General features: G+C 42.3%; 1 protein-coding gene across 2 annotated transcripts; it reads left to right on the top strand.

Moving 5' to 3' along the window:
- The first annotated feature begins 69054 nt into the window (after positions 1-69054).
- Positions 69055-143428, top strand: NR3C1 (nuclear receptor subfamily 3 group C member 1). Of its 2 annotated transcripts, none has more exons than XM_049830001.1 (9): positions 69055-69283; positions 71731-72919; positions 112760-112923; positions 117004-117120; positions 121937-122215; positions 125185-125329; positions 134734-134864; positions 137981-138138; positions 139047-143428. In XM_049830001.1, exons 2-9 carry the CDS (start codon positions 71745-71747, stop codon positions 139197-139199), a joined length of 2322 nt encoding a protein of 773 aa, XP_049685958.1. In that variant the 5' UTR covers positions 69055-69283; positions 71731-71744; the 3' UTR covers positions 139200-143428. The 2 variants fall into 2 exon arrangements, with proteins under 2 accessions (XP_049685958.1, XP_049685959.1); XM_049830002.1 differs by lacking the exon at positions 69055-69283 and adding an exon at positions 70337-70585.
- Positions 143429-144179: the final 751 nt, after the last annotated feature.

Here is a 144179-nt window from a genome sequence, read left to right as displayed (position 1 = left end):
TATGGCTTAGCTTGGCCGAAAGCTTCATGAGCCTGAGTTGAGGTTTGGGGTTGTGATCATATCCAAAACTGGATACATTTTGCCAGGGTTTTGCTATGAAAATTGCTCACAGCTCCATTGACTGGCTGTGCTGCCTCTGCAGCATCAATTCTATCCCTGGCTGACACCTTTGATTTTGGAAGTTGTCTCCATTTTCCAGAGACAAGTATGTACATTAGCTATTTTTGGATAGCGTATATTTAATCTCCTGCAAGAAATGGAGCAATTCACTTGTTCCTTATTTCCAGAGCCATTACATTTCTCTTGGTGACAGCTCCAAGGAATAGAAATCCTTAACTTGTTTAATGTCTTCATTTGGGTGATCGAAAGACACCTAACCAAAGATCTGCTTCTGTACTACCGTGAGGAAAATAGCATGCGGCACCGTCTAGGTAAAGCAGCTTCTCTTTCATCTTGGGTAAAAAGGAATGTTAAAAAGGAACCAGTTTTTGGATGGTTCTTGTATCTGCTTGGAAGCCAAATTAAAACGCTGCTGACTGTTCATCATTTTCTCTGGTCATTCTTTTATTTTATGCTTAGCCGAGGATAAACTGTGGTCTTTGCACCATGTAAAGTGTATTTAGACTCGTTGCTCAAGTGAAAAATGAGCTGTTGTCTGTGCCAGTACTGAAGTGTGCAGGGAGAAATCTGGGACAGTCACAGGCGCTGCCAACGGAAATAGCCAATGGAAGATTTGACTGGGTTTAATTGAAAACACATAAAGCAGAGGCATATATTGTGAGTTCCTTGTGATGGAAAAGTGACCGAAAGTAAGCAGTGACTTCAGAGGGGCTGAAGAACACAGCCTGGGGGATTCTCAAGCCTGTCCGCAGACTCACTCCGTACACGTGTCCTAGGGAGAGCTGGGCTGTTTGCAAATTATAGACGTGATCAATATTGCTAATACTTGGAGGGGATTCTTTCTCAAATCAGAAAATGCAAACCTTGCTGGAGTGTTCCGAGTTCATCAACGCGCAGCTCAACAGCAACCGTCCTGAAGTCCTGATGTGTTTGCAAATTTGTTTAAAAAAAAAAAAAATTAAAAAAAAAATTAAAAAGGCAGAGCAGTGGCTGTCCCTGAAATGCAGGCTGGGCTCTGAGCGCGCGTTGCTGGTCGCTGCAGCGTGCGCAGAGGCCGTTGCTCGCCGCGAGGAACACCCCTTTCCTGTGGCCCTGCAGGAAGGATATCCTCACCAGAGGTGAGGCAGCGCTCGCCTGAATACCGGGTTGTGCTTGTGGGTTGAGGCTAAGTGCAGGGAACTCCAGATGATATTAACACTGCTGAGGTGAAAGCAGTAGCAGTCAAGATCTGGATTTGGGTCCAAGGTAAATAACGAGTTGAAACAAGGTAAAGAACATAGGGTCATGCCACCGGAGCAGTGTAAAAATACAGGCTCTGTTACACGCTGGGTACTGATGAGGTAGCGTTAATGAGGAGACTGACGGCTGAGGCACAGGCTAATGCTGTTTGCTCTGGTACAAATTAAACCATTTGTTCATATGTAGTACAGGTTTGCACGTGAAAGAAGGCTTCAGTATTTAGTCAGCAGGTTTTGGTTGGTTAGTTGAGCTTTTTTGGTTAATGCCAGCTATTTCAAAAACTGATTGAAAAGCCACAAGATGTTTTCAGAAGCTCTTGCATTAGTTGTTATGGATGCAGACTCACCCGTGACTCAGTATCTTGGGTCCCGCGAAGCAATGCTCATGGTTGCAGGACACCTCCAGGTCTCTCTGCCCTGGTGGTCCCATGAGGGTGAAGAGAGTCAACAGGGCAGGGGTGACGCACTGCTACCCGCTGCTATCAAAACACCTTGGGTGAGTCTTTCTCTGGTCTAGGTCCCTTGCTAAATACCAAAAAGAACCACCTGGTCTTTAGCTTCTGCTACCTGACAGCCACTTAAAGGACCTTTTCAGACCCATTTGTGTCTTCCACCTCCCAAGGCACATGCCTTGGATCACGCACGCTGCCCGCAAGCTCCCCGGGGGGTTGTTTGCTTTGGCTTTGCTCCCTCTTCTACTGTACTTCACACCAGAGCGAGGTGTGTCCTCCAACACGGATGCACAGAAAGGTCACCCAGTAATGGGACAGTTATTGTTTGACAGTTTTGATAGCAAATATTTTTCTCTTGCTGGCATCATCGGCTGTAGGATGGAAAAATACACCAAGGAATGTTTTATTGTCCCTTAGAAAGTGACATTGTCTATTTGAAACTCTGATGGGGAGTCACAGGAGAGAACACTGCCATTGTTTGGGGAGTGAAATGAGGAGCTGCTGAATAACCTTTGAATTTCTAAATCCAGCTACAATTGGCAGAGAGGGGTAGAAAGCATTGCTAAAATAAATTTCTCTTTCTGATATCTTTCTTTCCAAACTAAAGGGCTGCTAGAAAGGTCAGCACTGTTCCGTGTCTTCAAAAACTGGATGCGTTGGGACAAACATAAAGTCTGGGGGTGTACAGAAGCAACCTCACTAAGCGTGGTTTGTAGTCTGGGCAGTGAAGCTACTGCATGGACCTGGAGAAAAATAAATAGATAACCACAGTTTTAAGTTCTCACAGAGAAAGGGCAGTAGGTTTCTTTTTTCCTTGACTCCTTTTCTTTCTCTCTCCATGTTTTGCATATACACACACAGGGGCGTGTTTTTCCAGAGTTCTAATTTACTCCAAATCCATCTGATTGAATAGAAGTCCAAAAATAAAGAAAACTGCCATTTTTCTGTCTGGTATTTAACAGCCCTTCGGTGTGACAGGCATCTAACGCCTGTGCTGTAACGCCAGCACAGCTGTTATTAGAAACAGCTACCAGTGGGAAATCGTGAGCTGTGTATTCTCTATGGTTACCCACAACACAGGAGCTGGAAGATGAAACACATCAGGCCAGAGGAACAATTCATTACCTCAGAGTCACAGGAAACGCACGTCAGGTTTTTTAAAACCAGCACAAATATTCACACCGAACTGTTCACCTGCCTTTGCCCTTTCGGTTGCATCGCTCCCCGTCCCTCTTGCTACCGGCCGTGCAGCGGTGTGCCTCTCTCCCATCTCAGCCTTCCCGCCGTGCCGCTTTCCCCAAGTTTCGTCCCTTCCCGCCGGGGCAGTCGGGTCCCTCTGACCGCTTTGGATCCCATTTTCCAACTGGCGATGGATTGCCAACTGTTGGTGACACCAACTGAAGTTTGCACCTGACGAAATGACTTACCCCTTATGGACCTGCACTTCGTAATGTAAGAACGCGGCTTTTGTTTTGCTCACGTTAGCAGAGCAAATTACAGTGTTATGGGGAATCTGTGTGGTTATTCAGTTGGTGATGAAATCACGTGTGCGTGTGAAAAACCATCATGGCAGGCTGCTGCTCTGCGACCACCACAAGCATGTTGCACCGCTGGGATGGGAGGCGACTAATCTATCTTAAAAGGTGCTGCAGAGCGCAACGCCATCTAACCTTCCTTAGCAACTCAGTATTTTATCTTGTTAATCTCTGAATTACAGATGATCCTTGTTACCATTCGTAAATCCTGGATACTGCACAAGCCCTAATAATTAGTGCTTTTCAGTGTGCTGTGAGGGGAGAAGTTGAATGCTTTCATCATAACAGTTTTGTAAACTGTACTTCTGAAGTTGTTCACCTCTCATGTTCCAAATAGTTTTTGATGATGGGTCAGGAGGATTGCCAGGCCCTAAGATAGTATGTAAGATTTATGTTCATATACCGACCCTTGTCTACAGTGGTTGGATCCATTCTCTGGGATTTCTGTCACTGAAAAGTAATGAAAAGCAGAAATATTCTTTCTTGCCAAGAAATGATTCTGAAATTTCAGAGGAACAAGAACTTAATGGTCTGAGTTTTGTAACTGCCTCCCCCCTGAAAAGCTACAACTTATATGAACGATTTACATCAAAACTAGACAGGCATCATACACTGCTTTGCAAACACTTATAAAAGACCCAGGACAGCTAGAATTGGGGACCTGACCTTCCCCCGTGGTGGAAAAGGAGAGCAAATTCTGGCTAACTTTAGCTACATGACTTTTACTCTTGTTTCACTACAGTTGTACCAAAGTGGGGATGTTGAGATTGTAAAAGATCTCCACTCAAAGAATTAATTAGATATTACACACTTGTAATTGTTGTTTTGTTGAAAAGCCATGGAAAGGTTTACATAGCCAGCCTGATATTCAAGTGAAGAATTTTGTCCTAGTAATAAATGTTAAGTAGGAGAAAAGGCTGCCTCTTAAATAGGGATGATCTACACAGAAAGCAAGAAATCTGACTTCTGTTTGGCTCCTGTCTCGGAGACAATTATTTCTAGAAACGCAAATTAATGTACTGGACTAGACCTCACCACAGTGCAGAGGTGAAATCAATTTGTATAAAAACGCTAAAAGACAGGCTTTTAGCAAGAATTCCCTGGATTATTCTGGTCTGGCCTCTGTGCAGGACTTGAGGATGACAATAACGTGGCTGTTCATTCCCATTCACTGCCCATGCACAAAAGGTGTTTGTCCAAGGAAACAAAACGGAGCAGTTGCTGCAGCCGCCGTCACTGTTTTGTCCTTAGGGAACTGCTGGAATTTACACAGAAAGGTCAAGTAAATAACATAAAACATCTTCCAGTCTCTAATTTTACCCGATTACGAAGGATCAGATACTAATTAGTGATATTAATTGGGCGTATCAATCTCAAATTGATTCAGTGGAAACCATTAAAATCTAAGTTAAAAGTGCTTTATTACCAAAGTGGGAAACTGTTAATTTTTCTTACAAAATGCATCTGCCTTCGTTGGGAGTAAGAACTGTTTGTGAATCCCCAGTGACATTGCTGGCCACCTTTAGGTGTTGCTTCCTCAAGAGCCCAAACTGGCACTTTTGGGCAAACCCCTGAATGCGAGGAGCTCTTGCAGCTACTCCGCAGCCCAGCTTTGCTTTTGCCGGCAAGATTAGAAACGGCAGTCTCAAGCTAATTGTCCCGAAGTTCTCAGCCTGTTACCTGGCAAAGGGTATTTTGTAATGTTGATCTTTCTCTGAAGTTACCCCAGTGTCCAAGGGAAGAACAATTGATCTCCAATTTCCCCATCTGTCATCAGATCCTCCTTCAACTTGTAATGCTTTCCCATACCTATTTTATTAGCAAATACATTTTTCATATCTTTGCTGAAAACTGTGTTAACAAGTTACTACTTTGTCATTTTTGACATTGTACAATTATTGATTTATAGGAAAAGTTGTTCTGTTCGTCCAGACTATGTTCAGTATTCTCAAATATATGTTTTATTCTCAAATAAATGTTTAGCTCTGTTCTTGTGTAGCATAGCATGAACCATGCAATTACAGTGCTTCCATGACAAAGCCTTCCTTAAAGTTCTTTCCTGAGGTGATACTTGTATAACTATTAGTCATTACAAATGTCTTTTTTGACAGTAAAAGCAAACCACAAGTGTGCTTAAACGTAAATGGCCACTCTTGTGCTGAGGTGTGCTCTGGAGCAGCTGGAAAAAATACCTCATTTATTCCTTTAGGAGACAAAGGTTTGATTAAGCCTCTTGTTATCATTTTTTGCACTTACACAATGCAAGAAACTAGAAGAGCAAGTGCATTTGGAAAGACATGTAGCTGCACAACTTGGTTGTGTTCAAAAAGTATCATAAAAGTCGCTGAGCAAAGGAAATGTGTACTCTGTGCAAGGGCAGATTGTACTCTATGAGTACTGAGCTGTCACTCTGATCCCAGCACTCTGGATCAGGCGGTTTATGGCTCATGTTCACCTCCGTGTCAGCAGGTCACCGCCCGAGACGTAGGTCTGTACCGCTTCCCAGGCCTGGAGACCAGCAGCTCCTGAAGGGCAGGAGAAGAGCGATCCCAACCACCGCAGACTGTGCCTGCTAACTGCATGCGGTGGTTCAGGGGTGGCGTCAAACTACGCAGTGAAGAAGAACGCACGGATGTTCAGAGGAGGAAAAGAACTATCTTCCGAGAACCCAGTCAATGAACACCAAGTGCCGAAGAGTTTTCGTAAAGCCCCGGAACGTGCTCGGTGATGGCCAAATGGTTTAAAATCATGGTCATCACAGTTCTCCATGGAAAACCTGCGAGCTGCAAGAAGGCTAGCTCTGCAGAATTAATGGTGTCTTATGGATAGACCACCCAGGCAAACATGGAGAACACATTTGGGCCAGGTCTACATTACAGACTTTTTCCAGTATAGCCGTGTTGGGCATAGTGATGGTGGCCTGTGATCTCTCACCAGCAGAGCTGTGCTAGCAGAAGCGTGCTTTCTTGAAAATATGTACGAAGAAATTTACTTTTATTTTCATTGGAATCCTATAAGTGTCTTTGACAATCATTGCCATAATATTGTTTATATAAGCAGAGGTACCAATATATGAAGTATGGAAATATTGCCACATTATAAACACAAGAGCTGTGTTGAGCCCGAGATTCTCTTGAGTATCTATGGGATGTTGCCATTCTACTGACATATGGTAATGTTTTCTCCCAATAATCTCCTGCAGAAGTAGTTCTAGGCCAACTACTCATACGTTCAAATTCCGTAAAGTATATAGCAGAGTTTATAAAGTTATTAGAACAAAAATGGTTTTGGAGATCTCATTTCATTGTACAATATGCGGCTTCAGCAAAAGAAATCTGTAAACAGATATTTTAGCTGAATACAAAACTCTTTTTAATATTTATTCAAACAATCCTAATGGTGGATTTCAGCCAAAATGTTTGTGCAGCTTCATGCCTTAAGGTTTCTACTTCAGATTTACAGCTGAATGTTTTCCTATGTGATGGATGATTATTTAAAACTGCTGCTCTCTCTAGTCCTCAAAATGCCAAAAGACAGTTTTTGTGGCAAGCTATAATGTAAATGTAGAGCCAGATTCTGAATGCGCTTCATGTCAGTGTTTGTACACGAGGATCAAATCTTGGAGTCCGCCCTATGCAAAAGTAACAGAAGAACAGAATCAGGTCCTTTGGGATTCAGTTAAAGAGTAATGAATAATATTAATGTACATCTACTAAATAATTATGTTTGCTACAAGAATCAAACTGAGGCGCTATCAGAATCTTTATGGCAATTAAAAATCTTCTACGTTAAAATTGCTTTCTGCAGTTGTTGCACGTACATCTAGCACTGGGCTCGAGCCTGGGTAAAAGTCAAATGACGAAAGCTTCACATGGCTCCGAGTACATATTAGCATCTCCAAATCCAAAGGATGCTTCAGGAGAGTGATGCAGACAATTCAGTAATAACTGGCTTGGCAATGCAGAGCTAATCAATGCAATTAGCTGAACTTTGGCGAACAATTAGTCTCAGGTTTCAGCAGACCACTATCACATATAATATTTGCAACCCTTTGCCATGAGCAAAGCCCATAATACTCTCCCGTGGCGTCAGTAATGACAGCTATTGTCCATCCTTTGATGCCAATGTTAAGTTACTTCATATTCCATCTGCACAAGCCAGGTTGATATAAGATGATGTGAGAAATGTGAAAAGAAATAGGTTTTTAAAGTTAATTTAAGTGGAGTACCCATTTAAAGGCCTAAGGAAATGCTCTTGAGCAGTGGGGAACAGTTAGTGTAATAATGGAACAGAGGCATAGTTATGGAAATTACTATGTTCATTAAACATTTATTGTGAATATAACCCTTTACTCTCCCCATCTATAGAAAATGTAAAACACAGTGCAAAGTGGCTGCTGTACCTGAACTGCTCCATTACTTCAGTGACTTTATGTCACTAAACTCACTCTGTGGGTTTATACTAAGGTTAGAATTTCAGAATGTGTCTTTTCCATTTGCCTGTTTATATTTAATCTAAGTCTAAACAGAGAAGGCAATCAAATAATGAGATTAACACTGATTCTTGTGTCCTTTTACTGAGCAACTGATTGCCAATATACGTCGTTATAATTATTATGTGGCTACTGGCTTAGGCATCCATGAAAAATACTATGATTGCTTTAATGGAGTTTCTTTTTAAGATCTTTCAGAATATTGTTTCCAGAACTTGTTCTTCTCAGTTTCCTCTCAGTTCTTCAGCAAGGCTTTGTTGCTTAGTGAGCCTTTAACTGCTTGTGTCTAGATGCTAATAAAGGTTATGTAAGTGATAGGAAATACATTGCATGAGAAATGATGACCTACGAGGGATGACCCTCACTGAAGATGCACATTCCTTCAGTCTGTGCATAGCCTCTAGTAATCAGAAGGAAATTTTTAAAAAAAGTTATATCATGTATAGGCAGCTCTGCAACTGAAGTTTCAGAAACTGCAATTTCACTGTAAACATCGAACTGCTCTATATTGAGTTTTTGCCTCCATCTTATTGTAGAAGAGCTGTGGTTTTGAGCATTAGGACTTGAAAGGCCAAATCAATCACGCACGCGAGTCGAGGCGTACGGACAGAGGTGGCCCTCGTCCGTTGTCTTGCTGAGGTTTGTGGCACAGTGCTGAGGACTCGGGAAAGGTGTTAGGAAAACGTGACTGCAGGGGTTTCTTCCTTGACGTTACTGAATACAATTTTATGTTAAGTAAATATCTGCATGCATTTTATTCCAACCTCCGTAACCAAACCTAAACTAAGTCAATAAGACTTTGCCCAAGAACATGTATTTTGGTTTGGTTCCTAATTTTAACGTTTAGATAAAACTAAAGAGATTTAGTTTTTATCATCATTCTTCATTACTAGTTGGCATCTAACTTTCATGAATGAAAGCAGACTGGCTGCTCTCCCGTAGCTAATTTATCTGGGCCAAGTTGAAGCATCTGATTATTATTACATGGCCTTATTGACATACTGGTTAGAGATTCCCTGAACAGAATTGGAAGAGACAGTTTTAATATCCTCTTCAACAAAATTTTCCAGGGAGAGAGGTGTGTGTTTAGGTACAGAGTAGGCTCCGTACATAATTTTACATCAAAATCTCAGAGCCGTCCTGCTGCAGCGAGGCAGAGGGCAGCAGGCTGGGAAGCCCTTTCTGAGCAGAAGGGCTCTGCTGCACAGGACGTAACCCTGGAGTAGACGTGGGCTCCTGCCCGCGCTGCGGGGTGGCTGGGAGAGGACCTACGGCTGATGTGGGTTGACACGTCAGATGATGGGCTGTGGCCATGTACAGCGCACAACCATTACACCAGGCCGCCAGCTCTGGCTTTGCACCCAGCTACCGTGACTACCTCCCTAGCTGGTTCGGTAAAACCTGGCAGGCATCGCGACCGGGACTCAACGTGCACACGTTGCCTGCAGAGCACGCCGACAGCTGCAAATTATGGCAGGTCCAGGCGTTATCCTGGGAAGACCACACTGTCCCCTCCGCTTTTTGAGATGTCAGTGCTGTTCCTTGGAGCAGTTAAGCTTTAGGCGTAGATTCTCTGGCTTTTCTGCAAGGTTTGACACAGGCATAGCAAGTTCCCTGACCACCACCCCACGGCTTCTCCTCACTTGTCTGCCCGTGTTCCACCTCTGCCCTTTGGGATCAGGGCTGAAGGCAGCCAGCAGTCTCTGGGAGACAGGCTGCTGTTGCTCGCCTGTACGCAATATGAAACACATTTCATGGTTTCCAGAGACTTGAGTTAGAAATGTCTTAACTTATGATATTCTGGTTTTCATAAGTTTGAGGTTTTCTGATGTTTTGGGACTGTTGTCATCTTGATTTATTTTCTGGGTTTGAAAGGTTTGAACTTGTAAATCCATCTTTAGGTTTGTGCCTGTCTGCTCAGCGCTTCACTGAGCTGCTTCAATATTTTTTCTTCATAGAAGATAAAAGATTTCTATGCGGGAGTAAATGTAAAGATGGCAAAACCCTCTTGAGGCAGTTTTGTCTGGTTTATTCAGGAAGAAAAATGTGGTAGGAGATTTCAAAAAATGCTGCTGTGGGACAGAAGGAAACAGTCTCTCTTTTGGAAATCTCTTGCACAAATGATCTAAATGATGTGATCAATAACCTATTCCCATGATGTCCTTCTCCCGCAGGAATCTGCAATAGCACTGCCAACGGTCTGGTATGTGGGAAATCAGACACTCAAACAGAAATGGTTTTTAAGAGAAGTGTGAAGAAATCCATCCACTCCAATATGGTGATTTAATCTGAAAGACGAGACGAATGTTGCTGGAAAGAGTAACGCAGCGAGGTGTGAATAGAACCGTTCATCTCAGCGGTGGTTCTTGTCTCCCTCTCCCCCAGCACCGGCGGAGGGTCTGTAGCAGGGCATGTCCTTCCTCCCCCGGGCCTCACCTCAGCATCATCTCCGCTCTTGATGCCATTTGCTAGCGCCTCTTTCTGCCTCCCTGCCCAGACGGGCAGACTTACAGTGGAGAGGGAAAGACTGGGCCACAAAGAGGTTTATTATTCCTTTTTCCAACAAGCACATGCTAAACATGGTGACTCTGAAAGATCACGAAAGAGCTGACAGCTTCTGCTCCCCAACTCCTTCTGCTCCTGAGTGCCAGAGGACAGGAGCACCTCCGGGGAAAAAGCGTAGTGCTTCTGTCCCAGCATCCACTGTCTGCTGCTGCTTGCAGCAGAGAGAAGATCCTGGAGGAGATTGGCCGTGTGGGCTGATCCAGCACGGATGGTCTGTTGCTCCCTTGCTGCAATCACTTGCGGGGCAATTTTTTTTTTAATATATAGCTTAATACCTAGTTTGGATTTTCTCCAACAGTCAGATCTGTTTTAAAACCCTTATTCTTTGACCAATGAAGATTGTAGAAACAATTCATTTCCTTTTCTTCCCCCCCCTCCCCCCCCCCAGCTGTTTGATACTGCTCCAGTACTGAGTAATTCTGACAACTCAGTCTGAGAAAGGGAAAGTGCAAGATATCCCCTCTTGTCTTTACAAAAGCATTTTGGGGTCAGTTCTTCAGCTTTGCAAAAATGCAGCTCAGGAACATTCACAGATTTCTTCTGCCAGAAGGGCTCTGTGGCAGTAACTTCATATAGCTGGAGAAACATTCAGCTGAGATAAATCACCACCGCCACTTTGACAGCAAATATCCATCTTCAGCCCAGACCACTTAATGGCCATGAGCTAATCTTCATCATAAATACCATTTCCAATTTTGCTTCAAACAGGTGGAATGTCAAATGGTGAATGTTGGCCAGCTGAAATTATTTTGATCTTGATCAGAACCACAGTTTGAGCTCTGGGTCTGAGGGCAAAGACAAAGATTAAGTGTCATCCTGCAGAAAAATGATGTATTTGGTTTGGGGGAAGAAAGGAACTGGAGCCCTTATTTCCAAGACCCCTAGATGAAGTTATTCCAAGTCCAGGGCTTTAGGTCTGCTCCGTACCCAGCTGAAACACGCAGGTTCTCAGAGCATTCGAAGCAGAGATGCGAATTTTAGATAACTGATAAAAGCTATCCTCCAGAGAGGGACTTCCAGCTCCTCATCTTCAGCCCATTAGTGTTGACATTAGCTTTGCGAGCACAAGACTCGCAGGGACTGTCTGGCATTCCTCAGGGTGGCCATTCCCCACAAACACCCGTCTCCGCTCACCACATCAGTGGAAGGATGCTCCCTGCGGAGAGACAGTAATCCTGGCCTCGAGCCAGTCCCTTGGCCTCCTGCCTCAGTTTCCCAGCTGTGCCGGCAGCAGGAGGAGGATGGGAGGGTTTCATACCGGTCTGATTCAAGCGCTGGAAGAAGGAGCAGAGGATTCACGCTGCCCACTATCATAATGTTCAATAATTGAAGTACCAAAGGTACTCGCAATCTGAGGTCTGCAGACAGGCAGTTCTGACATCCAGCTGCGGGGAGCGAGGACGTGGGTACATTGGCTGCTAGTACTCTTTGGAGAAAACTTATCAGTACACAACTCTCCAATTACCTTGCCTGCCTGGCTGAATCATTGAACGTCTCATGCAGTTGTTTAGGTGCTGCACTCCTCCAACTTATCATCTTCTTTTATGCCATTATGGTTTTTTATATCTTTTCCCCTAGTTCCCTATGATCTCATCCAAAATTAACCAACATTGTGTTTCCTAGCCTTTTAACAACTATTAGAGTGGTTTTACCAAATGATTGCTAAAAAAGACTTTCAAGCTTCCCAAACATAATCACGTATTAAAAGAATAAAGGAAATAACACGCTGTGCTAGAGCGACTTCACAGGCTTATTTCTTTCTACCAATTAATGGCTTTGAGTGAAGCTGTAATTGAGCAGTGACTAATACTGAAGGCAGAGATTGTCTTCTCTCTCTTGTTTAGATCTTGTGCATCACTTTTATAACAATGCTGAATAATAAAAATAATAATACTACTGTATTGCGGTTTCTCCAAGGATTTCAATCTGTTTATTATGTACCAATCCATAAGGGCTCTTAGGAAGCCGGCACGGTTTAGGAGACACAGGATTCAAATCGGGATTGAGAAACGTAGGGGAGAGCCAGATGCGAGAGCTGAGCCGGTGGGACAGCTTGCTCCTGCCAAAACGGGCAGCTGCGCTCCCCTTCCCTGCCTGCCGTGCCGGGGCGCGCACCCCGCAGCACCCCGGCCATGCCCCCCAGGGACCCCTGTGCCGCGGGGAGCGGGGAAGGGCAGCGGAGCGAGCAAAGCCGGGGGGAGGCAGGGGGGGTTCACCCCACTCGGCCCATCGTCGGCTGCAGCATCTGCCTGAGCCGCAGGCTCTGCCCTGGGATGTGGCTGCCGGTTTTTTCTCCCAGCGAGCTGTAGCACGCTCGGCGCCTCATTGCCCTCATCCGCAATCTGTTGTTAAGCATCAAGCCCAGGCCAAAAGGGTGCAAACTGGTGCCCAGTTCTGGCAAAAACGTGTATTATTGGTCCCATTTCAAGGATGCGGAGGTCAAAATACAGAGATTCGGTGACTGGCCCGAAGCCAGCATCCCTCCTGCCGCACCAGTCGCCGCTCTCACCCTGTCCCTGTCCCTTTTCCCACCCCAGTCCCCTGTGCAGCGAGGTGATGAGCCGGCACGGGACGTCTCCAGCTGGACAGTAACCCCGGGCAGGAGAGGTGATCTTCAGCCAAGTCACCTTCCTGGTCCAGGCTCCTCCAGGCTTACACGGGTGCCAGCGCCGGTCCGAGCGAGCTGCCGGTGCCGTGCGCTCTGCCGTGGTTCGCGGGGAGCGCAGGGTCCCCAGGCACGGGCCACCGACGTACCCGCTGCGCGCATCCTTCATCACGGGGACGGGGAGGTAGGCAGAGGGGAGTGGGCGCTGCTGCTTAGAAAAAGACCTTCGGAGACCTCCTTTAGAAAGGCAAGGGGGTTCTCAGTTTCTGCAGATGTATGTGTTGTTTATAAATACATGATGTACTTAGAGAAGTTCTGTTCAATTTACCAATAGTGCTGTATTTATTTTTCCCAATTGTATCCAGTCACTAAGTCATAATTCTGCAGCCGATTGGCTGGCTGCAATGGTTTCTCAGGAAACTGGCAATTAAGGAGCAGGAAAAACGTCTGTGAATCACAGATACTTATAAACAAGCAGAGGAGATTGATTGGGCTGCAGCAGCAACCACCCAAACACGGCGAGGTCCCCGGCCACGGCACCGTGGCGGCAGCGATGGCTGACTGTCGGGGGCTTGGGCACGGGTGGCGCTGTCCCCCCCGGTGCCATTTGGGAGTTAATCCTCTGTATTTTGGTCCATTCCCAGCTGTGATACGGTGATTGTCATCAGTACTGTCACACTCTGCTCCCCCCTCTGCAGCCACTGCAAGGCCCGTGTGTTTTCAGCCTTTCCAGTTGCAGGCAGGGAACCAGATGGAGTCTGCTGTTCTGCAAATTTGAGGAAGGAAAGAAAAAGGACATTTACGGGGCCTTGGCCATTACGCTGTGTCTTTGCTAGGAGAGAGGCTTCCTTTCGCCCCAAACTCTTCCCGCTGGCTTGCTTAGCTGCGCAGGGAGCAGCAGGGCTGGAAGAAGCTCGGCCGGGCTGTCGCTGCGGGGGCTCGCGCGGGGTGAGGGTGCCGTCCCCAGCACCCACGGCACAGGGCTGGGCAGGAGAACCCTCGTCCCACCCGTGGGAGACCCGTCCCCAGCACCTCTGCACGGCACACGCTGCTCCAGCCACGCCGTCTTCTCCTTCCACCCTCGCTCCGAGGGGCGGCGAGGGACCGAGCAAAAGCAGGGGCCTCGCAAAACGACCCGAACTAGCGAAGAAAACAAAAAGAAGCGATAACAAAATAAACGCAAGACCCACACAGAGCCCACGAGGAGCGCGCTGGGGGCAGCAGTCAGTCCATCGCGGGCAAACGGCACCCGCCGGGGACGGCCGTCGGCGCCGGCACGGGGATGCTGCGCTGCCACGGTGGGACCCCGCGTGCAGCGAGGCATCGGCGGGGCGAGAGAGGAATCTGCCACGGCATTTTAACAGCTCTTCTGCTATTTAATACGTATCTATTGGAAAGGCGATTCTGCCCTGAAATAATTCATCTGCTGTCATATGGGGAGTTGGTGATAGAACCAGAAATAGATTCCCACATCAGTAATGCCTTGTGGTGTGCTGCTTTGTACGGTGTCACAGACACAGGCTTGCTCCGTTTTCTTGTCTCTTATCCCCTAGTGTGACAGAAATTTTCAGAAATTTCAGAAAGTTTTTTCTTTTTCTTCTTAACCTGTCTTTCAGTGCTGCATACAACTTAATTACTGTTAGCTGTCCCATTATCTGTTTCGTGCATTCTGACATACATTACTCCGCAATATAAAAATTTCATTTCATATTAAAGCTAATCTAGAATTTTGATTTAATAAATTGGACCATGCTCGAGGAAATCAGAGTGAAATATCAGCTTGTTAAGTTTCATCTCACCAGCCCTCTGATAGGTATAATATGGCAATTTCTGGTGAATCAATTATCAGAAAGTTTTATATGCTGTGTCTAATCACAATTTCTATTTCAAATAGAAATTACCACCTACCTCCCAAAGGATGGATTTTTTTCTTATTATTCTTCTATACAACTGCAAAATTAATTATGCTATTTGGGGTGGGACTTTATGAAAAAGACACAGGGGGTGGTTCTTAGGGAATTATCTTACTAATGTTACTTCAGCCATCTAAATAAACACAAGGGATTCATTTTAGAGGGAGGCAGAGTCACCAAATGCTTTGATTCTGCATAGCAACTCTTTCCCACTTCAAAGTCTCATCTTCATTATTTAGCACCAGCTCTCATCTTTATAATTTTATTTTAATGCCCTCTTCTGCTCAGCACTTTTGAGACATTTTCCTAAGTGGGTTGTTTTTTCCACTGGCCCTTGTTGAGATGCATCATTATTCTGCATCTTAACGGCACTCTAATCTTCTTCCTAATTACATGTAATGAGTATTCTGGAGTTGACAGAAGTACATCAAGACCTAATAATAAAGAAAATGACTAAATCTCGTCTTCCAATTATATTCTATTAGCTCAGATGGTTGGCATCTAGTAGATGTAAAAATAGGCATTATTAAAATCCTTCAATCTTCCCTTGGTATTTCATCCCCTACCCCACATTGCGTTTCCACAGTCATATCAACAACAGACTTCTCTGCCTGAGCCAAAGATTTGCAGAGTTAGAGCGGAGTATTTAGCGTGAAGTCCTGTCTGTGTTGGAGATGAGGCCAAAAGACAACTGGCTTCACTGGAACCAGACTTTGTCCCTCAGCTGTGAAGTTCTGGAGCAATTAAATATGCCCATAGTATATGAAGGTGCTAAAAATTGTGATCCTCAGCATACAGGAGGAGCGAAGGCAGTTAGAATTTCTTAGGATAAGCATCTTTTTTTTCCCTATTGCTTATTGAAAAGACGTGAATTTTGTTCATGCTCTGACTGAAGAGTGGAGTTTTTGCTCTTATTTTGTTATCTCATTAGCAAATATTGTATTACTTATGGCCTCTTTCCAGAAGCACTGGTTATAATGTAAATATAGGAAAGGTCTTTTAGTGTGACAGCTTTTTCTTCCATCCATTGCAGCCCTTCAAAGTTTCTTACCTGATGATGCGGCTGTGGGTCAATACAGAGTCTGCACTGCAATATCTACCACTCAGAACTGGACAGATTCTGGAGGTTATTAATTCCATACAAAAAAGGAGTTTTGAACTGATGTCGAGCCCAAGCCACAGCATTTGCACCCAAGGCCAGGAGTCTGGGTTTGGGTTGAAGCTCCTCTGGCTTTGGAATCTAAATGCAAAAATGGTTCATGAGGTTAATGTCACCTACAGGATTACAGCGTCCTCACCTTTTTCCCAGTCTTTTGCTTCTCTTCTTCATTTGCAGCCCTCTGCAACGTGGTTGAAATGTTGGGAAAAGTACCTCCTAGCAGAAAAAGGACAGTTACAGAAGAAGATTTAAATATTTGATCATGTCCATAAGTCACTATCTTTATGTCTTCAGGGAAGTCTCAGAGGCTCCTATCTTCATAGCCAGGAGAAATGCAATGTAATGTTGTGCTACTTCCACTAGTCCCCACTTTAGACCGACCTCAGTAACTGTTTGGAATTGATTCATTAAACTCCGAATTAACCCTTAAACACAAGACGTAGCTTTATCACGTATTATGGCATTGAAAACCATTAAGACCTTTAAAGGTGTGACCCAGACCCGTTCAGCTCCCTTCACGGTTCCCAGAAAGAGTTTGCAGATTAGCAGCCGAGTCCACATTAATTTCCAGCTCTTTGTTTTCTCTTCCCCACAAAGAGCCATATACCTTGCTTCCTAACACTCAGGAGTACCATCTCATAACAGTAAGACTCATCCCAGCAACCTTCAGATAGTCTGGAAAGTTATTTCCCATACAAAATGTTGAAAGAACATGTCCGATTAGAGGTGCTCCCTCGTGAAGTGCCATTTTGAAGCAGAAGTGTGATCAGACTAAGGGATTGCACATTAGCTGCTTGAGTGGTGGAAATGAAACTTGTTAACAATTCTGCTGTTCCTCACGGAAAAGATGGCCCCAGTGCGATTTAACCCAGCTGATCTTTCCTAAAGACAATTATAGGATGCAAATATTTATAAATCACCCATTTATTTTATGACCGTTGATACATTAAATGCAATCTCTGTGTTTCCAATAAAGCTTAAACAAATGCTGCCCGTTATCTCCCTCTCCCCAGCTGGGCTGAGCGGGGGGCCCTGAGAAAGGCTCTTTGTCCTGGGTGCGAGCCGGCTCAGATACCCTCCTGGAAGCTGAGCCGATGGCGAGGCCGTCCGTACACATTTCTCACGTCAGGCTGTCTGGGATAAGCGACGCTTTGCCACAGCCTGTGTGCCCGTCTCAGGCTCTGCGGTTCCCGGCTGTGGAAGGAGGCTGGCATCCCCTGCCTTTTCGGAGGAGAAGGATGTCCTCTTCCTTAAACTGTTAGTGATGCGCTGGGAAAATTGAACCAAAAAAAAAAAAAAAAAAAAAATTCCCTCAAGGCTCCAAGTGTTGAAATGCAATGAAGACAAAATCATTTACCAACTTCCAGCTTCACTAATACCATCCTCCCCCTCCCTCTGCCCACCCTGCACTAACACAGCCTTTCGGCCCCTTTTTGCGGGTTTCAATCGCTTCTTGTCCTGGACTGTTGTGTGGCTTTCCTGGATGAGGTGGCTTTTCTTCTCCCTCCTCTGCAAACCAGAAGTAATGAAATGTTCACATTTCTGGTATATTACATTGTGCAGGTATTTGAGGACCTGTGTGAATATAAATTGTATTTACATAAAGAAAAATTTAATAAATATAAATTACACAACTAACACATCATGTCATTATACTGCCATTTTAAGATCTGCCCTGGGCTACTGAGTGGTACCCTGCCACTAGTGTAGAAGAGATGGAGAATTGTAAGATGAGACAAGACATTTGATTATAATTATTGTAAATTCTAAATATTATGAACAGTAAGATTTCTCACCCTGATACAGATTTTATATATTTCAGACATTTTTTTTTTCTTTATTCCTGTCCATTTCTTCATTTTTTATATCTATCAATCAGCTTCCCACTGTGATGAGGGAAGCGGCCCGTGCCTCTGAGCCAGCGGGTGCCATTCACCCACGGTGTCATCTAAGATCCAGTGGTGCTGGTGGGAGTGTGTTGGCTCAGTGCTGCTTCAGCAGAAAAGGGGAGGAACTGCCACTGTACTCACATTTTATCTTTGCTTCAGAGGGTGATGTTGGCTACAGTGGGCGGAGAGTCTCCTTTGCCCAAGGCTTTTGAGTGCTGAGGTCTGACATACGCCATTGAAAAGACCAGCTATGAGATCGAAGATGGGAGATCAGTGGCCGTAATTAAACAGAGTAAGCACTGAATAAATGAGCGTCCCTGAAGGATGCCCTGGCTGGTGCCCTGGCCCGGGAGGCTGGCGGCCCGTCCAGAGCATGCGGCCAGACATGTGGGGCAGGAAAACCAGTCTGGGATTCGGGTACTGAACCCATACCCACACTGGAAGCGTTTATGAATACTTCTGCTTCTGCAGAAACAGACGGCCCTAGCTGACAGGCACAAAAATCATCTTATGGTCTTTTGTAACGACGATCACCCTCCCTTTTCCTCCCCCAAACCAGAGAACTGCCAACTCCAAATGCCTCGGGGAAAGCAGCCAGGCTGTCAGCGAGGCAAAGGGCTGGGGCATATCCATGTAGCTGAGGATTGCCATAGACTTGGAACCGGACACTTCAGAGACGGTGTGATTTATATATCCTGTCTGAAATAATGGTTTCAGCAGAAGAAAAGCACCTATTGAAATTGCTGCTGTCACTTCTGCTTCCTGTTTATAAGGCTGGATTCGGTTACACCGATGTCAGTGGTGGCATCGCAAATGTAGCATCTGCACTGGCTTCAGGTAGGGAAGAAAATAAGAGAACATGAGCTCTCAAATCACATTTTGGTGCCAATATCTTCCTTAGCAATAAGGGGAAGAAGAAAAACAATTTCAGAAAAACTGAGGTATATAAGCCACAGTTGCTTCTGAAGCAGAACAATTATTGTTGCTATAAAGGAACCTGTGATGCATCATCTGCTCCTTAACAACTCCTGCGAGAGAAGGAGGGTTATCAAGGGACTCAAGGGGAGCGAATCTCTAACCCCAATCTTTAATAAAGTAGCTGGAAAGAAATCAGGAAATTATACACTTGTAGGGTTGATCTCAATGGTAAATACGAGTCTACAGAAATTAATAAAGGATGAGGTCACACAACAGCTGGAGGAGTTCGAGTTGATTTAAAAAAAATAGTCCAGATGGCTTTACTAATTTATTTTTTAAAGAAATAAAGCCTTACCTGACAAATCCGTAAGAATGTTCTCAGCAGCTGAGAGCGGAAACAAGGCAAGATGAGCAGCAGTAGTACCCGGATCAAAACGTAACTTAATATTCCTAAAGCCAGCAAGTGGAGAGGTGACACCACGGAAGGGGTGACAGCTCAGAGCCGCATCACGATGTGCACTTGAGCACTGCCATGGAAATTTATCCAGCCCGGGGACAGTTTATGCAGCCCTGTTGATGACGATCATGAGGAAAGAAACTTTTGCTGTACTTTTGGGGGAAAAAAACCCCTCATGCCTCTTCCCACCCCTGCCGCGCTCCCTGCAGCGGTCAGCCCGAGCCAAATGCCGCGGCGGGTCCGGCGGTCACGGGGCGGACGAAGGGCACCCCGTGCCCGGGCACGGCAGCGGGGAGCCCGTACCCCGTCTGCAGGGCTCACTGGTCTGCTGGAAGGCTCGTTCCCCTGCGGACACTCGGGAGGTTCACGCAAGGCCAGGGAACATGAGAATAATTGCATATACATTTGTGAAGGATTTCTGGCTGGGTTTCAGCGAGCGCTACGGCAAAACTGCCTATTGTACTCGGAGGGTTTTACAGACTGTCCTGCATAGCTGAATCCTTACCCAACACGAGCTCCGTTTGAGGTTGGAGCCAACTGGTGTATACTCGCATACATAAGGGTTAGATTTGGGACTGAGCAGTCATCCCAAGTTACAGGCAGTATGGATTGGCTCCAGGAGGTATAAACTGCAGAAAAATGCAGTTTGAGCTGAGCTCAATGCTACGGTCGGGTTTTAGTGGCAACTAGTCCCAGGTGGGTGTTGGCCGCTTCGGAGGCTCGTGGTCAGCCCCGAGCTGGGGCTTGGGGCACATTAGAGGTGGCAGAGGGGAGGACTGGTGTTTGGGATCAGCGACGGACGCCTCGGGAGTGACGGGAGGCTGCCTGGGGGTCTGTCGGATGGCAGGTACTGGTGGGACGGGCGCGAGGTCTGGGAATGAGCGGGCACGCAGGGCTGGGCTGGGCAGGCTGCCGCGCTGGGCTGGAGCCGAGCACCGGTGCAGGAGGAGGAGAGGGGCTGGGGCAGGAGCGGGTGGGTGGGTGAGCTCAGGCCTTGTGGGGAGCCCCAGCTAAGCCGATACTTGCAAGACCCCAGGATAAATTAGGGCCGATGCTCCTGCATCTCACAGAGCGCTTGGTGAGACCCAACACTAAGTACTCCAGTACGGGAACCCTTAAAATCACTGGTTATTCCTGAAAATCGAGGGGACAGAAATTGCGTAAATAGAAGCAGGTGACTTGACAACAGGGTTGCATTTGCTACAGTATCCCATAAGGTGTTCAACAAGGAAAGAGACACCTCAATATTTGCAGAAACCAAATCGGCACCATGGCAGAAGGCAACACTGAGAAGAGTACTTTGTACCGGGAATGTGGGTGAAGACAGCGACAATGGGTCCAGCTTGAAAATGGTCTGTCAGCAAGGGGCACCTCTGTTTTCTAACTTGACACTTACCCACATTTAGTCTCAGGGTGTCCAACTTGTGAGATCTCATTATGAATTTCACGGCAGTGCTTTCCTTAGCTGTATTTCAAAGACTCGTAATGATACATAAAATTCTTTCGGTTTTAATACAATATGTTGTTTTAACATATTACGTAAGCCCTTAAATTGCAGTGAAATATTTCGGACTGACTGGGAAATGCAACAGAAAAGAAATTGCAGAAAGTTTTCACAGCTGGGTGGTCTGTCCGTAAGACACCGTCTAATCCTGCAGAGTTAGCCGTCCTGCAGCTTGCACATTTTCCATAGAGAACTTTGGGTGAACTTTTAGCACTGAGCTAATACTGAACTGGTGTGAGCAAGCTCTGTCGATGGGAATGAGGTTTTACAAACCATGGATTCTCTTATAGCAGAGTTTCTTGACCTTTCTCTGTTGACAGACCATCTGACTGTTTAGCGGAAAAAAAGTGGGTCACCCTCAGTCTCCTTATTGTTTCATCATTGAAAGCAATGAGATAAGTAAACTAAGTTTTCAGCATTCAGTGAACAAAATGTTATTGTTTTAAAGAATCATAACAGTATTGCGGTAATTGCAAAGGCTGTAATTAGTCACTGAGAACCGCTGGAAACCGGCACCTGACATTACATGTGTGCAGGCACTGACACGCATCTGCCAACTCGCCTGTGTGTGCTTTAAAAAAAAAGTGTGTTATTTTTCAACCAATTTCTAATGTCTTATAAATTTTTGCATAGCACTGATATTTAGGGAACAACCTTTATCCTCCTGGTTTTGCTCAGCTGTTTAGCTGTTTCTGTTGGTTAGTTTTGACCAGACAACCTGCCACGTGCTGACTGATTTCAAGGTCCCTGTACACCAACTAATTAGTAAATATTCAAATCGATTAGCTGGAACTCGTTGTCTTGCACCCTCTGTCACTAGCCCCAGGGTGCTCTATCTGCACATACTCAACTTCTCGAGCTGGGGACCGGCAGCCGGGGAACCCAGCCGGGCCTGAAACGCCTTCGGCTTTTCATGTCACCATTCACGACCAAGTAGCAAAGTATTATTTCAGCTCTCCTTTTCCCTTACCTACCCGTACGACATAATTGGAAACGATGCGCATCCTTTGATTCATTTGCCGGTTACCTATTTGTTGGCTCTCTCTGAGTTTCAAACACAACTGCTTAAATCCTGGATCTTGCTTCATCTCCTCCTGCGCTGCCTGATCTGGCCCTGACCCAATCGCTTGACTACCGAAATCACGTCAGAAAAAAGCGATTGCCCCGCTGTGCCTGCAGCTCTGCGGTTCGGTGTGCGCATGCATGAATATACGTTCACACATCCATTTAAGTTAGAATTTCTCATCAGAAATAGACTGTTTCCAGATACTTCTTGTAACACTACCTTTTGTAAACAAACCTGTAATTTCAGTCTTTCTTTCTATTCTTTGCTCCTCGTTCCTATTAATTTATACACGCGGGGGGGGAAGAAAAAACCCAACAGTTCATCAGTCACCTAGAAATTTCAAACCAGTACAACTTTTGAAGGTTATACAAAGAAACTTATTTCAGATTTTTATCATTTTTCTTTCCCTTACAAAGCTGACATACAGATGTGTGTCTAAGCCCACCCACTGCAATCTTGCACGTCTTGTACCTCTTTTGATTTTTATTTTATTTTTATCCCTGCTTATATTCTTTCTTGCAATTTATTTTTTAAACTCATTGCCAGTTCATTAAATCATAATGCAAATTTTTTCAAGTTAGGCTACAAGGTACACAGTCATAAGTAGCTAACAAATAGATTTGTTTATTAGCATCTAAAGGAGTCCTCTCCAAACAGATTTTCTTAGAGTCATTTACTAATTTTATTGCTAACTGACTTACCAAAGTTGTTCGTTCTTTCTTTAGGAGGAAAACAGTGAAAGAAGAAATACTAGAGAGTCATTTATTTCCAGTGACATCATCTATTTTTGCTAAATCAGTAGCAGGTCACATTGGCTCAAGAAGAGCTCTCCTTACACTTCCAGTCAAAAAGAATTTTAGCTGTAAAAAGTAGTATCATTAAAGTGTGATTTGGAAATGTTGTTAAAAATAAACAGAGAAGCAGGCAGAGGTTCAGCCCGGAGACACAGTTCATACCACTTCGTGTGGCTGCAAATGCATTTTTTTCTCCACCATTCTTGAGAATATTGAACAAGTCAGGAATTATTACAGTAATGTCCCTGTCATTCTGAATAATACATGAACAAAATTAGTTACTGTTCATTCAGATTGAAGCAATTATTTCATGTCTCCTTTCATGAGGCCATGCGTAACCTATTTCTGAGTGCTGCAGACAAGGCCTTAAAGGATGGTGAAATAACAGCTGGGACTAATTGGAATTATGGTTGACTTGATTCACTACGTTTATTTATTTATTTGTGTGTGTGCAGGGAGGGGATTAAGTTTAATTTAGTATGCAAAACATTTAAAGGGAAAAGAGCCGTAGCAATTCTGTTGCGCGCAATGCATATAAGCTTTGCTGGTTTAATTAACCTTTCAACGTGAAGCCCATCTAACTTTCTGTTCCCTAGCTTATCACCTTATTAATACAAGTCACTTTCTTTATGCGGTATCTGTCCTCTCCATACCTTTAAACCCGAACCGTGCAGCCCCGGCACTGCAGGGCGCTGACACGGAGCTCCAGCAAATCCCTCCACGTACACACCAAGATCCGAGGAGAAATTACCTGCTCTCCCACGCTCCCTGTGCCGCGGCGTTAGACGGCAGGCTCAGCCGAGCAAGAGCTGTATCTTCTAGCCCTCGCCCAGCACCAACTGTGCTGTTTTCCGAGAAAACCTGTTTCTTAGGAAATTGAAACCGTTGCACTGTTTATTCATCTGCATCTAATTATTCAGAGGCCTGACGGGTCCGCTCTGAGAACACTCAGGTGTCTCAGGCTGAACATTAAAAGGGGTTCTGGGCGCCTCGGTGCACCTCCATGTCAAAGAGGCTTTGGGAGGGCTGGGTCGGACCCCGCTCCCGGGGAGCTCAGGTGAAGGGGCAGACTGCCGAGAGGCTTGTGGAAAGTGTCTCAAAACCAGCACGTTTCTCCAGACTGCTTTGGTTTCCCTCAAGTGGCATTTTCTGACAAAACCCTGGTTTTTTTCTCTGAAGACCCCCAGCCCGTGGCACCTGGGATCCCTGAGCTCTGCCCTGAGCTCTGTCGAAGGCGAAGGCGGTTTTGACTTGGAGCCCATCACTGTGGTATCCGAGCGCTGATGTTTATGTCTGGGAATCAGTCCCTGTATTTTGAAAGCAGGAAAATGATACTTGGCCACATTGTGGGGGTGTGCAGGGGATTAATGTTTACAGGATGTTTCGGAAATGCTGTAGCCTCCTCGTTATAAATAGGTACGAAACCTATTAATGATGAAGTCTGCTCTGAACAGAGCGCACACTCATTTCGGAACACAGTGGGTTAATGTGGTGGTTTTTCTGCCCTACTTTTTTTTCTTTTTTTTAAGATGTGGCAGGATGCTGCTGAAAATGTGTAACTCAGTTTGCTGGAAAGAATCCTGTAAGTTGCAGTGAATAAATGCAGAGCGGGGAGTATAAAATGTATGTGCTTTTTAATATTTATTCATATATTTAAAAGTCAATACAGTGGCTGAGATGAATGTTAAAAACTTTAATTAAAAACAAAACAACAATGCTCTCTTTCAGTTGCCTTAGCAGCAGAGAAAATGTAGGTAAACATCCTTCTTTCTGAAAAATGATCTTGTTCCTAGCAAATCCTATAACCTCCCTTTCCCAATATAAATGTATCATTCTGCTGAAGTGAACCATAAAATGACACTGGTGCAAAATCCTCCTAAGTCAATACCAGTCTTTTTGCTGATCTTGCGGGACTCCGGATCAGTAGGTGGAAAATTATCTCATTTCATTAATTAGTTGGAAGGAAATCAATCATCTCCTTCTGATGCATGAAATTTTTAATACTAATTTCTCCTCTCCTGGGAAGTATATGCTAGAGTTTTGGAGAGCCGTGGCTGCGTGCTCCCGTACAGGCCATGCGCAGGAGGAGCGACCACCGGCTCAGCCTGCCCCTTGTCTCAGCCTTTGCCATCTCCTCCTGCGGGGACAGAGGCGCGAGAGCCGTCCCTGGCCTGCAAAAGCAAGAATTGTAAACTTCGCCATGTTGCAAAGAGCCAATGGAATCAGGGTACACTTAATCCTTCTTACAAAAACCACGTTTCATCAAATTATAACTCTGTTAATATTAATAGCATATTTCAACATGAAAAGTCCCACCAAGCATCATCTGCTCCTCTCATTTCCACTGCTGGGCGGCCTCTCCCACCAGCTGGACGGTGGTCACCGCGGACGCCGACACCGGCACGGCGGGTCCCTCCGGCTGCACGTCTCCCACCCGTCCCCACCGCCGTGCGCCGGTACCCGGTGCCGTTAAAATGAAGATAAAGCTGAGGGTGGGCTCCGGGGGGGTGACTCCCATGAGCCGGTGGGCGAGGAGTCCTGGGGGACACGCCGAGAAGGTCCCCTTTCTGCAGGACGGAGTGCTGGGACTGGGGAGCAGCGCTGAATACCTACAGCGATTCAAAATACTAGCTTCACTAAAACTTTTACCAATCTGTCCAGCATCTTCGGGCCTGGGCATGGGTACGGTGACCCACCCTCGAGGGTGCGGAGCATAACTCACGTCTGAATTTTAAAGATGCTTTATTAGCCATTGAGAAGACCTGAGCTCCTGGGCCCTTAAGCAGAGTGTCAGAATTAGAAACCATTCCTGAAGAGTTTTATGAAAATCAACTCAACCTTGACTGTTCATAAATATGGCCTGGCACTTCCCTCTGTGCCTTTACATAGTGGGCATGCTTTTAAATAGTCCAACCTTATATAAAGGCTCACTGTTATGAAAAATAATTTACATTGGTTCCTTTCCCAAATACATTAATTACAACCTCAATAAGAGCAAACGGTATTTGCATTTCCACTTACGATGTGTTTCTAAGAGAGAGCACTAGAATAGCTGGAGTACTTTATTCCATCCATAGACCTTGGCATTTCCCAGCTCCCTTATGGAAAGATCAAAGAGTTCCAAATCGGTTTTCCTTTCCAAGAAGAGACACTACAAATGAAATAGCTAATAAAATACCAATTTCACTCAGGATGTTGGCAACCAGAATAATTAGGCTTTAGGTTGCATTGAATATTAGCAGGTAAAATACCTATTTTCTCGTTCTACATTCAAGTCATGAAGAAATGAGCACTTACTTCACTTTCGTCATTTACTTGTCAGCTCTATTCATTATAGATGCACATTTTCTAAGATAAGTATCCAGGTTTCACGTCTGTTTTATAATTAAGACTGGAAAAATGTAAAGGGTACAGGTGCCATTTAGCATCTCTCTTCAAATTACTCCCATTTTCAGACAGTTATTCAGGAAGGGCATTTCCAGGAGTATCCAAGTCGCTGCATTTTCCTGCCTCCCTTGTAATGACATTTAAAAGACAGCTTTCTGCCTTCTACAGGCGACAGAAACCTAGTTAGCTAAGCAAAAAAACACCTTCTACCTCAGTTTTGTGTCCTGTTCTTTGTGAAACAAGAGAAAATGGGGGCGGAGGAGTTGTGATCACAAGAAACAACTCCCCAGCGTGGATCTGCAAGGGGACGTTCCCCTTACGTCGGGATCCCAGGTTGTTACGCCAGCGTTTCTCCTCGGTTACCCGCGCACCAACCCCGACGCGGGCGGCAGCCGCGCGGTGCCGGAGGTGGGAGCCCCCGAGGATGCGCCCGGGGTCTCCTGGTAGCAGCGAGCACTGTTTACACAGGTGGCTACAATCCAGATTTTGTTTGGGGACGGGAGTAAAAAGAATGCAATTGTTATCGCAAACCATGATCTCATCTAGCCAGAGACCAAATATTTTCTTGCTAAATAGAAGGTCTGTGCCGGGGTTTTACTCGCTGAGGCAAACTGCACTGATGGCTCTTAGGAGAGCCGGAGGAAGGGACCACTGAGGCAGGAGTTTCTAAATGACACCCTTCCTCCCCCTCCTGAGGCAATATGCGTTTACAGGAGACAACTGTGGAGCGAGATGCCAGACAAAACAGTGCTTTTTTTATTTAGGTTGGACGGGATGTGGCACGAAAACTAACTTTAAGTGCCTATTTTAGAAGCGCAGTTGATGGGAGTCCACGTAGTCAGTGTGCACGTGCGACGTGTACGCGGAGAGCAAGGTCCCGCAGAGAGAGCGCCGGGGCCGAAGCCCCTCCGCGTACGACCTCGGGCACGTCGTCTTCGCCCGTTGGTTCTTCAGGGGACCGGGGCTCTCAGTCCGCTCTGTCGGGCATCGCGGGTTGTTGGGATGCGCACGCTCTGTTAAATGCATTTAAAACTTGCACGTAGGATGCGACAAGCTGGCCGGTACCTTCCTGATCTATGGGCATAAACCATCCCAGCCACAGGCATGAACCACAGCAGAGTCGCTCGGCCCTTGTTTTCGGGAGGTTGATAAGCACACGGGCAGCTGCCTGCATTCAAAATCAACGGGGAATAACAAACAGCTTGTTTCCCTGGTTAGTTCTTTTCTTTAGAAATTATGAGCTGGTGAAATGGTGTTAAAATGAGGTTTGGGGTGAGGTAGCTTTGCTCATGTTGCTTAGTGGACTGTCTGAGGAATTGATTGTGCAGGCAAAACTTAATTATTTTTTTTAAGAGAAGTGAAAACATTCACAATTCAACTCTTCGCTAAAGGATAATTATAATGAAGCTGTTTGTGGCAGCCAACGACTGCTGTTTACTGTCCCTCACAGTCAAGTAGACAATGTTTTTTAGCTTATATTAAGGTCTTTCGTGCGGCTCAATTACCACAAATGCATGAGGATAACAAATAAGGAATATCAAAGGAAAAATAGATAGAATAACAGGCCCCTGAAATTATGTAAATAACTGATTGAGGAGTGTGGTAAAGATGATTTTTTTTTCATTTGAATATACTGAATAGTTATATTTGCGGAATTATAGCATCTCTTGGGGCTTTTCTAACATTGTGGTTTGTATGTGCTACACTCACGCATAACTAGCTGTCTGCATGCCAGGAACAATTTTTTTCCCCCCTTTATAAATGACAAGATTTTGATTTCACACCACAGTTATATCAATATTCCAGTCTCCCGAGATCCTCTTAATGTGGTGACAATTGCGATATTAGTTCGGGCTGTTAATCCCAGGGCTCCTATATTTTAGCATCTCCCCAATCTCATCAGAATTATATTCTTTCAAGAATATATTGTTGTATTTATCTTCATATGTATCCCATAAATAATGCTGATGAGCATCCGAGCAATAGTTAGAATAAGTTTTCAGGGAGGAGTGAAGAACTGTACGTGATACGTGTAGGCATCCTACAGTCAAATAAGGGCAGGCTATTTCAAAGGAAACCAGCACGCCGTTTCTTCATGTAGGCTTCCTTTCTTTTACTTTTTTTGTTTTGATTTAATTAAAAGTAAATTCTGATTATAAATGCATGTTTTGCCTATAAGAAAAAAATTTCCCCAGTGCAAGTATACATAGATGCTCCACCTCAGGAGCAGAGGCTAATTGCTCTCTATGAGCAATGCAAGTTAACTGTCCTGATGAAGGGAGACACAGCTGTTAAGGCAGAAGTGAAGGTAATCAAGGAGTACTCATAGGCCTGGGAAGGTCAGCTGATATAAATTAAGCATTAGGCTTGGGTGAAAAGGGATTGTGGGTGTGGTGTGGTTTAGGGGGTGGGTTGGTTGGCTGCTTTGGCAGAGGGCAGGGTGGGAGGCTGAAGAAAATGGCTGTGGGAAGAATGCGAATATGGGAATGACTTACCGGCAGGGGCTTGAAGAACTGGAGGAAATGACTACTTGGGAAAATGAGGTAAAATATTTATGTGCTTAACAGTAGAAAGCTCAGATCCTTGTACTACCTGTCATGTAAAATTATTTAAATTTTCTATAAGACAATTTAAGAAGCACATCCCTAGTTCTGAAGGATCCAAACAGGTGTTTTACAGGGTGAATGCCAAGGTTGCTATGTTTGGTTTGTTCTGGGATCGTGTGGGGAAATCATCTTCCAAAGCTTCACAGCTCTGCAACTGGTGCTTGATTAAATGAGGGGAGGCAGCGGGGGAGCGCTGGTGGCCGTGTGGCTGGGACCCCTCTGCCCCTCTCCTCCTGCCTCTTGCTGCCAAAGCTGGTATAAAACGCTGGCTGAATGTGAAAACAAGGCTGACCGCATCATGTGAGGCTATGTGAAGTCTCTCTTTTTGCTGAGCGTCTTGTTTAAATGTCTTTTTCCTTCGGTAAACCTGAGACTGTTTAGTCACAAGCTCCCTCGGTTGCGCGCTTCTGAGAGCGTTGAGAACAAACTTGGGTTTTCATTGTCAAATGCACAAAACCCACTTCCTAGGAGCAAGTGCCTTTCTAGTATGTTTTCCAAATGCGTCTTTTTCAGCTTTGCAAGATATGAAGGAAATAAAGCTATTATCAGTGCCAGCCAAAACGCTGTGCTGATAGCTGCACCTCTCCAGATGGAAAGCGAAAGACCTGGGATAGTACCCAACTAGCAGGTAAGAGGCACTAAAAAGAAAAAAGTGTATTTGTGCATGAGGTAATTGCTTTCAGATAGTCTCTGTGTAAGTGCCGTTGCTTAGGGCAAGTCTAAAACAAAGCAGAGCTGTTGTTTGTGTTCTTGTGGGCTGGCAATCCGTATGCCTTGGAAGGGGCTGCAGGTATCTCTAGGTCCCGAGTGAGCCCCAGGGTCAAGGCAGGGGAACAGAGTTCAGAGATGATTTTGCCTTTCCTAAGGGCCTCGCAGAGAGGAATTGCATGATGCTTATCGCAGTCTCCAAGTAGGTAGCTCAAGTGGAAAATCCTTGCTGAACTGTAGCTCCTCAGGTGGAAATGGTATTGATACCTCGCTATGGATACTTGGGCAAAGCGAAGCCATCCTAGTGTTATAAAACATGAGTTATTCTGGTGGTGTGTTTGTTGTGGTTTGTTTTTGTTTGGGTTGTTTTAAAAACCAGGGTTTCCATGAATACTTTGTATTTATGTTTGAGTCTGCCCAAGGTAAATTTGTGCTTGGTGAAGCTGAGCCACGAATAGAGGTTGAGTTCAAAGCTTTCAAGCCTGAGGAAGTGTTTGTGCGTTTCTTTTTCATGCCAATGACTGTGATTAACCAGATAAAGTGGTGTTGCCTTAAGCTTTCTGAATAATCTCACTCTTACTGTGCAGTCATCTTCTGTTCCGGTATTTAATTAGCCTAATTTTTTTCCCTTCAGGCAGAGTGTAGAGACTTAGATCTGGATATTACTTCAGAAATACTGTACGTAACTCCAGGAATAACACTGCTGAATCTGTTAAAAGGCTGTGTTGTACCACAATTCCTCTGTACTTGGAATTCCACATCAACCGCACAAATATGGCAATAACTGAGGAAGAGTTGAGTAGATATCACAGCATGTTGGAAAATGGGAACCAACACATACTATCGTCAGTTCATGCTAACTTCACTTTCTGGCTGAAAGTCACTTACTACTTATTATTTAGCACAAATAAGGGAATGGCCCTGTAGGACGCTGCTGGTGGTGGGTGCCTGGGAAGAGCAGGGTGGACAGGAGCTGGCACTTCCCTCCTGTGCTGCCTGCTGCCTTGCAGCTTTGGGTCCTCCTAAACCAGGGTGGTGGTTCTAGGCTTAGTAACTCTAGATGGACTTTTTTTTTTTCTCTCTCTTCTAAAGACCTGTGAAAGAGCCTTTGAACAAGTGTTAAGCTTGTGGTATCATCTGTGGCAGCCTTCCCCAGCCTGTATTGTGTGCGGAGGTGCAGTTTGCATGGGAACTGCGACGTGATGACTTCATCTGATGCCTCTGGTTCTCAGACTGTGAGACACAGTGATGAACTTGTTCCCTGTTAGTCCTCTTTCCCACTTATTTTACTGGCTTCTGTCATATTCCCTGTCCCCCACCCAGCAGTCTCTCTTGCAGCCTGAAGTCATAGTCTGTCTAGTCATTTCTCACACAGAAGCTATTTCGTACCTTTGCTCGTCTCTCTCTTCTCTCTTATAGTGATCAAGTGAAATAGTGAGCTACTCTCATGGACAGAAAACACAACAGGGGGAGGGGTTGATTATGTCTTTTTCCAGGACAGGAGTGTATCCTTCACGTGCCTGTTTTTAGTGCTGGGTAATAGCCTTGCGGAGTTGCAAACTACTTTATTTAAAATATGTATACATATATATATTTAAAGAGGATAAATTTTATCCCCCATACTACTGCTTAGGTTCTGTCAGTAAGTCAAAATCTAAAGCACTTGGAAGGCCTTGTTAGTCACTAAATATTAGCCATGCCTGGGGTAAGGGGATCTTCCCAAGGCTCCTCTGCTTGGATGTGCTGATCCTGGCAGGTCTGGATGCCCTCTCCCAGGCAGGAACTTTACTGAATTTACATCTCTGCACTGATAGAGGATGTGGTTGCATGCACCGTTCTGAGCCCAAGCGTATGAAGCAACTCCCTTTCCTTGCTTTGCACTGAATAGAAATTGCAGCCTCCTGCTCAGACTGGAGTCTGCAGGACTTCGTCTCCTTATTTTAGAGAAAGGATCTGTTGCTTCCACCAGAATGGTGATGCAGTAAGAGTTTTTGTTGTGTAGGAAAACCTGAAGAAATACTTGCAAAGCTCTTTAGAAATTTTGCATGTGGCCCAGAGCTTGCTTTGTCAAAAAATTTAAACATGTAATCTTGACATGTAAATATTTCCAGAAATATTTCCTGAATAAATAAAATTCCTTCCAAAATGACCTCACCCTTTGGCAGACGCAAGCATGTATACTGTACATCTTCCAGAAAGATTCATCTGCGCTGTGCTCAGGACTGTGTGCTGTGGAGCCCCTGGAGATCCCCCAAGCTTTGCAGGCATGCAGGATCGGGCACGGGGGAGTCTGGAGGATGTCACGAATGCCAAGTTCACTACGCTCGGCTGCAAAGACTCTTCTCGTATCTTAATCCGGTTCTCCTTCCATGTCTGCACCACCTCTCATCCAAACCATGTATAGTCAAACGTGAGGAAGCAGGAATTAAGCGTCACTGACTTTTGTGGACCATAAAGGAATATGATCTTATAACTTTTTTAACTTATTTTGTATTCTAGTTAACTAAGCCTGGAAGCGGATTTGACTCCAGTTTCTGGAGTAGGTTGTTATCAGGGTGCTATGTGGCATTATTCCCACTGATCCGGCCTCCCAAACATCATGCGGTGTTTTCTCTATGTTGATTTTTTTGAGTTCTCCTCCAGGGCAAGTGCCTGTCTCTGCAGCACCTTGTATGTTAGCATACATTTAAGGGGATAGGGAAAGTATTTCCCCTTTCACATCTGAGGTGGAGAATCACTTGCAGGAGATCTGTCCACACATGGCAGATAATAAATAAAAGTTATTCGGTAACCTTCTCTACTGCTTAAAGATGCATTTTCCAGTTCTGTATCTGGGAACTTTTAGCCTGAACCTTCCTTCTGGCCAGTTCACTTCCTCCCCACTATTTTAATTTTAATTCCTTGCCAAGCCAGCTCTGGGGTGTTAACAGTGTGGCTTTACTGGGTCACCGTGCTTACCAGTAATTATATCTGGTATCTGTGACCAATTTTTTTTTTTGTGCTGTGCTGAGCAAAGCACAAACTACTTCTGTCAATGAAATGTTTTTCCAGTTATCTTCAGTTAAATTTTTGTTGCATGGAGGAAGACGGGGGAGTCTGAGGGAGGTGTTGTAAAGTCTCTGCTCCCCCCACCCGTGAGAAGGTTAATGAATGTGCTTTTCGGTGTGCACTTCCATCAAGGTGCCCATCTCTGTCTTCATGAAAGACTAGTTTTTTCTCTGCTTGTCTAAAGTTATAAAAGTGATAAGAAATTCAAGCCATTTCTTCAAGTTGAGAACATAAAGAGTTTCTGTAACGGGTATCTCTTTGGAAAGGGTGATTTTAAAATCGGTTTCACTTCTTGGCCAATTTATTACTCATCCAACCATGCTAAGCCCTAACCGTGTTATCAAAATACTGTATTTACTAGAATGGAGTAGAGCTGGCTAGAACACAAGAATGTCATTTTCTGGAAGACTTTAAGACTTTGAAATTTGTTGTCAATGCATGTTGAACACAACCGAGTGCTTTTTAAAAAAAAAGAAAAGAAAAATGTGACGTGTGGATGTGCATGCACATCCCAAATAACAGAGCGTGACAGGTCTGTGCCACATCTCCACAGCTCAGGAATCCCAAATTCTGCTGGACGTGAGCAGGAATGTCTGTCCTCTGGGGCTGAGTTGATTCCCCTGCCCTCCATCCTTTGGAAACATGAAGAAGAAGAAATATCTGTGAAGCTAGACAGGCTGACCTCATAGCCTGGCGTGAAGTTAAGCAACTGATGCTGAAGAGGGTCTTGAGCTGTGAACTGCACGATGTCATGCAAGGGCTGTAAACGGGGAGATAAGGGGGGGCTGTGTCAGAAACCCCTCTCTGTGCTCACCGTGCTTCTTCACAGGACTCGGATACCCACATGTGCTTCAATGGGTGGGGGGTGGGGTGGGGTGTATTTCTTTTTGAAAGCTCAGTTTATTCCAACAGAAAATAATTTCACTGAAAAATCCTCAGGCAGGATTGCATGCTTACCCTCGGTACTGAGGGGGAAAGGGGCAATGCAGGAAGGATGCCCTGTTCACTTGTAAGTCGCTATAGCTCTTTATCTGCAGGAATACTCGGGCTTTTGAAATGCTGTGCTATACTCTCTTTTAATTATTTGCCGCAACAGCTCGTGGTCTGTAAACCAGAGTAGTTACCAAATTGCCAGGAGGAATCGGCTCGCTCCCCGGAGCGAAGGGTGGAGGACTCTCCCAAGCAATAGGGAAAAGCGTGATGGGTTCCCGGTTGCCCGGTGGCCTCGTCCAGCGGCCCTTGTATGAGGGCTACAACCTGGAGGGAAAGACCCGCCGGCTGCGGGAGGATGGAGGCGAGCGGCCGAGCGGAGCGAGGATCGGCGAGCTGGAAGGCCGGCGGCTGTGGCGAGTCCGTCCGTCCCTCTGCGATCTGGCCCCAGCCCTGCACCCCTAGAAAAGAGAAACTGAGGCTCAGCAGAGGGGGGGAAGAGCATCCCTACGGAGACAGAGGGGATGCTGTTCCTGCGGGTCAGGTCTGCCGAGAAAAGCTGCCTTTTGCTCTCCCGGAGGAGAGAGGCGAAGATATTGTATTTTTAAAATCGATTTGTGTGTTTTAATGCTGAAATCCAACCAGATGGAGATCTAAGAATGCAACTACTGAGGGCCCCGGTGACCTGAACGGGTTGGTAAAGGAGGCCAGCGAGGCTGCCCGGTGCCTGGTCCTACAAAACCCAGGCTGCCGGTGCACGCTTACAGGGAGAGGATCGACGTGGAGGTCACCCCAAAAATGGCCTTGTGCTCCCAGGGCTGAGCCCACCCTTTCTGTTCTCTCTCTGGCACCTGTGGTCGATTCCCTTGCACCTTCTTTTCTTGAACCTGGTAGGATCAGCCACAAATGCAGCGATGTTTGGTAATCTTTATATATACATGTGTGTGTGTGTGTTTATATACATATGTATAAAAATGCTAAAAGAAAGAGAAGCTGACTCATTTCACTGTTGGAAGGTAGAAGTAAGATAGTTTGGAAGAGGATGAGTCTCTTCAGCTGTATCAAGTTCATTCCTACTACTTGGGTAACTACTCTGATATTTATTTTTCCTACTCTGATGACTAGATATAACAGGCAGAAGAAATGCAAGCGGCAGATCTGGTAACAGGACAGGCTGGGTGCTCTTTGCAGAGCTGGTGCCAAGGGAGGCAGGGGATCATCCGGAAAACTCCCAGGTCTTCTGAATAAGCAAAGGAGCCCTGAGAGCACAGCTGGTTAGGCAGGGATTTGCAAACTGCTTGAGCTGGGCTATAACTTTTGCAACCTGGTAGAACTGCTTTTAGAGCACCAAATGAGGAACACTTCAGCTGTATGGCAGAAAATCCTCAAACAAGTACCAGGTACTAACCAGCTTAACTAAGCCCTTGGTGGTCTTGAGGGAGGCAGGACCCCGCTGCAGCGTGGGCAGGATGGCACCCGGCGCCTGAAACGCAAACCCTCGTCCCGCCGGTCCCACCGAGTCCTGGCGTCGCTCGCTTTTCCCCTGGAAGCAAATTCACATTCTTTTCTTCAGCTGCCCCGGATCGAGGAAGCTCTTGCAATCAAAGGACTGGCCAAGCTGCCGTTGCTCAACACGTCTCGCTTTGCTGCGTTGCTTGAAACAATCACACAATTGCCCTGCCTGAGTGACTTAGCTCATTCACTTGCTCCTCGCCTGTTTGAACGGTGAAGTATTCAATTCTACATGATTCAAGCCTCATTTGAGAAAAAATAGGAAATAGCATGCTATATGTAAAAGATTTAGGGCAATAAAATGTTTATTCCCTCTTGGCCAGTTATAAGCATCAGAAATGAGGCTAGTCAATAACTTTTTATTAATTTTTTTAATGTTCAAAAAAATATTGTGCTTTTTCTTTTATGAGAAAACCCTTTTTGTTAATATTAGGTACTTTCAAGCTATTCATCAAAAACTGAATTTCCAGTTTTGTTTGTACAAAAGCGGTAACACACTCACTAATTGAGTAGAAAAGTTCTCTCAAATTAAGTTCTACTTTAGTTAAAACTCTGAACTAAGCATTGGCATTTAGATACTGCAAAGCCCTTTGTGCTCAGAGACTGTGTTCTCGTCCCCTGGAACTCTGTATTAAAAAGTTGTCCTCTCCAGTTCTAGCAAGCAGCAACTTCGGGGAACTGACACTTTTTTCATTGTAAGGCAACATTTAGGAACAAGTAAAATCCCTGTTTAAGGATTCCTGGGAGCCTTGGCCAGAACATGGTGAGAGACAAGGGTGCCAATGGAGGCAGGTCTCAGCTTTGCTTGGCTATTACTGATACTCGCGGAAAGAAAAGGCAAATATGTGCTTGTGCCTGGAGGACAGGTGGTAGTAAAAAACAATCTGTGAGGGCCAGGACGCCTAAACGCCTTGCTGCTCCAAGTGCTGCTTTTCTGTTGGAAATGGCTTGTGTGATTAGATTGCTCTTATCCACCTTAACTAATTATCAATATTAGTTTAGGGAAAGTCCTCAATTACTTAAAGAAAACCCCGACCACGCACCAGAAGACACAAACAAACAAAAACCCCCTTGTTATTAGTTGTCATTTTTGCCCCGTAGAGTAATTTCACATTTTTGTATGACGAGTGCTTCACTGCGTGATTCATGCGGTATGCCAATAGTTTCTTAAGAAGTGCTTGGAGTAGCCGAGGTAACACCTGCCGAGAAGAGCATCTCTGCTTCGCTGGCGTTACCCTTGCGCTAAGAGCTTGCTGCAAGCGGCTCTGATGCTGCGCCGCAATTTTGGCAGAGCGGGACCCGCAGGAGGCTGCCCGGCGCTGGGCGCCCGTCCCGCCGCCGGCGCTGCAGCTGAAGCAGGAGCTCGTGCTCTCGGGCAGCATCTCGCAGACCAGATGCTGCCGTATGAGTCAGGCCTCCCTTTCGGTGGCTGCGATGACCTGTTTTTTCCTGCAGCGAGGCTCTGACAAGGAAAGTGCCTGCCAGCGTTTTCCCTCATGACCAATCGTCCCTCGAGCCGTGAAGCGGACGCTAAGGATAGAGCTGAAGTTTGAGGTAGCTATTGATAATGTCATTTGGTGTTTCCCCTTTTTGTAACTTTATTTCCAGTGTATTTAGGCTTGATTTGGGATGGAATAAAGCAGATTAATTTTTTGTGCTTATCTGCCTTAATCGTTGAAACTGATGCCGAGATGGTTTTTAAGATGCCCTCGTTACTTGCTATGAAAAAAGCCTACGGGCTCGTGGGCCAGGCTGGTACCGAGGTCGGTTGCCCAGGACGGGGGAGCTGTGAATTCCTATAGTGGGGAGAAGCCCCTTCGGCAGCCGCTGGTGCCTTCAGAGCTACGGGCTGAGCTGGGACACCACGCAGCAAACTCGACGCCGGGAGGGAACTTCGGTAAAGCTCTTTAAGTACAGCCTATGAATCTTCAGTGACTACAGAGATAAACTTAATCGTATTTAAGTCCGTTCATATGTGAATGTTTGCTTAAATATTTCTTGATGTTCCTTAAAATACCGACTTGTACTGCTGCGGAATACAAGCATTGATTTCTTTAGGCCCTTCCAACAATACAGGCTATGGCATTCGTTTTCCAGCTATTGTTCTGCAGCTTTTCCCCTCTCAGCTAATTATTGCAGTTCTTTTTAAATGATGCATTTAGTATTGAATTATATATATTTTTAAAAGTTCTTATGCTTGTCTTAGCTGGAAATATGTTCTGGCCTGACTTGTAATTCCCTCTGCAGCCTTATTGGAGTCAGGTAATATATACAAAAATATTAAGTCAATAAAATTGTACTGTAAGTCACTGCAGATTTAAAGATTTTTTTTTTTTCTTTAATGAATAACTATCCCAGGCAGCCAGAAATAATTTCAAAAAAATTCCAAGCCCTAATTAAGGAAATAATTTAAGCATATCCCGGGATTTAAATGTATGCTAAGGGCTTTGCCTGCACGGAGCTGAAATAAGCAGGTACCCGACTGCACTCCCACGAGGGGTTCAGAAGCCTGACACCCCCCCCCCCCCTTGTTTCTTGCTGGGGGAGCAGGAGCGAGGTCAGTGGTGAAATAACTCTGGTCAATGTTAATTGAGTGAAATGGATTTTCCTCCCAGCATGAAAGCAAACAGGGAATACGTATCCCTCTGGCTGCGGGGCGGCCCTCCACGGTAATTAGATGTGACTGGGAAAAATTGCATCCCTCCCCGTGTGCGCTCTGAGCAACGGGCTGGGGCTGCCCACAGCAGCTGCGTGGCTGTGCAGGTTTCTCAAACTTAGTAGCCAAAATAGAAAAGTGGTCGAAATGGAAACAAAAAACCACTCAAGCGAGTCTAAATTAGAGCAATTCCTGGTTCAGTTTGCAGTCAGGTTTCCTGTTATGATGAAAGTTTCCCATTTAAACATTTTAATGCACTTGATCTTTTCACAAGCTACCAGTAAACTATTGCAACAAATCTGTGACCATTTAGTAACCCCCGAGTTTCATCTTCGCTGTGCAGTAAGGTACAGGGCAGCAGCCAAACCCAAATGTTTTATGCTAAAAGCAGAGGATGCTACAGTAGGAGCTGGTGCTGCGAACCGCTGGCACTGCAGAGCTCGCTGACCACAACTGGCATAATTGGGGATTATAAGCAAACACCCGCATCCAGATTTGGTTTTTAGGACTCGGATCGCTTCCTGCCTGGTAGAAGGATGTTGTGACAGAGAAACGCAATGGAGGTTTCTCCAGCCCCGGGGCGGGAGGGAGGTTGGCTGCCGGCCCGGGGTCAAAGCCAGAGCTAGAGCCGAAATCCAAGGGAATTTCTTCATCGCTTTCCCCAAAACTACAGTGCAATCCACAGAGACTTGAGGGTGAGCAAGCCCTGCCCCGGCCAGAGCTGGGAGCCGGGTCCGGCCCCAGCAGAGCCCCGGCTGCCGGAGCCGGAGCCCGGCCGTGCGGTATCGGGGATAACCACCTCCTGCGGCACTGCCGGGGTCGGGAGCCGCCTGGCTGGGAGGATCCTGTTTGGTTCGGCAGACGGCAGTTCTCACCCAGGTGGATTCGGTTGGGATGACCCTAGTTAAGTTACATTTATAGAACATGCCTGCTGGCGGATTTTATTTTCGTATGTAGCCTGTTCGGATTTCTTCCGCTGGTCCTGTCAGCGCAATCCTCTTGGCTGCGGGTACAGACAGCAAATTCCCTGATCCAGTGGGGACTGGCTCCTATGGAAATATTTTGGGCGTTAGCCTCTCTCGGTGCTCGGGAGCTGGAGGCAAACACGCTGATTGCTGAGCTTGAGTCTTCCCCTATCTGCAGCTAATGCCTTTATGCTGAATGAGTAAATAAAGCGCGGTTCAGACTTCTGACCCTCCTGGGGGCTTTTACCTCATAGAATTTATGGAAGGTAATTCTATGGGAGGGTTGTTTGCACTCAAGTCTTAGTGTGGTTATTTATGAAGCCAAGAAACAAATACATCTCTAGACTGGTATGTACAGCTCTTTTTTTTATTCCCCCCTCCCCTCCTTTTTTTGGCCTGCTGCTTGCAGCTCTAGGCAGCGTGAGCTGTGCCTGCTGCATGGCTGGTATGGCACTGGGATCCTGAAAGGTGACACTTTCTATAGCATTATTCTAGCGATGGGCTTATCTGAAAAACAGTGGTAGTACACTTTAGAAATAATATTTTTGTTTAAATGACTAATTCCACCTAATTCAGAGTCCCACTGACTTCAAACACACGTAAAGCCTTCTTAAGGAATGTAAAACATTGCTGACAACTTCAATGTTTGGAAGCATCTGTTATCTTATGCTTAACCTAAAAGTATTTTTTTTTTTTTAATAATTTGAAATCATGTATTTCGGTTTATATCTAACTTGAATAATTCTTGTAAATGAATCCATGGTAAATAGTTTCTCCCAGTGTCAGTCTTGTTCCTTTGGTGCTGATAATACTGATAGAGCCAAAGCTTATTCAATCTCATAAACCAAATGAATGATTCACAGGCTCTGTCTCTACACAGCAACTCTATTTATATGATACAAGAATATTATATAAATACCGTGTCGTCTTAATCATACATCTGTATTCATTTTGATGGGAAGGCAATTATTTCTCTCTAGCACAGTTCCGTTTGGTGACTTCCTAATGTGACAGAGATAAATTATTCCAGAAACAAATGTTAAAATACACTTTCAATGGTCAACAATGTGTTGCACCACGTTGTCCCCATCGCCCCCCCCGGCAGAAACGGGACGTGTCCCTGCAGCTCCGCGCTGGGGAGGTGAGCAGGGGTGGGCACCTCCACCTTCTGGCACCGCAGTGGCGGCACACAATGGGGACATCGCACCAAATAATCTTTTTCAGAATAGGAAGGACTCATGGCTGGGTTTATATAACAGTCCTGGGGGAGAGACCAACAAGCTCAGGAAAAAACTTGCATCGTCCTCTGCAAAGCTGTGCCGTACAGAGCGGCACCTGGCGCGGGGGCCCCGAGGGTGGCAGGGTGCTGTGTCCTGAGCTGGGGCACGGGGGCCTGGGCTTCTGCGGCTTCTGCCATCACCAGATAATCCGCTCCTCGCCACAACAGATGCAGAGGAAAACAGCGCCTGGTAAATGCTTACGCCCATAACACATGCCTCGGAGTAAACAAGTGCTCCTATAAGTGGTCTTTTAGCCATTCGAGTTAAAGCATCTCTGTGTCTTCTGGACTCATTATGCTTGTATAAACAAATATGCAGAGGCAGGGAGGGATGATCCTGACTGATGAGGAGCCCAGGCTTGGCTTGTGGCCTGACCTATGCCTAGGACTAAATGGACAAGCTGAAGAGGTGCTGGAGACATGCACCAGAGAGTGCCTGAGTTTTCTCCCACGTTCTTCTTCTGTAACTGTGCCAACTGCTGAGGCGTCCGGAGCCGATTGCTGGGGAGTTTTGCCATTTTGTAGTTCTCTGGAGGACAACAGAGTCCCACCGCTGTGCTCACATGCCCCAAGTGCCGGACCCCAAATGGGACAAACAGTAACCGCAGCCGGGTCGTACGTGGTTGTGCCTGTCCTAAAGACGCCAACTGCCCCGCGCCGATTCCTCGGCAGGGGTCGGCACCGGCGCTGCTGGTTGCTCCCCTGTCCAGAATGCACGTGATGAGTCAGAAGGACCAGTGCAAGAACAAACCAGCCGGTTGGCAGTTAATTGCCTCTACTATCAGTAACTTCAGCAAGAAGCAAAAAAAAAAAAAAAAAAAAAAAATCAAACCCGTGTCGTTTGTATTTGCCTGTTCTGGGGCTGATGCACAAAATGTTCTCAAAGTTATTTCTACCCTAAATAGTGGTGAGGAGAGTTATTTCTCTGACCATCGCATGTTTGAGGGTCACCAGTAAGTGCCGAGAGCGTCGTTCTTGTGGTACACCCACTCTGGTGAAACGCAGGAGCTCGTCCCCTCGCGGCGACGGGTCCTGCTGTGCAGCTCCTGGCTGGAGGGTGGGGGGGACCCGGGGGGGTCCAGCCCCCCTGGAGCCGGGGCCCCACAGGCTCCCTGTTTTGGCCCTTTAGTTTCTGCTGTGTGCTTGCCTGCTCTCTTTTTTTTTTTTTTTTTTTTAAGTAGGATTGGAAAAGGGAAAATGAAACTACGTAATTGTGCAGGCTCAGGGAACAAAGTCAGGATCAGTGAGTATGCTCTATCATTGATATTTTTAAGAACATCAAAGTGGCTGTGAACAGAGGAGTGAGTTTGCAACGTGGAGTCAGGTTGCATTTTAAAATATTTTTTTTCAATATTTTTTTTCTAGTGAATTAATGTTAGTCTAAGGCCAGTGACAGATGTTATTTAAAAACACTTGGGTTTGTTTTCTGAAGACCAAATTGTAGATACTCTGGATTTAAAAGATGTTTTCTCCCAGAGTCTGTGTACAAAAATACTAAAGACATGTTCTGGGCCAGTTTTCTGGTTCCCATAATTGCAATTCCATAATTACAAGCTAATCTGTAAGTGCAAAAGAAACGGAAATACAAAATAGATTCAGCTTTAACAGCTGAAGGAGACCAGGGGGATGAAAGGAAACATGCAACGCTTTAAATATTAAAAAAAACAGAACAAGGTCTCTAAGAGCTTGTGAGAAACTTTTCACCGGTCACATTGCCAAGTCTGCAGCCAAGCAGAAGTCTCCTCTTTCTTTTGTGTTTTGCGGGAGGTTGGTACGCGTTTTCTCTTTACGTTTCTTGCTATCCTGTAACTCCCAAGCCATCCTCAGTGTGCAAACAAACACCCGCCTGGCAGACACGTGGGAAACGCCAGGCAGCGAGCGCTGGGACGGCAGCTCGCCTCCGCAGACACCACTGCCCACCCATCTGAACCACAGCGGTGTCAAATGGGAACCGAGAGGGGCCAAGAGCTGCTTTCCGGGGGCTCTGGGTCACCTTCGGGTGACACCTCAAACTATCAGTCTGGCAGCTCTGAAAAATTTTCTCGGCTTAACCCTTACAGGTGCATTTCTGATTATTTTTTTTTCTATTATATAGCTACTTACCAAAGCAAATGCGTATGGAGTGGGCTTTACAGCCCTCCATCAACAGAACAGTGATCCTTTGCTGTGCGAGCATCTGTCGGGAGCTGGGGCACTGCCCCTTCAACAACAGCGCCAAAGCCCTGCGCTCAAGCCCGCTCTCTTCCGAAGGCAAATTACTCCTGTTGATTGATGTCATACGTGGGTAAGGAGTTCATTTTCCTTTGTTTCAGGTTACATGTCATCTGAAATCCCAAATACAGATTTAAAGCCCAGGCAAGGTTCTTGCTGGAGTTTACTGGACCAGAGTTTGGTCTGGGAAAGCCTTGTACCTCAAGCCCCTGAATGCTGTGGAACGTCTCGTGGCGAAAATGTTGCTGTAATGGTGCTCTTGGGTGTTGACGTTTCCATCTCCGAAACTTCTTCTTAAGCACTGAGATCTGTCATAATTATGTTTACTCTTTTCATTACCCAGTAATATTGTTTTCAGATCTAAAGCATCCTACAGCGTGCACCTGCCTCACCTCCTCCTGCGAGCGATGCTGGCAGGCACCGTGCACTGAGGGCTCTCCGATTTTGTGCAGAGCTGTCTGCTGCTTTTCGGCAGCAGAGCATGATCACACTGGCACATGGATTGTTTCTTTTAAAGATGAAAAGAGCAGTTTCTTTAGAAGTTTCTTATTAAATGCATAATCTTGTTGAGCAAACCCATCTTTCTTTTAACTTGTTTAGCCTTTCATCGCACATTTGTTCATGCTTGATCTACAAAGTGGTTTAACTTTTGCAAAATTTTGTGAGTGTTGTAGGTTGTTCTCTCTTGGTATTTGGCTTGGGGAAGTTAGATGGGATTTACTGCAAAGACAAAGCAAATGACACAAAGCCAGGCTTGTTCTTCAGACAGTTGTTGCCTCCGACTTTGTTGTGTTGCCTTCTCATAGTAAATGGGCTGGGGCAGTAGCCAAAAACCAGGGTAAGGACTGGAAAATTCCTGTGCTAGACCCCGGGCGGTGAGGAAGATGGAGCTAGTTTCCAGCCTGCATTTTATTGTAGACTGTAAAATACGGGACCTAGAAAATTCAAGATGCCAAGCTGTTAGGATTGCTCCTACGGTCGCTCAGGCAGATAATTAGCTCACTCATTCATGACATTAACAGTAGTCAGAAAATTTGCAAGAGTTAGTCACTGCGGGTTGAATGTCTCTGTTTCTACAAGGCAGGGGCTGTCTGGAGTCTCTGCGTGTCCTGGATGGAGCTCGGGCAGAGCCGGGGCACGGCGAGGGGTTGCCCTTTGCTCTCCGTGTGCGTTCTGCGGTGGCCGGGACGTCGCTGCGACTTGCCGGGGTGCTCTTTGGACTCGGATGTGAGCTAGTTTTTACCTAAGGAAAACCAGATTGTCAAAACAGACGGGACACATAAGGAAAAAACAGATGGGTTGTGTAGCTGCCCAGCTGCCTTTCCCAAGCACTGCCCAGCGAGAGAAGTTTATGTAGGGAAATGCAATATAGTGGCAAGCTATGATAACCAGCTAATATTCCTTCTTCGGGAAGATAGCATCTTCCCGAATAGGTAGACAACACTCCTTAAACAGCTTGGCCACCAAGGCAATCAGTAAAACTGACAAAATTGTGTCAATAATGTGCTTGCTGTTTCCATGATTCTGTGTCTCGCTATTTAAAATATATAACAACCCAACGGATGCTGCATTTTGGCGTATGCGGACTTAATACATACTCTTCTGGTGGCCAAGCCTTCCGAGGAACAAAACGACAGATGCTCGCAATGCGAGGAGAGCTCTCGCTGTGTAAGAGAGAGGCAGCATCAAGGAAACGCCGTAGTGCCGTACCGCTGCCTCACCAAATGCAAAAGTGACAGCATTCCCCAGCGGAGAGGCTATTTGATTGCAAGACATTTGGCTGGGATGTGCCATCGTTTCACAGCTCTGCCTGCTGGGCTGCGGCAAGGGAACCAAACTATTCCCCAGAGCAGCTACAGTAAATGACTTTTTGTTTCTGACGCAGACATTTTCCACTCGAAAACACCGTGCCCATCTGAGCCCTGATCTGGACAGCGCAATGCAATGCCTGTTCCTCTGTTTCGGCCAGCACTACCCCGGGTTACTGTCGTTATGGGCCTGTTAACAGGCAAATTCCCCGGCGTTAATTGCAGTGGATCTGCACACATGGTGCCCCGAGCATGCCTCCAGCCAGCACAGCCTCTGCACCCCACAGAAAGGACATTTCACCAAAAAAAAAAGCTCCTCTCAGGCCACAAAGCTCAGCAGTGCCCGGAAATGTGGTGGCTGCATGACAGGAGTCATGTTCTTCGTACCCGTGGTCACGCATGAGTCATGCAGAGTCATGCCCTGCCCATGGGAGCTCAACTTCTGTACCGGCGGGCGCAGCTTTGCCCAGGGCTGTCGGTGGTTTTGTGCAATCCTAAAGCTGCTCTGCACGACCTGCCGTCTCCGAACTTGTTCAGCCCTCGCTGGACCTGTTCATGACCACCGCAATAGCCTGTCTCGGGGAGCTCCACTTCTTTAGGTTAGGTGAAATTCATTTTGTTGTTGTCCCTCTTGCTGTCTGTATTCTAAAACTACTTAATTGTATAGCAATTAAATATGCCCTGTAGAAGAGCTATTTCAGTTGCAGAGTTAAGTCTCCTCACACTTACCGTGTTGGGCTACTGCCCATTGACAGACTATTCATCATAACTTCATTTCTTGGAAAAGGTCTTTGCAGAAGGAGGAGTTGTGCATGAAGCCAGGTTCAGGTTCCCTAGTCACGGGAACATCCTGACTTGGCCAAGACGAATTTCAATTATTGTAGCTCCTCAAAAAAACCCCAAACTGACACCTAGATCAAATATCTAGATTCTATCAAATATTCCCACCATAAATTAAGGTTGTTAAGGTACTAATTTAAATGACCTGGTTTTTTTTCTTTTTTTATTTTTCCCAGCACTTATTAATATCTCTCTAAACCCTTGGAATACATACAATTTCATCTGTATTTTAGCCAGGCAAGAGCTGTTACAAATATCCTCCTACTGTCGGGGCGGGGGGGGCGGAATCCTACCAAAGGAAGAATTTTAGTATATTACTTCTGCAGCAAGAGACCACATTGCTTTAAAAATATATCAAGAAGTCTCTCTCTCAGTGAATTGTGTACATGCTGTCCCTGAAAGATTTAAGTGCAGCAGTGACCTTAGAGGGTCTTCAGAAGAGAAACCCTTTATATTTGAATTGATATCCTGACATGAATAGCAAATATGCATTTTTTTTATGTCATCAGAGAAAATAAGTGAACAAACCACGCCAGTCAGATTCGTAAGTTACTGCTGCTCAAGCCAGTAGTAACCCTTCTCTACCGATACACAGTCAAAGCTTTTTTGGTTAAAAAAAAAAAAAAAAAAAAAGATGTATTAGTTAAATTTGAATAAGGCTATTTGAACTCAGTTTTGCTTCCTTTGCCTTACAGGTTTAGAAATGTTCAATTACTGTACAAAACAAACCAAACCCCAAAAAGCTTCCTGTGTAGCTTCACAGAGTATGTACAAGCATTAGCACCTACAGGTCTTTTGTATTATTCTACTTCTCTTCACAGGGGAAAGAAAATCCACATTGTATATACAAATAGCCTGAAAGTACCTTACATTTGGCACTGTTATCTGATTATATCCACATAAATCTGCTTATATAATTCTACTTGAACAGCAGTGAATTGTTTTGCCAGCAATTTACACTCTCTAGCTGAGCCCTTGCAGACCTACTTTAAAAACTGACTTAACTCTTTGAACTCTCAGTTGCATCCAGTTGAAAGTATCCTCTTTTTTTAGTCTAAAGTGTTTTATTTCATTCAAAATGGTCCACTAATAGAAAATGTTAGCTCTTTAGTGCAAACTGTAAATGAAACAATTTCCAATTCTGTCACCGTGCTTCCTTTTTCATTGTAACTTTGCTGATGTGTAACTCGTAGTTAATGAAGTCCCACGGCAGAACTATTCATGGTCTTATTGAAAGTAAAATGATTTAGGCCTTATTGTAGTGGCAGAGCAGTCTGAGACCTGCCTCCACAGGGAGAAAAAACATGATCTGGCCTTAAGGTGGTAGAGTTTCAGTCTATAATTGGAAAAGTGAAGAAAGTTTTGATAAATAAAACAGGACAAGAAAATACTTCATTTGGTGGAAATTTTTGAACTTTTTCAAACCACCAACACTTCATGTGGAAATACGACTCCTTCTGACAAATGGCTTGCAGGGGAGATTTTTTTATCTAATTTGGTGGGGAAATAAGAATTGCCAGAAGAGGAGCCAGGATGCCTGAGGTCCCAGGGCAGAGAGAGATGCCTGCGTGGGAGAGGCCCCAGTGCCGGGGGGATGTGGGGGGGGATATCGGGTCCCCGGTGCCAGCCCGGTCACTCTCGACGGGCGCATCGCCGACGTCTGCGCTAGCTGCAGTCACCTGATGTGTACAAATGCATAGATGTGTGCGTGTGTGCGGTGCTTAGTCTGCTTTTCCAGTTGCTCCTTCCCGAAGTAATTTATGCATTTTCCAAAAGGTCACTTAGGCAATTAACTTAGTAGTCCACAATGTCATCCAGCAACTATTTAGACTCCCATAAGTGAAATGACCGGAGTCCAACTGTTCCTTCCCCGTGACCTTTGTGTACTTTCACTTTGTTAACCCTTTTCACTGCTCAGTAAATACTCCGGGTGCCGAGAAGCGTTGCTCGTCTGGTCCGAGGTCACGCAGCGAGACAGGGGCCGAGGAGATTGCTCGGGTTTCTCTGGGGGCCGTTCCTGCCCTCGGCGTGCCCTTCTCTGGTCTAACAGTCTCGCAGGACTGGGAGGGGGGTCCTGATTAGTCTTCTCCGTTAAATGACCGAGCTCCACTTCGAGAGCACTGGCCCTGTAAAGTCCTTACACCGCCGCTGGAAGGCCAGCACACCGCCCTGTAATGTGATTTTTGGCCAAAGGCTCCCATCGCCAGGTGATAACAACCTGGTTCTCAGTTGGCCTTGGGAGCGTGGCACCGGGCATTGCTCCCTGCCGGCTCCTGCAGAGAAACGCTGCCCTGAAAATTGTGGTGGGGGCAATTTCCACAGGAGTTTCGGTTCTGCTTCCTCTGCTTGACCTAATCCTTGGCGAAAAGGGCCCGATCCTGCAGACCTACACACTCAGGAGTACATGTTTTCTCTAGACGGAGGAAAAGGTCTGGAATCTGAAGAATCCAGCCCGTGTTCCTGTCTGAACCCCCGAGGCTCCTTCGTGATCCCCTTGCCTTGTCACATCTCTTCTGAGGGCTTTACGCTCAGCCCAGATAAAAGCAAGACGAGGTCTCAGCTGCTCTCCGCGTGCACGCGTGCGTCTTCAGAGAAAGCGGTGTAATTAGTGCAGCCCTTGTCAGACACGTTGCTGCGTAAAGCTCAGCTTTATCTTAATGATGTTCCATCTAGTACGAAGTGGGTTAAAAGGCAAAAGGAGAAAGGAAGATGAGAGAAGGTAAAACGCTTTCTTATCTTTTTGTAAGGCAGGAGACTCCATCTAGAAAAGACCCAAATAATCCCACGAAATGGAGATTTAGCACCATATTTGGTACAGAATGTTTTCAAATAATCTATAAGCTTGCTTTGAAAATATCAAGCCCTAAGGCTCCTGTTGACTTCCACAGGGCAGTAGTTTATCCCCATGGTGGAAATTTACTTGTTATTATGCAATTTGCAGGGACTAAACCAGGGGGTGGGTGAGGAACCGATTGTTGTGGTTTGCTGGGCCGGCCAGTAAAGGGAACTATTTACAAAACCTTCTGCCCCAAGAAAAACAGTAACAAATCAAGTATTTACACGTTCAACAGGTTTTGTGCATACAAGAACAGGCTGGTTTGCAAAAACCGGCGTCGTGCTGCAGAGAGAGAAACGTTCTCGTGCTTCGAAGGAGCCGCTGCGAGCGCAGAGGTCTTTGCGCTGTCGGCGCGCGCGGCGCGACGGCCGGCGGCACCTGGGATGTGACTCGGGTGGAAGGGAACGGTGGCGGCACGGCGAAGCTCCGGCACCGGCAGAGGATGGAGACGGGTGGTGGCGGGGACGAGGGGAAAGCTGAGCCCAGAGGAGCCCACGACCAGCCCGGGGGGCTCAGGTCCCCGCCGCGGCCGGTGGCAGGGGCTCGGCGCCCGAGACCCGCAGGAGGAGGGCTGAGTGCCCGGCGGGGACGGAGGCCAAACGTCCGGGCAGCGACACTGGAAGAAGTGAGGGACGGTCGGGATGGCGGGGAGGGGATGGGGCTGGTCACTTACGCCGGCTGCAGTACCCGCGCCAGCACTCCCATGTAAATTTTTTGCTAGGTTGCTGCTTCTTCCAAACCGCGTGCAGTTTTTAACCACGCCCAGTAAGAATATGAATCCCTACGTAATTAGCCGGGTGGTCTATGATTTCCTCATAGAAGGAGGCAATGCCTTCGCCCTCATCTCTATCCTGGTCTGGGAGGCAGGCGCCTCAGAACTGAATTTGATCTTTTTAAGCCTTTTTTTTTTCCTTTTCCAAGTGATGCCGTGAGTTTTGCTGAGGATGCCGCCCTGGCGTGAGCGAAGGGCTGCTGGCAGCGCAGAGCTCGAGCCGGTGTCTGCGATCGGGGATGGTGTCTGCGTGAAATCGGGAATGGAAACCACGAAGGCTGCGGGGCCAGATTCGTAGCTTTAACCCTCCCCTGCGTGGAAGCGCGGGGTGCTGCTCGCAACCAGAACGGAGATTTAAAGGATGCGGGTGATTTGGAGGGGAACTGGTTGAGGTCTGCGAGGTTAAAAGGAGGCGATTAAGCTCACTGAGTAACCTCATTATAGAGGGAAGGGCGAACGTCTCAGCTGTTACAACCATTACCCAGTTAGAAGGCCAAAAGCGACAAACCAGCAGAATTATTAAAAAGACTCTTATCGCGTTAGTGGCAGGTTGTTTCTGGAAACGGAGAAATGGCTGTGTAATGGGAACTGCAGGTTTTCCTGGAATTCTGGATGTTGTACAAAAACAGCTCTTTTCAGACCCAGCAGACACAAGCGAAGTAAAATAGGTTTTCTGAGTGGAAAACTGCCAATTATTCCAGATTGTTGTGATAGTTTAGTGATTCACACAAGACTTCAGTAGACCGTTAGTGAGAGCGTCTTTTTAAAATGCACTACGGGTTACAAAGCAAGTTTGTGAACAAAGCATCCACGTTTTAAAATAAGTCTTCCACGCAGTTTCTGCTGCTACCCAAGGACTTTCATCGCCATGGCGGGCAGAGGGTACGGCTCGGCCACGAGCGCGGCCGCCCGCGCTCCGCGGGTGTGCAGAGGGGGCACGGGGAAGCCCGGGGAGCACGGGACCCCGTCCCTGACGGGTGCGTTCGTGGGCAGCCCGGGTGTGCTACTGACACCCAAGGCGGGGTGGGAAGTGTTTTGCCTACTGCTCTGCAGCTGCAAGATCCTTATTTAAAAAAAAACAATCAACAAAACAAACCCAAAAACAAACGAACAAAAACCCAAACCAAAAACTAAAGCCAAAACCCCTGGACACTATTTTATAAAAGCTTGTGATCTATGTAATTGAGATGGAAAGACAATGAAGTTTCTTTTTTTTTTTCCCGCTGAAATCTTGCTCATGTGCAGGCCGCAAGGCCCCATGTTTTCCAGCTAGGTGCTTTATTTAGAGGTCTGGCTTTACACCCTCTAGGCAGAGTAAAAGAAAATTTACCCCAAGTGTTTGCAGCTAGGAAGAACAAAATTATGCTTAAAAAAGAGGCAATTAGACTGAGGCAGGTTACCATGTATCATCACCTGATTTAATATTTAATAAGGGATTCTGCTTGTTGAGCAAGTCTTTTCGAAGGCATTTAAGACACCACTTAGGCTGCAGGCAGGATCACCAGGTACCAACCATGGAAGATGCGTCCTGTCTTTGGTTCCTCTTTTTCCACTTCTGTTGGAAGAGTTGCACTGATCAGTAAGCACTATTGTCTATCTGAAATGCACAGCATAGTACTTTAAAAGTATATAAAATAAAGCATCTAAAGCACATGACTATGATGGGAATCCAGAAAACGCGACAGCGCTAGAGGATAAAGACATACATTGACCTGGGAGTTCAGACATGATTCATAAATACAAAACATAAAATAACATATTTAATTATTCTGTGATTACACATTAATTACCTTTCTGTGGCATGTACACCCAGGAGGAGTAAAAGGTCTCTAAGCAGAATGAGTCTATTTCCTTTAAGGAAACAAAACTCAAAAAAACAGACAGATGTGTGCCAGTGGAAGCTGATAGGGTTTGCTCTACCTCATTAGATTTTCTCAAATACTTTTTTGCAGAAAATTACCAAGTGCACAAAACCCCTTTTTGTTTAAGACCTTGTGAGTTAAGATTAAAGGCAGAACGGAAAATAGATCTTGTGACTTAAAAGCAAGAGAAAGAACGAAAAATGTATTCACCTTCAGTTTGGAAAGACTAAAGTAGTCTGGTTCTTCAAAACTGGATTGAAAACTGGGGGTTTACATCTTCTTTTATTGGTACTCATTTTTCTCTAATGTGACTTCTTGATGTTTAAGTAATCAGTCTAGCTTGCACCTGGTTACATCTATTTCCTAACAAATAGCAAGAAACAAGGCAAACTTTTATTGACAGTACGTACCCCCGCTCCACACATGCACTGTCGTTCTGGGTACTAGTGTCACGGTAAAGTAACACGAGGAGAGCTGAGGGACTACAGCTAATACATTTTGCAAGGATTCCGTATTGGGATGTAGCAGTGTGGAGGTCACAAACGCTTTCCAGGCCTTCCAGGGCAGGAGCAGATTTAATGCATCAACCACCACTTTAAATGCATCAAACTTATTCCAGAACTCGCAGTAATCATTCCAAGTGATTAGATCTACATTATTCACAACAAAATGTGTAGCCCTTGGAGCGGTACATGGATTTACCATCAGATTATTAAATTGATGGCCTTCTGTCTTGAAACCAAAGGTGCGATGAAACCCAATGCCTAGAAGTGAGAGTTAGACTAATTCTGAGAGAGACAGGCCAATACTTTCAATTTTGAAGGAAGCTTGCCACAGCAGGCGCTAAGATGCCTGTGCAGAAGTCTCTGCCACCGAAAAAAAAGCATTTAAAATTAGACTTTTTTTTACATATAGATATGTTGTTACTGTGTCTGTGTAATACACCCCCCCACACACACACTCCCCAATAAAGAGATTAGTTGCATTGCCTTTGGTCTTTTGGTGACTGTTTTGGTTGATCACAAGTGGCTCTACACTCAATGAATTACCCAGCCCTAATTGTTTGCTGTATCCTTTGTAAATTATCCCTTCAGCACATAAATTATACTGTGAGCTATTTTTAGCATTCCTATAAACCTTCATTCCTACCGACAGTCAGCCCTTAAACTGAACTGGTCCTTTTATTGAAGCAAGGCTCTCAGGAGTAACAGCTCCACATTTGATCTTTTATCCTTGTCCTGGCTGGGAAATCGCTCCCTCTCCCGCTGTCCAAGGCACCGTCCTGCTCGGGGCTTTTCATGCTTGCAGCTTAACTCCGCTTTGTACCCAGAAGGAGATCTGTGTTTTGTGAAACTCGCGTGATAAGAAAAATACCCACTTAAAGGAACTTTGAAAATAAAGAAGGCTGGGCTTCTCCCCGTCTAAGGTGGAAAGTTGTCAGGGAAGCAGAGGAACTTCATCCAATTCTCGGTGACTGAGTTTTGTTTAAAAATCTTAATCTAAATTAATACAAATTTAAAGAGGGGAAGTAAAGAGCTTCACAGTAATGACCTCTCTTTTCTGCATGCTTCCCCACCATCTCTTCCAGCTTGCCTCTCTCCACGGTGCACAGCTGTGAAAAGTGTTCAGTTCTGTGGGGAAAAAAATTACCTCTTGTAAGCAACATGTGATGCGCGTAGCTGTTCCAACTGCGCTTGTCAGACACCCTTGGTTAAGGTAAGCGGCAGACCGGAATGAGTGCAAGGTGTTTCCCTTGGAAAGCAGCATTGCTTTAGTCAGATACGTAATAAAATTTATTCTCTTCGCCGTTAAACACGTTCCGGCTTCATTTCTGTCCACTGAGCGTGCCCACGGCGGCCCTATCGGCTCCAGCCCGGCCGCTGCCACGAGGGCACCGCGGCCGGTCCCGGCAAACGTGGAGAGGGAAGGAAACGCAACCGCCCCGAGTTCGAGTGCAGCTGAGAGGCTGCTCCGTGCACGAGGGACAGCGAAGGGGAGATGTCTGCGGGAGAGGAGAAATCCCCCGGGACACTGAGGCCGGGGGCCAGGCAGTGCCCGAGGGTTGGGCTCCAGCAGCCCAGAGCAGGCGCAGGGTCGGCGTTCCCCAGGGTGGGCACACGGTGCCCCCAGCCCCTTCCCAAGCTCGGGGCCTGGGAACTGCTCTTGTTGCGGCATCGGTACCGCGGAATAGATCGGGAATGCGGTCGCCAAAGAGGCTGCCAAGAAAACAAGTGTGTCCTGAAGCGTGCTGCCTAATAACATTAGTATCGTGACTTGTATCCTCCGTGTCTCAGAAATATGAACAAAGTGAACGTAAAGGGGCTTCTTTAAAAAACCCAAAGATCCTGGATAGAGTTGTCCCTGTGGTTAAAATGAAGGTGGTAGGAAAACAGAAGCACTGTATTCACTTTTTTTTTTTTAACCTTGCTTAAACTTCTCACTAATGCAGCTGATAGAACATACATGTGACATCAGTTTTGTTATAAATGCCAAAAAATTTCTATGCAGTTTATAGAAACCATGACAGATCTTTAAAACAAATGCCTTTTTTTTTTTTCTTTCTTTTTTTTTTTACGACTTTTCAGTGTTGGCAGTTTAAGGAATCTGAAAATTGAATCCATCCATCTGGCACTGGGAAAACAAACAACATATTTGTCTCTGTATTCCCTCTTCACTCCGATGCTTAAAGATCCTAAACACAACTAAGTAAAAGTGAAATGGTAGGGGAAAGGAAGGTTAAAATCGCTTGCCCCTCAGTCTATTAGCTTGGTCATGTTCTAAAGAGATTATTTGAATTATTTACCAAAATTTCTCTTGTAGTCTTGAGCATTCAGAAAATTATAGAACATCTGAAAAATGCAGTTGTAAAATACCATGAAGTAGCCTGAAAATGCAGGGGTCAGTCTTGTTCTCTCACGTGCAAGGCTGCATTTCTTGACATGAAGTCATCGGAGCCATAGAGGGCTCCAAGGCTTTTACCCACGCCTGTATCTAAGTGTATCGTGAGAGGCTTTTTCAAGAGAGGGTAAGAAGTAGCAGTCCTGTGCCAAGTATTTAAAACACCACAATCTGCTGATGCTCGCTAAGGACTCCATAGATGTTCAGAAACAATGCTATGGTTCTCTGCATTTCACCAGTCTCCTTCGGCATGATTCCTCAGCCATGTCATGGACTGATGGAAAGTTCTTACCATCGCTTTTTTCTCCTTTTGGACAGGGGAGCAAAGCCAGGAAATACATGATGGTGTCTCACCACTGAACCCAACTGGTCCCTCTATGAGTTGAGCTTATTAGTAAAATGGAATAATCCACAAATTCTCTTCTTCCACATGCAGAATGAAATAGTTTCAGAAATTCAATTATCTCTGGGCCTCCATTCTGAAGTGACAGTTCCCAGATCCCCCCCGAGGCTTCATGCACGCTGCTGCATGTGGTCTTACGTATGATTTCTTTGATATTTTTTTTTCTGGAATAATAATAAATACTTTTCATCAAGAAATGTTTGGCCGCAGAGAGCAGGTGCTGATGCCGTGTGTGCGTGTGCTCCCTGAGCCTCTGAGCTGAAAACTTCATACGCACAACGTGTGCAGCTCCACGTCAGGAAAATGCAATGATTAGCCCTGTCTAAGGATCTGGCCCGTATCTTCTCCCTTTCTTTTGCCTTTTACATGGCAATGAGTTGCTTTACTGGCCATCTAAGCAACATGCAGCTCTTCATGTATGGGTTTGAAGATTTAGCATCCTCTCATACTGAAGGATAACCCCGATATTGCTTCCCTCTAGAGAAGGTATTTTGTCCTTCAACAGAACGAAATTGCATCATTCGGATACTGATTAAATTTTGAAGAAAGCAGTAGGAAATCGAGGTTGTCAATTTTTATATCTGTGTTCAGATCAATTGGGGATTGATCACTCTTCACCTTGCTAAATGAGAGAAAGCTGTAAAATGTTAGTCGTTATCAGAAAAGCTATAAGCACACTAGCCAAGTTATTTTCATTAAACTCCCTCCCCCTATCTATAACCTTGGTCATATAATCAGGAATGAAAATCATTATCTATTGCATTCACATCTGTTATTAATTTTTTGAAGTCTGCTTTAAATCTGATTAGAACTTCTCATCTAAACCAAACAAATTCTGAACTCAAGGCTAAAATGTATCAGGTTAGCTTAGTAATTCACATAATATTTTTATTTTCTCTTCCTAATTGAATTTGTACATTGATTTGTGTTGCTGTTCTCCTGACCAGTTATTATTAACTCTTTATAAAATGCCAAGGGTATACAACGCACTGTGAAGACACTGACAGCAAATTGCTTTTCCGGTTAATATAGCCCATCATTTCTGTCCCTTGCCCAGGCAATTTGCCGTGCGCCTACTCCAGCTCTTCCTCGCCGTTCAGCTCTAATAAGGCTATTTCTTTGTGACTTACTGGGAACGTTATCTGAAATGTTACCTCTCGAGGACTGGCCTGTATGAGTGTCATGAATTTTGAGGGAACATCCCGCTCGGCCAGTGGCAGTACAGGTAAAAAGATAAGGCGATTTAACAGGTTTGCTTCATCTCCTCGCGAGCGAGCATCCCCGTTGGCGCCCATCGCCTCGGGGTCGCCGGAGCAGTACGAGAGCGGCGAGAAAGAGCAGATGCATGGGAACGCACCGGGCTCCGCTCCACAGCGCTGTGGTTTCCTGTTTTCTTTGTCAGTTATTTAGAAAGGTCTCTCAACAAAAATAGCCACCGGTCCCTCCGGGGAGATGCCTTCTCACGCAGTCCGGCATCCCAGAGAGAACCCCGCGGCCGGCAGCGAGGCAAGGGCTGGGGCTGAGCGTCCGTGCCCCCCTGCGGAGGGACAGCAGGGTGGCTTGTCCTGCTGCTGGGGGGAGAGGGGGGACAAAAATAACCTGTCGAGTTTCACTTTCGTTCTGGGTGACGGGAGGGGTAGACGCTCTCGGTTGCAGTATCGCTTTGTAGCAGTAGCTTAATAAAGGCACTAAAACCTGCTGCGTTAGTTGATGGAGCGTTTTACGAAGGGCTGTCCCGGAGGAGCCGGTGGCCCGGCCACGGTGGAGGCGCCTGGGAGCCCCTGAGCCCCGAGAGAGCTCTGAGTCAGGCTGATCGGAGCGATGATGGCAATTGCTGTCATCCGGCCTCTAATTTTCTTGTCTCTTTATCTCGGCTCTTTCAGGGCTACAGGCGTAGCAGCGTTTTGGCAAGGAGACTATACCGTCATGCCTTTTTCTTTCCTTTTGCAATTGTTTCTCAAGTCTTGTGCCTTGTTATGCAGTAATGGAAGAAGTCAAATACTGACCTTTTGTATAAGCACAAAAGAGCCTTTGGGGGCAATATATTAACCTCTGACGATTCCTGTAGTTCCTACAGAAGTCTGTATATAAGTTACAGTTCATAATCTGCTCTTTCCTTCCTCTTTGATGGTGACTGAAAGTTTTTCTATAATTAGTATGTATTTATTTTTGATATTTCTCTAGTGTCTACCTTCTGTGGATCACAAGGAACTTCACAATTATAAGCTGTTACAAATCTTCTATCAGACTTGTGAAGCAATGCAAGTTTGTAGAAGGCAGAGCTGAGGCATCAAGCCTCTCTGCCTTCAGCCTTAATCATTCAATGTGTTCCTCCCATGTTTAAATTCTATAACAAAGGGCTGTGACCAACACGGTGATTCCCGAATTGTGAATCTGAAGTGAGAAGACAGAGCGTAAATTTCTCACTGTACCCTTTCCTGAATTGTGTTAGCTGCTCGTATGTTTTTCTGCCAAGGCAGATGCCGGCTGTGGTTGCCCCACTGGTACCTCTGGGGACTGCCCGGCGGGTTCCTGGGCACTGGTACCCTCTTTGCCGCAGGCAGACATGCCCAGCTGCCTGCTGTTCCCACCCCCTTCTCCGCATTTCCAGAAGGAATGCTTTGGGAGAGAAGGGATGTGATATTTCTCAGTCGCATGCGCTCACTCGGTAGCACCCTCCTAAACTGCTCATTTTCTCTTTCCCTTCCCCAGTTCTCTCTAGCACTTTATCTTGTGTGACACCAACTGCTCTCCAGTGACCTGGAGGAGAAAGGCATCGAGCCCCGCTCTGCCCTGCGGCAGAGTTAGTGCTGCCTCAGCTACGCCTGCTGCCCAGCTGGCCCTGCGACCAACCGCACAAAATCGCTGCAAAATCCTGCAAGGCTCACGCAGCTGCAGGCAAAGCCCGGGCTCCTCCTACACACACAGCTCCACGCTCGGCGTCTAATAATAGCGTGCTGTAGGGGCCAAGGATGTTTAGGTTTAAGAAAACAGTTTGATAGTTATGCCGCACTTTGATCCTACTGTCCTGCAGTCCTCTGGAAGCTCGCATTTGGAAACGCGGTCGATCGTATCCATTTTGATTTTCTGGGTTTGGGCTTTTTTTTCTCTGTTGTTATTCGATCTCTGGTTTGTTTTCCTCCGCACTCCAGAAATTTGTCACATCCCAAATGGCCTTGATCGGAACCATGAGGCAGTTAACGTTTCCCTCGGCTTTCCCGGACGAGCCAAATGCACACTGCGAGCCCTCTGAATACTTTGAAGAGGCTGAGCCCATGGATGCAGGTGACGTTGCAGGGCTGCTAACTAATACACGGCAAAAAACAAGCGATGTTAACGTTTGGTTGGCATCAGATCATCTCTCATAGATAAGCGATGTAGCAAGGCTTAGTGTTTGACCATTCAAAGCACCGAGTGGGCTTCAGCTCCTACGAGATGAAGCAGCTTTCCGAAATAAAGGAGGTGCAGAGCCGGAGGTGCCGGGCTCCAGCGTGCGTCTCCTCTGCGAGCTGGCCGGGAGCCGCGCGCGTCGTGCTGAGCGCGGGTGCGAAGCACCTGCAGCCTCACCAGCTCTGCGCGAGAAATGGTTGTAATATTTCACAGCGAGTAATAAGCCTCGCCTTCCCTTCGTCTGTGGTAAGCCCCGTAAACCATCGCACTTGCAGGACTTCTGCCGTCACGTAACCTCTTCTGTTGTGACAGCATGGGTGTGTCTGGCTGTTACCTGCAAATTAATAAGTAGGTTCACACCATACCTGAAAAAAAACAGAGAAAACCTGTTTTGTAGGAGAAACATTTATTTTAGAAAGTTTTGCATTGATCCAGGAGAGTCAAAGTCTACAGCTCTATTAGTGTTTCCAACCCAAGTAACCTCGCTAACATACTCTTGCATAGAAGTTTGCAAATTCAGGAGTTTAAATCCTGCAAGCGAGCCTGTGCTTGGGCAAAACATCCGATTCTTCCTAATTAGCCAGGAGCTGAGAATCTCTGTCATTTGTCTGCAGGGGTAAGTCAGGCTCTTGTTCATCTCACCATGAATCTAGTGATTTCCCCAAAGCTACTCCAGCTCCGTACTGACACTGCAGACAGCAGAACTGGGCCTATCATCTGTCTTTGCTGTTTTTTTAATGAAAGGTCAGATTCGTTCCTCCGCTTTCTATTTCTTGCTACTTCAAGACAGCACTCCCGTAAGATGAATTGAGGTATCCAGGGAAAGTGAGAAGATCCTTTAAAGGGTCAAAAAGTGGTTAAAATATGGAAGCAAAAGGTAGGAAGAAATAGATCATTTCACAGCAAAAGGAGATTATTAGTGGAGTCCCACAGGGACCTGTGCCATTCCAAATATTCGTAAGTGACTTGGAAAAGGGGAGGAGGTGGCAGGAGGTGACAAAGTTGGCTGCTGAAAGCAAACTATTCAAAGTAATAAACCCAAAATCTAACTGTAAAGAGTTGCAGAAGTATCTCACCACACTGAGTGACCAGGTGATAAAATGCCAGGCTGAATTTACTGCCAGTAAATTATAATACACACAAGGAAAAGCAAAATGCACAAGGAAAAATGTATGAATGTGTGCAATGACAAGCTGTAAATTAGGTATTACACCAAGGAAAGAGTTACTGGAGATACATAGTTCTGTGGAAACATAGACGCACTGCTGGCTGTCAGAAAATCAACTGGAATGTTCGGAATTATGAGGGAAGGAAGAGAGAACAAAACAGAGAACACCATTGTGTTACCACGTCTTGTGTATTGTATGTACTTCTGGTTGCCCATCTCAGCAAGTATATTCTAGAACTAGGAAAGGTATAGAAAAGGTCAAGAAATATGATTAAAGCAAAAGAACAGCTCTGAGAGTCTGAAAAGAAGGGAAGCCTCAGAGGAGAAAAGGGGTGGCAGTGGGAGGTCTGTAAGATAAGAGACCTCTAAGACAGATCTGTCAGGAGGATAAGGAACAATTATCTCCTCTTTCGAATGGACAAACGAGTTAGCAGCATTATCATTTGCAGCATAGAGCAAACAAAAGGAAGCAATCTTTTTTTACCCAGCGGGTAATTAAACTGTGGAACTTGCTGCTGCAAGATGTAGCAGATACCAAAGAATAAACAATTTTAGAAAGAGAAATTGAAGAAAAATCCATCCGTGATTACCACCCCCAACGACGCCAACTCAAGAAGCCCTGACGCTGCGTCTCCGGGCTGCAGAGGGCTGGAGGATGCACCCCCAGAAGTGATGCCGTATGACGGCCTTTGGGCTTTGCCAACACGGCGAAATGGCCCAGCTGCCTGCTAGTTTTGTCTGCTTGTTCCCTCTCCTGATTTTCCCCTTGTGCCAGTGCAGCTGCTTGGGTGACCGCCTGGCTGAAAATAAGCGTTTAACTTGCTGGGAGGTGACGGAGCCTGGATGAGGACGGCTCCCTGTGCCATCAGTGCCAGCTCACGCCGTCAGAAGCGTCTACGGACCGACTGCCCCGCGCTCGTTCTGTCTGCGGCTGCTGCTGTCGCGGGCTGCTTTCAGGGACAGGCTTAGAGCCTCGACAGACACTCGGTCTGATCCAGTCTAGCCACCACATTCCTGTGTGATTCCGTGTTCCTTGGTGTTGGAAATAGGGACGAGGCTCCCTTCTACTGCACTCACGTGAACTTTGTGACATGTTGCATGACATAATGCCCACATAGGTGAGAGCGTGCCTGCAAGGGTGCCATTGTTCCCACATCCCTCGATAAAACTTAAAATAAACCCCCAGATGCCCAGGCTGAACCAAGGCACAGCTGTGTAACACATCGTAAACCACAAGCTGCAAGCCAAGATGTTCTTATTACATCACCCAACCCCCGCCACTGTCACACGTTCGGAGGAGAAAAAACTGAGCCGAAGGTGGCTGGTTTCAGGCTATTTCTGAACAGAAAGTGGGAGAGGCACTACTCTTTAAAATATTTTAAGTGAAACTGTTTCTGATAGAGTTGTCTGTTCATTATGCTGAAGTGTTTAGGATCCACTGATGAGCCTGGGTCTCAGTGCTCCTGGTAATGCAGAACCTCTCAGGTGGGAAAATAAGCAGCTGTTTTAAAGGGCTTTGCGTTACCACAATGTTTAGGTCGTCTTCAAACTTACCTTACTGCTAAATAAGAGGCAATATGATTTTCTTTTTATTTGTCTCTCTTTTTGACACTGCAATTTCAGCACCAATTTCTGTGATGTCAGACTGATGCCAAGTATAATCTTAACAAGGGAATACCCTTTTAAGTCATCAGGTTTTTTATTAGATGTCCCAACTAAAATCACAGAAGAAGCCTGTTTAAAACTGAAGTCCTTTAAAAGTTTTGTTCATGTAAATACTGTAACAGTAAAACACTGGGAGTAAGTAAGATGGAGCACAAAACATAAGGACAATTGTCTACAAACACTTTTTCCCTAAGAACTTAAAAGATCGAGACCTTGTCTCAAATTCATTTATACTGTGTTCTTTTTTTCTTTCAAGAAAAGCATTTTAATTTTCGTGTCCCATCTCCTTATTTAACTCCCTATGAATTCTTCCATTTTAAGTCTGTGATATTTAAGAAAAGATTTAAAAATCCTTTCTTCATACATAGCACCTACTGCAATTCAAAGAATTCTTCCCTTCGGCTCCTGGGTTTGGCTCAGACTCTAAATTAGGACCCATCTGTGGTATTAAATGTGGCAGAGTTTGGAATTATGTTTTCAATTTAAAGAGGTGTCATATCTCTTGCAGTAAAGACAGATGTTTTACAAGGTATATGACATTTCATAAAACACGTTTTTAGCGGTAACATTTCTCTTTTCCTTATGCCTTTACTTACATATTTTACTCATGAGTCCGAGCTTAAAACTTGCACAGCGTCGCATCCTGAATTTGTTTTCATTAGTGAACCCAGTTGCATATAATTGTTTTATTGCTCTGACAACCCCTAAATTTAGAGAACGTGGTCTGAAATCTCTAACATGGGAAAGTATGACTTGCTTTAAAACAAAAGTGCAAGCCTACTGTGTTGTGCGCTCCCGAGACGTATCTGTTCATGTCAGAATTACACGGTAATACACGCCTCCATTCACGCACGTTCCCAGCATGTTGGTACTGCGGCTGCCTTGGAATTGTGTGTTGATTTGCCCCTTTGCGGCACCTTTACCACGAAAGCATTCCAGAGCAAACAAAGGAACATCAAATCCTATTTTTTATTGTTTCCACTTGACTAGCTCTTTAACACATGGCAATTCGTGGACCTCTCACAAAAACTGGTAAGCAAGGTCAGACCTTCACCCCGCAGTAAGATTTACCTGTCTAGGTAATTTCTACCTGTCCCAAACGACAGTTGAGCCGAGAAGACTCCGCAGCAGCACAGGGTGTTCCCACGCCGATTCCTTTGCCGCGCGCAGGTACTAGCCACGCACCAACACGGCAGAGCGAGGCGCCGACCGCCCCACACCTCCAGCAGCAGCAAGGCAATGCTCCTGGCCCTGCATTCCCTGCGTACCGGTATTTTTGCCGTGTGGGCTCATGAGCATGCGGGGGGTGCAAAGCTCTGTGCACGGACCCTGCTCCCTGCCGTACAGAGCCGCAGTTGGGCTTCTGTAACGTGAGGAGCCTGTACAACCTTCCTGCCTGGTGGAGGAGATGCACGGGTAATGCCACATAGCCCAGGCTGCGTTAGAATCTGTGTGTCACTGGCTACTGATTTTTATTAGGCATTGTGTTGCAGGAAAAAATACTGGTGAAATCAAAGGTGGTTCTTTTCTTGCAGGCATCCTGTAATTAGCTGAAGTTTTCTTTTCTTCATAGAGAGGTCTTGATGCAGAAAACAAAAGTTTCCTCTTCCTTGCATGTTGTTGCCAGATGTGTCTGCAAAACTTAAAAACAACAAAGTTATTTGTGTGTACTTACATATGACTTCACCCCAATGCCTGTTGCAAAGTGCTCCTCCTCCTCCTCAATTAACCCAATTAATTCTCCCCCCATTTCTGAACAGTGCATTTCCATTGTCTGTTTGTCACAACATTTTAGAATTTCAGCCATTTGTTACAGATCTATGTCCTAGCATTCAGAAAAGCTCAATAGGCCCCATAAGCTCCTCAGATTAATTTCCAGTTGCAGTTGTGATGTCTTTTTTACACAAAACAGCTGCAGAAGAAAGCAGCCCTCAATGTTTTGTCAATATAGATCCAGAGACAGGCGGATTCAGTGCTCGCAATTGTTCTTATGGCTTCAATAAACACCAAGGGCCAAACTCTCTGCTGATGGAAATAGGAGTTGATATCACATTATGCCAGAAAGAGATTTAACCCCATGTGGGGCTTTATCGGTTGGATACAGGCTTCATTTTTTTCCAGTTCACGATGAAGACTGAAGGTGTGTTTTATTCAGCCGTTTGTCATGAGTTCTATTTTGTTGTATTGTTACACACAAAGTTTCCCTCTGTACTCTTTTCTATTTTAAGATTTTGCTCTATTCAGGCATGAGCCTGAGAGGGGCCAACAGTCTTCACCTGCCCTGGTTACAGTTCTGCACTTCACACTGACTGCTTAATACCGCTATATTGCAATTAGCAATGCCCATGCAGTCTTTCACTGTTCACTCTTCCGAGTTAGCAGATTAACATGTTTGCTAGCCTCAATCTAATCACAACTTGTGTAAGCTAAGGCATGCCTTGAGAAGCTGGCAGAGCTCACTGCCCCAAGACACCTCCATTAAGGGCAGCGAAGGTGGAAGGTGGCTGTGGTCTGGGGAAGGATGTGTCAGACTCCAACTCTGGGAGAGGGGAGGACTCCGGAGGGGATGTATTCTGTTCTCGGATGGAGAATGAAAACTCTGGGAGAGAAGGGGAAGAAATAAAGGGATTCAAGGTGAAGCAGATCAATACATGTAAAGAGGAAGGATCCAGGAAGGAGAACGGCATGGTGGAAGAACTAAAACAGTGGTTCATGTAGAAGTGAAGGACCTGATGGGAAATCAAAGTACAAAATATATCGCAACAGACGGAGGACTAGCGCAGGAAATAAAGACAGGAAAAAACACAAAGACAGGAGAAAAAATACAAAGAGTTATTAACCTAAAGAGGATGAAGGAGGGCATGGCACAGACCCTCTGTGCCTCAATCTATGACCTACTAAAGTTAATAGCAAAAGCATACTTGGATTGAGTTTGGACCCAAGAGTCCCCTCTGACAAATAAATTTGCAGTCATGAGGATGCTGCTCATCGCATACTCTTAAGGAAGCGTGCTCCTGCGCCTGTGGAAACAGCAGCTGGGGAACATTGTTTTTCCATTCTGGCTTAGCTGGAAAAGTATTGACAAGCTGCAGTCACTGGCTGAATGACTTTGATGTATATTCAAGAATTAAACAGAATTACTTACAAGCTGATAGGAAACAAAACTGACCTCCTTACAAGACAACTAAGATCTTAAAAGACTGGTGTTTGTGAAGAGCATTAGACACTGGGCATATCACTGCTTTTTTGTAGAGAGACAACAGATTGCAAAGGGAGGAAGAGTTCTTCCTATAAAATTGTAGCTTTACATGAGCTGTCTTTGATGCACAGCTACAGAATTAGTATTTCATAGGAAATGACAACGCAAACCCTTATTTTTGGAAGTACTTCCAAGTAGGCTTAAGGACTTTATGATTTGTTATTTGTGGACTCCATATAGTATTTATTGCAAAAGTGCATATTCTTTGTTGTGTATAATTCTGAACAATTATCTTCCAATTCCTGATATCTCTGCAAATACTTTAGTAAGATTTTATTTCATTGACGTGACTTTTTGTCACTGGTTCTATCATGTCCTTGGTTTGACTAAATTCTTTCCATTTCCTATTGTCTTTGATATGTAGTTCTTGTTCTTCGGCATCTGGTTTTTTCCTTTAGCTTATCTTTATTAATTGCCTCAGAGATCAAAGACATCATTTGTGTCCATTTCAATACTTTGAGTGAAATACTGGTAAGCCAATCCCTTAGCCTGCAAACTTCTCTGTCCTACCAAGGTAAAGTAGATCCAGCCAATTAAACCTGATCTCCATTAATTGCTAGCACCTTTTCATACACTGATTGCTTGAAGGTTACAGAGAAAGTTGTTGCTATTCTGTTTCATGAGCACATCACTTCATCTGGAAAAACTTCAATCATTTTTCTTCTAGCACTAAAAATGATTTAGTACAGATCCACAGTGGCCTATATATGTTTGCCAACAGGGACCCATGTGTCAGTTCTATTCTTACTGGGCCTGTCAGCAGTTCATAACCAAAGAAATTTCCCCATATTGTAAATGTACTTGTGTATGATCATTTTACAGTTATTTGTTTCCTTGAGTCTAGAGGGAGTTAATTTTTTTCCCAGTATGACTCCAGACCATTTTTATACCTAGATATTTCCTGTGAATTATGTTATGCATGCTCGCTTCAAAGTTGCATGTGGCATGATCTGCTTCTCTTCAGGTCCTCTGTATCGTCCATGCTAACCTCCAGAAAGACAGATTTGTGCCTGCATCTGGCAGCCACGAGAGTTCCCTTCGGTGCGTCAGATGTTTCTTTCTGACATTTGGTTTGGAAGGCTGTACACAAATCTGAAGTCGGTTCTCAGTTTCCATGCACTGCCTGATCTCCTCTATGAGAGTCATAGTTATATTGTAACGATTTAATAATGGTCTCCACTTAGATATATATTTTAATGGCTATATTTAGTGTTTGTTAAGGTTGAGGATCATTATCTTTGCAATATTATTACATTGTGGCATAGGAATGCACAGTCACTTATATATTTTTAAAATCTGTTATATGACAATTCATACCACTCTTCCCTTCCTGTGGCTCCACAGAACTACTGGCTAAGCTGGATACTCACCAGACCTGCAGTTCCATTTGCTGAAATTCTCTTTCAAAATTAGGCATTGATCTGCAGCCAGAATTTTCATTGTCAATACGATGCAGTAGCTGAAACTATATTTCAGTCCTTCTCTTGATCCTGTTTTTCTCAGGATATTTATTAGTTCTTCCTCAAATTTCCTAGCTTGTGGAAATAATTCTTCCCTGTATTGTCCAAATATATTTTATTCTCTACACAGATTATTAATACACATGCCATTTGTAGACATTTTGAAATGGACAAAAAACTACTGTAGTTGAAATCTTTAGTTAATTAACTATTCATCTGTAAAACAGCCACAGTATTCTTGTGATGATTGTTACAGGGTATAACTTGTGTATTTAGAAGAAGAGAACTGGTGGAATTTTTCAAAAAAAAAAACCCAAACAAACAAAAAACCCCCAACCAACCAAACACCTCCCCACCATCCCCCCCAAACCATACCCAAACCTTCACCTCTAAGTTTTAAGAAAGAATATACAAATTTTACCAAATTACCACTCTGCTCAGGTTAGTAGAAAATAATAGAACAATGCTTGACATTTTCTGGAAGACATGGTCTTCTTAAGATTTCTATCAAACAGGAGCCAAAGCCATAAAAACTGTTACCCCAAACAGAACTTACTACCTATGTTCACACTTTCAGTGGGGTGGAGAAATCCTGTGCTGGACTGACACAGGATAAGATGAACCACATATTCTGAGGTTGCAGTAAGAATTTTCTTAATATTTTTTCTTCTGGGGACTAGTGAGGTTCCTGTGGTAAGAGACAGAGCAGCAGTGCTACTGCCGGCTGTACTCTCGGAGGGATGAGGTATGAGGTATGCTTTCTGATCAGTGTCAAGATATCTTGATATCAGGGCTGGGAAATCTATTAACAGAGGATTTTGAGTACAGTTTGTAACAAAAGTACACTCGCTTCTAAAACCTAACACCACCTTCATTTTCATCTGTCCATAATAAGCATTTATATATTTTAAATGTGAATGTAAAATAAAACAGGTTGAACTCAAGAAATAGAAAACTCATATTTGGTAATTAAATTATTTCGAAGGTTGATTATGTTCCAAGAAGAGTTGTCAATACCATTTGTTTAAGAAAGTCATAGATTTTTAGGGAACAAAATAATCAGCAGCATAATGCAAGCCACAGACTTTCAGCCAGTCAACTTCATCACCTTCGAAACATTTAGTTGAACAGGAACAAAAATCGCACGTCTTTTAAAGCCTAACTTACTTCATACTTTTTTATAAACTAGCAAAGATGGGTTTTATTTAACTCTGGCCATCATCATATAATGCATTTTAAGTTGTTATGTACAGGGTAGTATGTTACTATTGTAAAATGTTAGCCAAAACATGCACGCTTACCAAGTTTTTACATTACATTTATTTTTACAATGTAGGAGTGCCCTGGGGAACGTTTCTGTTTGAAGGAGAACAAAGGGAGATGGTATGTTTGGGTTGTTCAGTCACATGGGATAACTCGCATGAAGCCAGAAAGAGTTGTCCAAAGCCACGTAGCAGAATTATTCCTCTGACAACTGCCGTGCGTCCTCCTGCAGGCTTTGTGCTCGTTCTGTTTCAGTAGCACTTGTAGCTAAAAGAAGCGAGAATCAGTAATATTCTTTGCCTGGCTTTATATACTAGAAGGAGAAAATGTCTGTGGTTTTTCATCTGCTTAGTTCAATACCAAACATTTAAAAGGGAACAAATCTAAGAGGCAGCATTCACGTGTATTGTAGCAGCTTGAAGACAACGAACAAATCTAACTTTCTATTTGAACATGACCGGTGCTACACAGTTTACCGACAAATCCTGAGTTTTACCAACAACAACCTTGCAATGAATGCTGCTGCGCTTAGCAACAAGTGAAAAACATCCTTCAGGACAGTAAGAACGTGAATCGTTCTGCCCTGGCCAGATCCCACTTCAGCACTCTGGCCTGCCTCGGTATTCCCGGCATGAAAAGCCTGTAAGATGTCCTCTGCTCACTCTTTTGCACTGTTGTACGGTGTCCCTGGCTGATGCTGGTGAATAAATTCTGTATAGCGATCTAAAATTGGGTCCTTTTAGATAAAAGATGATATTAAGATATGGAATTATTCATTAGAGAAGGAACATCCTACCCATTACCGTGCAAATCCAGCTGTAATTAAGCATCTGAGTGTGTGTTTACAAACAGATGTTCCCATCTAAATGTCTTAGAAATAAACAGCTTTTGTATACAAGTTCTCTCAAACTACAGAAAGTTAAGTGAAGCTAACATCCAGCGGTGTTACAGCTCTCCTCCGCAGGCTGATGTCCTCCCATACATACCCTATATTTGGGTTTACCAAATTTCAGTGGTAGGAGAGGTCCCCAAATGCAAGACAGTTCCTGTGGTAGAATATTCACAGAGCAATAAAGTGAAGTAAATTTTCCAGGTATAGTCGCAGAAGCACATTAGGATTTCATGCTTCAAGAGACATTCTTGCCTTTATTTAATATCGAGGACCTCTGCAACATTCCTGTACCTGGTAAAAAAGATTTCATGGTATTTGTGAATAGTCTGACTTCTGCTATTCTATTTCCCTTGTATGGGAAGAAGCGTTTCCTGTTAGCTGTAAATTCATTGCGTCACTCAAAAAAGCACCAGAAGACAGTTCTGAGTGCTATTTTAAATACATCTTTCAAAAATGCACTAGATCAAGGGACATTGCAGTGGAATATCTAGAATTTTTAGAACTATTTTTCATAACTCGTGAAACAAATATTAAGCTAACATTGCATGCATTTATTTTGCATTTTTAAAGTAAATCAGCATCTTCTAAAAGTGAATGGGACATGTAAAAAACTTGTAACTTAAAAAAATTTAGGGTAGATTAATTGTACTTTAAAATCTGTGCTTTTACTTGGCCTTGCCATTCCTTGTAGAAGAATCCCGAAATCTCTATTTAAACAGCTGGAGAGACAAAACCATCTTTCATTAATGTAACCTATATTATGTAAAGCAATTTATCGGGTGCCATAATAAGCATTTCTAGATACTAACTGCTTGTCAACACAGTCCCAGTGCAAGCATTATCTGGTTGTTATCTCCCAGCTCATTTAATTGTCCCAAATCAGAACGATGGATATCTTCATAAACGGATGCTTGCCATTTCTCTTCCCCCCATCACCTGAATTTCTGACAGTTCCAGGCAAAGCCAAAACCAAGAGGATCGCTTGTTCTACACTGAATGGGCAACCTCTTCCCCCTCAGCTCTTTCCCCACTTCTCCAAGGCAGCAGAATTTCCTACTTTGCTGTTTTACTTTATTGATATTTTTAACTTCTGGTCTGCTTCCATACTGACAATTTCTGGTCTTTTCTTGCCCAGAAATGTGTCGGACAGGAGCGGCTGGTGAAGCAGGGCTGTCCCACCATGTCCCACCATCGGCCTCTGTGGTCTAAATCCAACTTCAGACCAGCGCATGACCTGCTTGGGGTTTTTTATTTAAAAAATGCCCAAATCTCTTAATTTCTCAGTGAAATGCTACCGTAATTCGTGGAGTTTAGCCCTGTTCCTCAGTGAAAACACCTAGGCTTCCAGCGCTTGCCAGGGGACCAACGTGTGTCTCTCTCCCCCTGCCTCCTCGGTGCCTCTTCTCGTTCCCTCAGCTATTTTGAGTTTTTTTGGTGGGTTTTTTTGTCTCTTTTCACGGATTTGCCCCCAGGCCCTCCATCCCAGCTTCCACCCGCCCCTAGAGCTGTCCAGCAAGCTCCACGGTGGCTTCCCCACGACTTTTTGCCTCTCTCCAGCGCTGACACCCCCCCCCCAACTCCCCGCAACTTCGCTTCGCGGAGAGGCACTGCCCACGGGGAAGCGGGCTGCCCCCGGGAGGGGAGCGGGGCCCACGCGTGGCGGCTCGTCCCTTCCACTGGTGGCGGGGACAGCCCGGGCAGCCCTCACGGCACAGGTGGAAGGTGTCCGCTGGCCGGGCCGGGGGCGAGAGCCGCGGGGAAGGCGCCGAGGCCCGGGGAGGGCGGCCCCGCCGCCTCAGAGCTGCCGCCCGGGGCGCTCCCCCCCCCCGCCTTCGGTTGGAAGTTGAGGAAGTGAAAGAGGAAAGAAACGGGGCGGCCTCGCGGCTTCCTCGGCGCGGTCACCCCGGGCTGTCGCCCGCCGGCTCCCCGCGCCCCCTCCACGGCACCGGGGGCGTCTGTGTGTGTGTGTGTGTGTGGTGGGGGGGACACACACGGACTGTCGCGGCCGCGGGGAGGAGGCGAGAGCCGCCTGACAGGAGAAGCGACGGGCGGCCCCTCCGCGCAGGCTGCAGTTGCCCGCCTCAGCCAACAGGTTGCACCGTTCCCCCTCCCTTGAGCCCGGCGGGCGCTGCCCGGCGGAGCCGAACGAGGGGCGGCAGGCACCGGCGGGCTGCGCTGTGTCGCGCCGTGGCGTGCCGGGCTGGGGCTGAGGCGTGTGGCGGGGCGAGGAGCGGCGGGAGCGGGCGCCCTGCTGCCGCCCCTCTCCGTGCCGGCTGTCTCCACTCCCTCTCCACGTCGGGGAGGCGGGAGGAGAGAGGGAGGGAGGGAGGGAGAGAGAGAGGGAGGGAGGGGGAGGAGGCCGCCGCCGCCGTCCTCCATTTTGTGGCGGGGGCAGAACACCGCCGAGCGCGGCGCTGCCCGGCGGAGGGAAGGCAAGAGCGGGGGGGGGGGGGGGGGAGGGGGGACGAAGTCCACGGAGGCAATTAGCGCCAATTAACGGAGAGGGCGCCGCAGTGGTGGTGGCGGCAGCGGGCGGGGACGGGACTAGGTCAGGGTCTCGGGTCGGCGGGAGAAGGAGGAGGAGCAGCGGCGGGGGGAGCGGTGCTGGCCGCCGCCGCCGCAGCCCCCGTGAGGGGCGGCTGTTGACTTCCTCCCGCCCGCTCCCTCGCCCCTTGCAGCCGGCTGCCGTCCTCCCCCCGCCGCGGGGCGCGATGGCAGTTAGCGGCTGAAGGAGCCCCAGCGCCCCCCCCTGGACGAGGTAAGGGAGGTGGGGGTCCCGCGGGGGGCAGGGGGCCGAGCCGTTCTGCGGGACTTCGCCCCGGCAAGTTCCCCCGGGGGGGGGAGGGGGGGGGGGGGGGGAGAAGGCGGTGGCCCCGCAGGAATGCCCTGAGCGCTTCGGTGTGTGTGTGGGGGGGTTAGAACCGAGCCGCCCCCGGAAGGATCCCGGGGGTGGGACGGGACGGTCGGGGGGCACGGCGGTGCCCGGTGCTGCGCGGCGTCCCCCCTCCCCGAGGTGGGCGCCCAGGGTGGCGGCGGGGTCCGCGGCCGGGGGAGGCAGGGACCCCCAGTCCCCCCCCCACCCCGAGCCGCGGGGCGTCCGCCGCCGGCCCCGTCAGCCTGCCCGCCCCTGCCCTTCGTCCGCCCCTCGGGCGGCCGGGCTGTTGGTCGGTTGTTGTTCTGGGGGAAAGCGGCGCGGGGTCCGCTCGGCCGGGGAGGAGGGGGGGGGTGTTGGGGGGGTGAGGAGGGGGAGCCGAGCCCGGAGTGCAGCCTTGCAGCCATGGGCTGGTCTTATTTTGCAGAAGTGGGTGTGCCAGGGAGACAGCTCAACAGGTCTCGACACATTTCTCTGAAAACTATACTTTGCGAAGGAGAATTTATTGTAATCCGGCCGTTTTTAAGCATTCGCAGCTTTTTCCTCCTTTGGGCAGGCTCTCGCATCTGATTTTTGACGCGTTTCCTACGCTGGATGGGCCGCTGCTTTTTTTGGAAATTTTTTGGGGGAAATTGTCAAATGGAATAACGACATTTTTCCTCCCCTTCACGTAAAAAAAAAAAACAAACAACCCAAAAAACCCCGGCGAAACTGGAGGTAGATAGTTACAAGTTTTTTTTCCAGTCGCTGTTGCCGTGTCCTCCTTAAACGGCCTTCCAGTGCCATTTGCAATCCGTGAGATTTCGGGGGGGGGCTGCCCCATTCCTGTTCGGCGCTGCGTGCTGTGGTCCCGGTTGGCAGGCGGGAGCGTGGCTCCCCGGGTGTGACCCTGGAGACCTTGCACCTCGGCGAGCACGGGTAAGGGACCCTCTGCTTGGGCACAGGGAACGGCTGTACGCAATGGTGTTGAAGGACCGAGAAGGGTTTTCGCGTTGAGATTCTCCCACTCTGGACGCTTTCACCCAGCTGAAGCTTGCTGGGGCCACCTTAAAATTTTTACACGTGGGGACTTTTTGTTGATCTCAGTTTTAACTTTGGCATACAGAAGGCAGCAGCGTTCATCGGCAGCCGGGAGAAAATGGGCGGCAGAGACGGCGGGTTTATAATTAAGACGACCATAAACTTGTTGTGAGCACTCTTGGGTCGCTCGGTTTAATGGATATTTCTGTGGCCAGGCTTTAACTTGGGTATTGCCTCCTCTTACGGGTTGGGGGGGGGAGTGCGAGCTGATCGCTGTTGGCTGTTTGCTGTTAGTGTTAGGCCGTAGGCAAACAGTATAGAAAGCTTGCCTAAGAATTTACCGTTACTCTCTAAATATTTATGCTCTGTGCTGAAAATAAGTTTCATCTGTTTGTATTTACTACATTTAGGAGATTTGTTTTCAGTGATAGATGTGTTTGCAGAATAGCTGTGAGCTGTTAAGGTGTTTGAAGCTAATAAAAACTACTTTATTTTTAGTTAGCTCTTATTTATAAATTTGAGATCTATTTAAGGAATTGTGTTGAGTTTATTTCGAGATTCACGAGTTGCATTTTAAGCTGAACCTATGCAAAGATAGCAAACTTTCTGTTTTGTGGTGAGGAGGTTGTCTAACTCCTGGACAATAACAAGCCGCTTAGATTTTGTCTGGCTGGTAGGTACCGCCTTTGAGAGCTGGCTCGGGAGGCTTCGGTACCTGTTGTGGGTGATGCATCCGAACCTGCAGAGAGAGAGGGAACTGACTCGGGAAAGGTGATCAATGTCCTTCCCCGCCCTGCTCAAGATGTAATTAAATACCAGGGAAAGTTACCTTCCAAAATTTGTAAATCGGATACTTTAACAATTCTTATGCTTCCTTACTTGCTAGGATGGGTAACAGAGCTAGAGAGTGTGTTCAGAAAGGTGTCTTGTGCTGTAGTCTGATTCTTAGTTGCATGCAGGCAGACTTACCCCTTCACCCAGGTTTAGCAAAGCTTTAAAAAATACACTTTCTTGTTACCAGTCAGAAATTAAAAAAAAAAAAAAAAAAAAAACAAAAAAAACCCCCAAACAAACCAAAAAACAACCCCCCCCAAAAACCCCAAACCAAAAAAACCCAAACAAACAAAAAACCAAAAACAAAACCAGTGGGTTTGAGAAGGATGTCATGTCAGTTCATAGCTTGATTTGCTGTGCTTTCATTCTCAGGGCAGCTAAACCAGGTTCGCCAGGCTAATGATTTAGACTTTATTTTTTAAGCTGTTATTAAAATATCCTTGCCGTGTTAACTTTGAATGCTTCTGATCTTTTTATAGCTAATGTTACAGTAATGGATTCCAAAGAATTGCTTAACTCGTCGGATCAAGACGAAACACGGAAAAATGCGCTCATCAGTACCAAAGGAGGGATTGTGATGGACTTTCATCCACCCTTCAGGGGTGGAGCTACTGTACAAGCCCCTGTGTCTACATCTCCTCTCCCTGTGTCTTCTCAGTCAGATTCCAATCAGCAACCTGCTTTGGCTGACTTTTCAAAAGGATTAGTAAACAATGTGCCTCAGCCAGATCTTTCCAAGGCAGTATCGCTCTCGATGGGCCTGTACATGGGAGAAACAGATGCAAAAGTGATGGGAAATGACCTTGGATTTTCACAGCAGGGCCAAATCGGCATCACTTCTGGAGAAACAGACTTCAGGCTCCTGGAAGAAAGTATTGCAAGCTTGAACAAGTCCTCGAGCCTGGCTGAGGACGCAAAGGGAGCAATATCTTCTGAGGTGCCACTGGAGCCGGATTTCCCAGGCATGGCTGGCCGCAATGTCCCTTTAGAGTCAGGAACTGCAGTCCAAAGCCAGGTTGGCTCGAATGGTGGCAACTTGAAGTTATTCTCTGAAGACCAAAGCACCCTGGATATTCTCCAGGATTTAGAATTGCCGCCGGTGTCGCCTGGCAGAGAGCCCAATGGGAGCCCGTGGAGGCTTGACCCGTTGCTAGATGACGGTGGCTTGCTGTCCCCTATATCTGCAGATGATTCATTTCTCCTGGAAGGAAATCTTGGTGAAGACTGCAAGCCTCCTATTTTATCTGACACTAAACCTAAAATTAATGACCGTGGTGACCTTTTACCCAGTTCCAAAATGCCAATGCCTCAAGTGAAAACAGAGAAGGAAGACTTCATTGAACTCTGTACTCCTGGGATAAAGCAAGAAAACATGGGCCCAATTTATTGTCAGGCAAAGTTCTCTGGGTCTAATCTGCTGGGTACTAAAGTCTCTGCCATATCTATCCATGGTGTCAGTACCTCTGGGGGACAAATGTATCACTATGATTTAAATACTGCATCGCTCTCTCAGCAGCAGGATCAGAAACCAATTTTTAATATCATTCCATCTCTTCCTGCCGGTTCAGAAAATTGGAATAGGTGCCAGGGATCAGGGGATGAGACGTTGGCTCCTTTGGGAACGCTCAACCTTTCTGGCAGACCTGCTTTCTCTAATGGCTATTCAAGGTAATTAGTTTTTGTTGCTCTTTATTAAAATACTACAAGTATGTTTAGCACAACTGCATGCATACTGGTTTGTTTGTTTTTGTTTTTTGGGGTTTTTTTTTTTCATTTTGAAGTCAGTCATCCCTTTTTCATTTGTTATGTATGGGTGCCTGATCAGACATCACTGGTGTATATTTATTCCATAGTACGATAGTAGCTTTAACCAAGTACTCAACTATTATTATTAAGGGAAGAAAAGAAGAGGGGAGCTGGCATGCTTTAAAAAAAGAAACAAATGGATAACAATAAAAATTCTAAAATACAACCTAGAGGGAAAATTGAGTATGTGGTAGAAGGATCCGCACACAAGGCAGTATAGAAGGAAGGCAGTATAGAAGGAAGTATTTAAGCATATACAAAGCTACGTCATTCTCAAGGGTTAGAGGATCAATCACTGTGGGGGTTTTTTTCTTCCTAGTTTTACTTAAATGTTATGTACAAAAATAACTTGGTTGCTGGGTAAATTTCTAGAATTACATTTAAGCTGAACTAGAGTTTTAGCTTTGCTTGGTATTGCATTTACCTTACATGGACAAGGAGATTCAGAGTAGGAAATACTCAGCAGTTTGTTTAATAACTGGATTTAAAGAGATAAGAATGTTTGCAGTAAGATTTAAACGTACCTGGAATTTAGCTCTTAAATAGAACTGCGGGAGGTCTTGCTTATAGGTGGTTTTTTGAAAGCAGGGTATTTTAGGGGAGCTGGTTAGTACGTATTTGAAGTGACTTTGTAGTAGTGTTTCCTACAAGTAATTTGATGGTGCAGATATTCGAGTAAAACATGTTTCCTCTGCCCTTCAGGAGTAAGTGCAATGGTGGCAGCTATCTCAATGGGTAGCTGTGTACATCTCCTCTCACAGCTGGGGACGGGTTCTGGTTTCAGTATGAACACCTAGTTGTATATTTTCCTTAGCTGTTCTTTGTTTAACATATACTTGCACAAACACAGTGTTTGGTCTCAATGGAGGAAGAGATTTTTGCTGTGTTTCTGTGGAGTCTTAGTTAGAAAATGGTTCTTCAAGTCCATATATGTAAAACCAGTGATTGTAGGCTTTTAATGAAGTATCTGTTTTAACTTTCCTTTTTATTTCCCTGCTGACAATTGATCCCCAGAGCCTTAGCTGCCAGTCCTGGGGCTCTCCCTGCATGTTATTTGCTCCTTTTGCCACAGTTGGAATGAGGTGTGTGAGGATTTCTTCTTTGTTTCAGGAAGACAACTTTTAACTTTCTTTTATTCTAGATTTCTTTCATAGTTTTTGATTTTTGTAGTGAAGATGTGGGGTTTTTTTCTTTGAAGTGTTTAAAGCAATTTGTAACATAAGGAATCTAGAAAGGAAAATTGGAATTTGTGGATAAATTCCACTTTGATACGTAAATATTGAATGTGCCTTATCGTTTATTTTGACAGAGTAGAAATCCTTTGTGCTAACCTTTTGCATAATCAGTCCAACTTCCATGTTAGTTTGTTTCATGGGGTTTTTTGGGTGTTTTTTTTTATTTTGCTCTCACTATATCTTTAACGGCAATCATCATAAAATCTGTATCAAAGTAAGAAGAACTGTTTCTGAGTTGGAGGTGAATTTCAGTGACTGTTTAAGTAAACAGACTCCTTGTAGATAATGGAAACGTTGCTTTTGAGAATACTTCTGTAAAGGTCATGCATTGTTACTATTTTACAGAACTATTTAGGTAGAACCAAGCGCATTCATAGGTGAATGGTTTACACGTAGATCTTTGTCCAGCTTTTGGGGAATTTCATAAACACTGATTTTAATATATTATGTTTCTGATAATGTTGTGATGAAAAACCCACTCAAGCTAATAATGTGTCCACAATACATCTGATCCTAGAGTAAAAAGGACAGCAGTGCTAAATGTTATCATTGCTTTTATGAAGCAAATTTGAGGAGTGTGTTTGTGTTGGAGCTGAGCAGGCAGCAGTAGGCAGGCGTGCTGGGGAGAGCTGGCAGAAGCGCTCGGCGGAGCTCCTGTTGTAGGTGAGGGAGCATCCTCAGCATCGCAGGAAAAAGTCAGCCTCCACCACCGGATAGTATTAACAACATTGTGCTGCAAGTGTTTATGTTCTTGCTTCCTGCAAGATTGTCTTACGTTTTATTGCTTTCTTTTGCCTTAAGATAATTGAGGGGTTTTTTTACTTAATTTAAGGAATGTATAAAGAATTTTGGGGTGGCTCCTAGTTGAGTTTTGCATAAAAATTCATTATTTCTAGCCTTTATGGAAGCTGTTCTTACTTCCCAAGGATTTTTACACACTAAAACTACAAAGTCCAATTCTAAAAATAACATTGTTTGGGTTTTCTTCCCCACCCTCACCCCCCATAAAATAGAGGCAACTCCATCTTTTTTTTAAAATGTTTGAGATACTAATGAACCCTTGGTTTGAAGCAGGAATTCTCTTTCTTCCTGAACGTTGTCGGTAATATTTGGTCTAAACTGGGTTAGTTTAAGGTGATGCATTGTGGATTTGTTTGTTTAACTTACAGAAGACTTAACAAAATTGGCATTTGTTTTAGAAACAAAGGAAGGACTATCTTGCCAGGTTCCTGTGGTCTTTTTTTTTTTTTTTTTTTTTTTTTTTTTTTTTTTTCTCAGTACTAATTGTGTGAGATGAAGGCTGGGATTTTGAGAATTCAGAATTGCTAAACTTCAGTTTCCAATAGGAAATGTTTCTTGGTGTTGGTAGAATTATTTGACTATTCAGAAAATAATTCTATACTAAATGTATGCAAAGAAAAGCTGCAGTTCTGTCCTGGTGTTCAGGTAGTATTTAATCTGACTGTTTTAATGGAAAGCATGTAATGTCTCTTTATAGACACACAGTCTTGAATTGATGTAATGTAATTTTTGAGTGATTTTGCTTCTAAGGACAGCACAGTGTGCTGTCGTTAATGAGACAAGTGATAATCAGGAGTGAGAAAAATAATCAATTTTCCTATGAACAGTAGGGGATATTCTGAAGATAACAAGCAAAATACGAACTTCAGAAATTTGTTCGGTAAGAATGAATCTGCAATAGTCATTAAATTGCTGTCTGTATCTCAGGGTTGTAGAAGAGTCTGCCAGTGCTTGTGCTGATGCGCAAAGCTTGGAGCTGCAGCTCAGTGTTTCAGCAGCTAATAATCAAAATCTTCTTGAGCAGGAGCAAAACTCCAAAGAGGGCAGGACAGCTTCATTCTGGGGTTGCTTTGGTGAGGTCTCCCATCTGAGCAAGCAAACTGCTGACTGATTGCAGTGGAATGAATAAGGAGAAGGTGGATAGAATAAGAGGGAGGAAAAAAGTAGGCTGAGAAAATTTGCCTTGGATTTTCTTTAGTAGAAGTGAGACAGCATCTGGAAGAAGAGTAAAACAGGCTGAAAGCATTTGGTAAATGCTTCACTGAAGAATTAGAGGGTTTGATGGTGTCTGATGGGATATTATTTGAGATTTATTACACAAGCACCAGTGAAAACTGTTAAGTTTCGAGGAAATTATTTTAGCAACACACGCTCGCAGGACTCTTGCGTGGTATATACATTAAATCCATTGCTCAACTTTTTTATTCCTTTGACTTCCTGGAGATGTGGCTTGTTTTGGGGGGAGTGAAGGACGATGAGAAACAACACAGCGACGCAGGGGTTTCTGTGTGCTTCTTCTCTGAGCCTACAGCCAGAATTTACAAAAACTGGGCCCCACTGGCAGTGTTACGGCTTCTCTTATTACATTTGAAATCATTCCTAGTACTTAAGCTTGTGGGGGATAAGGATCATTAAGGAAGTTTTAAGAAAGGGCAAGAGCTGAGAGAAGCCATGAAAGAGGAGGAGAATCTGGAAGGGGGGAAAAAAGTTTTGCTGGTCGGTTGCAGTCCAAAGCCTTGCTTCCAGGAGAAGTGCCTTTCTGCTGTCACTCTTTAGCTGGGGTTCTTCTTGGGCACGGACGTTTACTAGAAGGAAGGAGGGGGTTGATCTTTTGCTAGAAATGGTAAAGGTCAGTTGTCCATTTGTCTTACTGCATTGTTTCAGCTTGGCTTTTGGCCAAGGCCAGTGGCTTGGCACGGTTGGATATAGTACTTTAAATGTTGTCTGACTCAGCAGTATATAATGTGTGGTACATATGGAAATATGTCTTTTTTCATAATTCTATTTTGATATAAAAACCAGACTTGTTATTTGGAGGGAGTGCTCAGGGTTTCAGTAGTCTATGTTGTGATTTGTCAGCTTAATGTAATACTGTACTTGGGTTTTGAGTCTTGGAAATGCACAACAAAAAATCTAATTGTTTTGGCAGAAAGGGATGAATCGGGGATGTCCTGCAGAATGCGCTATAAGGCGTTATGAAAAGGTAGCTAGATAAATGATGGGTCATGTAAGATATAATCCACGTGAGATGTAATCCACTTTTTCAGATTTTAGCCGATCAATTCAGCTAGCTGATAGCTGAGGAGGTTTTTTTAAGTCCAACCCAAATTGTTAATTTCTGCTGATTTATTTCCCCCTACAATGATCTCTATTTTAAGCCTAGCTCTAGCTTATAAAACACAAGTTGATTTTTGTTGCCCGTTGCAGTTTTTTTAATCCATTTTAAATAATGGTTGAACCCCCTGTACTCTTCTGCTGGCAGTGAAAGCAAAACTATAGTTGAACCAGCTCTACTTGGAAATCTTCTCATAAATGTGAAATACATGTATTACACAACTCCTCCATCATATATTTACTGTGTTAAAGAAGACTTTTACACAGTGAAAGTTAATTGTCTTGGGGATGCAAATATCACTTCTTACTTTGACTGTTACCGCTCATTCTGGTAATGAACAAGTGGCTAGCTACTCTGTACATACATGTAACTGTAAACTGGATTATTTCTACATTTTAAAAGGTTACCAAGTCTTCCTTTCTTTCTAGGTCCCCTTTTATAGCCCCCACCTAAGCAGGTGGGCTTTAGGGGGCTTCCTCGATTTTATTTTATTTTATTTTATTTTATTTTTGAATGTTGCCTGACTTCAAGTAGCGAATATTGTAGAGGAAGAACCTGGCACTGTTGCCTTGAATGTAACGCTTATACCAAAGTTGGACTGTTGGTTTGTTACACTTTGCAAAATTAGATATGTTGTTTCTCTTATTTCCACCCCAGTTTCAGTGTCCCTGTCCTTGAGTTCCTTGAGTACTGTTTATCAGTGCATATGCCTAACTTAATTGTTTCCAAGGCAGATACTGTTGTTCTAGCGATCAAAACTCTGCAGTTAGTCTGCAGGGTGATGGGAAAAGCAGCGCTCCTACCAGAGTGTCTTTGGGCTCAAGTAAGGATACCTTCATAACTCTTCACTGCCTCATTCGTAAGATGTGGTTCAGTGGAACGGATGCTGTACTGACGACTTTGACTCCTCTGATATAGTGGTTGCAAAAACTTCAGCCGTGGTCCTTTATATTTTCTTTTTTATTGAGGTACAATATTCAATCAAGAAAGAAAACTTTTAACTCATTATTCTCTTACCTATTGTAAGCTGGTCATAAAAAGAAGCTAATAGTTGTGTGGTTTTTGTTTTGGTTTTGGGGTTTTTTTGTTGTTTGGTTTGGGTTTTTTAGTAGTCTGCAGCTACTGCGGTCTCTTCAGAGTGCTGCTTTTTGGAGTAAATGAGGGATCCAGTGTTGGCACTTCAGTGCAAAATGTCATTTGGAGCCTTTTTCTTAGGACATTTTGTTTAAATCTCTTTACCACTGGCCTGAGAATTGCTCGTTCCCACACCATTGGATGTTATGATCAGTGTCTTCTCCACAAGCTTTACAAGAGGAGAGCAAGTACTCAGCACTCAGAAATTTGCCTGGGAGAAATAAACATATGTTTCGCGGTAGTAATTTTTCTCCTCACAAAACCCTTGCATGTGGAATATTGCAAGACACAGTTATATCTCCATTCATTTTCTGGGGTAGGTGAAGACTGCCTAAGCCAATATCTTACCACTGATGTGCTGGTGTAGTATAATGTATGTATGCTGCAAGTGGTTCCAATGTCATTATTCTTGACATAAATAACGTACCAATAAAAACCTGTTTTCAATCCAAGTTATAAGCAATGGGAAAAGCTTTGTAGAGCTGTAGTTACAATTATCTTGGGTTTGTGTTCTTGAAATAACTGAAAGCATGTCACCTCTGGTGTACAGAAATGAATTTTAAAATGTATTCATAAAATGATCAACTTCTAACTGCTTAGAAACACAGAAACAAGTGTATGTGCAGCAAGGTAGTTTCTGGGAAGAATATTTAACTGTACAGTACACTGCACAACAGACCCAGGGAGCTTGTTATATTAAGCTCTCTTTGGTTTTATAGTCTTTGTCTCCCAGAGTCTGGCAGTATACACAAATTTTAATCTTATTTGCTGAAGTATTAATGTATTGCATTGTTGCAAGTACAGATTATTCACGTTCTCATTACAGCAGTTTTCTGACAGATTCACTGTTGTATGATACCCATTTAAAATACAGCCTTTGCTTAAATAACCAAGACACTTGTAGACCAGGAGTTAATCCTGGTCTCAATGCTGGGTTCTGGAAATACTAGGCAGATACTGTCAGTGGATGGCCTCATCCCCATGGGACAGAAGTGAACCAATACAGCTGGAATAGATGACACGCAAAAAAAAGAAAAAAAAAATATTTCAGCTCATTGTCTTGGCACTGACTTCACATCAACTAGTTTCAATTATCTGTCAGAAAAAAAGGAAATGCAAAAATTACAGTTAACTTTGTCCATATCTGAGGTTGAGAGAAATTGTGACTATCGCTTTGCTGGTCACCTGCAAAGGAATCTAAGCAGAAGTACGGTAACCTGCACAGGGTGTACTCTATCTGCGTGTTAGAGTGCTTAAGTATCGTAGACTTAATTAAAAGGAAACTGAAAGACTGTGGACGTGCAACTCTCGCTGCCTTTTTGCAGGAGTACAGGAAGGTGCGGGTTGTCCCCCGTGCATAACAAGTCCAGCATCTTGAATTATGGTAGTTACTGGAGGGGTGGGTAATTGTGCTTCCAGAAGCAGTGTGTCAGGTTGGGAAAACAATTTAGTGCAATTACTTTGTCTCTCCTGGAGGTTTTTCTTCTTACCTCATCTTCACTACAAAGAAGGTGTAATGTTGTGCATATGCCTCCTACGTCCTTACCTGACTCAGCTTACGCTAATCTCCACTGTGACGTTTTCTGCTAGAATTATTTTCCTGGCTGAAACAATGTCTTTCTGCATGCAAGCTGTGCACTGTATTGCTTGAAATATAATAACTGTGTGTACTGTGGCAAAAGCACATCCCACCTAGTTTTGTGGCCCGCACCAGTGGATTTATCACATGGCTGTTTCACGTGTCCCAGAGGTGCGTTTTGGCAGCAGTGGTGAGGTGTAACTGCAGCATCACGAGCTCAGGGAGAGGTAATGCTGGCTAGCACCTGGAGTTCAATTTTGTAATGTAGATGATGTCAGTTTTTCTTGCTGCTGTTATGTGAGACTTAAGTTTAGATTCCAGGACACAGTGTTACTTATCCAGGATATCATGTAGAGTTTTAGAATAATGGTTCCTTAAATCAATAATCACTACGATTGTGTGGATTTCTGGAGGAAATCTTGCTCTTCAGAAGCCGTCTTGACATATTCTTGTATATTTCTGTGCCAGCCAACTGCATTCTTAATATAGTCTGTATCAATTGGTTACAGTTAAAGCTCCATATTCCGTATGTACCTATGGAGTTCTCGGTCCATTTTAAGTTCTCCTAGAAAATTACAATTCTGATGCAATTTGAAAATTCATATCCCACAAGCTGCTAACATTTTGTTGTGGAGATGCAACTTTATATGCAACTTCCACTTTTTAATCAAAGATCTCAACTATACTGAGGTCAAAGGCAAAACTACTGTTGGGGAAGGATTTTCAAAATAATAATGATGCCTGACTTGAATTCAGTTCACTGCTACTGTAATTTAGTTAAGAAACTGAGTTCCATGTTAGATTTTACAGTAATACATTCTTCATACTATTTGTAATAGGTTTGTACAGTTACTCTGTGTTAGAAAACAGCTGGAGATCATGATCGTATTTATGCATCATGGTCACACAAGATTTAATATGAAACGTCTGAGCAGCAGGACACAATCTAGTCTTCTGTTGCTTTATTCAGATACTTCATATTTCTGGCTGCTTTCATTTGTGTAACTAACTTTTAAGTAAGGAAGTGCTGCTCAGGATGCTGGTTTTCTTTTAAAAAAGAAATCAGGTCACAAATGAATAATTTGCCTCAAAATACTATCTGGGAAACTTGCTGTATTGTAAGGTAAAAGCAAATAATTGAGTATTGATGAAGTATGTAGTTTATTCAAATAAGCAAATAATGGAAATTATTTTATAGCTTTGTGGCTTCGTTTTCTTTTTTGTTCATTTTGGTTTTATTTTGGAGGATCTGAGATCTGATGCTTTGATTATCAGCCTCTCAAGAAAACTGAGAAAAGTCCTGTAATTGTCCTTATCTAAAAGATGTGTTGTGGTGGGCTTCTGGCTGTGTCAGGGACTTCGGTCTTGTCTTGTGTTAGAAACTTGGGGGGTGTGGGGTGGTGTGTTTTGGGGTTTATGTGTGTGTTCCTGTCTCTAAATATTTGAATACCTGCTTCTCCTGGAAGTACTCACTGAGAAGAGGGGTTCGAAGGTGGATGACCTCTTTGTTCACAAGTAGGCAGTAGCTTGGCTGCATCTCTCTGGGAGGGGTGGGGGGGGTGGGGTGGTGAGAGGGGCATGAAAACGGGGTGCCTGTGGTTGGAAATTCTGTGAAATGTTTAGAAAATGCATTTTTGGTCTTGCATGAGAATCCTCCAGCCATTATACGACTCCTTTCCAGCTGTGAGAATTGTGTGTGACCGGGGAGGGCTTCGTTTGCTCTCTTCCTTCCCAGCTGGTCGTTGAAGGAGGACACTGCTGCTGGGGCTATGTGGGCGTCTGGCCTTGCTTTTGGCTTTGGTGCATCTGTGAGTTCTCTAAACCCTGCGTGGTGTGTCTCTAAACCATGCCGTCCCATGCTGTCATAACCTGCTTTTGAGAGCACAAGTGTGAAGTTCTGGGGTTCTTCATCATTTTTGTTGCCAAGCTTCAAAAGGGCTGCTCTGCTGCATCCCGGTCTGTCCTGAGCTGAGAGACTGGTATCTGTGACAGAGAAGAGCAGCTGATGCAGTTTGTTTTTGTTGTCATCAATTGGAGAACCTGCTCGCCTGGTGTGTGTGTGATCCTATGTAATGATGTAGTAATAGGGTCTGGTACGGCTTCGATACAACTTCGTGTGGAAGGAGAGCTCTGCCAGGGTAGTGCTGCCAGAACACGTCAGATGCTGCAAATGACAATTGCTGCATGGCAGAGCATCTCCATGAAACACAAGTCACACTTGGGGTGTTTGTCACGGTAAATTGAATGTGGTGTGGCACTGGACTTTAAAAGTCTGTGTTTGAGCCTGTTTCTATGCTGCTTTCCTAAGCAGTTTTTAACCACTTTCAATTCATTCACTGACAGTTTTAAGAGATGAAGATGCATGGTATGGCTTTGAAGGAGGTTGAATGTCAAATTGATGCATTGTCAGGAAAGGATTGTGTGATCTATCATATCACTTAAAAATGAGGTGTGTATGAATACAGTTATAATGTGCTATTGTAAATAAAATGCGTAGTTTTTCTGTAGCTTTTCATTTGATCAGATCATGTAAATTGGTAACAATATATTTTAAATCAATACATTTCCATAGGCATGTTACGTATCGCTGTGTACCCATGTATTTTTTCCTCTCACTTATTTTTGTTTCTTTCTAAGAGTTTTCTGTTACCTTTCTGAAGCAATAACTTACTAAAGGCATCAGCTAAAGGTTTTTAACAAATCAGTGCTGAAAATGCGCGTGTGCTGCATGCACATGTGTAGATGTGTTATGCAAGAATGCAGTTCATAATATTAACTTAAAGAAAAGATGTACTTGCAGACTTCATTGTTTCATGTCCTGATTTCACTTTGCATATTACTAGCTGTTCTTTTCTCTCTCATATTTTTATCTTGGGTTTCTTTTGCTGTCAGGTCCTCTGATGGTTTATTTTGCCTGTTGAATTTATGTTAATCTTGTGCTATGTATGAATTGCTCCAAAATTAGTTGCATCGTCCCAGTATGAGGTTGAGGTACTTGTAATATAATTATGACTTCTTTTTTTTTTTTTTTAAAAGAACTCTGCATCTTGGTTCTCTTAAAACATGGAGTAGATTAGAATATAAGCCAATATAAACTATTTAAGAAAAACATTCTTATCTGAGAACAGGCATTTTAAAAGGCTTTAAAAATTAGAGAGCCTGAACTTGGTATCCAGAAGAGCTTTTGGATGCTGGAGATGAGTGAAGGAGTATGGAATTTCACTTCACAGTTTAATTTTAGTAAGATAATAAATGTTTATTGAAATGATAGCAGACTGCATGTGAAATGATCAGTTCGGATTCTTTCTGAATGTTAGAATTCCTTATAAATAGGTCTTTAATCAGTGGGAAAAACTTTACTTAAAGTGATGATTAATTCAACAGTTGAGTTGGAGAAATCAATTGGCATGGTTTGCAGCAGCAGCAGGAGCTGGGGGCAGGCAAAGGAGCCCTCTCCTTCAGGCAGGGTCCTGGTTTCTCAGGCAAGAATCAGCAGTTTGTGGAAACCAGGTAGTGTGAACACTGAGTGCGTAGGCTAATAACTAGAGGAGGGGGGAATATGTTGCCAGTTTGTAAGCGGTCGCAGTAACGCAAATGATGGGATTGGAGGGGCCTTTGGGGATCCTCAAACCCAGCCCCTTCTGTTGTACCTTTGTAATCAGTGCAACTCGCAAACCCTACTGCCATTTTTTGTGTCGACAAGTGGTGACACAGAACTTGCACCAAATGGAAATCTTCTGTCTAGTATAGGTGTGTTACTTGTCTGTAGGCTCTTAAAATTGCCACGGATTTCAGTATGGTGGCCTTACAGAGAAGCAGTGTGGAGGTTGACGCTTGCTGCTGGTTTGTTGCTGGTGAGACTGCTGTGAGTAGGTGTTAGGGCCAACACTCACTAGCGAGGTGCTTGCATTGAATACAGCTCAAATCAAACTGCAAGTCTGAACGAAACTGCAAATTCAGAAGTTTCTGGGATAGATATGCTGTCCTTCTATAACGCAAGTGAAAACCAAATATGGAGGGTAATTGAATTATGTAATATATGGGGCTCTACCTTGTGTATTCAAAGAGAAACTAGAAGTGGCATGAACAGACAAATGCTATTAGGACTTTCTCTTTAAAGATTTAGGGCCTTACGTGCTTATATAGCCTTTTACCGGTGCAGAGAGGATGACAGTCATGGCCCTGTGCGGTACGTGATGTGCACCCCTGCCGCGGGGACCTGGGGGTCAGGGGAGTGACAGTGTTTGTGAAGAAGGGGGACTGAGGGTAAGGGCCTGCGCTCAAAAAGCAGAAGATAGAGAAGTTTTCAGTGGTAAGAGATGGAGCTAAAGACTGTCCTGAGTTATATCTGAAAGCTGGGGGTTCATTTAAAATAGCCTAAAGAAATTAGCTTTTTTTATTTACTGTTAAGTACCATTAGAAACAGGTTCACCTCTGTGTAACAGTTTTCTCATGAATGCAAGAAACTGTTCTGTTAGCAAGTTTAATTTTTAAAATGTTTTGAGATCTTGATAAGTTAACTCCAAAGAAATACTAGTGAATTATTTTTAGTATGCTGTTTTCATTTATTTATTTCAATGATCATCTTTGGTAGATTCCAGAGGAAAACTACTATGATGAGGCTGAAGGGTTGTACCACGTTTTCCTAATTCTTTAATTCCAGTAAAAGAAATTACTGTGTTTTCACTCAGCTCAGTAGGATTAGGTTTTAAGAATATGCTAAGTTATTGTATTGAAGAGAGACCTGCTATGAAGAGTGGTTTAAAATGGAATAAAATATAAAGAAAGAAAAAGTGGAAGGTTGTAAGGTATACTTACTTGAAAATACATTAACCAAGTTTTTCACTACCTGACTCAGATTTCCAAACAAACATAGATTAAAAGTGAATGTGTAAAGAATGATGGTATGTCTTTTTTTGCCTATTAATTTTATAAATCCCTTTTTGTAATCCCTTTTTGGAGGAAAGGGGAGACTTGTAATGCTTTTTGTGTTACTTGCTTTGACCCAATGATACTGTGATAAGCTTAAGGTTTAAAAGAAAAATGAACATTAAATTGCATGCTCTCCCCTCTGTTATTTGAAGTAGCACAAAATATGGAAGAGGTCCTGTATCACAAATAGCCTCCCTTGGTGCTGCCGATAGACAAGAGAGCTGCTACTTTAAAACATATTTCAGAAAAAGCATTTTCTCTAACCTGTTCTCCTTTCACAGCCTAGACCAGGCTTCTTAAAGGTCATTTGGCCACACTGACTGTAGTGGGAAATAATCTTTTTTTTTTTTAAATCTGAGTCCTGGTCTGTTGTAGAGTCCCTTGGTTTCATTTTCATATAGCTTTATGAATTCTGCCCTTCCTGAACATGTATTTCTACTAAGCCCCACATTATCTGCCATTTTCTAAACTGACCAGGAAGCTTTTCTGACACTTTCATTTTTAACAAAACCAATCTAACAAGTTTTGTAATGAATTAGCTTTCCATAGTTGAAGACAAGTCTGTTCGAATGAAGTGCCAGGTTATTTGCGAGTTACGTGCATTATTTAATAAAAATGAAATTTAGTGCTAAAATTCCTTGTATAAAATGTAAATGTTGTAAAAATCTGAATGCTCAGAGTTCTTTATTTTGAGTAGCAGAGCATTCTTTTTTTATTTTTTGAGTAGTTAATATTAGGATGCCTGCAAGGTTACATTCTTAGTCACACTAAATATTTGACAGCTACTTTCCAACCAGAGCAACTGGTTTGACAAATGAGCTTGGACTTATTTTATCACTTTAAAGGTTCTTCTTTAAAGACTCTTTTAACACGATAAAGGTTGGAACATCTGATATTTTATTAAATAACAATCAGGAGGTTGGAATATTGCTAACAGTCCACTTGTTTTTTGTGACTTAGTTTGTTCCATCTTGCAGATCGAAACTATATGGTTAAGTTGCACAGCATACCATAGCATTGGGGAGGGAGGAAGTGAGTTATGTTTCTATTCCTGGCTGACCCCAGCCTCTAAACCGAGGAACAGCTTTAAAGGAAATGCAACATTTAGCTCTTTGAATCTTTCCAAGCATTCGTAAGTGCTACCAACTCTGTCTTCCTGTATGCAGCATTTCAAGATGTGGACATCTTAAAAATGCTGTCCTAATTTAAAAATGAAACAGAACATGTACCTAACAGGGGAAGCCCCTAAAACTTCATGGAAATAGACAGCAGAACTGCAATTCCAAATTTTATCAAAAACATTCAAAACATTCTATTTCAACAATCACAGAGATGTTTATTTCCCAAACTGTTACTGCTCTTGTCTTGAGGGGGATGCATATACTTTTGGCCTGTTCTTTGTTTAAGAACAAACTTGGATTCCTTTTTTTGGATCAAACTTGGGATCCTTTTTGGGAGTCTCTTTCTAGGTTCTGTATTAAAAAGGGGAAATAAGTGCTACAACGTTTTTTGTTCACTGGTGTCTTTCCTACTCAAAGCTTTTTGTGATGATTCTGCTTTTGTGAAGATGGTGTAACTCCTTGTCCGTGCATTGGAAGTTGAAATAATGACTTTGAAAATGTGGTCTGAGCATTACGGTGCGTGTCCCCGCTCTGATAGAAGCCACTGTCACAGGATGATATTCTTCTGTGGGATGGGATCAGATTTTTGGCTTTGGTTTGGCTGTGTATTCAAAAGATCTCTAGAGTTTTAAAACCCCTCAAAGATGCAAAACGTGGTTGGGTGCCACATACGATGACTTGTGACTTTGGCGTATCCCTTCTAAACACATGTAACTTGCTTATGAAATGATGCCTGTTGGTTGGGTGCTAATTACAAGGTAGATTTTTTCCAAATTATGTTTAAATCCCATGGTTTAGCAATGATGATTCACTATCATATTGTAAGAAACTCCATAACTAAACAGTAAACTATGTCAGTATATGTATGGGATGGGGAAGCTAACGGCCTTCCACAGACTGAGGGGTCCACAGACACATTGATTGTTTTGTATTTCTGGGAAGTTTCTGTCTGTGGTACAGAGACAGCTGTCTTACCCCAATGGTGTGCCACTGGTTGCATCAAACTCTCATTGCTGGAACTGACATGGCCTCGTTTGGTGCAGCTTGCTTGAGATGTCCTGAAATCCATGTGTAATGCAGGGCTTTACAGGTGGGCTTCCAGATTTGGTTTCGAGTGATGCCATAAGCTGGCTGAAGAGGGTCCTGGTGGGAGACCTGCTTTGCAGTAGCCATCACAAGGCTACTGAGGTAGGCACTGTTGATGGAGAGAGCAAGCCAAGTCAGTCCAGTGTGCAGACAATTGTAAAAGAGGGAACTACATTCAAATGAGGCAATTGGCTTAAAAGACAGCCCTCCCCACCCCAAGCCAAAACTTAAAGAAACGGCACCAACACCAAGGAACCCCTAAACAGCTCAGAGACTGGCTAACAATGTTGTGTGCCAGAATTGTATTGCTTTGTGATACACTAATAGCTCCAAGTAGCTCAATTTAATAATAATTAAAAAAAATTAAAAATCATAGTTTTAAAACAGAGAAAAGCTTGCCCAAATGTGGTGAACAAAAATCCCATAGAAGATGCAAGTTCCACTGTAAATGGGAAATTGAGAGGGATTAAAAAAAGGAGTTTGCCACGTGCCTTGCAAAAGGTGCTCAACCCGGCAGGCAGCTCTCCAAACCCGGCCAGCGTGGGGGCCGGGGTGGGAAGCAGTGGAAGGACGTGGGGCAACGGGTGGGCTGGCGAGGGATGGCTGGAGCCCAGCCGTCTCCCGCCGTGGCCACTGGGCATGTCCTCTGCCCCCCGCAAACGGGGCCTCTGTCAGGCTGAGGGACGGCCAGGCAGGTCAGTGCAGGGTTAATGAGCCACAGGGCCCGGGTGGCATTCACCCAGGAATCCTGAAGGACCTGCCAGCCAGCAAAGACAGCCTCTCCGACAAACCAGCCACCGTGACGGGGCTGCCGGTGTGCCTCCCGTTCAAAACGTGGCTCCGCAGGACCTAGAGCGGTGTGGGTTTGTGAGTCCAACTTCTGCCCTTGGCAAGGTGGCAAATTGTAAAGCTGTAAGCTCACTGAGCACGTGAGCCCCTTGGGAAAGAGCTGTCCTCGCTTCTGGAAGGAAAACACCACCTCATCCGATGTCCTGGGTTTCTGTGAGGTTGTCAGTGAGCCTGTGGACAGGGGAAATCCAATTGACCTGAATATATTTGAATATTTTTTTTTTTTCCTTTTATGTCTTTGACATGCTTCCTTGCCAGAGGCCATTTAAAAAGAAAGAAACCAACAAACCCCCCCAAGTTGTCATGGAACTGGAAGAGTGGTTCTTTTGTGGGCTTGAGAGCTGGTTAGAGAACTGGAAGCAAAGGGTAGGATTTAGTGGTTGCTTTTCAGGATGAGAAGTCGACCGCCTGGTTCCCTGCGGGTCAGTGCTGAGACAGGGGCCTGAAAAGGGAGCGTGCGGAGAGGTTTCTGGGCTAGCTGATACGAAGCTATTTTGGGTAGTTGAGTGCCAGGCTAGAAAGCTCTCTGAAAGCGCAGTGAGCACAGGGACAAGCCGACGGGGGAGCCTCCATCTAGAAAATGTAAGGTTGTGTGTCTAGGGGGTATTATCTATACATTGCTTGTACAGCACGGAGCTCAGAGCTGGCAGCTGGGACTCAGGAAGGGGTTTTGACTTGTCACTGATGGTTTTGTGAAATCCTTAGCTCAGTGTGCTAGAGCAGCCCAAAAGGTAAATGAGGGGGTTTATTACCAAGAGTGGCCTCCGGCTTGTGCTTTGTGAGCCTTGGTGCGCTTGCATCCCTGTGCTGTACTTGTCCGCTCCATACTGCCTGTTCTTGAGGAGGGTTGGGTAAGTTTTTAATTTACTGCCAGAATGCTTTTGTCGGACATGTTTGTCTCCAATGCTTAAGAAATCGTCCCCAAATGTCAACAAGCTAAACAGACAAAATGGAGGGGAAAAGTGTCAGCAAAGAGAATGCAACGTACGATAGTATTAAACATTAGTGAAATCTATGGTGGTTGTAGTGATGTCTTCCTGCACAAAATTTTTTTTTTTCTCATTGTTAATACTGGTATATTTACATGTGTGTGTATTCCCCCCACCCCATGTGTTAAATTCCATACTTCATTTTGTCTTTAAAATTGCAAATAAATCAAGGTAATTATAGGAAGCAGGCTATTCAAACTGCTGTCTAGGGAAATTCCTACATGCTTGAAAGCTATCCTTCACTTGTTTCATATGGTAGTCATAGTTTCAAAGACATCTAAGAAATTAAAATCTTCAATTATAAAGATAGGTTGCTCTGTCATATATATTATTGTCAGTAATTTTCCCTAGCTGTCCCTATTGTCCCCCCCCTGCACCACCCTCGCCACACACTCGGATTGCTGTAGCAGCACTGAAGAACGTTGTTTTGACTCCTGTGCTGCTGCCAGACCCATCATCAAAAGCAGTCAGACCCACAGTTCTGCAAAAATAAAAATTCTTACCACTTACATCGCTGCTTTCTCTCCAACTGCAATGCATTCATAATAACAGAATAAATATAAACTTAATAGCATTAATACAAATTTTTACAAATCTAAATAATATTTAGAAGTATTTTCTACAAATACAGCAGATATTGTCAGTCAAGAAAAATTAGAAATTTATTTTTTAGCTATTCCAATAATTTATTTATGTTATTTTCTAATAGCAAAGGATGGAACTCAGTGATCTTATATTTGTAATCATTCTTTCCTAGGGAAGATGATTATGTTTGTTGTTCCTATGTTAGCAATGCTTTCTGGTTCTTCTAAACTCCTAGTTTCGAAGATGCGTTACATCTGGGGGGTTTTGCAAGGTGAAAAAAATTGGCTATTGGGAAAGAGCTTCTAGCCAAATATTTCAGCTGTAGAGTTGTGTCCATTTTGGAAAACGGTTTGGTTTGGGTCTGGAGGTGTGGAGTCAGTGCTGTCGGGCAGGTTGACAGCAGCCTGTTGCCATGGGATCCCGGCAGTCGTCCTTACCAGGCGCAGATCTGAGAGCACTGGTCAGATCTCTCTTCACACATTCTCCCTGTGTGCAGTGTTACTTCTGTATGTTTCCCATAACGGTGAATCTGTAATAGTTTTCCCAGAATTGTAATTTCAGCGAGTAAAGCTGTTCTTGATGCATAAGCAGGGAATGGTGTTGCGAATCTTTGGTGTGTTTCTTCCGTGAGGGTTTTTTCTAACTCTTTCTAAGCCAAAAGAATCATCGTGCAGATACTGGAAAGTATTAATTGCTTGGACTTACCCTTACCCAACATGGGGAAAGTTAAGAGTAATACAAACAAGCTGATGACTAGATGTTGTATTGGTAGATGTTGCTGTTGAAATGAGAATTATTAGCTTCTCCAGCTTGTATTTTGAAGAACTTCTCACGACCGTAAATGAGACCAGGCTGCGAGTAGCTAATGGTACCATCCTTGCTGGATGTTGCTTCACTCCAGTGTGCATTGCTGTGCTCTCTTGCTCATATTTCTGGAGCTCAGTCAAGTAGTATTTTCAGATAACTTCAAAATAAATATTTTTTTAAATTAATCTTTGAGCAGTCAGGTCCTTACTGTAATATGTCACAGTTTGTTCATAGAAATGGAAAACCAAAGCTGTGTAACTCCACATTGTACAGCAGTTTCTCAAGGAAGAGGTGTTTTACCTTTTTCACTGCCCTGGACTACCTGAGATCCTTCTTTTCACAGCCCTGTCTCTTGGTCTGTGCGTTTGAATTTCTTCTGACTTCTCCAGCAGTAGGTGTTTATGTTAGTTTGTCTCCATTATTTTCCATTTACATTGCTGAATAAGATGATTGTAAACTGGAGAACATTATTACTTTCCTCTTTCTGCAGGTGTCTGTGTTGTCATCTGCTTTTATTAATACTTTTGTAGCATCACGCTCACCAAACTGTTGCCATTTGGTGGGGGGTTGCTGTAGTTATAACCATCCTGCATCTCAAAAATCTGAAGTCAAGTATTTGATTATAATTTTGTAACACTCATTAACATTACCACGTTCACCTTTATTTTGGATCTCTGAGTTAGTCAAGTCTCTACTTCCTTTTTCTGTTATTGGCAGCACAATGAAGACAAGATCACTCTCAATGTATACACTACCTTTTGCAGACAGGGGATGCTTTATTTCGTTCAGTGCGCTTTTTTAATCCTTCTGGAAGCTATTGACATAAAAATAGTTCATATGAACAAACAAAGATGCAGAAAAATGTAAAAATTTATACATACACATGCAAAAGGATATTGCTGTACCTTACAGATGGTGGTATCTTAGACCTCTTTACTGTTGAGTTTAGCCACGTTTAGAAGCTAACTACCGTCCTCATGGTACTGCTGAGAAAGACAAATGGAAATTGAGATTAATTGTATCTCCTTTTATGTACTCATGAAAACTAGATAAAAATATTTGTAATAAATCTTTTCTTTCGCCTTCAGAAGGTCTTTGAAAACTAAGCAGTGTATGTTTGCTACAGGGCACGTGTGTTTCTTAAATCTGAATTTGCCTATTGGGAGAAGCACAGATAATGAGGAAAAAAACATTGTTAGGAGGTATGAGCCAGGTGTATGTCAGCCAGTTATTTAAAATCAAGACAAAATAGGATTTGGAGGAGGAGGAGAATGGACAGGTGAAATGGAGAAAGAGGGCAATAGAAAGGGGAGAAGATAAGTTGGTAACTGGGGGGAGACAGACGCAAAACATGAGTTGTACATGATTTCTGTTCTGCCAGGCATGCAGGCAGGTGAATCCTCAGTGGGGTGCAGGGAATTCTCAGTGTAGAAGACCAACCTTAAATTTCTAAAAATTACAGTGATCATTAATTTAGAAAGTTAAAGCTATATTGAGCATTCAGACAACATAATTTTTGCATATTCAACTTCCTCTGTCTCTTATTTATGCATAAATGCAAATAATAAGTAACCAAACAGCCATACACTGTATAAGCTCTTCAGATATGTTACTGCCCTGTGTCCCTGGATGCATTGCTGATCAATCACCCAACTGCTGTGGGAAGACAGCCTGCTTGAGGGATCACCTCCTGGGCTTCCACACATATGCCATATGTGCACAGTGGTCATCTTTTCTGCTTCTTCCTCTTCTACTGAGCTTGAACTGAAACTTCTCTGCTAACTGTACTTCTGGATTTAATATCTCTCTTTTCTGAGGTGGAGCGTATTGAGGCATCCAGCTTGACCTCTTCCTCTTGTCTTGACACCTTCTTTATTACCTGTGTCTTTTTGTCTTCTTACATGTAACCTTTTGCTAGTCCAAATTTCGGCTTTCTGCAGGCCAGTCGGTCTAGATTGCTTAGTTATCAAATGCAATAGCACAATTTCTAGGTTTGCAATTGACAGGATAGGCATGTTGGAATTCACCTGATGAAGCATTTTGGCCAATGAAAACTACTTTGTTCCCATCCGAGTAATGTTTTTTTTTCTGTTATATCACCAGCTGGCAATTACTGAAACTATATGCAGGTATATTTTAATATTTTCAGAATGAAACTTACATTTAATTAGATTAGAAGGTACATATAGAAGGGTGATATTTGATATGTAATATTATTTAGAGAAGTAACATGCCAGTTTTGTCTCAGTGTAGACATGCAAATGTAAGACAAACATTTTGAGTCATGGGTTTGAAGTCTGTTGGTTAGTCCCAGCATGTGAGACAAGGATTAGTTTATCTTGTGAAAGATAGTTTATAATAAAGTATTTTTTCTTCAACCAACTACAATTTTTGTAACTGTATCTAAAGCAAGAGGAGATCTAAGCGGATATCACCTGTCAGCTACTTATCGCCTCTCAACCAAGACAAAGTTTCTGGCTGTAATCACAGGAGTGGGATTAGTGTGTGCTGACTGACATCAAATGCACATGCAAATTCAACACAGCAGCACCTGCTGCTCTGTAAATGAGTAACAGAGTAAGGATCAAACAGCTTCTCCCTATCTCTTTACATCTGTGATGCCTTTTAGGCTTATTAACAGAATATCCGTACATTAGTAATGTTTTTTTTGAGTCCGTGGTGTTTTTACGCTGTAGCTTTCCATTTGGCTTAAAAATGCCGGGATGGGGTTGCTGGTTTACAGCAGTCTGTGCTATCGGTCACCACAGGCCGGCTGGCAGGCAGTCAGTCCCCAGGATGCTTCCACGGCTGCTCTTCCCAAAAGAGTCCCTAGGGCATGTTTGAGCAGGAGCCGCTACCCCAGTGCCTACAGGGCCAGTGAGTGGCTCAGACCCCAGAGCTTTGTCCACTTTGTCCCCCCTAGAAGAAGGGAGAAGGAGCTGCTTGGAACAGCCTTGAACCGCTGCTCCCTGTTTGGAAGGGACAGGGGTGCTTCCCACGGTTCCCGCAGTGATCCCAAGGCTGCAGCTCTCACTGTCAGGATGGCACGCACTGTCTGGTGAAGCCGGTACCTGGGTAACAGAGCTGCGATTCCAAAACTTCATGTTCAATAAAACTGCTGAGAAAGCCTTGTATGTGTGGTCAGTTTTACCTGCCTTTCGGCATTTGGGATATTCACAAGTGCCCATCAGCAGGGTTTTTTTTTTTCTCTTGAATCACAAAGTTAAACTTAGTCTTAAATAACTGAGAATTCTTAGAAGGAATTCAATGTCTGTGGTGTGTGTCGTCTTCAGTTTTGCACATTCTTTGTACTTGTTCGAGGAGCACAGACCCCTGAAAGCTAGAGTTTTAAATGAGGGACATGTATATAGCAGCATTGTTTCTCTTTAATCATACAGTTCCTTCCTGTATCTAAATGTTTTTGCCTTGTTTGATACGTAAGGGCTTTAATTTTACATTAAGGTTTTTTTAGTCATCTTTTTTTTTTTAAAGATTTAAATGTGACTGTAGTAGCCATCAGTGGTGAATATTTTTATCATTGTCTGCTTTGTTGTTCTTCTCTGAACAGAAAACTTAGTTCTTTTTTTGGATTCATGGATCCACTCTCAATAGTTATCAGTGGTTAGACAACAAGTAAACAACTTACTGTAAATGGGCTGCATGCCAGCTGGCCTCCAACTATCCTGCAACTTGTGACTTGCATTCAGGCTCAGAAGAATGCCTTTTTACTTGGTCATTTCCTTTCCTTTCAAATACAAAAAATAAAACTTTTTTCCCCTCCAATTAAATAGTTTTCCTGGCCTAAATATTAAAATTTGGGAAAGATAGCAGAGCTACTCAGATATTGGGTCTCATGCATTTTGGAAGGAAGCTTTTGACCTTTGCTTAGAAGCCTTCAAGAAACGGTCTTGCAAATGCTGGACTGAGAAGTGGCTGGTCTTGAAATTTTATTTTTTTTTTTTTAATTATGGAGCAGTTTTACACTGATTTTCTTTCTCTAGTTGAGACATTCATTGTTTGTGAAAACTATGCTTGCCCCAGAGGGAGGTATTCAGGGCACATACAGAGTCTCGGCTAGCCCTCTGTAGGTGAAGGATGCTGGGGGAGCCCATGGCCAAGCCAGCACTGGGCCACTTGTGCACAGCTCCTGGGGGCTGCTGCCTGACTGCTTGCTTTCCATGTACCTGAAACAGAGAGCTTACTCTACTTTGAAAATCACCTGTCACAATAGTATTTTCTGTATATTTTGAAATAACCTCAAAAGGTTAAATGAAGCACTCCAGGTACCAAGACACATCTGGCCAGAACAACCTGGCATTTTGCACTTGTGTGGCTAGATTTCTTCCAATATTTGAGTGATATCTAATCTATGTAATGTTAAGTTAAATATGTCTACACTGTAAGCTGGAGAATAATTAGCCTGAATGAATGTCTGTAATTGATCTTTTTGCCTGTGTAATTACGCTAAAGATCTGCCAGGAAACTTGCTTCCTTTCTCGCATCCCTTTCCTTCCCTCATCTAAATATGCTCACATACTCCAAAACAAAATACTTACACTAGGAAAGCTTCAGCACGTGGACTGAGGCTCATGGTTGTGGCTCCCTTCTTTGAAGAGAGAAGGATTTTTTCAAAGGCACCAACACAATGTGTATGTTATTCATTCCAGCTCATGAATTCTTCAGTCTGAGATAAATGTATGGACAGGTTATTTTGATGGCATCCTTTCATCCAGTGTTACATACACCAAGGAGTTATGACTGTTTGGATGTTAAAGTAAATCTGCTTTTACAGGGAACTTTACAGTAATTGTTTCTTAAACAGCGGTCTTAAATGTAATCTGTTTTCTTGGCCTTCAGTTTGAGGTCAAAAAGAAATCAGAGGATGCCTTGGCAATACAATTGAAACAGTAACACAGGTATTCTTGTGGTTAATTTACTTATTCTACAGAATCCTATTTCCAACTTAATTTTATCTCTTTCTGTGATCTGCATAGGTGTATATCTGTTTAAAAAAAAGACTATCTTCATCCAAGTAATGCTGGCTTGTACTAGCAGTTGCACTTCTGGCAACTACTGAGCTTGTTTTGCCTTCTTGGGGGTAACGGAGCTGACTATGAACACAGGCAGTCACGCTTGTTTGCAGTGACAATGGTCGGGGAGCGAAATTCTGGATATTAACAAACGGATGCATTTTCTGAGTTTCTTGCAAGGCTTTAGAAAGTCTAAGGAAGAGACCCAACGTTCTGCATCCTGGAAAATAAAAATAGCAGAGATTTTTGGAAGAGTGGAGATTAATTATAGGAGCCACCGCCTTTTCCAGTTACCTCAAATAAATGTGAAGGAAAATGCTTATTTTACATGAGAAGGGTGTGAGGAAGCTCTCCTTTAAACTTGTGTGTGAAAACTTTCTTTTCATATTGTAATTCAGGACTGAATTTAAAGGATGCTTTTGAAAGCAATAGTCCTTAGTAGAAACTGGTTTTGAGTCTTTTGGATGGTTTTCTTCATTATTAATTTTCCATTTTAACACTTCAACACTTTAAAGCATATCCAGTCCATTTCCTGTCTCCACAATCAAGTTAAGATTACTTAGTGGTTTCTCTGGTCTTTTCAAGGCCTTGGTTTGTGTAAATGACAGTCCCTGTAATGTTTATAAAACTATGTTTTTTGCTTGGTGGCTTTATTAAAAAATGTTGAACAGAAAAAGTCAGTCTGAAAGGAATTAATTCTGTTATTTCTGACTTTATAGTGCTCTCAAGTGACTGTCAGCTGGGGTAAAGAAGCTACTGGTGGTGCAGTAGGAGAGCAGTAAAGATTGGTTTATTCCATGTCTTTAGAGGTTTTAGGGGAAGAAAGCTGAAGATGAGCACACACATTATTGGATGCAGTTAAGGCTGTAATTAGTCCTCTGCCAGGCTCTGCAATATGTAATCTCTGAAGGGCTTCAGGCATCTGAATGCATTATATTCCCATAATACACAGAGCGTGGAAAATACCTGCACGTATATCTAGGGTGTGTGCACGTGTACACAGCCACACGTACATGCCCTCAACTCTGGTCGTTAACCGCTTGAGGTCCGTTAACAACGTTCTCTGTCGGTCTGGAGCTGGAATTTCTTGCACAGTGTTAGCAGTGAGCTGTGGAATTTGTTTCCTCCTTCATCACAGTCCTTAAAATATTTTAAGTTTTTCTTTTAAAGCTTAAGACCACTGCCAGTGCCATGGCTTGAGGCTCAACTTAATCATGAGATGCTGAAAATTCCTCAAGTGGACATGCTGCTTTACTTTTTTTAACCCTTCAGTGCCTACATTTTTCAGCTCAGTACAGAAAAAAGAGAGATTCTCACAATTGTAAGCCCTTAAGCGGAGCTAAAGGAAAAGTGCCAGAGGCTACAAGACTTGTGATTAAAATTGCAAGAATAAGCAATATAGGGAAACATTTATCATTCTCTCCTTGAAAAGGCTGGCCTGCTTATCTCCAGTTCTTGGCCTCACTCGAGCCATCTACAACTAAGATGAAAAACTACAGACCTTTGGCTCTATTTGTTATTTCTTTATGGATTGTTGCAGTGGAAAAATGGTTTAAGTTGTGACCGTTCCAAGCTTTTTGAAACACCACAGCTTCCAAAATACAAAGTAGCATAAATAATGGAAGTTGGTGGTTTTGTTATTTTAATGTTATCAGTTAGAGACAATTATAGTATTTCTTTCATGGTGCTTGCTTTGGTTTTCTTCTGGAGCTAGGGAGTCCTCAGTCTCGATAGCTTTAGAAGCCACTGGGAAGTGACAATAGGTCAGCACCTTGGAGAATCAATTCTTACGTCTTGCACAACAGAATAGGGGTTAACAGGAAAATCTGTATTATAGGTAGGAAAAACTATATATAATGATTATGTATTCAGCATCAGAAATAAGAAATTAAAAAACTTAAGAAAATAATTCCCTCATATCAATTTGAGTATAATGTATATCTAGGCCTTGGTTAATCGCATCTAAATTTAGGTGTGCTGAGGTCTCAAATTTAAGAGCATAATTATCAAAAGTTCCATTTTCTATATTAGGCAGTGGGGGTGAGAAGCAGGTTTGGATTTTTCTTTGCTGTTTAGTATTTCTCTGTATTGACTGTGTTCATTGTAGCAATGCTTCTAAAATTAGTACCTCCTTTGGTTCCTCAAGTTAGGTGAAAGTAATTTGGACTGTAAGTCTGACCCTAAATTTTAACTTTTTTAAAATTTTATTCTTAGGATGTGTTAGTTCTTAGTTACTTTTATTTTTCATTTTCTGTGGTGGTGGTTTATTTGTTGATACCACTCAGTTATATTTTAAAAATCAGTCATTTGATACACTGAAACATTAAGAGGGTGTCCATTTTGCATGGTTCAGATATTGCTTTAACGCTTAAAATCTGGGGCTAGATCCTGTTATTATGTTGTTACGAGTATATTAGATTGAGGAAACTTCCCTAGGCAAGGTGAAAACTAAAAACACTGCCTGTGCAGTGGGATGACTCCATAAAAATGAAAGGCTCCTTTTCTCCTGGGAAGGGCCAGCATAGCAGAGATTCACAACACCTCGTTGTGTAACTGCATGTGGAACTGCATGTACAACCATAAACTTGTGCAAAGTGAATCCCTTTTTAAACATGGGCTTAACCACAGGCTTTAAGAAGAGCTTACTGAAACAAAAGAGTTAAGTGTGCAATCAATGTTCAGTTTGTTCCTATTAGCAAACTTTGTTTGTCAGTTTGACCTTTGTTTAATGTTTCTCAGATGAAACATGTAAGTGACATAACAGAAATGTTGGGCTTGGTCATTACTTCAAAGACTATATAGTCTAACAAATTTTAGTACAAACTGGAAAAAAATTCAAGTCTTTGATCATACAGTTATTTATTTCACCTTAAAAATAGTCCTTCAGTGATTACATGGTATCAGGGGCTATTGAGAATCTGGACTGGGAGAGAGCAGTGCTCTGGAGGAACCAGACTGATCCTGGCTGCCCTCTAGTTTAGGAACCCTGTTTTTGTTGACATGTCTGGAAGCTTATGTGCTGCTTCAGTCTCAACCTCTGTTAAAAATAAGCAAAGATTAACCACTTTCCTGTTTTATAAAGATGTTTTGTTATTGCATTAATTTCTCTGAAGCTCCGTGAATCTGAGAAATGTTTTACAAGGGTAAAAAAGCTTTTGTATGAGAGAATCTCATACAACTTTGAAGTTTGCTGAACCATTTGATCGATGTCTCTTGAAGATGCAGTAGCAGTACAAGTTATTGTTACTGCGATATGAGAAATGTGTATTTAAAATCAGAATGTTGTGTTTTAGATAAAAGTGCCATAATGTGGGTTTTATTTGAAAAATCAAGACTTTCTGAATGTCAGCCTCTCTTCTCTATTAAACACTGTCTGTATGTTTAAGTATCAATTATGGACTTGACTTAAAAACCAAAGCTAGACTCAACAACTGATGCTGAGGGCAGGAAGAGGTTGCAGGTATTCTCTTGATCATGGCACAAGGGTCTTGATGGATCTCTTTAGTGTATCTAGGAACAGGGCATCAGTATATACTGAAGAGCACTGCCTGACAGTGTCCATCAGAGCAGGAAATGTTTGCATGTCCATTGACTTTGTCTTAGAAGGTGTGCTCAGCTATCTAAAACTGTAACAGTAAATTATTCGTAGTAAAAAGCTTGTTCCTGTGTATATGATTGTCTGCACTTCTATGGGGTCTGCACTGTGGGAGTTTGAATGCTGGTTTGTTTTGTTTTTGTGGTACTTGCTACTGAAAAAGCTGATTGTGAAGCTAGGACTTCTGTAAATGAAAGTTGTATCACAATGGGGTCTTTTCAATAATGTCTGATTGAAATTAACTTCCCCCCCCCCCCCCCCCCCCTTTGCTTTATGTAAATATTTTTAAAAGGTAGATTTGATTGACTGTTCATCTGACAGGTAACAGAAATATTTGAAAGACTTGGCAGATGAACCTTCATTTTTTTTTCGTCCTCTATCCTGCGTCTTTGCCTTTGCCAGATTTTCATCTCTTGTGTGCTCTTTTCAGGTTCTTATAGCACCTTCTGTGCTTTGAACCCCTTCCTAGCTGCAGCTCAAAAAGCAGTATTTTTGTATTGTTTGTTTTCATGAAAAATACGATGAAATACCTGTTTTATCAGTAGCCTTTATAATTATACTTTCATAAGGAGGTAAGGACCTAGTGGCTAATACATAGTCTGAATAAAAGCTGAATTAAACACCTGCTTTCTTCAGATGGTGACGAGTAGAATGATCTCTAGCCTCGTTAAAATCATCATGCAGTGAATTCTGCCTTATACCATATTTCAGTAGTACACAGCTTTCCATCTTTCCATAAAGAATACTACAACTCTCTTACTGGAACAGACTTCGTAAACTAAATGGCAATGACTTAAAAACTTCTTGCAGATGTGAACGCAATATATACTGCATTAAGTAAATCTTGAACAATGAGCATAGTTAAAATTTTCTGTTTGAGATATCGTGACCTATTCTACTAGCAAATCTGAGTGACCAAATTGTTAGTGAAAGATACTGAAAGATAACGATAGGTAGTGATGGGTTGTAAAAGATTTGTAATGGCCATAAGGACCTTTGTAAGAGTGCATCTAGTTGTAATGAACACTGAAAATCAGGAAAAGAAAACATAGTATCCTGCCAGGAAAGTTTCTAGTACTTTTCTGAAAGAGTGTTGGAGTTCCACTGTTTAAAATTTGAAATAACTGCACAATATGCAGAGCAGTCCTTAAGACACACAAGATGCTCTCAGAGAGAAGAGGTGATGGGGAGATAGGTGTGTACAGACTCTAGGATTATCTGACTAGTCACCTTCGTGATAGTTATGTGAGAGAGGTAAACAGCCTGTTAATGAAGTTTACAGATGGAGTTTAAATTGGGAGGGGTTCCCAGTGCTGCTCAGGAAGAGAAAATATACAAAGAGGCAGAGATGAACAATGTGGCCAGGAAACCCTGTGAGGTTCAGCAAGGAAGGAATAGAGCTTCCTTCATCTGACAGGGAGGGGTAGAGGAAGAGGACAGAGGAAAGTTGGTAAAATAATATGAGAAATCCAGGAGAGAGAAAGAAGGCAAGACCTAAAAGTATCAGAGCGGGGGTGGGGAGGGAGCAGAAGACGACAAAAAGTGCTTGTAAAGTCCAGGAGTATGCAACAAGAGCGATGTGATGAAACATCTTGATAGTCTTGAGTATGCGACATGGATGCCAAGTGGAAATAAAAGCAGATAATAACCTACTCCATATGCATGGTATAGCAGAAATTGTATCTGTAATTGCTTAACAGTGTTGACAAAAGTAATTATAGCAGTCTACTAGATAATTCAAGAAAGGTGACATAAAAGTGCCATGAAAATTACATACAATATCTATACACATCTTACAGGTCTGTGGTACTACTTGTTGCTTGTCCTTATGAAAATATTACACAAGTTTAGATGGCTGATGTTGTGTCAATAAACAAACTCACTACATGGTCGTCTTCATGTTCATGTGTGGGGAGGAGTGGTTTCATATATATTCTTTGCATCAAATGTGTCAGCGGCCAGATGAAATGAAATGAAATTTTGTTCTTAAGAGTGTTAAAAGTGTAAGGCTTTGGAGAATACCTTTTAGACAGGTTTGCTTGGTTTTAGGCTATGTCGTGTACACACACAGGTCTGGATATGAAGGATAAAATGCAGCAAAACCTACATGTAAAACACAACAGAAAACCTTTTAGTAGCATTCAGAGTTGGAGGTCTTGGCCTTTCCCTTGGGGAACTTTGCAGCGTGCCATCGCAGCGTTTTGCACTTCAGCAACTTTCTGATTTTTAAGTCACCAAGAATTTTGCGTTTGCTCCTTATTTTTCCTGCAAGAATTACTGTTTTGTCTCTACTGTGGTAGAAAAGAATCTTTACCCTTTCAAGTGAAGTTACTGCTCATGACTAATTGGGGAACATAATCCACATGCATCGGGGGGAGTACCTTACACAATTATTTATACTAAGTTGGCACTGAACCTCAATTCTGGCCTTTAATACTGAAAAGAACATCTTGCAGTCATCCTGCTCTGTGACTAAGATCTCAAAATCATGAGAAGTATTTTTGTCTTCCAGCAAACTACCCAAGATATGATGTTTTTATTGCTTTTTGTTTGTTTTTCATGCTCTTGGAAGTTGTTATGAAAGCCAATTGCCTCCTTGCTAGATTATTGTAACAAAGCCCGGTCTCCCTTCACACTGCATTTCTCTTATTAAAGATAGCTCAAAGTTTTTCTCTGCTTGTTTCTTTAGCTGCTGATCAGTTTTCTGGAAAGAAGGGAATATAACATTGCATTTCTCTCACAGGGGATCAAAACCTACTGAAAACATACCTGCTATCTGAAATTGGAGTACAGTGAGGTGGAAGAAAATGAGTCAAGTAGACATGTTGAAAATAAGTGGAATCAACCTTCACTAAAAATTTCTGTTAAATGCAATGCATCTGTATAACAAGTTCATTTCTGATCACATACATGTGAAACACACCTATGTTTTAAAAACATAAACGGATAGTATTTATGAGCTTCTCTTACCCCGAATAGAAGTCTACCTTCAGTACTGAAACAGTAACTTTTGGGGTTTAAATTTTTTCATTTTCAGTTTTAGATTGAGTATTGGCTGAAGTGAATTAACATTATTAACATTGATGATCTAATATTTCAGGAGTGTATTACTGTTATATCTATCAAAAATACAGTACTCATTCACTGATTTATTTATTTTGGAGGGGAAAATGTTTGCTTCTCCTTCCCATCTTTATGTTAATGGGGAGAGGAGGATATCTCAGAACCTCTTCAGTAATTCTGAAGTTAATACTGTATGTTACAGATACTTGGTAATATAACAGAAATTTTTTATATTGTGAGGTAGGTTTTTGGGTTTTTTAGCTATCTCTGCTAAAAGTAGATGTCATTTAAGGAGAGTAGGTGTCTTGCTTAAGAATCTTGTTTAAACTCTGCTTTGGCCCCTTTCTTTTTGGTTCACTGGTGGTTTTTGAGCTTCTGGACTCCTGTTCAAAGTTTAAAGCACAATAACTAGTCAAATGTAAAATAATGTCAATTGAACCAACGTATGACTCAACAGTCAACTAAGTCATCCTGGATCCACATCAAATGGACTGAGGCCAAAACCTAAAATTGGCACACATCCCTGTCCCTCTTCTCCATATATTTCCACTGAAGCAGAGCCCAGAATGCAACACGTTGGTTAATACTCCATAATAAACTGCTCCGCACGTAAATGTATTATTTTCATTGACAAAAAAGTGTGAAAGCCTCTGCCAAGGGTAAAGACACATTGTGCAAGGCTTCATACAGACTGGCAAGAAGATGGAGGTTGTGCACTGAAGAATTTACCATCTTGACTTTCTTTTAGTGTCAGTTCCACTTTTAAACAGAGCTTCCTTGAAGGTCTGTGGAAGGAATTAAGGAAGAAACATTTCTTTTTGCTTCTCTTGCCCTGTTGCCATCTTTCGCTCCTCCTCTTCCTCCTCTTCCTCAGAGTTAAGGTTTTAGTTCTACTTTCTTATTTGTGTTTATTGATTTGTATTTCTTTTAATTGTTATTTTTTTTCAGCAAAGCAGAAAATAGTGCTAATAAAAGCACAAACTGGGTTGAATAAGTCTGTGTGTACACATTGATAAAAATCAGTGTCTGAATTACTGTTGAAGGGTTACACTGGCAGCAGAAGAGTCTTGATTTTTTTTTTTTTTTTTCAAAATAGCAGAAAGGAACTTTCTAATTACCGGTCTAAATTTATTTATAGCTTTATGACTCAATTTGACTATGCAAGTATTATCCTACAGCTTTTAAAATACTATTCTGTGACTATTGCAGTTTTAGTTTAATCTTTTACTGCATTTCTTACAGTACCATTAATATTTTTCCATGTACATTAGTCAGCTTTCCAGATGTCTCTTGCCTTCTTTCCTAGCAACATCATTTTGGCAGCCTGTGACTGCAGTCCTGTGATTGACACAAGCATTCATGTTAAGATGACCAGAGCAACGCATATAGCTCACGCTAAAGTCATTAATGGAACAAATCCTGTTTATATTTTGAGTTCGGTTCCTCTGGCACCACGTTAATAAGGGTGCTGTAATAAGGAGTAAAATACTTTTCCAATACATGCAGACTGTATAGGATAAGCCAAAATGCTGTGACTGATCTAAGCTCAGGGTCTGTTCTAATAACAACAGAGTATCTCTGTGCAAGAGTTGTGCTGTCTTGTTGAATTCGGTGTGCTAGCAAATGAAATTAGTATGTTAAAGGACCTATGTTAAACCAATAAATTTTTGGTGGATACACTGCCTCTTGGTTAGTTTGCAAGGTTCAGAAAACTAAGAAACTGCTTCCAAGAAAGTGTGGCACAGGTAAAACATACCTCTGTAGCTGCTGAGATCGGAAATAGTGTTTCCTGCATTCGGAGATTGAGTGGACTAGGAACAATTTCATGTATTGTGCTTAAAATGAATAAATAAATAAATAAAAAATTACAAATTAATTCTGATTTGATTTTTGAGCTTTCTTCTACTGAGCACATGAGTCTTGCAGCCTTCCTAATTAGTTCTCTTTTTGTAGAGACACCTGCTTGCACCTCAGTTTGTAAATCCAGAGTGCACATGTATGCATATAAAGCTGGATGTGTCGCCAAATATTGCCAAGATTGAGTTCTTGAAAATCAAGTTTTTGGATGATCCACAACCTGTCTGTAAATATAGGTAGATCAAAGGCATACTTTGTTACCCAGCAAAGCTTAAAGAACTAGGATGGCCCAGGATGATTTGGTTCCATATTTTTATGTAAAGTTCTTATTTAAGTATAAAGGTAATGGCTTCTGTCTTTTTTTTTTTTTTTTTTTTGCTGCCTCTTTATTTAAGGAAGCAAGGATATACAATGAAACTTAAACAAAAAACCCAAACAAAAATAACAAAACAAACCTTTAGAAAAACATGCATAAATTGATTCATCTAGAAATTAAGTCCTACCCTTGAAGGTAAGACTTTTTGGCTGCTTTACTGGAGCACTGTAATAAATGTAAAAGTTTAGAACATATAATTTAATTATCATATTCTGGTCATAAATACTTCAGGACTGTAGTACATTTGAAATCCCAAGAGCTCTAGCTAAGGTTGCAGCTGCAACATCAATTACCATTTATCCATTCCAAGAAAGCTTTGCCTGTGCCCTTGAAACCTTTACGTTCTGGAGAGTATCCAAAAGGGAAAAAAAAAAAGTCGCGTCGCTCACTTGCGTTAGTGTTTCTTTCTCACTCCTGTGCGAGCTCTAAAATGGTAGCGGACGCCATTTCGGAACGGGGAGAAGGGGTGTCTTTGGTGCCAGTGGCTCTGGGGCTGCCGGAGGCTCCTCTGAGCCTGCCTGGCGCTGGCGTGTTAATTAAAGAGAGCGCCGAGTCACCTGCGGTAGGACGCTTGTCCTCAGGTTTTGGAATAAATATCATGCAGACTTGGAGAGATGAAAGGGCCCGATGCCCACAGGGAACCTGCGCTATTTAATATGGTGGGTTTACTTCCCTTGTGCTACATCAGGAATCTCTCCAAATTATAATTCTGTTAACACGCTATTTGTATTTGCCTATGCTCTCAGGGTTTATTTTTGTTTAATAGAGTATAATTTATGAGAAATGAAACAACAGCGCTTCGAATGATAGTCCCTGCTGCCTCTGCCTAGCAGTAAAGCGACACAAGCTCCCTGTGAAGCCTGTTCTTAACAACACGTGTTTGTCACTGAACTCTACTAAACACTTGTAATTACTATATCTGCTTCTCCGGAGTGGCAGATCGTGTCAGCCAGCCCGTGGTGTTGGGGGGTGTGTGTGAGCAGTGTTCCCGTGCCGGGGGGTGTGCGTGTCCCTTCTCCAGCAGCCGCAGTCCGCTGCGATGCCCGTGCTGCCACCGCTCCTGCGAGCTGTCAGGAGAGCGCTCGGTGTGGAGGTGCAGGCTTGGGACGGTCATGGGAGAAGGCAGGAGCTCCTGTACATTCGAAGCTTGTCTGTACTGGGTTTTCTAGTTAAATGCTATTTTTTCATATACTTATGGAGAGCAGAGCTTAGGTTTGCAATTCAGGTTCTTCTTAAGACCTCTGGACTGTACAGGGATCAAAACCTCGCCAATGCCAAGGTTTGACTGGTTCTATACAAAAATACTTACGGGAAAGGTATTCATTCCAATTTATTTTGTTTGCCAATCATAAGTGTATTTTTATACATAAAATCTTTCATAACAGATATATGTAAAGCCTTTTCTTGGTGTGAACTGAAGTCACTTTTTTGTTCTGAACTCAGCCTGGATACTTTGGTCAATGTCCTTGTTATGATATACCCGAGTTGTTGGAAACATAAGCAAAAACATTTATGGTATTTGAGGTGACTTTATACACAACAATGAATCCTACAGTCTGCTTTAGCTGTATTAAAGGGACGGTAAAATGTATGTTGCTCTGCAGATGGAGAGGTTAATTATGAGACCTTGGTGCTTTAGGTATGTCTCATATTTTAAATATTTCTGTGAATTAGAATCCATAGTACTCCATTGTAAGTTAGAGATACAATTTATCCTCATGTAGAGACAATGTCAGGAGGAGGCACGATGGTTACCTGCCCATCTGATTGTAAAATAACTTGTTTCTCTGCCATGAGTTTCAGCATCCAGCAATGAAGCAAATTTGGCCACGGCCTTTCTGGGTGACTTATACCTAATGTTGGCATTATCTTGGTCTCGTTATAGGCATGTGTACAAAACCAGACCGTTAGTTCAAAATCTGGTTTATCAAGTAATGATATGGCATTTATCTGGGTACGTGATATAGGAAATGGTGTTAATCATCTTGGCTTTAAGAGGGGCTGTAAACCAGTAATACTGGTTGCTTTTATTCACAGGCTTTGGTTAAATACTGTAATCTGTAGTAGGTTTTCAGTTTACTGTGGCATCACTGGGGACATGCTTGTAATCAAGAACAGCTTTTTTACCAAAGCAGTTCAGTTCTATTTTAAGTACGAAACAGGAAAGAAAATTTTCATACAGAACCTAGCTATTCTTAAGTTATTTGGAGGGCTTGTTTGTTTGTTTGTTTTGTGGGTTTGTGGGTGTTTTGTACATTCAGGCAGTCAGCAGGAATGTTTGAGTCAGCACCCCAAGACACCTTTGACTTTGGGTAAATTGCCATGTGTTTAATGCCCACTGACAATAGTTGAGCTGTGTGCACCCTCGGCAGTGGCTGGACAAACCAGGGCTGTGTGTGTGTATCTGCATAGAGTTTGTAGGCAGCCTGGGAAGAAAACTTTGGTTCTTACCAGCTCGTACCAATTTTCAGTCTCTTTAAACTTCAGCGAGTACATTGCAAGAGACAAAAGAGACCGTTGTAACCAGTGGTTCAGGTTCTCAGCAAAATGTATTTTTAAATTATTTTCAATTGGCAAATATACTTTTATTTTAATACTGTCATGAAAAGTATAGTGTCAGTGATATTTTCAATTTTTTTCCTGCTTGAACTGAAAACTACTTTCCTGCCTAAGAGGGTATAAAAAATAATTAGTAGTTCCTCTATTTAATGAAGAAATAAGCAAGCAATTCAAAAAATGTAATCAGTTGGTGTATGCAGCTGAGTGTTTACATTGTTCACATGGCTAGAAGATAAGAATGAGGCCCACATGGCAATGACATTGAAAATCATTTCTTTACTATTAGTTTAGTGATACTGCTTAAGCAGATAAGTAACTCGTTTTTAAGAATGTGTTAGTTCAATACTAAGGTGACTTATGCTAGAGAACCAAGACTTACGGTGTGCAGTATTTTGTGGTCTATATCACACAGAGCAAATGCAACTCATATTTGTGAAGCAATAGGTTAAAGGTAGGAGCAAAATAAATAGTCTTTTTACCCTGCTTTAAACTTAAATAAAGTAAAATTTTGAGCTGTTTCTTCCCACCCTAGGCATATTGCATCCATTTCTTTCCTTGGAGTTAGCAGTTGGACATGAATAGCATTTTCCTAGAGGTTTTTAGGAGCCAGTTGCAAGTGTTATGGTTTTGTAATTTATAATAGCACCAGGGAATACCTTAGTTGTCCATATGTCTGAAAAAAATTTGTATTATGCATTTCCCCTGACCTTGTCTTCAGGGTAGATTTTTTTTAAAAAGGTGAAAATTGCTAAGGTGACAGCTGCTTCTTTGCCTAGCAGCCCCACAGATTTCCCGAGCTGCTCCTTCCCCTGTTCTGTAGCTTGCAGCCGTTTTCCTTAAATACAGTTAGTTTTTAAACTGTTAACCAAGTTCTCTTCTCATTGCATGTGTGTAACTTGGTATTGGTGCTGATTTAATTCACATTTTTTAAAAGAATTTACCCTTCAGCATAACTGTGCTAGGGCTGGGCATGGTTTCAGACAAAATGTGATCAAGGCTGATCATCCTAAGCTTTCATGCCTTGGTAAAGAGTTGCAAGTTGTAGACTGTAAATGACTAATACTTCTAGTTGCTGAAAGTATTTGTCTCCATTATCTTACTAGAGGATTTTTCTGTTTAAGAATGTAAAGTGACATGAAGGTTTTATATTTTTTAAATAATATTATAGTGTTAGTATGTTAGGCGAATGGGAGTGCGTGCATCCTGTGTTGTATCGGGGAGGTTTTATATTCTTCACAATAAAGATAGAAGAAAGAGGAAAAAGCAAATGTTTTCTTCAGTAATGAAAGACTACGCTGGAGGAGGGTTTCTTCAGAAGAGCGAATAACTTTCTCTGCCACATCTTTCTGCTCAAATGTTTATAGCTGATTACAGAGCTGTGAGTATCTGGCCACCCCTATCTGATATCCTGGCCGTAATAGCCTTGCCGGAGGAGCGTGGTGCTGGTGCGAGGAACTCACCCGGCCCCTGTGTGTCCCTCCACGGGAGGATGACGTGACCCACAGTGGACGGGGACCCCGAGAAAGGAAAATGCACACTGCCATAAACCTTACCACACCTGACTTTATTAAAGTTTGAACCTTGAGCTTGGTTTGAAAGTCTCTGATAAATGATTAACACAGAAATGGCTTTGGTTAAGCGACTTGGATTTCTACAGAGCTCGTTACTGTGGCTGCATCTTTTCTTTAAGTCTTTCCATTTTACTCCCATATGTTTCCTTGACTGGAAACAATAAATGTATCTATACAAACAAATAGAATTAGGTTATATATAAATAGTTTCTGAAAGTACACGGGAATGGAGCTCAGTACCTTTAAACAAATAACACCTTGCCTCCCAAAATAAAATTTAATTAAAGTTTTTACAAATTTGGAACCCTTAAAATTTGGAATTTTTTTCCTCTCTCATCTATGCTTCTTGACTTTTACTTAGATGAGATTCATAGTTTATTGGGGTTTTGTTGAGTTTAAAAACATTTCTGCAAATAACTGAAGGGTAACTTTTATTATTATATTATCTCAAACTGTAACGTCCCTCCCTTACCTCTTCCGTAGGAAGTGGCTGTTTGTCTTTTACTATGTATAACTTTATAGGTAAAAGATTTATATTAAACCTCAAGCCAGTTTGTTGTAGCTCTTGCAGGAGTGCTTATGCACTATAATCCCTCCTGTTCTCCATGTTTCAGGCAAGCAAAATTGTGTTTTACACAACCAGGGGACTGTCAGTGTCTGGCAGCTCTCTACACAGTTAGTAAATATTGGCCTTATCTGATGTAGCCAGGCTTGAAAAGATATGCCAGAAGCCCAGATTAGATTGCTGGCTACTGCTTTATTAATCAATGTAATAATTTATTTTTAGTTTTGTAAGTCATATCATCTGTTTTCTTTCTCATGTTACGTTTTCTATGGTACTGGTACAGAAAATGAGCCCTGTTTAAAAATTAAAGGTGACTGAAAAGTTTCGGTGGAATATGTTTGGCACACCAGAGTTTCTGGCAGTTGATGAATGTTTCCTTAAAAATGCTTTTGTTGGAAATTTGTAAGGTATAAAGAGTTTAATTTTTGTATCTAACTTAGCTGTCTTCAAAACTATGCATAGAAAGATGTTTCTATCTTTTTCTAGTTTTAGTCATTTTAATGAAATTAAGCTCTCCAATTATATATTCCTTATTTAAAATCACAGGCTCCTAGCCTGTATTTCAGTGTTTAAACTGAGATCTTTAATGTAAGAAAAGGAGCTGGCGGGCCTAAAACTTTAGAGAAAATAAGGCAACTTACAGTAACTTTTGACTGGCCAGTGATTACTGTTTTTAATAGCGGGGGTTGGTTTGTTCTTAAGATAAGTGTTGGTTTTGGTTTTTGTTGTTGTTGGGGGTTTTTTGCATGTGACATGGCAAGTGGACAAACAATTTAATTCCTTTTTCCAAATGGATCAGTGAGCTGGGGAAAGCAAACAAACAAAAAAACCCCACCACAACAAAACCAAACAACAGAAGAAAATAATATATGTATTGTATGAAAGGAATCAAAGCTTTGTAGTTAAAATTATTTGTCTAATTAGACAGGAAAGCTGTGATGGAGTGAAGAACCAGGTATGGGTTCTCAAGCCTGAGGTTGCCCTCTCATCTCTGGATTCCTTCTGAAATCTTAGTGGAGCAGCAGACCTGCCCCAGCGCAAAGATGTGCATGCTGAGTGAAGCTGAGATCTGCTGGGAAAGGCAGGAGCGCCTAAACTGTGTTCCATGTTGAAATGTGCTCTGGTTCCAGTCGTGTGGCAGGGAAGGGTCTTTTCAACCAGAGGAGCTGGGCGTCACTCAGCTCGTAGCAGAGCTCCGTTGACTTGAGGTTGTGGCATGCCTTTCCTCAAAGTATGTGCCAGACCTCAAGCTGTGTGTTAAGAAGGCAGGATTTCTGGAAAGGCTGTTTTGTATTAACCAAATACCACCACACACAGCTTTGTGATAAGAGGCAGAAGTAGATTTGAATCCTAAGCTTCCTTAACCTTGAGGTTTCTTTTCCTGCAAACCCATAGCCATTAGCTTCTATCAGCAGATTTCTTCATCAGAGGCGATGGGGCCATGCAAATGGCTGCTTCTGTCATTACAGTATTCATTCCTAGAGCGTCTCTGCACTGAGGAAGGCAGACGTGCTTTGTAGAAACTAGGATGAGCGTGTACTTAAAGGTGCGTGTCTGTAAGGACATCAAATAAATGTAACTGGGTTGAATTACATTCTGCCATTACTTGGATGTTGAGTTCTGGATTGTGCAACCTTAGTATTTTATTACAGCTTTCTGCTCTTTAAAAGAGGACGAATTAATTAGGAAACATAGAAAAGCCATCATATGGATCATAAACAGGATTACAATCTATCGGTGACTGCCACTTTAGTTGACAGACGAGCTAATGATGGTTGTCAGCCTCTTTGTAGAGTAATAGAGTAGACGTGTTGCAGCATTTCACAAATATTTTCTGAACGCAAAGAAGTGATGTGCTGGATTTGAGTTCTTTTCCAAGTTCTGGAAAGCATTCTTTCCTGGATGGGCTTTCTTCTTCCCTTTTTCCTCAAAGTTGACTCATTCTACTTCATTCCCATTGCCAGCTTTTCTTACTGAAACCTTCACCCTTGTTCTGGTCTTATTCTTCTCTCCTTTTTCCCACAGCTATCACAGCATGTTTGAGCTGTTGCTATGATCTTGTCTGTTTCTCACTCTTCTGCTCAGCCCTCTCTGCTCTAGCTTAGATACAACTCACCTTCTCCCCTAGCTCATAACAGACCGGTTTTTTAGCGGGGATCTACATGTACCTTACATCTTTGCATGTCTGTACTGTCTCATTTTTTTTCCCCTAACACAAGTAATTCTCACTTTTCTCTGGCCCCTGGTTCCATAGTGGAAGCGTGGACTTCATTGACACATTTATTCTGGTTTGACTTTATCCCTCTGTATTCGAGTGGTGGGATTCCCACTCCTTGTCTGCTTTTATTATCAAATTCTCTCTTGATAAGAGCAAACACAACAGCAAAAGTCCTTTGAATCGCTGGACAGGCCATTTCTCAATTGCTCTCTGGGAATGGGACATATGGAGGGGACCTGTTCAGAATTAAAGCCTCCCAGGTGTTGGAGTGTTTTAATTTGGGCTGGAATTTTAAGGTTTTTTGTGAATGAGAACTATGTGTTGTTGTTTTTCAAATGTGTGACCAAATGTGGTCAGACTTTTCTTGAGGAGAGGAAAAGGAATTTTCCATGCAAAAGCCAGCCCACATACGAATGTTGAGCCCACACCAGGGAACGTGGAGGTTCTGGAGAGTTTCCGAGTAAAGGCACCAAAGTCTTTAAGAAAGTGTTATTTTCTAGCTTCATCTGGAAAGTGGCTGGAAGCCTGTTGGACAAAATTTTCTGTGAAAATCACTTTAAGTTAACCATATAGTATAGAAATGGCATTTTAAAAGTTTAAAATTTTGTGAAAATAAACTCAACAAAATGGGCCTTATAACAGGAGGTGTCGAGGCAGCCTTTAACAGGTAATGCATGAGGTTTTGGGCTATATTGTTTACACATGCTGAGTAAGATTAGCCTCTGAACTTTCGCACAACCACTGTTGGTTCAGCCCTTATGATTAGAAGCAGCTCGAAGGTGATTACAATAGATTGTCTATTGTTCTAACAATGATTTTTTTGTTGTTGTTAACTAACTAACCCTTCATTTGTAGCTGGCCTCTATGTTTATAGAGGAAAACCAGGTCCTGAAGTTAGGAATATATATTCTTTTTCTAAAATGCTGGGGTGAAATGATCATTTATTGCTGTGAATATATATCAATAGATGGCTTAATTTGCACAGCTTCTTGCATAATAGTATCCCAGTTGACAACTCTGTGATGAGACTGGAAATGAAGCTCTTATAGGACTCAGTGCAGACTGCAGGGAATGTGACAGTAATGAAAACAATATGGAATAAGAGCGTGTTTGAAGAGTCAAATTTTAAAAGCTAGGATAATTGTGCAAGAAACTTGGCTTCAGAAATGCGTAAGGGAAGTAATCTTGACCTAGTCAAATAGGCTGTGAAAAATCCATACAGAATTACTTACGTTTTACAAAAGTCATTGTTTAACTGTTTCAGAGTCTAGTGAACTTTGTATGCAGAACTGTAATATTTAAGGATAAGAGCAATCATTTCTTGCAGTTACTGATATTATGTTTGCCCATATCCCACAGATCTTAACTAAAAGTATTTTTATGCCCTTTTTTTTTGTTTGTTTGTTTTTTTGTAGCCCTGGAATGAGATCAGATGTAAGCTCTTCTCCATCCACAACCTCAGCAACTACGGGACCACCTCCCAAGCTTTGTCTTGTTTGCTCTGATGAGGCCTCTGGGTGTCATTATGGTGTTCTTACTTGTGGCAGCTGCAAAGTGTTCTTCAAAAGAGCTGTGGAAGGTAAGACATGTTTTGATGAATTTGCTGTTTAAAAATGTAAAATCCACGTACGTATCATCTACATTCAAAAGCAGTCTAATCGTAATAGAATCCATGTTTTTGCTAGAATCCTACTGGAAAATCCCATCCATTATATGACTGATCTTTTCATAGTAAATAACATTGATAATGGTGTATTATCTGAAGCATAGATTCCATTTACATTTATAAAATGCTCCCATTCACTCACAGTGTAAAAGGATGTATTGTTGTCTTGGGTTTTTGTTTCTTTTTGTTTTCTTTCACTGTTGTTTTTGTTTATTTGTCCTATTTACATACAGATATTTATGTGCATTAGTTTTGTAAAGTTTGTGATTTTTTAAGTTCAGTGTTAGCTGCTTTGTGTGTAAAACTGTACGTGAAACTTGATAAAACTGTTGTATGTGAGGTTATGATAGTATTACAATTTTTCCTATAAGCAATATTGGTTAAATTACATATGTGTCCATGTGTATTATTTGCAGGGGTAAATAGGTAACAGAAATATGTGTGCGGTTTTGGATCACCGAGATTTCTCTCTAATCACAGGAAGAAAATAATTCTGGAAAACAGATGATGGAAAACTAAATGTGAATCTGTAGTGCATATGGCAGAATAAGTAATCTGTGATTTTGGGGCTGCATAAGTAGCCATTTTGTAAATAACTAGGTTGTACCTCAATATCTGGCTCTTTGCTGCAGTCTCAGAGAGATGCAGAAAAGTTAGAGTATATTCTCAGCGTCTCTGAGAGGATAGCGATTCCTCTATTCTGAAATTATGTCATTCTTAGTTACAACCTTACAGGGTTTCCTGTCTCGTGCCTTCTTAATGCAGCTGTTTACTGAGTTTTTTGAAGTGAATCAGACTATCATTTTTTGCTAACTTTTTGCAAGTTGGGTTTCACTGGAGAAGAGGGAAGGCTGTTCTGACGAAGACAATTCAGTCCTTCAGAAGAAGCACTTTCTCCCAATTCCCAGCTCACTGGATGCAATAGAGAGCTCCGTGGAAATGCAGAGCCTCTTGGAGCAATCGGAAAAGTCAAGGTCATATCACAGTTTTTGTAGTCACAAGGGGAAAGGTTGTCAGTTCTGTGGGAAGCTGAGGCTGTTTCTGAAGTATAACAAGACAATAAGAGCTCAAGTGCAAAGCACTGAGCTGCTTGGGCTCTCCGTGACTCCCAACTAGTCGTGTCGGGAGTCTCCCATTTAGAGCCAGGCTCTTTATTTGAAGCAAATAATCATCTATACCTTTGATTAAAATAAGGTCACTGGGTATGCCTCAGAAGAAGTATTACATGGCAGCTGGATATATGTCATAGCAATGGTTTTACCTGTCCTCAAGCTTAAAACAAATCACAAAAGTATTGATACATGAAGAAGTCAACCCAGTAATTCCTTTTGATCAGTGATGTGACTTGCCGCATCTTATATCAACTGTATTAATGTTAAAAATGTAAGCAGGCTTGTAGCTGAAAAGTTGCAACAGATTCCTCAAGGCTTACCTCCACTTTCATTTTTTATTGTTCCACAGATTATCCCAACCTTAATCTTTCCGATTAGATATCGTGGATGTTTTCAGGAGCTCTTCCAGGATCTGTTAGTTCTAGTATTCACTTTAAGGAACAAATAATTTGCTTTTGTCTCTTACAGGCATTTTTCTTATTAGGAACATATGTAAAAAGAATTTGTTTCTGCAATATCCTTTTTATTAATAGCTGCCAGGCACCTGTTAGTATACAGATCAAGCTGAGTCTGCACACTGGTTATCTAGCCTTTACCCTGAAACCCTTTTTTGTACCTTTGTCTACACATACGTGTACTGTGATAGAAATAGTCTCAGAATCTGGAAGTATCTAGAAAATCAATATAAAATCTATTTCTGTCAGCAAAGAGTAGAATGAGAGAAGAAGGCGGCTGAAGGTGGGACAGCAACTGTGTATTTGTACGCAGTTCTTCACGTAAACAGGCCTTTGTTCGGGAACCCAGGGTGGCCAGAGCCATCTTGTTCTAGTTCTTATTTTTGTGGTGTGTCAGAGCCCTCCTGATCCAGTTTCTCTGGTCCCAGAACCAACCCCGTTCACCTCCCAGCGTGTTACCCCCACCCTGCTGCCACCCCAGACCTTCACCATGTCTCCCCAACCTCTGCTTCCTTGCCTTGCTTCAGCTCCTCACACCTCCCCTCTGCTTCAGATTCCCCCAACACCTCTGCCTCCTGCTGTGCTCCAGCTTGTCCTTGTTCTTTGGCATTTTTAATTCCATCTCCCCAAACCCTTCTTCTGTAATTTCTGACCTTTTTACACCCTGGTGTGCTCAAACGAGCAAAGACTCATTCAGTCTCGTAGTGCTTCAGAGTCCCAGGTGCTAACTTGTGCTGTGCGTGCTGGAACATTGAAGAGTGTCTGGCTTCTCTGTAAAATGCCCCTGTCTGCCATAAATCCCCTTGGAATCATCTCCATTTGCTCACTACCAGTTTATACCAGTGTATTGTTTGTAAAGTATCTTTGATTTTTGAGCAGCAAAGATAACTGAAATGCATTCCTCTGTGCAACTGGCATGTCCTCTGGGCAGCAGTCAGACATGAAGCAGAAGGTGGCATCACCTTCCCTTCATTTTTCCACAAAATGTTCATGTGACAAGAAGGCTTTAATATAATGTAACACAAAGAAATAGTGCAGCTTTCACCTAAAAAGGCAAGAATAGGTAAGTAGTGAATCCACGAACCCAAACAGTACCTTCACGGAGATGAGCTCTTTGTTAGGAAAAAAAAATGGAACAGCTCAGGAAAATCTACACTTGAAGCATCTGCATTGACTATGTGAAACCATGGTCTCATTGAACATCTTTGTGAGACATGAAATTGTAGTCTCTGTTCTGCTACAATGATGGCAGATACTCATCAGTTTATATTTCATCTGTGCATGCATGTGTATTTGTTCTATACATATTAGTATGCTAAAGGCAAACAGAATTGTGAATCATGCATCTATTTTCTAAGTTACCTTAAACACAAAGATTATACAAGGGTCAGTAAGGCTTCCTCTTCTTCACATGAAAAAGGTAGGGGTGTTCATTCAGAAAAATGTTCAGGGCTTCCTTGGAATATCAACTTGAAACACTTCACTGGAGAAGTTCAAATAAAGCTGTAGTAGTGGACTCCACATACCCATAATTTTCACAGCTGACTTGAAACAAATTCCTTAACCTTCCTATTTTTCTGTGAGAAGACTCTTAAGACTCCATTGTTAATAACTCAGTATTTGGAAAATATGTTTGTTCTTGCAATATTATGCTATCAGGAATTTGAAATATAGTGTAAAAGCCTAGGTTGCAGCTTTCTGCCCTCTAAAGAAATATGTCTCTTGATCCCTGTCTGGGAGAAGGATGTATCTTTTAGTAATACCTTTCTCTAAATAAGTTATATTGAGACATTTATTCATATAATTCAAATAATTAAGGATACTACTCTTCTGTTGCCCTGCTCTTAAGAGCTAATACAGTTATTTTCATTTATGTAGTTCAAGTTACTTTCTAGGGTCCGTACTGCTCTGAATCTGTGAATCTGTAAAAATGTCAGAAAAACTTGGTTTGTCCAGTTCAGACTCCAAGTTAAAACAAGGAGGAGGTTTCATGACTTTCAAAATGATGAAAGCTGTGTCTATGTATCTGTAGAAATGTTTACATGTATACTTTCAAAATGTGTTTATGAACATTACTTACATCTCTTGTGAAACTCTTTAGGGAAATCAGAAACACGCTATAATAGACAGCTTTGAGAACTGCAAGAGAAAAATAGTTTTTAAAATAGAATTTGTCTGATGTTAAATAGAAAATAGGACTTCTACTTAAATTTATTGGCTTTGGTGTCTAAATATGAGAAATCTGTTTGGTGTATAGATATATGAAATCATATGGATACTGATCATATTTTTGCAAGAAATGAAGTACAGTAAGTAAAGGTATTCTATAGTCCCCAGATCCTTAAGGTTACTGAAAGAATGAATAACTTCATCTACTACTCTAATTGTAGAGCTTATGGTTATTTTGTTTGTCTTTGTGAATACAGGGCAGCACAACTATCTGTGCGCTGGGAGAAACGATTGCATTATTGACAAAATTCGGAGGAAAAACTGTCCAGCATGCCGCTACCGGAAATGTCTTCAAGCTGGCATGAACCTCGAAGGTAACTTAAAATGTTCAAATCCCTTTTTCAATTTTGAGCCCTAGACAATAAAGGTTCATGCTTCTGAAGCTAAAACAGTTATTTGAGCATCACTTTAATATGTTAAAAGTAAGTACTGCATTTTAGGGTGTGTATGAGCATTGTAATGAAAATCAAGATTTTTCTGTTACACTTCCCTAACCATACTCAATTGCGCTCTCTCTCAGTATGTTCAGTAGAAGTGAGTCATACACACAGAACAGGGCTATTTTTATTTTTTTTTATTCCTGTCAGCACATACATCTTGTTGCTTTTCCCCTGAATCTGAGACAGCAGAACTCTAGAACTCCTGTAGGGAAGTGTGATGCCTGTCCATCCTTACTCAGGAGAGTGACCTGACACTGAAACTGCAGATGAGAGGGAAAGCCCAGAGACACAGATCTAAAGTTGGAGTAGAGCTTATATCTTCAAGCTGAACAAAAGGAAATTATTTTTGTTCATGCTGTGGATTCTTCTTAAACGTCTGTCAGAACCTCTCTAGAAAAGACAGGTTAAATAAATAAATATAAATGTACCAGTACATATTTGTTCTCTGCTAACTCCTGTATGGCTTATGAGAAACTGAAAACCATATCGACTAGAGATTTAGCAGCAGTTATAAAATGGCATAAAACATTTTTATTAGTGTCAGCTACATTTCGTGCTTGATGTTTTTTCCTTGAGCTGTAGAGATTAATACAGTATTTACTAGCATAGTTATCATGGTGATATTTGTATAATCAAAACTGTCAGATAAAATAAAAATGTCAAAAATGCATTTGTCAGATACAAATATGAACAGTTTCATTTCAGTCAGTGATAGTATCCTTTGGTAAAATGTAAGTGGTGAATTATGTTAAAGAGGTAGAAGTGATAGTATCCTTTGGTAAAATGTAAGTGGTGAATTATGTTAAAGGGGTAGATGATACGCATATTGGAGTCCCTGTTAGCACATCGTTTCTTCCTCTTCTGCTTCCAACCTCTATCAGGAGGACGAATCACTAGTTTTTCTGCCCTGCAGGTGGCTTGACATGCCCCTTCCTTCAGAGCAAAGGGAAAAAAACCAACAGTCTGAAATGCTTCCCCTCCCATGACATGCTTGCAAGTACATCCCATACTTCATGGTAGAGATTTGCAGGGAAGAGAGGAGGTTGCTGGTCAGTTTGTTGAGGTGCTACTGTGATCTGTGTGCAGGGTGTGAGGTTACATCCCTTAATAGCCAAAATCTACAATAGTGGGTTCTAAAATAAATCTTTAAAGTACATGAGGTTGTCAGTGAGTGTCTCCCTGGAGCTAGATTTAGCTTTTAGACACTCCCAGTGGGCTGAACCTTGCAACTTCAGAGATACCAGCAGGGTAGTCCACTTGCCTACTCTTGCTGTCTGATGGTGGAAAGATGCAATGCCCTGCTGGGGCTGGTGTGGTCAGTACCAAGTAGAGGTAACAGCAAAGCCTAAAGAAAATTTAGAATAATGCACAACCCCACAATTTTCACTTTCAGGTAGGAAAAAATACATTTTGTTTTAAGACTTTTTTTCTACTTTTTTCTCTCCATAGTTGTGTTCAAAATATATATATTCATATATCTAACTATATGAATAAAGCACCTTACTGTGTATATTACTCTTTAATAGTAAGCCTTTCTGCATCAATTTATGTGAACTCTTTTTAAAGTAGACACCAATATAGCTATCTCAGGCTCTAGGACATGTTATTTGAGTTGCCTTTCTGCACCAAAGAAAATTAAAATTGAATGACATCTGATACTTGCCACTTTTCTGCATGTAGTTTGGAGCCCTTCCAACTATAGTTTGTTTGCCTGAATTTTGGCACAGAGAATCCTAGAGAATAGTGACTTTCTGGAGGATGGATATTGTTATATAAGTTGTTGGAAAAAGGAAGGGGGGCAGGCTTTTATGACTGAGAGGGAAAAGAGATCTAGAAACTCAGCAATGCAAAAATGGAAGAACCTAAGGTAGTGTGAAGCAGCGAAAAAACAACCATGAAAACAGCAATTTATTGGACAGATCTGAACAGATGGTGAATTGGTCATACAGAAGAACTCATGGAAAAGAAAACTGGAAGGCAGCATAAGCTGCAGAAGAGACTAAAAAGGAGTTCCTTTTATCTTGGCTATTTTAGGGTCACAGTTCAGGAATTACTGTTGTTTAAAAGATAATTAAATTTGCATACTTTTTAGACAGCAATTTCTTTTTGAAAAGTCATCAGGTGTATCCTCAGCGTGTAAATAATGGTTATGAGCAAACCAGTTAATGAATAGCAAGAGATCAAAATAACCTAGCTTGTCAGTCTGAAGGGCCCTTTCACTTAGCCTTACTTGCTGGTAGATTTCTTCCATGAATCTGTCCAGTTGTGTTCTGAATATCTCTAGGTTCTACTACCAGCAGTGAATTTCACTGTTAAGTATTGGGTAGAAGACTAACTTATTTATAAATAAATAAATAGAATTTACCATGCAGTATTTTAATTCTTACTGGCTTTTCTGCTTAGAAAAAAGTGGCTCCTTGTACAGTAGAAACATGTTACTTGATAATCTTCTATTATAGTCTGGTTTATCATCAGTCATACCTTTGTCCCTACTTACCACCCTTTTCTGGAACTTCTTGTTTCTATTACATGGGGGTTTTGCATGTAGGGGACTGGAGAAACATAAAACTATCAAGCTGCAGGTACCAGAGATTTATTCAGTAGAATAATGATATTTTGTACTGTAGCCTTTATTTCTTTGAATTTTCATTTCCGCTTTCATCGTTAATTGACCCAGGGCATTACTTGGCACCCTTTCTGATGTGTTTGAAAAAAAGATATATTGTTGGGTTTTATGCTTGTAAAAAGTAATCTCATAATTTTTTTGGCCTTTCCGACTGCATTTTATAGTTTTCTGTCATCTTCATTTTGAATTTATTTCGATTTTTTGAAGGATCTCTTCCACTTTCTAATATTCATTGCCCTTCTCTGTAAGTGCAGTGGTTTTTGTCATTGTAAATCCCATTTTAGAAGTGAAGTGCATGGTCTCCATGTCTATCTGGCAGTACTTGGCCTTCAGCATGGTGGTGGGAACATTTCATCACCTCCCAGGATGGTGAACTGCCTGTGTGGTTCAGGTGCACAGGCCATCTGCCCAACGGGCAGGAAATGTGTGCAATAAAATAGGAAGCCTGTACAACCTTGTTGGATGCCAGACTGCAGGGGGTTGGGGTTTGGGGGAGTTGTTTGTTTTTAACAGAAACTCTTGGATGCTTTTATTTCCATGCCGAGTTTATCTGCATGGTTTATCTTCTGTAATTTGCGCTAAGGAGCTGGTTTTAAATTTGTGGTATTTTTATATTTGAAAATAAATTGCAAAGAAATACATTATCTCAGCATTCTTTTTTTGTGAGTTACAACTATATATCGAAGTCAGGTCTGGTAGCATAGCCTAATAAAAATTCTTGCATAATACTTTGTCTTATCAGATATATTTCCTTTGATTATAATTTTACCAGACTTTCTGGGCTGGAAATACTCCATACCAGGTGTCTGCATTAAGCTGAAGGCATGTGCATGTAAATTTAAGTCAAAGCAGTTAGTTTGCTTTTGAGAACAAGGATAACGGGGCAAAAAATGCCAGAATGTTGAACGGATTTGGAGCAGCCATTTCAAAATTTAGATGAGAATAGCAAGAAGCTTTTTGCTCCAAGGAAGTAACTGTTGCTATTCCCCCATGACAGTCTTGGCAAATGTGGCCAGTGTAAAAGCCTCTGGGAAACTGCAATTTATACAAGGTCCGTAGAGAATTTCTTATCTTTAGCAGTTAGTTTCTGAAGTCTCTGTCCTAGCCAGTGGGAGAAAAGGGGTCAGGAGGGGGGGTTTATATGTTGTTAAGCTACAAAGTTGGTGCATTTCTGATGATGAGACATTCTGAATAGGTCAGTAGAAACTTTGACTGTGAAACCACATTACATGATGCTTTTATGTGCTACGGATTTATCTCGGAAGTTCCAGAACAGAAATCAATTAATTAATTGAGACGCGGGAAAAGAACTGGGTTTCATTTTGGTCTCCGTTAAATAGTGTGTTGAGTGTAGCAGACTGCATCCAGGAGAGCTGAAAGCCAAGTAGGAGACTCCATTACTGACAATATGCTAATAAAATTGTTGCTCCAACTTTTTGAGTTAACATCTCTGTGTGATGTTTTATTTGTTTGGCAAATGAGTTTTATGGTTTAATTATGCAGCAATGATTTATATGCAAGAGAGTTGGCAAGTGAAAAATCTCCTTCGGCCCAGCATTTTCAAAAAAAATGTTTTCCCTGGCTTGAGAGATTGAGTAACTTCTTACCCATTAGATGTATTTTTTTTTTTCCCTGTCTTCTGCATGTTTTCCCTACTTGATATTTTAAGGAACTTAATAAGTGCGCAGTCCTGCAAATATTTCCAGACAGGTGTCATGCTGTCACATGAAGTTTCACTGAAATTTTTCATGTAATAGAAATTGTAGGATCATGCCTTGTATTGTAGGATAAGCCTTGTAATGTACCTGCAGACTTTATTTAACATTTTGAAACATTAACATAAATGTGACTTTCATTAAAACAGAAAATTAAGTTTATTTTCATGGGGAGTTTAATTAGAATTAATGTGAAATTACTTATAGTTCTGTGAAAAAATGCTTTAAAAGTTTCAATTGCCTGATCTACAACTGCAGGAAAATGAAAGCAGCATTTCCTCTATTAGGTTTTTATTGCTGTGTGGTCACTTTCCATTATCTAACCTGTGCCTTACCAAAACTTTCCTAGCTCGAAAAACAAAGAAGAAGATAAAAGGAATTCAGCAAACTAACGTAACAGGAACGCGGGAAGTTTCTGAAACGCCTGGAAACAAGAGCATCGTTCCTGCGTCCCTGCCGCAGCTGACCCCGACCCTGGTTTCTCTGCTGGAAGTGATTGAGCCGGAGGTGCTGTACTCGGGCTACGACAGCACGCTGCCTGACTCCAGCTGGCGGATACTGTCAACTCTCAACATGCTGGGAGGACGGCAAGTAGTAGCTGCAGTAAAGTGGGCAAAGGCAATACCAGGTAATATGCAAATACATTCGTTACAAAGTGCAGTCTTTTTATTGTACTTGAAGTCTGTCTTCATATTTGGTGTCCTTTGAAGCCTTCACAGATGACGTTTTAGTAGTATCTGAGCTAATTCGTGTCTCAAATTCGTTTGGAGTGGAGAAGCAGAAAAAAATGCAGATGCAAAAATTTATTTACTGTAGTTACAAATTAGGTCATTTTACTTGAACCCTTTGACCACTGAGTGTTAACATTTATATTCAAATGGAGATGTGTTTTTAAGAGTAATATAGAGAACTATTTTTATTAGCTCTAGGTGCACCTCTTAGATAATTGTTTCTTGAATATTTTTGGCAATGAGGTTCTCTTGACTTTTAATAGACTGGTGCTGCTGTACTGGCTTGTCTGGGTCTGCATTCATGGATGGTTCTTTTTTTAGTACCCCTCACCATATCTGTAGTTTCTTCTTGACTGGCCATAGGCATTTCAGTGTCCAGTCCCATAGTGGAAGTCAAGAAGTTCATTTTCTCTCAAGCACTGTAGCTACGCGCTTAAACTGCCTGTCACCTGGGGAATGTGGAAGGTTTGTTGCTATTTTGGCTCCCACCTGAAGACACAGCTAGCAGTTGCCTTATAGAAGTGGTGTCAAATCAGCCTTGGACATAATGCATCCTGTAGTATGCCATTGGGAAAGGCCAGGGCTGAAAGTAAAGCTGAAGATCTTTTTATTCCTGACAGAACAAAGGCTAGTGTTTTTCTCCCTTTCACTTCTTCTCAATACCATTAACTACCTGATTTCAAAAACCCTAGCAAAAACACCTCCATAATGCATATGATGCCCAAGAATAACATCACGTAACAGGGCTGCAAAAAAGAAAAAAAAAAAGTCTGATAATTAAATTTATGAGTCATAATGGTGTCTCCTGAGACGGGAAATAAATTAATAGTAGGAAAGAAAGGCTAGTAAACTCAAATATGTATGTTAAGCAGAGATGTGAATAGATTTGTATGTCTGTCAGGGCTTTTCTGCAATGGGGAATTACACTGAATTAGCTAAGGTCTATATTAGGAAAACTTCACGTGCATCTGCTTTCTTCTGGGATAAGTCTTTAGGAGACCATCTGGTATTTGCAAATACAAATTTAGATACCATTTTTATAAAGCAGTTCTGTGTTCATAATCTCTTCTGAACAGTTTCCCTAATTAGACAAACCCTGCAGGTTAGACTGTAGCTCTTAATGAAAATGCCAATCTTCTCTTTAATAATTCTATTAATAGGAACTATTCTTATCATTTTTTATCTTCTTTTTTTTGGTTGCTAACATGGTTCTTCATGAGTATTTAATTTGTATATACTTGTACACCATCAGACATACTAACAGTAAGCCAGCATTGGTTGCCAAACCCTTTAGTTGGGATTTCAAAACAACCTTTTCCTGAGGAGGGTTTGAGCAAAGATTTCAAGATTGAATCCAGTAAGTTTGAAATAACTTTGAAACACTTTGCTTGTATTTTAGGGGTAGTAAATAGTAGTTACTGGTGTCTCCAAAGCCAGAAGCTTTTTTTGAAGCGATTAGACTTATCAAGTTTTGTTATATATCAATCTACTGAATGCTATCTATTTACACATCATCGGGAAGCAGCACTGTTACGAGCTCTTTAGATGTCAGATACTTAATGAAATTAAATAAAATCAACTTGAATTCAGACTTTAGTAATTATTCAATATGGTACAGTATTTTCTTGTTAAATGTAGAGCTAGTGTTGCAAATTAAAAGCTGCCTACATTTTAAGACTGTTTAAGAGACCAATTTTCAGATTTTATGCATTTCCTCATTGTTTAATTGGCTCTGTCCATGCTACATGTTCTTGTGAGATTAGAAGCAGTTAATGATGGTAACTAATGCAATCATATTTTGTAAGTTCAGGCTACAATTGTTGTTGAGTAAGAACAAAATTTGACATTAAACCATTTATTGTCTAGGGGACTGCTCTCACAAACAGTAAAATATACTGTTATTTTTGGAAGATAGCCTGCAAAATTATAGTTTACATTAAATACAATTGTTGTCTTTTGTAATCTATCTAACTGACCATCAGTTCCAGATAAGCACATACGTATACTCTGATTTTTATATATTTTTATTTTAAATGTTACATCCCCTTTTACTACATATAGTACCTACCATGAATTATCCATCTGGTACTCTGTCCGTCCAGAACATAACTACCATCATGGCTGTCAGGGTCCAGAGCTTTCAGTGTGCATGCAGTTTTGTAGATGGGGTGCTGAGAATTTATTTTTGAATGTATATAGGTTAAGTGTGAATATAATGTATAATGCAAAGTTCAAGAGTTACTTTTTATGTTGCTCTCTTTTGACTATTTTTCTGTGTTATATATGTTTTGTATGGTTGACATTTACACATTCAGACCAGCTCAGGATTGAGTTATACTGGAGCTTTCTATTCAAACCTTTCAAGTCTCGTATGTAGTCATATTGTCCAGAAGAAATAACTGGAGTCCTGTGGTTACGAACACTTCATTTCTACCTATGCAAAATTTTGAATAGGCAAAGGATTCCTTAGTGGTATGCTAAGTATTTGAATGTAACTTTAGTAGCTGGAAAATGTCACTGAAATTTTGCACCCCTTTTAAAGTGCATTTTTGTCGTCCAGCAAGAACATTCTCATAAGAAACCTCTTGCTGTTCTAATTTCTTTTTTTCTTCTGCCAAAAATCTAATCTAAAATACTTGACTGAATCGATCAGATGATTGTAATATGGCAAGGAATTCTGTTGTTATTTCAGGTACAGTGATCGCAGTTACAGAAATTTTTATGAAATACACTTTTAAAAGTGGTAATCTACATTGGTAATACAAAAGTTGTACTGGTGGTAACCATGGTCCTTTTCCAAGTTATGGGAGGTTTTTTCTTATTTTTTGCAACTGGTACTGTCACACCTCAATTTTTATTTTTCCAGGTTTCCGAAATTTACATCTGGATGACCAAATGACCCTTCTGCAGTACTCATGGATGTTCCTAATGGCTTTTGCTTTAGGATGGAGATCATATAAACAATCAAATGGAAATCTCCTGTGCTTTGCACCAGATCTGATTATTAACGAGTAAGTAAGACATGAGTCACTTTCCAGGTTTCTTGGGGTGATACAAGACTCCGCACAGTATTTCTGGGTTTTGCACTTGAGAGGTGAATCACTAGGTAGCAAATTCTTGCAGAGATCACAAGTCAGTCTGTCATTTGCAAATTGTTTTTCTTTTAGCAGATTGCTTAGCGTTTTTAAGCAAGTCAAATGAAAGAAAGGTATTTTAGATATTAAGGATGTTTATATCAAGAAGTTTTTGTGGGAGATGTTTGTACTGAAATGTTCCATATTGTGACTGTTCCTGCACCATTCATTATAATCATTCCTTTTATCAGAGCCAGCACAGTTGAAGCAAAAAATATATCTGTGATGGAGAGAAAAGTTTGGCAAATTGCATAATGTTCTGTATGTTTATTTTATAAAAGTGATAGTATGGTCCTACCTGTTTCACAGAGTTCTTGATCAGATAAACATTTATATCTGAGCCTGATTTTAATCTGGCTAAAAAGACAAGGTTACAAATGGAAAAACTAGCCTGATTTCTATTTTCTTGTTGAACTTTGTTGTCAATTTTTGAGAAAAGTTGAATTTGCTAGAATATTTGGACATCTTTTTTCTTGCACTGTACATGATTTTCCTTGTATTTTTCAAATTCATGTTGTGCAGTAATTCTGTGTCGCAGAGGAGTGAAAGAGGGAATTCAGGGTTGTTGAGGTGATGGGTGGAAGGCTTAATTGGAGTTGCAGTGGGGATAAACATTTTGCACAGAAATATGCATAGTTATATTACTTTCTATACACTATTTCAGAGGTATAGTAGCAGATCAGTTTAGGTTATGCCTTTCTGCCTCCAGTCTGGAAAGCAAACTTTTCATCTAAACCCTCTCCTGTAGGGTTGTATCTGGGAACCAGTCCCGATGGACTCTCACACTCTCCTACCTTTTACTTTGAAGCCATTTAGCCACTGTGTCCTTTAGCTGATATTTTAAAAAGCAGCTTCTTCAAGCAGGTGGAAGAGTGTCTGCGTAGTCTGTAACAAACCTTTCAAGTGATCTTTTAGTCTTGTAATTCCAGTGATGCTAGCAGTAGTCATAAAGCCTGTCAAGGCATTCTGTCTGTATTTTAAATTAGCTGCTGAAAATATTCTGTGGATGTAAAAATCTTTGAGGTTGCTGGCCAGAGCCATTCAAAATCTAGGTTACCCATCTGCAGATTCGTATTAATATGATGCTATCACTATGGATTTGCCATTTCTTTTTTCATGAAATGGCTTAGTCCATTTGTGGGAACTAAAACTAATAAATACAATTACACGGGGCCTTTGACATATACCATCAAAAAACTTTTTTAGCATCACAGTTTCACTGACAATAATTTAAGAAGTGATGCAAGTGGTAAGGTTTTATTCATGTCTCTGCTTTCATGTCTTTAAAATGACGGCAATACTAATACCCTTTGGCATGCTTTGAGACAGTAGTCTTAATATTTTTGTTCCTCTTGCATTTCAGTATCAGATCTCCCAAATCTTTTCTCTGTTTAAAAAAAAATAAATAAATTGTTGCATTTGCTATGAGATTAGCCATTTACATTTCAGACTAATTCTTTTTCATGTTTATTTTTTGCCCTTTTTTTTCCTATGTAAATACTTGTCCAGGATTTTATAAACTGTAATCATTTCTTTAAAATAATAATTTTCCCAAAAAAGGTGAGGAGCAGATGACAAGCAAGGGCCCATCTGTGTGCTTATGTTTATTAAAGTTCTTAGAATGTGTCTCTGGAGTAAAATAGTCTCTGTGTGGTGGAATTGAAATAATTGATGGTTACGACTATATAAGCCTAATAACATCTAATTTGCTTTAAGTCAGAGGTCTCCTGCTGTTTTATCAATGGGTCAAAACCACAGAGCTTTACAGCTAAGTATGTGTTGGTACTCTTAAAAAAACCAAAACAAAACAAAAAAAACAACAAACCAAACCAACACCACCCCCTGCCCTGCAGAAAACCCACGTGCAAGGATAATCCTATTATACTAAATATTAATTCTCAAATTCATTCTAATTCATTCTAGTTACAGTTTTGGTACATAAGTTGTTTATCAAAATGACACTTGTTTTCAATAAAATATGTAGACTGGGCGAACTGCAGTTTCTTCTCCAGTGTGCTACAGGTTCCCCATAAAACTCTCTGGTCATAACTTTTTATGTACCATTCATCAATAAAATACAGCCACCTCCATGTTAAATGTGACCACTACTGAATAATACATAAAACCACCATGTAAGTTGTGAGAAGCTTACGAAGCGCAGTACTGCAGGGAAGGGCAGAGGGGCACTGCCATTGGGGAAGCCTTGCTGGTGCTAAAATGTTTGGTAGGGCAAGAGAGACATTGTGGACATCAAGAAAAAAATGCACTTGGATTTAAATGATCAGATGTGTCCACTCTCTCTGCTTGATACATCATTCAAAAGATAGTACTGTGGTACATAACATCCCCTAAAAACCATTCAGGGGTTTGATATGCATCTTAGTGATCTTTCACCCAACAACTCCTTTCCACCCCTCACCCTCCCACCACCCCAAAGCTCTTGCTTAATGTTTTAGGTATTCTAGAAATAGGTCCAAGGTAGAGTAATAAGTTATCTTTATTTGATGTAAGAATCGGGTATTTATTAAAACACATTAACAATTAGAAAATAAATAGGTAAGGTATCATCCTATAAAAGTCAAAACAACTCCATTATTTGATAATCTAAAAACAAATGTAATATTTAATATCATTACAGTGAATTCTCTAGAATAATAGGAAAAAAAAGTGAGTTTTCCTCATAAATTTTAAAGCTTGCTTCCACTAAATACAGTTATGCATAGGTGTTGTGTGTGTAACAGAAACAGAACCTTCATTTTGATTGTCTGAAATCTAGGATCATGGTCACTTTTACAGTTAACTGAAGCCGTCTGCATCAGATTTTTGGCTTTCTGTTCAGTAGTTTCAGATTTCTGTATGCAGATAAAGATGTATAAGTTGTTCAAACTTGTAATTTTTGAGATCTGCAAATGACATTTTTACAGGTCTCTTGTTTATATGAACATTTTTCATTTGTAACTAAGAATTTGTTCTGGCTTCATATCTATTAATTGCAGTTTCAAAGCATTATTTCAGTGGAGGACTAGAACAAAACTATAAGTCTTTACCCATACTGTGCTAAAATACAATAATTCCAGGAGGTCTTCCGTCTCTTCAAGCCACAGCCTTTAGATTGATGATGTACTTGTTTTTCTTAAATGGAAGTATAAATGAGTTGAGGAGTTGGCAAAAACTTGCAAGCCTCACATGAGCCCTTCATGCAGACTTGTATCGTTTCAGCCTTAACAAAATAGTGGCAAATATTCACATGGATGGGTTTTCAATTCTGTTGTGTAATTTGAGTTTATGCATCAAACAAAATTGTATGTATCACATTATGCTATAAGTGATAAACATCTCACTGTGTGTATGTAATTACACATACTCGAATCTCAATTAGTATGATTTTTTAAAATATATTTAGCCTATTTTTCACCCCCCAAATTCCTTTAAGTTTACTTACAAAAAATTGACCTTCAGAAGGGTCGTAAGAAAAGTATAGACATTATTACATACAACGTAAATCAAGAAGTGGAACAGTCAAGCATCTTATAATCACATTATTTCTTTCTATTTCTTTGTATCTTCATTACAGCAATAAACTAAAGTTGGTCTCAGACCGCTTCCACTGTGCCACTGTTACCTGTAGCTTGCAGCAGCACGACGCAGGTGAACTATTCAGGAATGTGAATGCAGGATAAGTTACTGAGTAGTGGTTGCAGAGAAGTCAGTAATACTTTATATCTGCTGCTGAGAGCTAAGGTCACATAGCTAATGTTAATGGGGGCGGGGGGAGTAATACATAACAACAGAGCATACAGTGCCTTCCGCTGTGTTAGTTGAATGGTTACAGGTAAGTGCAATTACTTCTATTTTAATTTTCTTCGGGTTTTATATGGATTTCTAGAAACCATTTATTTTCTTCAGTTTCTGACCTTTAAAGACTTTTCCTCATATTTGCTACAATTCAGTGTCTTCAGCTTCAGGAAGAGAAACTCTATCTTTGAAGGGTTCTCCAAGCCTACGTGCCTTAAATGAACATAACTGCAAAATATTTTTTCAAGATTGAATTCTTTATAGGGATAGTAAGACTTACTTTAGTTGCATGTTATCTGCTCAAGCATCAGAGCAACATCAGTCTTTCATGCATTTATCCTTGCACCAACCCTGTGTCCAGTATTATTCCTGTGTAGTTACCACTTACTTACATGGAGTAGCAAGATCCACTGGCTCATGTTGTCTTTTCAGGCAACTGTGTGTAACTGGGCTGTACATAAAGAGCCTGTCTATCCTGTTAAGAGGTTTGTCATGCTACATTTTCAGCTAACAGATCTTTAGCATTTATAAATATCTTACTGTGAATGCACAAAAAGCTTCCCAGAAATCAGTGGATTTGTTTTGCTTAGTGCTCAGGTAGCTTTAGCTGTGGTAGTGCTGAATGCCACTATTCATTAGTACCCTTGTAGCTTCCTCCATAATTGAATTTTCCAAGTATCCTCGATGCAGTCTGTGGTGGGAAAGAGAATTAAACTCTGTTCTTCTTATGTTCTAGTCATTTGACCAGTCTTCTCATAAAAATTGAATATTTATTGAGTATTCCATTTTTATGTCTGTACTCCTATCATTTATTGGCAGGGGGGACAAAAACAAAGAGAAAAACATCCAATATATTTGAGTAACATTTATCATGTACTGGTTATCCTAAGTTAGTACATCTGATAGGGTTGAGTAGGGTGGATTATAAAGTTGCTGTGGTATGAAAATAAATTATTTCCCATAGAATTTGTTGAGTCCAAGAAGGTTCACCATACATGTACATAGCATTGTTTTCACTTCATATGCTTATGCTGCATCTGTACAGCTTCTAACTTTGTCTGCAAAACCAAAAAGAGGGAAAGATGAGTTTCTGAAGATACAGCTATCATTTCTACAAGAATACAGGTCACTTCATCATTCTTTCTGCTTCCATTTTTTCTGCACTCCTGGCTAGTCCGGTCGATTGAGGTCTTGAAATGAAAGCCTCTTTTTCTCTCTCCCTCTTACAAGCAAACTGGTTGTAGTTGGAGGTGGGAAGATCCGAGCAGTGTGCTGCAGATGCTCACCCGATGAGGCAGTGGAGGTAGCAGTGGTCCTGCAGGCAGTTCCTGCCGCAGCCTTCAGGGAGGGAATGGCATCAAGGGCTCCAGACCTGAAGAGCTGGTGCTGGTAGACCTGGGCAGGAAAATGGCAAACATTTAGTGCTCCCTTGGGTCGATAATCTGTTGGATGGCGATGATTGCCCGATCCCGTTTCCACTTCAGTCGATAGAAAAGCTGCCACTGCATTGCATAGGCACACCTTAGTTGTCTAGTGTGTAAAACTGGTATTTCCTTCCCCAGCTAATGCTCTGCACCGGGAAAGACTACAGAGCAGCCAGTGATAGGTTTTCATCTCCAAACGGGTAGAGGGGAGTCTTATTCAGGTCTTCATCAAGGGAGGGGCAAAAATGTATTTTGAGTTATTTTAAAGCTTTGGAAAATATTTTAGACTTATGTTTCTATACTTAATTTCTGGATAGAAATAATATACTTTAATGGATTAGTGTGTGACTATTCAGTAAGCTCATTCTATGTTTCAAAACAAGAATTACTTTTTTATGGAGTTATGTCTGTATCAGCTGGTAATTTCATATATAATGTATGTATCTCTTTAGAGATAGAGGTATATACACACAAAACCCCCTCCTCATTTCCAGTTGTTGAAAAGTTTGGCAGCTTAATAAATCTTAGGCTTTAAACCATCATTTAGTATTTGAAGATTGTATAAACCTGTGATTTTGTAGTGTTGTGTAATTGTTTCCACAATTTTTGATTCGCAACATGCTTTTGTTGGAACTGGCACTATTATTATATCAGCTTTAGGTCTCTAGATATGTCACAGTGTACATGAAATTACAGTGAGCAGCAGTAAGTAGTGCACGGTTGTGTTCATCAAGTAGCAAATGCCATTGAATTGCTGCCTAGCTTTAGAAATAAGTTCTTGGAAGTTCCGTGTCTTAGGATTTTGACTCTGTTTGCATGCTTATCATCTTAGCTCTTTGCTCTGCTTTGTTTGAGGTCAACTCCTTGGTCTCATTTGTCCTTCTAATATTATATGTCATAGAGAATATCTGTATTTGTATTATTTAAATAGAAAGAAAATAACAAGCACTTACAGTTTTATAAGCAATGTTTTATCAGTTCTCTTATTCCCAGAATTTTTTCCGAATGTACTCTTGTAACTAATTCTGTGGAATCAGTATCATCTGTTTTTCAGAATACCAGCATCTTGTTTACTGATTTTAATCTTTTATAGACTTAGCTGAACTGAATGACTCACAGCAGTGTTGAAAATCATCACATGCTTTTATCATCAACATGCATCCCACACAGAATGCATATGTACAGCCTGTGTACCTTACATGGGCTTTCACTGAGCTAAAACTTGCAGCTAATGCCCAACTCACGTGCTCTTTTCTAGGGTAGCTGGTTACAAAAGCAGAGGAATATTAGATACTTATGGAACAAGAAGGCGATTCAAATCGGACTAGCTTTACAATCGCTAAAGCAGGATCACTTCAAAAGTGATAAAATGCTGTCAGTCAGCCGTTTAAGTCTCAGTTTATATGAGTGGCAATAATTGCAAAAGCACCATACTGCTGCGATCCACCCTGTGTCACCGGGGAGCTCGCTGGTGCTCCCCCGGGCCTCGGCAGCGGCTCCCCAGCTTTTCTGGAGTACAGGCAGCTGCCAGACCTTACAGCTTCCCCTGGCTTACCAGCCCTGGTTGTCACCAGGGCTTTGCTTGAAGGCTCCATGAAGTCAGTATGGTTCTGTAGATAGCTTCTGCTAAGAAGAAATCGTGTGTGATGTCATCGCCAAGTATAATATATATTTTAATTAGCTCAGTATGGTACCTAGTTTAAGTATTGTATCTGGTTTATGTGTGGGTAAATTAATTCATAAAGTTGCTAAATGCCCTCTATAGGGAGGGGTACCAGTGAAACCGAGCAGGGAGCAAGACGAGAGCCCCGAAGCCCCTGCTTTTCACTGGGTCTTTGGTCCGTGACTCGACCTGGACTCTTGGACGGCCTCCCTCGGCGCACAGCCCTGTGGCAGCTGAGATCATCTGATGCACTCTGGCCAGGAGATCTGCGGGGGGAAATGTCTGGGACCTCTTCCCAGACCCTTCGCCAGCATTAAGGACTACCCAGTGAATCAGCTTCCCTCTTGTTCTGACACAGCCTGGATCCGCTGCCCTCCAGGGCATAGTGCAGAGCTCATCTGTGCACTCAGGCTTCCCTGAAGGGAGGGGGGCTGTGTTTTACTGTCAGTTTTTGGGGACTGCAATTTGCGCAGCCGTGGTATTACCAAAAATCCGCATGTCTTCCTATAGATTCTCAGACTTGCAGATGTGATTGCACTTACAGCAGATAGAAATAAATGATAGGCTAACCCATTTCATAATGTTTATTTTAACCTTCTGCCCAGAAATGGTAATAGTTTTACATGAGGAAAACTGCTGAGCCCTGTCTTACAATGTGTTTAAATTACTCAATTTGAAAAATCTAAGATGCCCTTTGATACAACCCAGAGGAGTTAGGAGAAAATTTGCCAAACAGCCAAATAGTGGCTTTCTGTAAAGTGCCCTGGGAAACATCCTACAACTCAGCATCTTACACTTATTCCTATTTCGTGCAACTTACCTCATGAGTACTTTGTATTCTCTCTGTTACTCCTTGATTATTGAAGTCTAACATAATGCCGGTGTTTCTAGGTTCGTGTATGTGCATACATATGTATAGCTGTAGATACCATTTGTGTATAAGGCAGTGCCGCACATAGTCCTGTTACACCTAGAAAGACTTGTCCAACAGCATGCATTTGGAAATGACGGGGTTTTAGACTTGTACTTGATTTGGGTTTAGTACAGTTTCAATAGCTTGTCTTTCAAAGCCCATGTGAATTCCTATTATTCTTAGGTTTTTGCACCTTGAGAAAGGTGTGTGTTTCTTCTTGCTTTCACTTAGGGTTTCTTAGGATGCTTGTGAGGGTACATTATATAATTCTCTTGCAGGGCTAAGGAAGGGAGAACTGAAAAATGATAGCAGCTTTGGAGGAATTGGTGTAGTTTCAAAACCCAGTCTTACTCTTAACTTATACTGGGGTTCAGTTCTATCTGTGTCTTTGTTTAGATTATAATATTGAGTAGGTGATGTCTTAGGAAAGGTGACACATCAGTAATGAGAAATAAATTGCTGGCATCACTGTAGAGAGCTTGTGTAGTCATTGCATTTGAAGTGTACTATTTAGCCTATCTTTTTCTCTCTAAAAGTTTACATGGAAAAGCACAAATCTCTTTTACAGTCTTCAGAATTTAATCTGTTCTTGTTTATTTCCCACCCAAAACTGTAATTCTGCAGTATTCACAGTAACCAGCTATAAAAGTACATGCAAAGAGGATTGTTGTGCCAGGTGAGGTACTAAATAAAAGGAGGGGTTCCTGTCTTGATGCAGGGTTTCATTAAAATAGAAAAAAGGAAAAAAAATTATAAATACATAATGTTTGTCATTCTGATTCCAAGGAAGTGCTTTCCAAGATTTTCCTTTGGTTGTCAACATGTCTTTCCATGTATGGTTAGAAACCTTATTATTACTGTATAAAGGTAACAAAATTTAATTGCAATACTAGGCATCCTCTTAAGAACATAAAAGGAACATGAGAAGTCTAAAGTCACTTTGAAAATCGAGAAGTTGTGGCAAGTTGATGCTATCACTAGTGAGCAAATATGTATTAAATGTAGGTGGACTTCTCAAAGGTATTGACAGAATTGGAGAAATCTCATCTCATCTCTTAGTATAGTATACCATCGTGTTTCTTTATATGGATTAAATATTTTAGGACTCCCAGAGTTCAAGAAGTTGGTCACGCAGTGCCTAAACTTGATTTTTTTGACAAGTTTGTGATGAACTATTATGTGTTGTCTGTTGATAACAGAGCTTTTTGATCAGTCCTTGGCTTCCTTTATAACACTGGGATTTCATACGTCATGCTCCCCTCATGCTGCAGTTCTAGGCCAGTGTTTATATGTGGTGACGAAGGCAATTGCCCTGAATGTGTTCACTAGAGAAAACCAAAGATTGTTTTGCTGCAAGATAGATACATACTAGTTTGGCATCTGCCTCTACAACCCCCGCTGCTCTTGAATGAAGCATGGAAAAAGTTAGATTTAGAGTTTTTAGATGGCTGGACATTTAACTAATTTTTATACTCTTATTTCTCAGGCAGAGAATGAATCTACCCTGTATGTACGAACAATGCAAACATATGCTTATGGTTGCCCGAGAGCTATCAAGGCTTCAAGTCTCATATGAAGAGTATCTCTGCATGAAAACGTTGCTTCTCCTCTCTACAGGTAGGTGAATAGTTAAATACCTATGTGAACAATGTAAGTTTAACTTGCCAGTATTCTGAGTGTGCATGTGTAGTTTAAAATTGTGTTTAGGTATCTGATAGCATATAAAAGTCAAAATGTTCTGCTTGGCACCTTATCATATAAGGTTAGTGAAGGAAATTCTGCTTTTAGCAGATGCCAGGCATTCATGCTAAGATATTATGGATTGTGTTCAAAACTTCCCAAGTGCAACAGAGGGGCCTAACTCAAAATTTTAATCTGAAATTCTTCAAAAACACATAAATCACAAACCGGCTGAGGAGTTCAGGACCAAAAGAAATGGGCAAAGCTATGACTTCGTGCCCATAAAATACTTTAAAAAAAACCCCAAACCCAACAACACTCAAACAAGCAAAAAAACCCAAACACCAAAACAAGAACAAGAAGAACAAAAAAAACCCCACCACCACCTGTGAGGAAGTTCTGATCCAGTGAAGCAGTTTCCCCAAAAAAAGTTATCAAACTCCCCCAGAACTTAACTTAAAATTGTTAAATTTTACAGCTTTTTGCATTTACATCTTAAAAGTATATGGTAGTTTTATGGTAGGTATCATAAGATAGATTTATCTAATATACCAAAGCTATCTAATCTATTACGTGATGGTTTTTATGTCTTTGATAGGATATGTTTGTTGTTAAAACAAGTCACAGCTTAGCAAAATTCTGTTGTCTGTACTGCGTGAAACGTCAGTGTCAAAATAGTGCCTTTTAGAATACACAGACATACACCAATATGAAACACTAACAGTGTTATTTTTACCCTGCATTCATACTCGTTGGTACCTAGTGGGTGTTTTTTTCCTCGTTGTGCACAGTAGGGCTGTAGCCACCTGAGGAAGCTCAGCTGTAACCCCGCCTCCGTTGCAATCCAGAGACTCTCAGTAGTAAAGTGTGTGTGTGTGTGTGTGTGTGTAGGCATGAGCCAGGCACCTCGCCTTGCACCACTTGGTCTGTCTGAGCCGTTACAGCGTGTGCCTGGCCTGGAGAAATCCCGTCCCGTGGCCGTCACACCGACACCCGTGGTCCCATAGGATTGAGAATGCCGTGTCTGAGGCAGTGACTGTAGTTTCCCTGGAGCCTTTGCTACTTCTGCTTGACAGAAGATTATTTTTGCTTTAGTGTAGCGACAGGTATGCTAGTATGTTTTGAAAGTACCAGTAAGAGCAACAATGCAAGTAAAGACTTTTCAGCATAGTACTTCTACACGATTAAAATACATAGTTTTAAATATTTTAGACAGTTCATTACACTGAGGGCTCAAACATTCCTTCTTTAATATTTCCAGTGAATAACAGCATTAATTCTTGGAAACAAATGAGAACTTGGTAGCTTTGGGCTTTTCCCTAATGAAAGCAGGAGGATCTTGTGCTGTAGGCACTGTGAAGCCCTGGGTGACGCGTGCAGGCAGGAGAGATGTCGGATGCGGTACGCTGCTGTGACCAGTTCCTCCCCAGGCCCGTCACCTCGGCAGCCTGGCAAGGACCAACACGGCATCGCCTGCCAAGCCCAGAACTGGGACAAGGGCTCTTTTTCAGCTCCACACTGCTGCGAGCTTTGTAGGAACTTGAAACTTCCCCAAAACTGCAGATTTAAAGCAGTTTCTGAAATCTCTCCCGAAAATTCCTCAAGTGTTTTGGATGTGGCATAGGCCAACTTTCCTTGCAGGAACTGGAAATTTCCTTAAAGGAATTTCTGTGGCAGAAATGGTGAAGAGGCAACACTCGTAGAATTAAGCCCATTCATAAGGGAAGTATGGCAAGCACTGGTGTTAACCAGCAGAAGGCCTCTTTGTTATATTTACAGTGAAAGACAATATATTTTCACATCTCTTTTTGAGTACATACATTGTGTACGTGGTACGTTGTGGAGCTTCTGAAAATTGAATAGCTGAAATTTGTACAGCTTTTTAATCCATGACTTCACAATTTTAATTTCTGTTTATTGTGTTTCTGTGTAAGTTTTCCAAGAGAAGAGGAGGAGGAGTAAAACAGGAATCCCACGCAGGTCTAGACACATAGCTCACACATAGATGTAGCTCACAGGCCTTTTCCATTTAAATTATTGAAGCAACAGTTGACATGTTGTCATCTCCCGTGTAGGCAAGGCAGTCAAGATACTTCACTCCAACATCTCATGGATGCTGACAGTGTAGTGAGGGTTGGATTTTTTTTTTTAAGGCTGGAAGTGTGCTTTAGTGGCCTCTTTCGTCCTCTGTTGCTTTTAGTCAGCTTTGTCTCAGCTCTCTCACTTCTCTATCTTCAGCTCTTTCCATTCACTTCACCAAAGTGATCAAAGGCTTCAAGTCAAGCATCTTAAGGACCACTGGAGTCCATATGCTTGATTTGTCCTGATTTGTTCATTAGTCCTTGGCCTTTAGAAGGACCGTCCTCGTAGGAGAATGTAGGCACAGGAACTTAACATGGATTTGAGTGAATATGGGCCTCGGTCCCCACACCTTGGGTCTCTAACCCACAGCTTTTCATGTTCAGCGCCATCTCGATGTCCCATCCCTATTCCAAGAAGCTCTGCCTGGGACCAGAGTCCTCTTTGGCTTGGGCAGTCACTTTGTTGTCCAGTCACTGTTACTGCCTTGCCTGGATGTGTTACTTGATCCATGTCAGGAGGCTTGGAACTGGATGATCTTTCAGGATCCTTTCCAAGCCAAGCCATCCTGTGATCATACCCTTGTTCTTCCCTCGGCACACAGACTTTTTTTGGAATCTTTCCAGTGTGACGTTTCCCCAGGCTTTGAGAACACAGGAGCTCCAGCCCTGGTGGTTCTTCATCAGGGCACTTCCAGGGCTTAGTGTTGTTGCCTCCATGGTCTGGTTCCCTTCCCTCTATTTCTTGTAGGGTTGCCTTTGGGAGTTTTTTATTTTTATTTTGCCAGCAGTCCTATGCTATTTGTTCAACTAATCATCTCAGTTTCTGCTCTCTTTCCTTCTCTCTCAGCTATCATTTCATTAAATCCAAGTCCTTTTCCTTTTGGTCATTTTTGGTGACTAATGTAAGAGAACTTAAATAATGACACAATTGATAGATGTATAATGTCTTAAAGGTTCGTATCAATGTTACAGTTCCTAAGGAAGGCCTGAAGAGTCAATCTTTGTTTGAAGAAATCCGTATGACGTACATTAAAGAGCTGGGAAAGGCCATAGTGAAGAGAGAAGGGAACTCAAGCCAGAACTGGCAGCGATTCTATCAACTGACTAAACTGTTGGACTCTATGCATGATGTAAGTTCTTAAAGGAATGCTGTAGATGTTCCAGATAAATAAGTTTGGGGATATGACAGTAATCTCCTTTGTCCTTTTATTTAAAGGGATAAATATCTGGGAGGGGTGGGGTGGAGGGGGTGATCATGCTCCCCTACTGTCTAACTAAAGGCTAATTTAAAGAGATGAGCATGGTGCTTTAGGACTACTTTTGCAGTGGACTCCCCAGCAATTAATTTTATAATTAATACAATTTTCAGTCTCTTTAGTTTTTAGAAATGATGTTGCTTTAAAATGGAGGAACTCGGAAATTGTAAATGATTTTGCAGTAGTAGCAGAGATGTGAAGTTTTAAAAACATTACTATTCAAGAATCTATGGAATTGTTTGAAAATACATTAAAATAATGCGTCAGTGCTATTTTTAGTATTAGTTGTGGTCTAATTTTGCAAGGAATTTCAGAATTCAAGCTGTCTCCTTGTTGCTATATGTACTCTAAACTGTGCATATAGTAGAAAGTAGTCCAAGTAGTCTTTAAGCTGGATAAGGCAAAGGAAACTTTGAGACCTCAAAATTTTTTCTTGTTAGTGTAACAAGCACCTGAAAAGATCTTATTAAGCTTATCCGTATGTATGTTATTTATATGCTAGAATGGGAATTGATACAAAATCTCTTCAGTATTTGTAAAGATCTTGCCCGATCACTTCTATATTAGAATGCCATTTACAAGACTTACAATTAAATTGAGGATAACTGTGCATGTCTGCCCTGTGTTGCAGGTTATTATCTGAGCAGGGTGTGAGGTGTACTTAGGGCAGGTAGCTGGCCTGCGCATTGTAGCACAGGCAGAAGTTAGGAAAAAGGAAGGATGTAGGTTATTTCTTCTGTATGTATTAGTGTGAAAGTAATTCTTTGCTTTATCACTTGTAGGTGGTTGAAAGTCTTCTGAGCTTTTGCTTCCAGACATTTTTGGATAAATCCACGAGTATTGAGTTCCCAGAAATGTTGGCAGAAATCATCAGCAATCAGATACCAAAATATTCAAATGGAAATATCAAGAAGCTCTTATTTCATCAAAAGTGACTGCCTTAATACAAAAGGGTTGCCTTAAGAAAACGTCAAATGATCGCGCTTTTTTTTTTGTAAACAAAAAACCTACAGAACTTGTTAATTTTGTCCTTGCAGCGTGTTCCTTTTGTAATTATGCACTACATGTGGTTTACAGAGGGCCAAGATTTAGGCTATAGAAGCAGCGGATTTCTCACATTTGGTAAATAACTGGGGAGAAAGGAAAGGAAAATAGATCTTATTTGTCGGAAATTATATCTCTCCCCTTGTGCAACATCCATGGATGCATCAAAACCACCGGTGACAAGATCTGAGGCTGTGTTACGAACATTCTGCTAATTAATTTCTGCAGTTGGCTGGAGACAATTTTCTAGGCTTTTTTTTTTTTTTTTTTTTTTTTTTTTATTTAGTAAAGTGTTTTGGATTTTTTTTTTTAAAGTTAAGGTAGCATTTTGGTTTATGCATGTAACCTGAAGAAAGTTTACAAGTGTATATCAGAAAAGGGAAGTTGTGCCTTTTATAGCTATTACTGTCTGGTTTTAGCAATTTCCTTTAACTTTATATACCGTGAACTAGGCTTGTTCATTTTTTCTTACATAATTTTTTTGTAATACTTCAAGATGCCTATTGTACAGCTGGTTTTTTAAGGTGGGGCAGCTCGTAGCTTTCCTAAATGACCTCTAGACCGTAATCCTCGAGTATATTCATGTGAAAATGGGTTGGGCTTTTCTAACCTAATAGCTTTGAACTGTCAAAGTGACCATAAAAATTTGGCATTTTTTAAGGGTCAGGGTGGGTGGGAGAACACTCTCAAGTCTAATTTAAATAGATGCCAATGAAACAAATACTTTTGGTATATGTGCAAAAGTGTTGGATATGCAGATTCATAGAAAATTAACCCAGTCCTAACTGGATGTAAATGAGCAGGTTATTTTATATATTGAAAAAAAAAAAAGCCTGATTTTTGCATATAGTGCAACAGCCATAACTATAAGAGTCGTGGGCTGCATTGATGCCAAGAAGATCAGTCCTGACTGCCCATCAGGAAATTTTCAGGAAAATATGCATAGCTTAAGAGAAGTTTACTTCTGTGTGGAGAAACTCACATTTTCTATACACTTAAATCTATCATCATACAAGTATATATGGAAAAATACCATTGACTTAAGAGGCAGACGTGTAATTATGCCCAGTGGTTTGGTTTTGTTCTGTTTTCTTCTATCGATTCTAGAGATCTTTTCTTCAGTGAGATGTTTACCGTCATGCAGGCAGTAAATCAGAGCAGCTGCGCTGACTGACTGTAACTCTGGATATACAGGCTCCAAACTCATGTGGTTAGAGACCCATTTTCACATCTCCACCTGTCACTGGCCGGTTCATCCTCTTTCCTGGAGAGCAGGAAAGCTCCGCTACTGATTTTGTGGTCTTAGAGTCGTATGTCAAATTTTCTGTCTTTGTAAGGCTGCATCCCTTCATATTGAATTACTAGCGTGCCATAAAATTACCATAGGTCTTGTGAATTTCTCCTTGTTGCCATTGATAACTATATTTTAAAACGTTTAGAAGCTGTAGTAGCCTTTTCTACGTGCACCTTAACAATTTTCTGTATCTCAAAATTTAAATATTTACTAAGCCACTCTAAAATTTGATTTTTACTCAAAGTGGCCAGATTATTTGTGTAATAGAAACGAGAAAGATCATCTGATAAAATACAAAACCTAATATATTTTTATATTTAGTTATAGTTTCAAATATGTATAATCGGTATATTCGCTGATCGGAGAAAAGAAGGGAAGGGCTACTGCAGCTTTAAAAGCAATTTATTAAATGATTGTAAAATAGCTTGTATAGTGTATAATAAGGATGATTTTTAGATGACAGATTGCTTTATCATGATACATGTAATTATATTTTTTGTAGGGGTCACAAGTATGCTGAATGGTAACCCGTACAAGTTGTGGTTTGTCTGGAGGTAGTACTGAAGGCATCGGTGTTTAGTATCCAAAGAAGTACTCTGTTTAGAAAGGAAAACCTGTGTTCAGTGGATGTTTTTAGGGTTGATTTTATGTTTATCAAATCACTGTGTAAAAATTCAAGTTGGAGCTTGGGTGGAATACTCCTATCTGTATGGTTGGTTACCATTCACGATTCATTGCTAAATCAGACCTCCGCTGCAAAAAATGTAAGCCAGAAAGATGCGTGTGTGCGCATGCATACATACAGCTTTGAACATACGGGGTTAATTTCATATACAGCCTCACCTACCACAGCAAAAACAGCTTGAAAAATTTGGCAATAATAGGCATACAGGTACCAGCAATATGTAAATATAGAGCATAGGTTGTTCACAATACACTAGTACATTTCTATTGTTCAGCAAAAGTTTGTTTCCAAGTGAAATGAGAAACTAAATTTTCATCCTTTCTTAAATCTCTTTTTGAATGTTATACCTATTAAAAAAAGATACTATATTCAGTACTTTGGAGTAAAATATCATCTTTAATAAAAAAAACGTAATCGTTCTCTTCTCTTTGATCTGTAAAGAATATGTACATTTTGTAACAGTTAAGGTAAAGTTCAGTATTTTAATTACTACTTTCAGCCCAACTCAATGAGAATATTCACGCGACCCGTTTGAGATACAGATAGGAGTTTCATACTGTTTGGTTTCAGGTGGGCTCTTCGGTTAAAAGGAAAACTGGTTTTACTTTAGAGAATGTTTTTAAAAATTGCATCCCCAGATACCTCTATTTGAGCTTGCATGAAAGAGTGGGTGCGGGTGTGCATGCGTGCACATGTGCAAACATTTGCGCATTTGTATACACGAAGATACAAAACTTTTTTTCTTTTTTTTGCCAGCAGAAAAGTAACTACAGTGAACATGAACAAATTATCACCACCTTGAGAGAACTGGTAACATAGGAGAAGAGAGGCTCTCTACCCCCTTTTTGTCTATATGCCTGTATATTCATTTTTAGCTTATGGATTTAAGGAGAAAAAAAAAAAAAAAAAAAAAAAGAGGAAACTGTGATGTTAGAAGAAAGCAATTGTCCTGTACGTGCTGTTGAGTTTTAAACTTCACAATTAAAAATACGTAGTGCTTTAGTAGGCAGTGAGAAGTCCATGTTCTGTGTATCCGTAGTCCTTGTAGCAGTGGGTAGTATCTGCACTCTGGATAAAGCAGGGAGAATTCTGACTTCGTCTCTTCAGTGCCTTATCACAAAGTGCATGCATCCGACCGAGGGACGGCCGCCGCCGGCAGCTCAGGACACACACGTGCTGCGTGGTGGAACTTGCACATAACAAACGCTAGGAATGGCCTTACGTAGGAGAAGCCAGGGAGCGGGGAGGGAGAGGGAGCTGCTGTCGGTCTCGCACAGCCGGGGTATCGCCCCACGCAACAGCGGCAGAAACCGAGGGGGGTAGGAGCTTTGCGGCTGGGAGGGAGGGGGCTGGGAATAGGTGCCAATGGAAGCCGAAAAAGACCTCGCCATTTCCGCGGAAGAAGGTAGAAAACGGGAGGAAGTGCCTGGATGAACGTCAGCTCAATCCCGTTTCCCGTAGTCGAACTTCAGCGAGTGAGGACTTCAGGGCCATACCTTAGAGTGAGATTTTTAAAAGACCATGTGTATTACATACTAGTTAAGCTCTATCCCTAGTCCGGTCTGCAACCGGGTGTTGCTGAGCCATCGATGTTACATAGGAACCAAATTTTCAGGAAAGGATTAGGGCCTCTTTAAAACAGCAAGAAGCACTCGTTTTCTGATGAAAGGCTGTGTGTATGAAAATATCCCCCACCTCCAAACTAACTCGCGTAACAGCATAGAGTCAGCGATGTGTCATTATTCTATTTTGTATATTAAACAAAAGATATATACTGGGGACAAATCCTATATCATACCGGTGTATGGCATTATTAAAAAATCATTATTTTTATCACAGTAATTTTAAACAGCATAAAAAAATTAAACCAGTGACTCCTGTTTAAAAATAAAAGTTGTAGTTTTTTATTCATGCTGAATAATTCTGTAGTAACAAGTCTGTAGTTTTCACCTACTCAGTGAAATGTTGGACTGTAAAAGCTTGTGTGGAATTGTTGAACATTTATTTTTTCATTTAAATTTGCTGTTCTGGTAATACAAAGCCACACATCTGTACAGAAGTTGCAGTAAATGTGAGCCATTTACAGCAATGCCGAATAATGGACAGAAACCATATAATAAAATTCTGCTTTTTTCATTAAATGGCTCGAAAATGCTTTTGTAGAGTTTTTGCTGTGTACCTGGAAAGGATTGGTTCTGACAACCGAGTCATTTTGTTTATGTTGTTTTCATTATTCACCTCATGCAAAATTTATTCATACTAAAGCTAATTGCTGCCCTAGCTAAGTTCTAGAGTGGGGGAATTTCTGAGAATTAAGTTCAGATTAACAATTTAATTGAAAATCATTACTTGCATTTCCCAAACCTTGCCGGATTTGCCATTGCATTCACAACATCCATTTTCTGGAGGGGGGTCTGTACCACAGTTTTCTAATCAAATCAACAGCAGGGCTGTGCATCCGAGCAAATTGACTTGTGCACACATCAGATAGATGGGCGTAAAGCTGTCAGGACAATTAAACTGAGAAAAACAGCACGCAGTGTATTTATTTAAAAAAAAAAGAAAAGAGAATTGACTAACAATTCATTTTGTTACTGCAATGCTTCTTAACCATCTCATAGTTGTCAGAACGTCGATGACGGCTCCTTACCAAGGCAGGTACCGGATGCCTAAAAGTTAGTGATAGAGGGAAAACAAAATATAATGCAAAGCATTGGGTGTTCACGTTGTAAGTCTTCGTGTTGGCCGCGCGTGTCTGCCTCCGTACCTATTCGGGCATGATTTCAACTGGCGGAGGGGCCCAGAATTGCGGAGCAGTAATCAAAGGAGAGCAGCGGGGCGGGGGGTGCCTCCGGTCCCCCCTCCCAGCCGGGGTCCCAGTCCGGGTTCAGA

Source organism: Accipiter gentilis, chromosome 26, assembly GCF_929443795.1.
Source record: "Accipiter gentilis chromosome 26, bAccGen1.1, whole genome shotgun sequence".
In the NCBI taxonomy this organism is placed as follows: Eukaryota; Metazoa; Chordata; class Aves; order Accipitriformes; family Accipitridae; genus Astur; species Astur gentilis.
The sequence above is the reverse complement of the archived record's forward strand: the minus strand, read 5'-3'. Positions and strand labels throughout refer to the sequence as shown.

Coding starts and splice junctions, on each gene's coding strand:
- NR3C1 (XM_049830001.1), top strand. CDS start 71,745: ATGGATTCCAAAGAATTGCTTAACTCGTCGGATCAAGACGAAACACGG. Junction 72,920..112,759: donor TTCTCTAATGGCTATTCAAG/GTAATTAGTTTT, acceptor GTTTTTTTGTAG/CCCTGGAATGAGATCAGATG. Junction 112,924..117,003: donor CTTCAAAAGAGCTGTGGAAG/GTAAGACATGTT, acceptor TTGTGAATACAG/GGCAGCACAACTATCTGTGC.